Genomic DNA, 144,179 nt, shown 5'->3' with positions numbered 1-144,179 from the left:
TAAAATTGCCAGGTCTAATCTAAAGAGATTAGTGAGTTTCTTTTCATGAAAGACAGTCAGTCAGTCAGTGCAGGCTAGGTTTTAGCTAGTAGTTAGGAATAATGTCAGCCTGGTGGTGACAACAGTTAAATTTGCAAAAGCTTCATTACAACCGACTACGCCACCTACAGTAGGGTATAAATGGAGACCCCAGGAACTCCCTCAACTAAATAGGTTCGTTTTTCAAGGTGTGGAACAGTGGAAAAACGTCACCCAACAAAACTCAAATATACAATTCTTTATTACAATCAAAGGGATACAGGAAAGAAACAAGAACCAGAGTCCAAAGTCCATGCTCAGTAGCAGTCCGGAGTTAACACAGTCTCAGCTGGATGTCAGAAATCACAGCCACCGTCCTTGTACCCTCAATTCCCCAATAAAGACCATGGGAATGGTGATGCTGGAAAAAAAGAAAAACACTGCCAGCATCCAACGTAATAGTCTCACAGCACTTAATATCCACACAGGATTTCATTCTACTCAATAACACTAGTATATCCTAAAAAATGAAATCGGCCGATCTAAAGTCACTTATTTAATAAAATCATCCAATCTGATTGTGGACGTGCTCTCTTTCCGAGGGTGATCAACAGGAATGTTAACAATTTCACCGCAACGTTACACCTTCATGCAGCCATAAGCCACCACGCTGTATACAGAGCACTCCTTACTGGAAACGCTGGCGCAGAAGCTCTTCTTCTCGCCTCTCTTTAAGCCAGTTCCAATTTCGCTCACACCGGCTGCCACTGCACATTGTGCTGCCTTCACCTGTCCCCCAATCACAACTGCTCTTTTATAGAGAGAGCTCTACTCCGTCGTCCATCGATAGTCCAATTAATCTAAAAAGCATGTGGCTTGGAATACTGCCTACAAACAGGAAAAGAAAACACAGCAACCCACACAAAAGCAAAACACCCAAAACAAGCACATGCACAAAAAATATATATACACACAACAAAACACCATGCAACACAACCAACTATCTCCTTATCACAATAAGAGTATAAATGTAATTTGAGTAAAAATTCAACCTTTTTACATGTGTATGAAGTAGTTTTCAATGCTACAAGTATTTTAACAAATAACCATTAGTCATTTTTATGCATTTGTGTATAGCAGACTATGCAACAAACAACACAAGGTATTGCACCCTCTTCCTCTTCTTAGTAAGAACTAAAAGGGGAGCAAACTAAATAAATGACATGCATCCTTGTTTGTTTATGTAGTTTGTTCATTTATTTTATAAGTGTAAATTAATACTTTCTTCATTTCATTCATGAACTGCCAGTTCAACTACCAGTTTGTTGAATTTCTCTCTCAGTCAAATTTACCATTGATTTTGAAAATTACTGACCTATAAAGCACTGAATCTTGCTCCACAGTCCAGGCTGAAACACATTTGTTTAGTCAAACTTTCTATGCATATATTTTTCTTACAGAAAAGGAGATCTGGAGGGTTCATAGGCATAGAGTGTACGGTGTACTGGGATGTTTGGATGATGTTGCCTTACCACTCTCTCAAGTCGCTCATATTTGCTGACTGTAAATTGGTCTGACATTTTATGTCCCAGGAAGTCTCATGTCTGTGTCACCTTCTGACTCTCCCTTTTAGTTATGCTGTCATAGCTAGTCTTATCATAGCTAAAGTCCCTGTCTGCACTTTGCACATAATGTATATTGTCTTTAACCATCAAATTATAACAAGAATAGCTAATATTTTTTCACTCTCTTTTTACCTCTCTCCCTTTGCTATACTGCTCCCAAGCTCCCAGTGTTCTGAGTTTCCAGTGTGACCACTTCTTCTTTCTGGACCTGCCTGATCCATCCTGATGACCCTGGTTGGAGTCTCATCACTTGATTGGTGCTGGGGAGCTGCATGGACTGCCTGTGACCCAGGGGACTGCTGTGGATAGGACCACTTGGAGACTTTGAACTGCCATGGTGTTGGTCAGCTTTGTGTTCAAGTGAACATTTGAACAAGACTTCGGCAGGAAGAATTAGTGTTAAGTGTTAAGAAATAAGTGTTTCAATAAGTGTGAAATTACACTAACCTATTAGTTCCTCAAGAGCTTGGTTGCACAATTCCATGTGACTATGAACTGTTGAAGAAAGGACTTACATTTACATTATTTACTGTCTCCAGGTCCCCATGACACAGTAGGATAAGCAGTGTAGAGAATGGATGGATGGATGGATGGATGGATGGACGAAATGCATAGTAATTTGGGATAAGAGCAATGGACTGTGGTTGTTTTTAGCTTGTTGTAGTCTGGGTCAACATAAATGTATAAACATTGCTGGGTGTAGATGTCTGTGAAGCAGGGGAGAGTCCTGATGGCAGTTTTGCTGTCCACACCACTTATTGTGTCTCTGAAATAGGCACTGATGCTCCCTGTGAGATGACTCTCCACTGCCCATGTATAGAAAGCCCTGAGCATCCTGTTGGAGGCCTTGAACCTGGTCAGGTGTCAGATGGTAGAGACTGGTGCATCCCTACCACCAAGCTGTTTGTGTGTGTTGTCTAGGAGAGGTCTTCTTTATTAGATGGACTCCAAGATGTTTGATGCTGTTCACCCTCTCGACTGTGGCCCTGTAGGTAATAGTTTCTCACCTGCTTCCTCCCACAATCAATAATCATCTCCTTAGTCTTGGTGACATTTAGGTAGATATTGTTTTTGCGACGCCATGTGGAGAGGATGTCCACTTCATCTAAGTAGGCATTCTTGTTGATGTTAATGAGAAGGCCCATCGCCAATGTGGGATCAGCAAACTTCACCAACTTGTTAGAACTTTTGTTTAACACTTTGTTCAACTTTTTAGAACACTGTTGAGTGTCATTGGTGTAGAAGAAGCACAGCTGGGGCTAAGGATGCAGCCCTGGGGGCTCAATTATTTAACAACTATTTAGTGCCTTTTTACAATTTTGTCCCAAAAATTAGATGCCATGCTATGCTAGACATGATATTCTCAGCACATTTTCAAAGGATTGGACATAAGCCTGGATACTTGTTTTTACTTATGCTTATGCACAATTGCTGCGACATGTATCCTGAAGTGCAATTTATGTCCACAGATATTAATGCTTTGTGTCAACATTGTGTAAATGCAGGCTAATTAAGTATTTACAATTGAAAGACAAGACATTGGCTGGGCAGCACATTTAGAAACCACATTAACTTTGTAGAAATTATGGGTTTGAGGCAAGGATGATGGATGACAGCAGATGATAAAACTGTTCCAGAGCCACTTGATGACACACCCAGTATTTGCAGGAGTCAGGCAGTTGCTGGACATACGTAAACAACTGTCAAAGAGAATGGATTGGAAGCACTGACAATGTTCTGCCAGCAACAGTCCTACCTGCCTGGCCATGCAATCAGCAGACTACAGGTACAGAGATGAATTTTTTCTGTCAGGAGGGCCTGAATCTGCAGCCTCTTCTGCATCTCTCCAGGTACTCTTCAGGAACATCATGGTATAATCCTGTGGTGTCATCCTTGCCAGAGAGAAGGAGCTTAAAGGGGGACTCAGGAAAGAGGAGGATGAGGTTTGCAGTGTCAGATGAACAGAGCCCTCTGAATCTAGATAAACAGATCCAGAATACTAGACAGAGTAGGTCAAGCTTAAAAGGAATATAAGGCTTTAAAAGGGTCATGATTTCAACAAAACAGAGCACATACTTTACAATAATACAAACACACACAAGGTTTAAATAGTGACATGAATCAGAAGTTAATCTGAAAACAGGTGAGCTTAATCATGGTACATGAGGGACTCAGCTCAGCTCAGTTCACAAGCTCAAGACACACACACACACACACAGACACACACACACACAAATTTTTTATTTTAACCAACGCTTCTTGTCTATGTCTTGACATTAGTCACTTAGTCACTAAACATTTTCTACTAATATAAATAGTTAATTAAGCCTGAGCTAGTGAATAATTAAACAAATTGTATTACAGTCTCGCTTTGCTTTACTCCTAGGACCATTTTTGAAACTTGGAGTAAAGATTTCAGGAGTATATCTTTCCCCACACTTCACAAACAGACATAATCTGAGGGAGTTAATGTTATGGCTGATCAGTGAATCAACTGAATAAATAAGTTAATTAATGTAAGTAATGTAGGTAATGTAATCATGAAGGATTTATATTTATATACCCCATATATACATATATATATATATATATATATATATATATATATATATACAGTCCTGCTCACCATTATTGGCACCCCTTCATTTTATGCATAACCTGTGCAATATCTTCAGGAATAAATGACAATGTACCAAAATTATATCATCAGGATTTTTTAATTGGAGGTCCAAAGTAATTAAACAAGGAACATTGTTTTTCAACTTGCATGTAGTAATTTCAAAGAAGAAACAGGAAAAAAACAGCATGGGCATCAATAAAGGCACCCTTCCTTAATATTTGGTTGCACACCTTTCACAGCAATGACAGCCTCCAAACGTTTCTTGTAGCCATCTGTAAGCTTCTTGCATTTCTCTGCTGTTATTTTCTCCCACTATTCCTTTGCAATTTGTTCAATCTCTTGAATGTTTGCGGGGTTCTTTTTTCCAACGGCCGATTTCAGCTCACCCCAAAGATTCTCAATGGGATTGAGATCTGGATTCATTGCTGGCCATTTTAAAACAGTTCATTTTTTCTTTTTCAACCATTCCTGCGTGCTTTTGGATGTGTGCTTTGGGTCTTTGCCTTGCTGGAGGACCCATGATCTTCGACTCAAACCAAGTTTTCTTACACTAGGTAGGACATTTCACTCCAAAATGTAACGTACCGTCAGACGTAGGGGTATTAGAATCCATACGCGGATGATGTAAAGGGCCAAAGGCTAAGATCTTGGTCGAGGTCACAGAAAAGATAGAGTCGAAAACCAGAAAGCAATGAAGAGAAAGTCAAAACCAAAACGCTAGTCCAAGAAACGAAGTCAGAAGAAAAACGAGCAAGGTCATACACGAGGAAACGAGACTATAGATAAATCAAGGCTTGGCAGGTAACACAAAGGAAACAATGCTTCGCAATGAAACTAGGATAGCGTGCGGTTTATATAGGTCATAGAACCGGAAGTGAACAGAAACAGTTAATATTCGGGCGACGGCTCCCTCTGGCGTTCAGGCCTCGTGACAGAACCCCCCCGTCTAAGAACACCTCCAGGTGTTCGGCGTCGAGGGCGTCCCCTCGGGCGAGGGGCGGGTCTGTGGGGAAAGTTCTGGTGGAATTCGTCTATGAGAACGGGGTCCACGATATCGTTTGCATTGACCCAGCATCGCTCCTCAGGGCCATATCCCTCCCAGTCCACCAAGTATTGGAGGCGGCAGCCCCGACGACGCGAGTTAAGAATGGTGTGGACCCGATAGGCGAGGGAACCGTCAATGTCCAGGGGAGGGGGTGGCTCATGGGCAGAGGGGTCCACGGTCTGTGGCTCGTGATAGGGCTTGAGCAGGGATACATGAAAGGTGGGTGCGAGGCGGTAGGAGGTGGGCAGCTCTAGGCGAAACGAGACGGGATTGACCTGGCGGATGATCTTGAAGGGGCCGATGAACCTGGGGCTGAGCTTACGACATGGCAGCTTGAGTTTCAGGTTGCACGTGGATAACCAAACCTTTTGATCCACTTGGTAGGTAGGGTGGGGTTGGCGTCGGCGGTTGGCTTGCATCGCCTGTCTACGTATAGCCCGATGAAGGCGCACATGGGCTCGTTCCCAGATCCCCTGGCTTCGCCTGGACCATTCGTCCACCGCGGGGACATCAGAGGGCTCCCCGGACCACAGGAACAGGGGTGGTTGATAGCCAAAAACACATTGGAAGGGTGTCAGCCCCGTAGAGGAATGGGTGAGGGAGTTCTGAGCGTATTCGGCCCATGGGAGGAATTCACTCCATCGATGCTGTTCCTTGCTACAGTAAGCCCTCAAGAACCTTCCTAGTTCTTGGTTCAGATGTTCGGCCTGCCTGTTAGATTGGGGGTGGTATCCTGAGCTCAGACTGACCTTGATTCTCAGTTGCTTGCAGAACTCCTGCCAGACCCTGGAGGTGAACTGTGGGCCCCGATCTGATACAATGTCCTCGGGGAGCCCAAAATTCCGGAAGACGTTGTGGAAAATTGCCACGGTGGTCTCCATGGAAGTAGGTAATCCCTTCATGGGAACTAATTTGCATGCCTTGGAAAATCGGTCAATGATAACCATGATGGTTGTGAAACCCTGTGAGTCGGGGAGGTCAGTGAGAAAATCAATAGAAATATGAGACCAGGGACGGCGTGGGACAGGTAGGGGCATGTAGTTTCAAGTCCGTTGAGTAGATCAAAATGTCGTCAATGTAGGCTATAACGTGGCTGTGGAGCATGTCCCTGAATATCTCATTTATCATGGATTGAAACACCGCCGGGGCGTTGGTGAGCCCGTACGGCATGACTAGGTACTCGTAGTGTCCATTAGTGGTGTGGAAAGCAGTCTTCCATTCGTCTCCTTCTCTTATCCTGATCAGGTTGTAGGCACTGCGTAGGTCGAGTTTGGTGAACACCTTGGCCCCCTGTAGTTGTTCAAGGGCGGTTGGAACTAAGGGGAGAGGATAAGGGTAGGGCACGGTGATAGCGTTCAAACCGCGATAGTCAATGCATGGGCGGAGCCCTCCATCCTTCTTTTCCACAAAGAAGAAACCTGCCGCCGCCGGAGATGTAGAGGGCCGTATATAACCCGCTGCAAGGGCTTCTTCGATGTAGTCCTCCATAGCTTTCTTTTCTTTTGATGGAGAGAGGGTAAACTCGGTTCTTGGGAGGGACGGCATTGGGGAGGAGTTCAATGGTGCAGTCCCATAGTCTGTGTGGTGGGAGCCTGGCTGCTTTTTCCTTACTAAACACTTCACGTAGTTCGTAGTATTCAGGAGGGAGCAAAGTGGGGCTGGACGAGGCTGGGCTTTCAATGGAAGTAGCGAGGCATGGACGTGGAGTGCGGTTCAAGAAACAGTTCTTTATGCAAAAAGGGGCCCACTTTCGGAGGTCACCGTCCTTCCAGGAGATGTCTGGGTCATGAAGCTGTAGCCATGGAAGGCCCAGCACTATGGGGTTGGACGGGGAGGAGATGACAAAGAACGATAAACGCTCATGATGGAATAATCCCAGTTGGAGGTCGATAGGTTGGGTTTGCCGTTCACGCTCCTCTGCTGTAACTCGTGCCCTTCCCAGCTGCATGGGTTCAGAATAATTCTCTGTGTGCGGTCGCTCCTCCATTTTATAACGCGGCAGGGGGCGTGAGGTGGCGGCTGTAGGGCGGTGCTGGCGACGCAGGTTATCCAGACGGATGGCAGTGGAAATATATTGGGACAACGTGACGTTCGTGTCGCGGCATGCCATTTCTGCTTGTAACTCCGGGTTGAGCCCCTCGCGGCAGACCGCCATGAGTGCAGTGTCATTCCATCCCGACTGCGCTGCCAACGTGCGGAATTTTATAGCATAATCTGTGGCGGCGTCCTTCCCCTGGCGTAATTCCAGCAGCTGAATGGAAACATCCTTGCCACCCGCTGGGTATTCGAACACTTCCCTTATAAAATTAGCGAAATAATCCGCGGATGATTTAACTTGGGGGTCAGAATCCCAAACTGCTGCTGCCCAATCTAGCGCTCTACCAGTTAGTAAGGATAATATGAACGCGCACCTGGTTCTTTCGTCGCTGTAAGCCTCAGGTTGGTGAGCGAAATAGTTATCACACTGATGAAGAAAACCTCGGCAACGATCGGCGGATCCGTCAAACTTCTCAGGAAGGGCAAAACGAGGAAGTTCGCGGCGGGTGTCATGCGCTGGCGCGGCGGCGGCTGCCTGATCCAGTGGCTGCTGCTGGAGCTGGTGGTTAGCTGCCCTCAGCGCGTCGACCTCCGCCTGGTAAGCTTGAATAAGGACGCGCTGCCGCCACAGTGCCGCTTGCATATCCGCTGGACTCATTTCTGGCGAAGCATTCTGTAACGTACCGTCAGACGTAGGGGTATTAGAATCCATACGCGGATGATGTAAAGGGCCAAAGGCTAAGATCTTGGTCGAGGTCACAGAAAAGATAGAGTCGAAAACCAGAAAGCAATGAAGAGAAAGTCAAAACCAAAACGCTAGTCCAAGAAACGAAGTCAGAAGAAAAATGAGCAAGGTCATACACGAGGAAACGAGACTATAGATAAATCAAGGCTTGGCAGGTAACACAAAGGAAACAATGCTTCGCAATGAAACTAGGATAGCGTGCGGTTTATATAGGTCATAGAACCGGAAGTGAACAGAAACAGTTAATATTCGGGCGACGGCTCCCTCTGGCGTTCAGGCCTCGTGACACAAAATCTCTTGGTAATGCTCTGATTTCATGATTCTTGTGATACGGTCAAGGCCTCCAGTACCAGACACAGCAAAGCAGCCCCACAGCATTAAGGATCCTCCACCATGCTTAACTGTTGGTTCGGTGTTCTTTTCCTTATAAGCTTCATTGTGTTGTCTGTAAACAAACTGTTGGTGCGCATTGCCAAAAAGCTCTATTTTTGTTTCATTTGTCCACAGAAGATTTTCCTAGAAGGATTGTGGTTTGTCCAGGTACTCTTTGGCAAAGACCAGTTGTTCCTTTTTATGTCTTTTCTCCAGCAATGGTGTTTTCCTTAGCCTTTGCCCATGAAGCCCTGCTTGGTTTAGTGTGCGGCGTATAGTATGTGTTAAAACCATGACCCCAGACTGTTCCAGGTTGGCCTTCAGGTCTTTGGATGTTAGACGTGGTGTTTTTTCCACCATTCGCACCAACCTTCGAAGAGTTCTCTCATCAGTTTTCCTCTTTCCCCTACGTCCAGGGAGGTTCTTGACAGTTCCATGCTTTATTATTATTATTATTATTATTATTATTATTATTATTATTATTATTATTATTATTATTATTATTATTTTATATAATAAATATAAATATACATTTTTTGGAATTGTCTTTTGTATATGGTCAGTAAAGACAAATAACTTGCTCTGCAAATACACTTTGCAGGTATAAGTTGTGTCACTAAAAGCAGTCTACAGCACACTGTTTTATCTGATTTGGACACCTCACTGGAGTCTGACTCATACCACAACACCACCTACATACAATATAAGTGCTTGAGAGGAAAGAACAGCTCTGACCTCAAACACCTGCTGAGCATGAACATTTTTCATGCAGCTATAACCACAATGAAAAATCCATTTAGCCTAAATATATATTTTCTGAAGACTTCAGATTGTCTTATTTCTCAAAACGCTTGTTCTGTACACACACACACACACACACACACACATATATATATATATATATATATATATATATATATATATATATATATATATATATATATATATATATGTGTGTGTGTGTGTTTGTGTGTGTGTGTGTGTGTGTGTATTAATACATACACAGTTACATTTGATATTATATACATAAACCGTAATATATACATATACAGTTACATTTTTAGTTTTGGGTTGCTTCTCACTAGTGTTACGAACATCCTCTGTCTACCCTCATTGAGCTCATTGAGCACTTTAATAGGAACATGTGTACAATTCTATTGTGAGCAAATCATCTTGCACCAGTGCAATACATAAAACCATGCAGCTTCAGTCAACATTCACATCCAATATTTAAATGAGAAAATGTGATTTCAGATGTTTACTGAGACATGGGTTTGGAGACAGGTGGATTGATTTGAGACTGGACCTTGAGGACATGATCTAGTCTTTTTCCAATCTTTAACTGTCCAGTTTCAGTGAGCATGTGCCCACTGTGTTACTATATTCTTGTTTCTGGCTGAGAGCAATGTAACCCCATGGAGACTTCTGTTATAAAGCTTCAAAGTTTGCTGTGTTGATATGATTGTCTCATTAAAAGACATTTACACCCACAGAACTACTGCTCAGTGTGTGTCTTCTTGGGAAAGTAACAAGGTTACTTACGTATTTCCATTACACTGAATTTCTATTAATGCAATAAAATTAAGCAAATATCAGAATATGTATGCCACACTTTATTAAAGGGTGCAGAATCCTGTGTAAATCTGTGAATAATAAGTAAATAATATGGATAAGAACCAGCAAGTTGATGTTTTAAACATTTCTGTTTTGAACAATATTCCAGAAATGATTTCTTTGAAAATGAAAAACAATGTCGTTCACAATATAATAATAAATGTTTATTTTTTATGGCTACAATAAAAGTCTACTCTTATATAAAAAAGTCTACAAATATACAGAATAGTATAAAATAGTAGTATAGAATAGTTGATTGGGTATTGTTTTTTATTTTAATTATGTAATGCATTTTAGTGATGAGAAAAAAAGTACACCTTTTTTTAAAAGTATGGTTTTATGCATTCAGAGATGATAAAAGATCATCAGGTCATAAATCTAACAACATCTAATACAACAATCCACTGTGTCATTATGAACTTATCAAAAAATATGTCAGACCATAAAGTTTACACTTGCTGCTTTTATTCCAATTAACATAGTAATTTTAGCCAGAAGCTACTTATCAAATGCACCTGAACTGCACCTGAAAGCATGCCAACACCATGCGAAGGAGAGAACAAATTAACAGTGATCTCAGAGCACCAACTGTTTCTTCATACAACCCAAGGTTTGATGAAACCCATCGTTGTACAGTGAGATAGATCATTAAGAAATTGAGTTCATTTAAGTCTGCTGCCAGTCTGCCCAAGAGAAAACGTTTGATCAGAATCACAGGATCACAAACTTTGGACAAACATGGCATATCACCACAAATACATGTGGTGGTGATTATAACCACTGTTCCAGGGCACCTAAAGATAATTGGACAAGCTTGAACTCCTCATTATACCAAATCATTCTAGAGGCAAATTTGAGGTCATTTGTCTAGCAGATAACGCTTGGCTAAAACTGGTTCATGAAACAGAACAATGATCCCCACCAGACCACCAAAATTACATCTGAATGGCTGGATGAGAAAATAAAGATGGACTAGCATATTATAATCCAAATTTATCATTTATGTTTTGGGCTCGGCTGTCTACCTTTGGGACAAGATTCATATTTATGTGGTGTCAGAGTATCCATTTGTTTATTTGAATATCCTTTTGATGGCATGCTGCGCTGAAGAGACTGATCTTCTTTCCATTGTCTCTTTGAAGCTTCTTTCGTATTCTCATAAACAGGAGACTCTAAAAAATAGACATACATTTTTTTTATAGATATTTTTAGAATTATCTTTTTCTTACATGGTCAGGTCTGATGATTGAGGACAAATAACTTGCTCTGCAAGTACATGTTGCACCCCAGTTCTGTAACCACATGCAGTTTACAGCTCTGTGTTATCTGAATTGGACACCTCATCTGAGCGTGACTCATACCACACAACACCTACACACCGATGTGCTCCAGCAAGACAGAAGAAAAAGCAGACCTGACCTCAAACAGACGTTTTGCTCTGCTGTGCATGACTTTTTCACACGCAGCCATAATAAATGTGCATACATTCATGTTCGTCTGCACTATTTTTTTGTTTCTCTACAGGAACTCATAAAGGTACTACATACAGTCCTACAACTAATGGTTCTAGATTATCAAAGAAGAACCCGTTTATAAAACTTAGCACTTAACCGTGCAAAGAAAGGCTGTCTGTGAAGGTCAGTGCCATACTCTATGACAACATTTGCATGTTTATGCATAAGGTTCAACATAAAAAAAATTTTAGCACCTTTTTTTCTTCTACGTATGACCGTTGTGATGATCACAGATGTTATAATCAAAACGCAGCCCACTGCCAAAACTACCCACAGCCACCAAGGAGAAGCATTTGGAGTTTCAGAGGCTGAAAAAAAGAAGAGGAATACTGAGTATTTTCAAAGTCAGTTAGTTCCAAAAAAGTAAGTTTTTGCTAGGGAAAAAATTCATAACTGGGGCAAGAATAATACATCTTCTAAATTTATCAAGTATAGTTGTAGTTTCAAAACTAAGATATTGAAATGCTAATGAAGATAATGACTATGATTAAAATAAACAGATTTTGGGTCAGAACTTAAATTACTTGAAAGACCTATTGATTCAGACTAAACTCTACTCCAGATGGCATCACTAAGATAATGTAATGAGTTAATGTCTCCATCTCAACCTCTCTAGGTACAGATGAACTAGCTCTGGCTGTGTGTATAATGAAAAATCTGACTACAAAAGCCAACATTTACCACAAATTGTAGTTGAATTGGTTGTATTGCACTTAAAATTACTCCCGGTGGGTGAATCTGTAAAAAAGAAACATGGGATATAATTTAATTAGATGTTAGATGTTATGTAAATTGTGAGCAATGGTGTTGTGAGATTTCCCTCATGCTCTATTCAGTGCTAATTAGATATTTATAGGAATAATGAAAGTGTATGTATGTAAATCCAGGTGCTTCTAAACTTTTTTGAACTGGCTGACCACTTTAGTCTTTATTATATTGCATATTTTTAATTTAGGGCTGTAAAAGCCATGTTCAGCAAATGTCATGGGTGTATTTTAATGTCTGTTTTCATGACTTCTGTTCTGTTTTACGGAGTCTGAATCACTCACTGTTGTCTAGAAACTAGCAGAGTTGGATGGATGGAGAAATTTGTCTAATTTCTGTCTATAATTTATTTAATTAGAAATAAAGACTAAAAGGACACAGTAAACTCTTCATATAAATGCAACTTGTTCGACCGTGACTTCCAATAATGTTTCAAAATTTGTATTACAAATGAATAAAGGAAAAGGGAAATTTGTTGTGTAACTAATGTGTAAAAACACTTTTTGCTTTAAGGTAAAGTGACCATATACCTTCAGATATGTTATGAAAAAAAGGAAGGGTGACATAACGATAGTATAAAAAATAAGACACAATTATTAAGCTATTTTTTAAAATTGCAGTATTTGGTATTCTGGTTTAAGTTTCACATTCATAGAAACAGAAAAATCAAAAACTTTTTAGTCTTGCACTAATGATTTAGGATGTTGCACTTTGCCTCTGATACCACAGAATGCTTATAAAGAAGAGCACATGGTGTTTCAGAATCTAGAAACCAGCAGAGAGAAATGGACTAACCACACCGAGCACTTATGATGTCAGAGTTTGGTTTTACGTTCTAGCGCAAAGTTCTAACAGCTACAGGCACGGGGTGTAAACAGAACTCACACCAGTAAAATGTCCCTTGGACTAAAGTCGAAAAACTTATTTTCTGTCTTGTGGTAACAGTTACTGTAAACTTAAAATTGTCAAAATTGTTTTTATTAATTCAGCATTACGTCTGCACTGTCTAACACTCACTTTTAATGGCTTTCTGCTTTTAACAACCAGACCCCCAAATAACTCAAACTGATGCATTATCATCTCAGCAAAAGAGGCACAGTGAACAGAAAAATGTGCCTTGCATGCATTATTCTGTCCAAAATCATATCACTCAGTTCAATGAATTTGTGATGAAATTGCAGATTAAATTGAAATTGCAGAGCTTTCCTTGTTATGCCCAGTAAATATTTATGCACTGGGAATATGGTACTATTTTAGGCTGGACTGCAGCTTTTCCATCATCAGATAAATAATAAACAGTTAATAAACAGACATGGGCCCAATGGGTGATGACAGTCATGATGATAGCTGATGATACCGAGGCTCTCCAGGGACATGCAATAGTGAGAGGCCTGTTTCCTCCTTCTGGTGATAAGAGTTCATTTACTCCAGGAATTCTGGTTTACTGTTACTTGGGTGTTAACACATATATCCTCCAGGCTCTACAGACTTAATATCAGTCCACTGGCATGAACTTGGTGTTTTTTTTTCTTTTCATTTTTTTACTCAATTTGGTCACCTACGAATTCTCATCCACCAGACAGTTCTTCTATTTCATATGACAGAAACCAATCATAGAGAATGCAAACACATGCTTTCCTCAAGACATATTAAGCTAAATGCATTTTTTAGATTTCTGTTTACGCCACAGATCATCACAAGACAATGTTTTTTTGTGTGTTTTTTTTGTTTGTTTGGGTTTTTTCTTTTTAGATGAAGACCATTTTAGCAATGTTCAGTTGGTTTTAATTTAGAGACAATTCCAAGTCAATATGAAAAACAATTCAAGACTGCACTCAAGTCCAAAACTGAATTTGAGTCCTATAGCTCCAGTTCGGCTGGGTGCTTGTGGTACTTGAACGATGCAATGTTGCGTCGTCTTTGCATGATCTTCTTGTTAAATCTTTACACTTTTTAGTCTATTGGCCAAAAAAATGAAATTAGCAAAATTATCAGTCAAATAGAGCCAATCAGTTTTAGGCTTGAAATCAGTGAAAATGCCTAGAAGTATGTTCAATAATCTGATATTTGTTTTATGAAACTTAAATAATTTGAACATATATTCAAGATAATATCACATGCTGCGATGTTGTTAATCTTTTAATGTATGTAAAGTATTTTGAGATTTTTAAATGCTGATGATATTGACAATAATAAACAAATTTAGGTCAGACTTAAAGGATTCAAACGTTACAGGGCCCTTACAGGCCAGTTGAAAGCCTGAGACTAAATTCTACTCCAGAAGGCATCACTAAAATAATTTAATGAGCTAAATCTCAACCTCTCTAGTTACCTCAACCCAGCAGTGTAAATTAAATTAATTAGCTCCAGCACAGATGAACTAGCTCTGACTGTGTATTAATGAATACACACCAAAAACTGACTATAAAATTCAACATTTACCACAAGTTGTTGTGTTGTACTCCACATTACTCTCGGTGGGTGAATCTGTAAAAGAGAAACATGAGATGTAGCTTAGTTAGATGTTAGATGTTGTGTAGATTGTGAGAGATGGTGTTGTGAGATATTTCTCATGCTCTATTTAATGCTAATGAGATATTTATTAGAATAATAGAACTGTATGTATGTAAATCCAGGTGTTTCTAAACTTTTTTAAACCAGTTGAAGCCAAATGGACATGATGAATCTGCAAGCCCAAGCCTTGACCACTTTAGTCTTTATTATATTATTAAATTTTACAATTTAGTCTTTATAAAAAATTGTAATTTAGGGTTGTTAAAGCTATATTTAGTGAATGTTTTGCATATTTTAATGTCTGTTTTCATGACTTCTGTTCTGTTCCACTGAGTCTGAGTTACTCACTGTCTAGGAACTAGCAGAAGGAAGGACGGAGAAATTTGTCCATTTATACTGCTGAACTCTAGTGCAAAATAGCAAAGAAAGACTAAAAGGATATGGTACACTCTTCATTTAAATGTGGCTTGTTTGACTGTGACCTCCAGGAAGCTTTCAAAATGTATATTACAAATGAATAAAGGAAATGGGATTTGTTGAGATGTAAATAATTAGATTTTCTTCATTTTAAAAAGTGACATGAAAGTGATAACACCATGTTATGACTCATATGTAAAAACATTGGACTAACTATGATATGATCACTTTTTCTATAAAGGTATAATGACCATATAGTACTTTCAGATACATTAATGAAGGTTTTGTTACAGAATTCCTGTGGCTACACTGATATCTTTCCTCATATACTGTATATGAAATAGTACTTACAAATCACCAGCTTAGATCCATTGCTGTGTTTATCAATGAGTTCAGGAATATCCTGTGTGACCTCACAAAAATACCATCCCATATCACTGAAAGTAACATTTTTAATCGTCAAAAATGAAGCAGTCCATCCTTGGGCTTCATGGTAATGACTCACACTGGAGCGATTTGATGACTGGATCTTCTCATTGTGCTTAAAGTCAGATGTGTTGCTAAAATACCATTTCACTTTGAGTCCTTTAGCATCTGTGTAAAAAGAGCAGTTGATGGTTGGGTTTGATCCTAAACATGCAGCAACCATCGATGGAACCATAGGTTCAACTAGTGTCCTGTGAACTCTGGCATTAATTATGGCTCCCACTGTGGAGAAAACCAAACATGGAGAAGAAATGACCATGATATGCTTTGTTTTTATAGATGTTTTGTTTCTATTAAACAAAAAAAGTTCTTAACTAACTTGAATCAGTACTGTAAACAGGGACAGTATTATGGATCACGGAATCTGACAGAAGTATCTGAATATGAATTTCATATCTTTGAATTATATAAACATGACTGTAAATATTTATTTCTGGTTTATTTTACAATATTTTATCTTTCTTTTAAACATGCCTAGTATTTGCCTTTGAAAATATATGAATTTAAAATCATAAAAAAAATCTTTAAAAAAATAGATTAGACAATCATAAGATTAGAATAATTAGATTAGACAAATCTCAAACATTCAAATACTGAGTATGTGTAAATTACGCCAAAGATCTAAAGCATTTGAAAGCAAATTCGTAAAACTTTAAAAGAATACTGTAAATTCAGTGAAAGTTTTAAATACCTATTAAGCATCAGACCCTTTTGTTTGAATGTTTATATATTAAAGCGCATATATATATATATATATATATATATATATATATATATATATATATATATATATATATATATATATATATATATATATAATCCAAATATCAAAATATTAAGTGCATTTCTTTTCTTCATTTTTAATATTGGCTATTGCTTTTTATGGAAACTTTTATGTATTAAAATATTATAAAAATTATATAAAATATTATTTAAATTGTCATAATATTTCATTTTATATTATTTAAAAATCTGCTTGTTATATATTTGTTTTTTAATTAATGCTTAAATGAATCCTATAGAAAGTGACAATAAATATACAAACACTGATCATTCTGATTTCCATCGATTTAATTTTAAGAATTTCCATCCCTTTAATTTTGAGAATTTCCAATTTTTGCAATAACTTTTGTTGAATAAGTTGCGAATAATTGGACCCAATTAAACAAACAAACAAAAAAAACCCTTCTTGTGAATCCATTTATCTCATGTAGGTATGAATGTAAAATGTCTGACCTGTGAGCATTAGCAGAAAATTCCTAATGAGTAAATAATCCATTTTCCTTGTGAAGTAATTCACCCAAAATATGAAGACCTTTAGAAAGAACCAGAGAAAAGTACAAGAGACACCCACATCACTGAAAATCTGTTGTAATATTAGTATGTGAAAGGTCTGTGTTACATGCTAGTTTGTGATGTCAAAGTGGTCTAAGGCTGAGGGTTGAGTTATCTACGTAGGCTCGTGTGAAAACATGCTGAAAACCTGAAGCAGCAAATGAAGTGAAGAGGAAGTAGACAGAAAAACCACCCAAACCACCAGCACAACTATGAATCGAGTATGAAAATAAGAAAGGAAAATGTCAGCATGTAGAAAACATGTAGAAACATGTTGTCTTGATAGTGTTAACACTAACGTAGAGGAATGTAATAGTAACGAGAGGACCCGATTGAGTCAGCATGAAAAGCACAGTGTGAAAAGAGGTTAACCAAATAAAGGGTGAGAAACAAAAACTAAATAACATCTGGTGAAGGTGAAACTCAGAAGCGTGTGTAATTTAGCAAGAAACACACGTACGTTCAAAGTCTAGGTTTCACGCACACACACACACGTAAAAAAGTCTAGGTTTCTTTCCGGCTCATCTTAAAACCCATGAACCCAAATTCATGCAATCCAAACAACATACACACTCCTGTAATTTGATGATTTTAATAATCAGAAACCAAAAATCAATCCCTCACCAACATCCTTAAACAAACAAATAACATCAGATGACAATAAAAAACACAACAATGTCATGTTTTCATGAAGTTGACCCCCCACATGATCAGGAAATTAACACTTTTGTTTACATTTACAAACAAAACACCTCACTGGCTGCTTGTTCCTGTAAGTCCACCTGTAAGTCCACTTTAAAGTATTTTTGGCCTTAAACATGAACAAAGTTGAGTGCAACATATGACAAGTGTTGCCAGGTCACCCAAAAGACATGTACACACACCTCTTCCACCAGCGGGTGGAAAGAGTGGGCCATGGCTGACGCCAAACAACTACCAACATGTTCACCAAATGTAACATGTATGTACAATTATTAACATACATCCAAATCAATTGAACTGACAGATTACAAAAAATAACGATTTGAAAGTAACTTTTCAGTGGAGGCAAAATAAAGCAATTATTAAAGAAGTTACACAAACTCTCTCACTCTTTGTCCTACACAGAGTCGCAGGTGGCCTGGAGTCTATCCCAGAAGACGCAAGGCACAAGTCAGAGTACACCCTGGATGGGGTGCCAATGCATCACAGGGCACAAATACACACGCACAGTCACTCGCAAACTATGGGCAATTTGGAAATGGCAATTAGCCTACTCTACATATCTTTGGACTGTGGGAGGAGTTTGCATGTAAATGTGAAATGCAAGCCTGGAAGTGCAAGGCCACAGTGCTAACCATTATGTCCCTGTGCCAACCAGACATCAATAAAAGTATTCCAAAAAATGTCTTGTTATTCTTTCCCTCCCTCCTTTGTCCTCTGCTCTGTAATGCACAAATCACAAACACACAAACCACAACATCTGTAATTTCATCAAACACAAGGGAGTATTACACATCTCCACTGTTCCTCTGAAGATCTTTAAAAATACATGGAGCAATTACATGGTTGATTAACACTGTGCATTTGGTTCAGTGCATTTTGATGTGTTTATTAAAAGTAGATCCAATTAATTTGCTGAGATGGTTAACAGAACTAAGGGATGTCTGACAGGCTATGTAGGTTTTTAACTAATTCTCTGTCTTGTCTTGCTCTGTGACAAATCCAACAGTACTGCATATCTTTTATGTTTATCTGTGCTGGCATGCTGGAAAAGATCTGCATAATCTGCAAGTATTTCACTCTTTCAAGTTAAACAGCATAAAAAAGTGTTTCAGGGCTCCCAGTTGTGTATAGAGGAAGGGGAGGGGTCATCATACACACACTGCCATGTTTTGCAAAAACCAGACATAACGTATCATCACAAGCACCTCATACTAACTGTCAAGCATTAAGGTAGAGTAATGATGAGTGATTTGTGCTTGTTTTGCAGCCATAGGACCTGGTAAACCTGCCATCATTGAGACTAATGAACTGAATATTCCTGAGACAATTGTAATGACATCTGTCCAGCAGCTTAAGAGGGTTGAAGCTTGAAAGCTTGAAACTGGGTCATGCAACAGGAAAGTGATCAGAAGCACAGCAGAAAATTGACATCTGAATGGCTAAAGATGAGAAAAAATGAAGGTGGTAGAATAGCCAAATCAACTGATAAACATACAGAAAAGGTTTCTTTCAAGTTACTGTTTCTAAAGGTGGATCTATGTGGTCCTGAATTAAAGGATGTTCTTATAGTTTCCCACTGCTCATCTGAGGTTATTCTTTGTTAATAAAAATTGGTGAAGATTGCACAATTGTTATTTTGTCCCTGAACTAAAAGCACAGCCTTGAAGGAGAGTGTATTTCTTTTCCCCATGACTGTGTCTCATTCGGAAGTAAAAGTGGTTTTCAGTTCTGTTTTCCTCAGAAGTGAAAATGGAAAAATTCCTTTTCAGTTCCTTTGAAAGATACCACACCTACCTGTACATTTATAAGCTAATCTCTGGTAGAAGATCATTACTGCTAAATTGTAAAGAACATTATAAATTTAAAATACTAAGTGCTAATTATCACATTGATTATCAGGATCAGCTGGCAGCATTTGGGTGTCATTTCTTCACTTTCCTGATGAGTGGAGGAATAATAGCTGATGTGTTAAGTTCCTTTTTAGTAATGTCATTTGTTAGTTATTTAAACATTTTAAAACTTTGTTAGATTAGATTAGATTAGATTCAACTTTATTATCATTGTACAGAGTACATGTACAGAGCTACTGAAATGTAGTTAGCATCCAACCAGAAGTGCATAAGTGGAATATTAACAATAAATAACAATAAAGATATACAGCTATGTTGATCACTGGTAATCTGTACACAGTGAAGCTAGCATTATTGTTGAACCTACAGAATATTACACTGCAACGATATCCACGGATGTTTGGATCTGCAGGTAACCAGAGACCATGCATCACCCACACCCACACAAAAGCCACAAGTTCATAAAGGACCGGTTTCAGATGGTTTTGAAAGTGCCCATAATAGAATAGAATAGAATGCCTTTATTGTCATCGTACACAATATACAATGAAACAGTAGAGCTTCTGCTTGAGGTGCATAGGTACAAAAAAACAAATAATTAAAATAAAATAAATAGAATAAAATAGAATAAAATTTTGCACTAAGTAGAAATATTGCACATCAGAGTTATTGCACTGGTAGAATATACATGTTGCATTAGGTAGAACATTGCGCCGGTAAAATACACATATTACACTGAGTGAAAATTGCCTAATATTTCACTGAGGTATTAGTGATATTGCACTGGTAGAACACTGAGTGGAAAAGTTGTGCCGGGAAGGGGGGTAGGGTTAGTGCGTGTGTGTGTTCAGTGTGATTATAGCTCTGGGGAAAAAGCTATTCTTGAGTCTGTTTGTTCGGGTTTTGATGCACCTGTAGCGCCTACCGGAGGGCAGCAGGTTGAACAGATGGGAACCAGGGAGCGAGTGGTCTTTTGCAATGTTCTGAGCTCTGTTTAGGCAGCGGGAGTCGTAGAGGTCCTTCAGGGAGGGAAGGGGGCACCCGATGATCCTCTGCATGGTGTTAATTATTCTCTGTATTCCCTTCTTATCTGCCTCAGTGCAGCTGCCATACCATACTGATATACAGTACGTCAGTAGGCTCTCCACCACAGAGTGGTAGAAGGTCTCCAGTAGCTTCTCCCTCAGATTGTTCTTCTTCAGTACTCTCAGGAAGTGAAGGCGCTGCTGTGCCTTTTTGATGATTGCTGTGGTGTTGGCAGACCATGTGAGATCTTAAGAGATGATGGTGCCAAGGAATTTATATGTCTGAACCCTCTCAACACAATCTCCATTGATGTAGAGGGGAGCGGGGTCTGCCCTATGCCTTCTGAAGTCAAGGATGATTTCCTTTGTTTTGGTGGTTCCAGTGCCAGGTTGTTAGCTGAACACCACTCCGACAGTCTCAGGATCTCATCCCTATAGGCAGCTTCATCCCCCCTTGTAATCAGACCCACCACTGTGGTATCATCAGCAAACTTAATGATGGCATTCTGGTGATGGGCTGGGCGGCAATTGTGTGTGTAGAGGAAGTACAGCAATGGACTCAGCACACACCTCTGAGGGGAGCCAATGCTGAGCGTGCGGGTGGAGGAGAGGTGAGGACCTAATTTAACAGTCTGAGGGCGGTCAGTCAGAAAGTCTCTGATCCAAGCGCAAGTGAGGGAAGGGAGTCCCTGCCATACCTGTCTTGGGTTGCCATCCATGAAGTGATCCTCTACCCTCCTTTTGTAATCCTTCTTTGCCTCTTTAATTCCTCTCTTCAAGTTGGCTCTGGAAGCACTGTAAAGAGCTCCATCACCTGACCTAAAGGCCACATCGCGGTCTTTAAGGAGCTTCATCCAGGGTTTCTGGTTGGAAAAAACCCAGATGATTTTATTCACTGTGACGTTGTCCATACAGTACTTGATGTAGGCCAGCACAGCCTCAGTGTGAACAGCCAGGTCGTGATGTTCGAAAACATCCCAGTCAGTGTGTGCAAAACAGTCCTGGAGCTGAGGAAGTGCGTCCTCAGGCCATGTAGTCACAGTCCTTGTGAGTGGTGGTGTTCTCCTTCTGAGAGGGATATATGCTGAAATAAGGAGACGAGAGAGATGATCTGACTGGCCTAGATGAGGGAGAGGGGTGACTCTATATGCATGTTTGATGTTGGTGTACACATTATCAAGTGTGTTTTCCCCTCTGGTCGGGCAATTTACATGCTGGAAGAAGTGTGGGAGTACAGTTTTGAGTTCTGCCTGATTAAAATCTCCTGCTATGATGTGTACGCCATCGGGGTGGGCTCGCTGCTGTTTATTTACGGCGTCTAGGAGGAGAGCGAAATCTATATTAACTTTAGCGTCGGGTGGTGTGTAAACTGCGGTGACAATCACTACTGTTAGTTACTGTTAGCTAGCTAGCCGCACTACTGCGTCAGGGATTCGCGGGTGAAGTCAGGTCTCAGATATGATCATAATACAGCAATTGCGGATGTAGCGATTCCTAGCAATATGTAGCTCCAATTCGTCCATTTTGTGAGCCATGGATCTTGCGTTGTGAGGAACATGCTTGGTAGCGGAGGCTTGTGTGGTTGTTTTCTAAGTCTCGCAAGAAGGCCAGCCCAGCAGCTTTTGTTTCCTCTCCCGACGCCGTCTGCGCCGTCTGCCAGGGCTGAGAACAATCCAGGGGGATCCCGGTGGTCTGACGATGTCCACTGGAATGTTGTAGTCGTGTGTGACTGCAATCTTGTGCTGAAATCCAATGTCCAGTAAGTCCTGACGGCTATAATCGTGCTTCATAGAAGCAACAGATGAAAAACACACAAAAACACAAACAAAAATGCACGAAAAGTGAGAGCCAGGAGCTGCTGCATTTGGACACGCCGCCATCTTGGATCTGGACGTCACCTCCATCCAAAAATGCTGTGTGAATAAATGATAGCCCGCAGCTCTGCCACAACTCCGCCATGTTCTGCAAAGGTGCCGGAACCTAGCATTTTAGAAGATGCTACAGAAGCCTCCACTAAACCCAATAGCACATGCTTCTCAACCTGTGAACAGCAGCACATTGAAGCCCTCGAGCAGAAGCAGGCAGGTAGTCAGTGGACACTCCAGAAGGCTCTGAAGCCCAACAAATCTCCAGCTGTGTCCCCTGTCGATTTTCCATCCCTGATGCTCACCAAGACGGCCTCCCACTAATGATCTGGAAGCCTTCTTTTAGCTTTTTAAGTGTGCATCAGCTATATGGGAAAGGCCAGAGGAGTAATCTCTCACTCCTCCCCTTGCTATAAGGTATAGTCCAGCTTTTGTCCTAGCAGCACCCTTCACAGGTATAGCTGGAGTATTCTATCGTTAAGACGGTGGTACTGCAGCAGGTCACCCAGTGTCAAAAGACTGACGATGCTTCTGTTCACTGCAGCTCCCTGAGGTCACCTTCCCCTTTACCTACGTGCAGCAGCTGAATTACTCCTCTCACTGGTGTTTGATAGCGGATGTGTTGTACACACATAAGATCATCAAGCTAGTAAGAAACGGGGGTGTAGCAGTTAGCAGCTTCATATTTACTTTAAGTATCCTTGAGATGTGTCTAGAACACAAGTCCAGCTGTTTGATTGGACATAGTTTGGAAAGTTCCAAAGGAACTGTCTGTGGAACCTTGAACATTCTTATTAAATGTTAGCAATTAGGCATCTAGGGACAAATTCCAAATGCCCTGTGTAGAGATGGTAGAACCTCTTCTCCATTATGCATGCAAGTAGCTGACAAAATATAAAATACAGTCCCAGATCTATGATGAGATACAGGTCACAAAGTCAAAATACCAAGGACATGCAGCTATAGAACCTACCATTCTGTTGGTAAGGACGTCCAGGGTCCTATTACAGAGGGAAGTGTTAATGCAAAGGTTAATGAAATCAGCTTGGAGTTCAGCTTGGAATTGTTGACAGTTTTAAAGGCTGTGCTGAAATCAATGAATACAATCTTAACCTAGGAGTTGCTAAATATATATAAATATTGCATAGTGGAATTTCATGCTGATGCCCTCCTCTGTTGACCTGTTGGCATGGTAGGCTAATGGATACAACTCAGCTTTGATGTGAGGTTCTGTGTTTCGATGGTCCAGGCAAGCACAGAAGATGTTCAGGGAGAGACAGGAAAGTGTTGATCTGTTTGTAGTTCATGGGTGTTTGGATGTATTCTAGAGATCATTTAGGAAAAATAATTAATTATATAATTATAAAAACTCAGATTTATAAAATTTAGAATATGCTGATTTTCTTCATATTTGGGTGTATGCTGAATGACAATACTGACTTGGTCAATAAAAATATTACTTTGTAGAATAAAACTCTTTGAAAAGGGGTTTCCAAGCACCTCGCACAAGTGCTATATTTATTGCTGGGCAGAAGTCTATCATGCACACATGTACCTTCCCTGATGCCATGCCACAGGCACACCAGTGAGTATTCGGGCTCTAATGAAATGTCCTACAGCATTATAAGAAGATTCACTAGTTAACCCAGGAGGCAGGCAAATGACAGAAGATGTAAAACATTCTCTCTTCATTTGCATTCAGTTTAGAAAAAGCAGTATTTAGATAGCGGACCTTTTAAATGCAACCGGTCACATTTTCAGATCACATTTTGAACAAAAAAAGTTCACACACTCACTTTAACAACATTTATGTGAAAGACGTTAAAAGAGTTACAACTAAGGAACAAAATATTAACTACAGAATCAGGCACAGGAAACTCACAAAACAGTTCAACCACATGAAGGTCAAATGAGAATCAAAGTTCTCACACATGATGTAGAAAAAAAAACAAAAAACACAATTCACTGCAGAACAGTGGACCCTGCTGTTCAACATGGCTTCAGTATTTCAGCAATTAATCCAACATTTTTCCAGAATGACATAAAAACACTCAGACTTGATTATGGTGCAGGTTTAGTGGGCAGTGCCCCCGAAAGTGAAATCAAAAAGTAACACAATAGATCAGAATTTCAGCATTCAGCATTAATTACTGCTATTAAGGCAGAAAAAAATTGTAGCGCAAATATAGTTTATAAAATCAAAATGATTTTCACTGCCTGGGGAATTCAATCTGCAGGTCTTTTACACCTTACATGAAAGAAACTTTAAAAGATTTGAAAACTGTGGTTGCTGGAAAGTGAGGAGTTTCATCATGATGTTTTTTTTAAACTATAGCATGCCTATGTTCACAGAACCAACACACTAATCACTAAACACACCAAAACATCAGTGTTTTGCCCCCACGCCTGTTTGACCTTGACCTTGCTTGCCATTTGGAGTTGTTATTTGTGTGCTCATTAAAGCATTTCTCTCCTGACATTTATTTTATGTAATCATTGTGTTGTAATTTTCGTTTACACATTTTCTATTTCTTTCTTTCTATTTTTTTCTTTCTTTCAATCAATCAATAATAAGCTGTCCAGAGTCAGCAGCAAAATTGTTGTTTGGCTAAATTTGTCACATTTACATCTTAAATTCTGATGCTGATGTCCATGTCCAAAGCAATGGAAAAATTCTTACTTTGCATTTTTCATTTAATTCGGTCAATAATAACAAAAATATATAACTTTTTTAAATAGACACCATACTTATTTAAATATAGGCCTCTACCAAACGGTTACCCAATCAGCTTGGGTTAAGTTAAAAAAATTTGTTAATGAAATATAGTGACTCTACCAAATGGTTGCACAGAACATTAAAGGGTTAAAGTGTTTTGTCCCTATTAAATAAAGACATAAGTAAATTAATTTAAATTATAAAAATAAAATTATGTGTATTAACCAAAATAAAAATGGAATGGAAACCCAACACGTGTAAATCTTTAATTTAAAAACATTATCATTACAAACATTGTGTCAGTTTTAAATATATTTAAATACGTGTGACAATAAACATCAGTAGATGGCCATGCCTCCTTATCAAGAATCCCGAAGGTGAAGGAGTGAATCTAATAATAACTTGTAGGAAATAATTAAAGGACAGTGCACACTGTAGGGTAAAAAAGAACCATGGACCATGAAATAAAACTATTTTAGACGAAATTCCTTGAAACAGGAACAAACCACATCTTAATATCTTGATATTATTCTGTAAAAGAAAATACAGTGCTCCAATGACTGGTGCAGAGTGAAGAAATTGAACAAGATCTGTTCTAAGGCATGTGCAGCAAATCCTGATATTAACACTAACAATATTTCTCTTAATGTAACTCAACAATTCAACAATAACCTGTACAGTATCTCTACATTATCCATGTGACACTGGAGGTTGACCAACATGTGATACCTGATAAAAAATACACAATTTCAGGAACAAGTAAACCGTATAACGATAAACAGTAGAAAAATAAAACAGTTCTGCAAACAAAAGACAAAATAAATAGTAACATCTTGGACTATCTTGGACTATAACTCATCTTTCTGGTTAATGTGATCCCACTGGTGCTGGTTCTCGAGTACTTGAATCACTTCGTCAGCTTGAAGCCTCTCCTGAGGAAAATCAGTATTTGCAAACATTTTTTAAACTTCATGAAAGTTCCTAAGTTATTTTTTTGTAAAATGGATTCATTCATCTTTTTTGACCTCTTTATCCTCTGCTGCACTGTGATTGATTTGCTTTAGACTGAAATTCAATTCAGTTTTATCTGTCTAGCACTTATAACGATGGACATTGTCTCAAAGGAACTTTACAGAAAGCATTTAATTCAGAATAAAAATGACAAAAATTGAAATTAATTTAACATTAATCCCAAATATGCAAGCCTGAGGCAACCGTGATGATGGAAAACTTCCCTGAGATAATATGAGAAAGAAACCTTGAGAGGAACCAGACTCAAAAGGGAACCTCATCCTCAGCTGTTACACCAGATCATTATAAACACTGGAGAGTGGGATTATAAATCATTATAAACACTGGAGGGTGGGATTATAAATCATTATAAACACTGGAGAGTGGGATTATAAATCATTATAAACACTGGAGAGTGGGATTATAAATCATTATAAACACTAGAGAGTGGGAATATAAATCATTTTAAACACTAGAGAGTGGGATTATAAATAATTATAAACACTAGAGAGTGGGATTATAAATAATTATAAACAGTGGAGAGTGGGATTATAAATCATTATAAACACTGGAGAGTGGGATTATAAATCATTATAAACACTGGAGAGTGTGATTATAAATAATTTCAAACACTGGAGAGTGTGATTATAAATCATTATAAACACTAGAGAGTGGGATTATAAATCATTTTAAACACTGGAGAGTGGGATTATAAATCATTATAAACACTAGAGAGTGTGATTATAAATCATTATAAACACTAGAGAGTGGGATTATAAATAATTTCAAACACTAGAGAGTGGGATTATAAATCATTATAAACACTGGAGAGTGGGATTATAAATCATTATAAACACAGGAGAGTGGGATTAGAAATCATTTTAAACACTGGAGAGTGGGATTATAAATAATTATAAACAGTGGAGAGTGGGATTATAAATAATTATAAACAGTGGAGAGTGGGATTATAAATAATTATAAACAGTGGAGAGTGGGATTATAAATAATTATAAACAGTGGAGAGTGGGATTATAAATAATTATAAACAGTGGAGAGTGGGATTATAAATAATTATAAACACTAGAGAGTGGGATTATAAATAATTATAAACAGTGGAGAGTGGGATTATAAATAATTATAAACAGTGGAGAGTGGGATTATAAATAATTATAAACAGTGGAGAGTGGGATCATAAATCACTGAAATAAAAAATTATTATCAAATGCCTGCAGCACTGCCCCTCCCTCAGTCTTTTTCATTACATTTCACTGAGCCAGAGTGACTTACTGTCTAATCATCTTCCCAAAGTGCCAATAAAACATGTAAAATCTGAGTATTGTGTCAGAAATCCTCACCAGCTCTCTGTAGAGGGGATCTAAAGTAAACCAGATGGCCACGGCACAACGCTGCCCTCTGGTGACTGCACGCACACCATGAGGGTTCTCGCCCCCCGAGGAGAAACCCACCATCCGCCCGCACCTCGGTTTCACTGAAGCCTGAAACAAAAAACGTTATTGCACACAAAAAAAACTTTTCCTTGTGTAAAATCAAGTAAAACTTTCACAAGTTTCATACCGTGATGGTTTTGGCATCCATTTTAGTAAATATAAACTCGCCACCTTCAAAATCCCCGTTGAGGTAAAGAAGGGCACTATGAGAGACAAAGAGAATTTGAACATCTGGATTTGTTTTGTTTGTTTGAACTCACAAGTAGTCATGACCCTCCGCAGATTAGTGACGTATCATGTTTAAGAGAAGCCCTTGGCTCTTATTACTGATTATTATCTGATAAAATAAAGTAATCGCATGTGTCCACATGTCAAATCCTTTCCAACCTGTAGTCTCTGTATGTGTAAGCAGGAGGTTCTTTCCAGCATTCTCTGGCTTCGGGGTCTAGAAGACAGTTATCGGCATGGATCGGGTGGCTAAGGTCATTCCTATGCTCCTGCTGATCTAATGTGGAAAAAAAACCATTTAAGAGTTAACAGTCAGGGTCAAATCAGAAAAAATAAGGTTAAAGTCCCTGTGAAGTGCCTTGAAACACGCAACATTATATGATGTGTTGATTTTGACTGGAAAGTCAGAGTGGGACATACTGAATAGCTCCTCCCCCTTTTTAAATAGCCAGTGCTGGCTAAGCTTTACTTGACTGATAGCAACATGCACATGAGCCCATGAAATAACCATGTTTTGGATACAGTTGTAGAGGATTTTTCTGCACCTCCTGAAACATGCTGTCATAACTGTTGATCAGAAAGACTGGAAATTTGAAATAGTGTACTCTACAGTATCTTCTAAATGTGATTTTTTTTCCATTGTTTTGAAGCAAAGATTTTCATATAACCTCAGTTTTATTTCAGTGGGAATTCAAAGGTGCATTAATGATTTTTTTTTACACCTTGAACCCACCTCCTTCCAATCTAAACACATTCCAGTGCTCAGGAGAACATGAATGCTAAGAGCAAGGTCCTACTGTATGGCTAGACTTTGAAATTGATAAACATATAAAGACGATCTGTAAGAATTATATCTGTCGATTAGTTAGAACTAATTTATTAAACAATTATCAGTCAAATATCATGTAAAAGGTTTTTAATATAGAAAATGAGGCCAATCAGGTGTGTCAGAGAACTCTGGTAAGCTGGATGTTACTTGAGATCCCCACTAGGGATTCCAAGCTGAATGATCACTTTTCTGTGTAGGAGGATGGATTTTTCCAGGTTCCAAGTACAATGTAGTGCAGCATTAGCATGACTATTATTATAGGATTTTTACAAAATCAGTTTCATGCAAAAACCAAGCGATCATTTTATTAAATTTAAAATTATTAGATTTTTTTATTATTATTTTATAATGAAATTATTGTGCTTAAGGGAATTGTTTACTTTATTTTGAAAATATATGAATATTGATGCTAGATTATAACAGTGAAATTAAGCACCAAATGTCTGCATAACTGCTTTTTTCTGGGAAGATGTCTTTTGACATGCCATTTTATTTCACTTCTCCAGAGTGACTTATTTAATCATGTTACCCAAGTGCTCTTGTTACCGAAGATATTCTACAAACATCAGATTCCCATGTCTCACTGTATTAATGTTTTTGCACACTAGGCCATTCAACTCAAGTTCTCACACTATAAATATGAGGCATTCATCACAGGAATGTCTTATCTATCCTGTTTTTCTTTTTTAATGAATAAATCTCATGCAAATGTCACTATTAGGTGAGTTTTGTTAGATATTGTTAGATAACTAGTGCTAATTAACCAACAGTGAAAGCTAAAAAAAATTTGAGCTCATAGCAATATACTCCTGTGAAAATGTTCAAGATGCACTTGTCCTATTCATTTCATTTTAATAAGCACAAGAGTTTAAGCCCACTGCTATTAATTAGTTCACATAACTGAGTCAGCTAATATTACATTTGAATTTCTATGAATGCGGTTCATTTGATGTAAGGGGATGTTAAGGAGTGTGTATGATGGTCCATGTTAATACAAACAAGCTTACAACAATACACAGGCTGATGCCATGGCTTGTTTTAGTTTAGAAATTCTCTCAAAAATCTCTTATTGCACCTTTCGGCACTACGTTATTGAAGATGGAAGCTGAATTGTGTGTATTTCTAGTTAAAAAGATCATACTGGATTCTCAACAATAGTGATTTAGTGTAACACACCTGGGACGGCTGTCCTGCACACTAGATGAGTGTATGAGAAATGCAGAGTGGAATTCAGCATGAAATAGGATTCAATTATCTTCCTGGCCTTCTCACTGACATCGTAGAAGAGACGGGCGCTTCTTAAAGGAACACGGCCTTCATAACCATACTGTAAATCACAACCATTCCAAAAATTAGAGGTGAAATTGAATAAAGCAGTGGATCCAATTTAATTGCAGTCACTTCAAGTGTAAATCAATCAATCAATCAGTCAATCAATCAATAAAACACAATGGAACTATTCAAATGTAAGGCACATGAGGCACAAAAATGTTTACAATTATACATCAGCAAACACTAATCCACAATGATTTTTTTTATTTTATGAGAGCCGGAATTAAACATAATTTCAGAATTTGAGGAAACACCAGAATAGCAAACAAAATCACCTTCAAAGTTTTGAGCACAGTGGTCCCTTCAAATTTTTCGTTTGGTGTGTGAGGAGACACCTTTCCTTTGTAACCATCTCCAGCACTTGACGTAATCTAACATTGGAGATAAAATAGAAAAAATCATTATTGCAGTTGCCTGCTCTGGTGTCACTGTACTGTACCTGGAGAAGAAGGACATACAGTTCGTGTATGTGAACAAAATCTGTACATTTTCGATACAATCTTTTCACAAATTTATTATACAATAAAATGAATGAATATACAGTATGTAGAAACTAATATACAAGGTTTTACAGCAGCCACCAGAGACTTAATTATTGATCATTTCCATAAATGTACACTTCGTTGTAATCTTTTTTTGTACATTTAATGATACATTTTATTTTTCATAAATAACCTCAAACCTCAAGGTGTCATATCTTCCAAGTGAGAAAATCAAGATGAGTGAGTACTGATGAAAAATACAAAGGGGGCGGAGCTTCTGAGGTATCAGCTATTATGGGAAAAAAGTGCAAAACACCTGTGCAGCTGTCAATCATTTTACATTCACATGTCGCCTGGCTCATCTACAAATGTTGGGGGGAACATGTGAACTTGAAGGACACACAGTTCAAGTCAAAGCTGGGTGTGTGTGTCTGAGTGTATTTCTGTGTGTGTGTATTTCCGTGTGTCTGTGTGTGTGTTTGTATCAAGGACATACATGTGCCAGATGCCTCAGCTCAGAGCACTCGTCTTCAGAAATGACATCATCAAAGACGACCCTCTGCGTTCCGTTAAGAGCGACCGAGTTCTGCACCAGGCGAATGCTGTCATACAACAAAGAGCCTCCTAGGCAGAGCAGAGTTAAAAATATATGAACTTAATGTTTGAATGATTACACAATATGAGTACCTTGTGATGTTATACTGGGTGGAAGAGTGGGAACATTTTTATTTTATTATTTATCATTTATGTGTTCAGTATAAATCAAAGTGTAAACACACACAGTATTCCACAAATAAGCTTTTTTATTTATTGCCATTGTTTATGTGCAATCTAATACATACAAATATTAATGAAGCTAATAGTCATTAAATGGTCACACTGGAGGTTACTTCATAATCGTAACACATCAGACATGAAGCAATACATCAACCTACCCTCTTGAAGCTGCTGCATCATGACCTCTGAGCTGTTATTTTTCTTAGATATGGGAACAAACTCCAACCATCCATCTGTTCCTGAGGGGATTCTGAAGAAAAAATGGAAAACATGAGCCCCTGCTTTTGGACTATTAGTATTAATATTGTTCAGTTGAAACGAATAAATGAAGTGAAGTACCGGTTTTCATCATCTCTTCCGCCTGAGCTACTCCAATAGTTCTTTAAAGAAAACAGAAAAAATAATCAGACTGAGGATATATGATCTAACCAAGCGTGCACACATATCATATCAAGTTTCTGTTATACTGGTCTTGAGTGTAATATAAGTAGTTCAGCATCTGGTACATGACATCTGATACATGTCTGTTATTGTGCATCCTCTCTCATAAAATAAACATAAAACACGTCCTGCATTATGCAACAATAAGCTTTCAGTAGACTAGTTATCTAGGATTTGAGGACGGATGATTTTCAGCCTGATTTTTTACCACTGATCTCAGATTATAATAATACTGTCTGATTTAGTGACTAAAAACGTCCAAAGACAAATTGTTCAATCTCAGAGCTGTAAGCTGATTTCTGGATCACATCGATTAATGACATAAGCAGAACTTTACATGCATGACTATTGTCAGAGGATCAACAGATAATCTGACATGGAAAAGACACAAATCTGTTCTATCCTTTTTATGGTTTACTGTTATCACTGATATTTTTTAAAAGACTGCTGAAATTGAACAGTGAGCTAAAGGTGTTTGTGGTGGAAATAAGAATACATTTGGTTTTTGGGCCTTGAAATATGGAAAATATGTTTATGAATAGTTTGTCTTGTATGTAAGTAAACAGGCCAAATAAAATTCTCACCTCCTCTGTGTAGGGCACACCCAAATTTTCAGTGCCAATAAGGAGCAGCTCCAACTCGTTCTTGTGTCTCTGCAAATAGTTCACAGCCTCCTATAGAAGAAAAGGAAGAAAGGTTTATAATGCAGCATTATTCTTAACCAAGCCACTAGGATTATCGAAAAGACAAGGCGATAGATCATGTCTCACTTTTACATCATGATTTAAATAAAACTTACAATAGTACTCTACACAATACATATAATACACAATAGTAGCAAAATTGGGCAAGATTAGTGAGAAAATGCAATAATATTAAAGTAGTACAGAATACAAATCGTTCCCATGCCATAGCATAACACCCAGTCCATTCAAACTAGCCGGAGAAGAACCTTTAATTCAAAGACTAATGCTTCTGTAAATACTCCAAAGTGAAATTAGGTGTAGTTTTGAATACTCCTTTGGCAACGAAAGGAAATACAAATGTAATAAATAGAAAGCTGGTGGTTGCTTTGTATTTTTTGGACCAGTTTTCCTCTTTCACAACAGCTATGAAACAAGGGCTCTGTAACATTACAACATGCTCTGAAACCCACAGCTCTTTGGCAGGCCTCTCTGTAATACAGTGTACAAAAAACACTGCTGCTGGAAATGAAGCATGCTTAATTTCTGAACCTAGAACATGGAAACCTTGTGAATGAATGGAGAATGGCACCAGAAGATAAGCTTATAGGTTGAACAAACTATTTACTGTAGCCTAAATGGGAAAGGAATTGAGAATTGGAGATTTTCTACAATATATGGCCAAATGAGTTTTGAGAGTCTCCCATTTGCATAACCATTTGCTGTTATAAGAACTTCTGGGAAGTGTGGCTGTGGGGATTTGCCCATTCAGCCACATGGGCATTAGTGTCGTCATGTAGGACCTGGCATTCAGGCAGCATTCCAGTTCATCCCAAAGGTACTGACTAGGGCTAAGGTCAGGGCTCTGGGCTACTCAAGTCCTTGGCAAACCGTGGCTTCATGGAGCTCACTCTGGGCACACTGTCATGCTGGAACAAGTTTAGGCTTGGCCCTTTAGTTCCAGTGAAGAGAAATTGTAATTCAACAGCATACAAAGACATTTTAGACAATTATGTGCTATTATGAATATTATTTGTGGCTCTGTACATAAGTGCAGTACTAACCAAGCCATAATAATGAAAAAATACTTAGCATAATCAGCTATTTGACAGATGTGTTTATGAAAAAAGGAACTGCATAATTATATGTAGACTCTAGAAGTAATTCAAAAAACATAATACTGAGGTAAACAGACCAGCAGTATATATGATGTGACCAGTAATTTGATTGTACATGCTTAGTTTAAACAAACTGTGATAAGTGGTACAAAATAGAAATAATGTAATAATAATAATATTATTATTAATATTAATAAATTATAGAAATAACATGTTACACTTAACATCCAATTCAATTGTCTCAAAACCTCAACTGTGAATTATGATAATATCATGAATAGTTTCATTCATAACTCACCTGCCGGGGCTGTCCACCATGTCCCAGCATTTCTGTGTAGTACTCCACATTTCTGGTCATGAACTCCTCACCTTCATGGAACAGCAGGTAACTCAGAGCACAGACCAGAGCCTGCTCCAGATTGTTAACTAGAGAGAGAGAAAGAAAGACAGAAACAGAGACACTTTTAATCATCATCATTTTTGGATCAGTACAACACAAGACTCACAAGTTCTTTCTCACTCTTCAGACAGCAAATTCAGCTAATCAACTCGATTAGCACATTAATACTGATATTATCACAAAATACAGCTTCTGTTAGAAAACACTTCCTCAAACACATACAAGCATCCATTAAAAATAATTGACAAGCTTCCTCATCTCTCAGAACAAATGTTCTATGGATTCCGACCAGCCATAGTAGCTAGACAGTACCATAACTGCTGGATTTAAGTGTACCACATATCTGTTTTTAGCTCCTGGGCTGTGAATAATCCTCCACTGTAGATCAGTTGTTTGCTTCTTTTTTACAGATGGAGTTCTGGTCTATACAGTTCCAGCCACATCAACAAGCAAAAACTTTTCAATGAGTCGTAGTGTGTTATTTTCACACCCTGTACTACAGCACTGTCTTAGAAACTGAAAGTTTGTGACACATTGTGTATGTGTCTGTAGAACCATCCAGAACTCTTCTAGCAGCTTACATGCTACTCAGGAAGATTATACACCTGGTGCCGAGCAGCTGAGTTTTGTTCAACCTTTCCTTCAAAGTCATATTTCTATACTTTCAGAAGACAGCATCTGTGTTTGAATTAGATCAGAGGTTCTTCCATTACCCACTCTCTAGGGGTTTCCTCAGGATTTTTGCCTAAATCTCATCTGTTTTCCATATTTTAGGCATCGACTGATGAAAGGGACTAAGGTTGGATAAACTTGTTCCAGTCTGATTAAAAACAGATGGTTCTGTTCTCTGTAGAATAGCCTTATAGCTATAACAAATCAGATAGTTAGATAGATCAGTATTTTTTTACCTGCCCACAACCTAAAAGCGAGGAAGGGGAGAAGGTCTAGTGAATATTAAAAATTAGCTTCAACAACATTTAATATTCACTAGACCTTCACCCCTTCCTCTATCTGCAAAAAACATCAGTTTGTGCAACAGTGTGGAATTTTCCCAAATTAATATTTTTTAATAATAATAACTTTATTAAAGGGGCATGAGCCCAGTAGACAAAAGTGACAAGAGAAGCATATATAAAACATACAAAAGTTAATAAACTTTAGTAAAAGACAATCGGAAAATTAGTGGAATGACAGTGAGAGAGAGAGAGAGAGAGAGAGAGATTAGTAGCTGAAACTGTCAATGTGTGTTAACTTCATAATTTTGAGTCTGTCTGCATGACTGCACAGGACACATGTATTTGCACTCCATGTTAATGATTATAACAGTGTAGGCACTGAGCTGAGACAGTGGACATAACAAGCTTATGCCATACATTACCCTGGAAATAAGCAAACTGCAGGTAATCATAGTGCAGTGGCAGATAGTTCTCCATCGGTGAGAGGCGGCCGGGTCGCGTAGCCAAATCTCTCACACACTCGTGCTTACAGTTCAGGACCTGGGTGTAATGATCTGGAAGCAACAATTTAATGCATTAGTGTTGAAGTTTTCTCAGGGATTAAAAGCATATATATGGTGCATTCCTGCCATGTGTTCAATGATTTATGGTGATATTACAGACATATGGTCATTTCCACAGATGCAGCACTGTCTAGCTTGACTCTCCCACTCAATGGAAGCCTGCTGAGGTCATCTCAGTGAGCTAAGTACATAAACCAGCTGCATGCTTTTAAGCAGACACATGCCACCACACAAGGCTATGATCTGGGTTAATTAAAGAGTTAAAACACTGCAAGGTCACACAGTACCACTGCTTCAACCAAGTATTAAAATAATTATAAGTCAGTGTAAATTAGCAGTGACCAAATCTAAAAAGACAAACACTAAAAATCAAGAGTTTTTCTTTTATTCTTTACCATTTATGTATTTCAGTTTACTGGCACCAGTAGACCAGCAGACTGCTCTATATTTCCAGTGATAATAAACTCTATGTGGATGGCCAAAAGTTGGTGGACACCTAATTATATCATGCCCGTATATGGGGATTCCTCAAACTCTGGCCACAGAGTATGGAACAAAAAATGATACAGAATATCAGTGTTCTATTGTATTGTTACAACTCGTTACAGTTTCCCTTACTGGAACTAAGAGTTCACCTTATCGAACTGATAAAGGTGTGCAGAGAGGACCAGCCTGCCACAGCACAAATTTCTTGGAGGGGAACACCCCTGACTAGGGCACTGGACGAGGCACTAACAGCTAGAGGTGAAGCAATACAGTGCACCTCATAGGCCTAGGTAATGGCCTCTAGTAACCAGTGTGTCAAGTGCTGGTTGGAGACCAGATTGGCCTTGTTCCAGCTCCCAAAGCAGACAAACAGGGAGGAGGATTTACGCCACAAGAATAGACATAAGTTCTCAGGGCACCTACTAGGCAAAGCAAGTGCAGCCTCTCCTGTTCCCCCAACTCATGAGGAGGAGGAGGACAGAAGGCCTACAAGATGACTGGATGACCAGCCATCCTGGGCACCCTGGGGAAGTATCCTGCCGTGGGGTGTAGGAGAGCCTTGGACATGCCAGGGGCAACTGATAGAGCCTGCAGATCTCCTTACCATTTAAGGAAGGCAAAGGCTAAGAGGAGAGGCTGACTTCATGGGCTCAAAGGGATCTACCAGCAGCCCCTCAAGGACCATGGAGAGGTTCCAGGAATGGAGGCGCGGTCTGCAGGATGGCCTTAGCTGCTTGGCACCTTGCAGAAAACGAGAGACCAGAGGATGCCTTCCCAAGGAAGCCCTAAGGACAGCTACGTGGTTCACAGCAATGGCGGCCATGTACACTTTTAAAGTAGTTGAGGACAGGCCCTGAGAAAAGCGAAAATGCAGAAACTCTAGCATTGTACAGAAAGAGAGGCATTCGTCAAAAGAATCTTGCGACAATTAAGTGCCCCTCGAGTTGGACCGGGTCAGGAACCGGGGTCTTTTCCACATAAGAAGGGTACAAAGCCTGTGAGGGAATGTCTGTGGGAATGAAAGCCCACACGCCTGAGCCAGAGCTGGAATGACCTCACGTGAAGCAGACCCAAAGTGATAACAATGGCTGCTGCTGCCATGAAGCCTCTGAATCTCGGTGACAGGGGCTTTGGCCTAGCCAAATAACTTTCACTGATGACAGGATAGAAGCATCTCATAAATGTGCATGGTGATAGAGCGAGACTAAACAGAAGAACACAATACTGGTATGCTTCGCCCCCAAAAGTGAACCTGAGGAACTTCCTGTGCTTTGGCAGAATGCTTATGTGAAAATAGGTGTCTTTAAAGTTGATTGTCACAAACCAGTCCTCAGACCTGAACCAAAATTAGATGCAGCCCCCTGCCCCTTCCTTCCTCTTGGAGGAATCTGGTTTGGTGTTTGCCAGTGACAGTGAGCAACACACCCTGAAATAGAGGAGAGGAGGCAAACTGGATCTGGTACCCTTTTTCTACGGTATCTAGGACCAAATGACGTTTCCATGCTGCCAAATTGTCTAAAAGACAAAGTTGCCTGTGTGGGGGTGGCACGCGGCCTGAAGTCAGGAAGTGATCGTTAAGCTTAGAGTGAACACTGCTAACTTCCTCTTCAGGCCAATTTAAATGTAATTTAGCAACAGAACACGTTACCATTTTGAGGAGCTCCTCGAACGCCACTGTTTATTTTGGCAGACTGAGAGAGGAATGCTCCCCCTTGCCTTCATCGAGCTCCTCAGAGTCCGATGCGGACAACAACATATCCTCTTCCGGATCAGGAGAAAATGCAGCGTGAGCTCCTGAATCCAAAATATATCAGGGGAGAGTAATAAGCTTACAAAGAGTAAGACTCTCGCAATGCATGCAGCTGGCTAGCTCGAGAGCCGAACAGGTGTGCTCCTCTCCTAAACAAACAATGCAAAGAGCGTGCATGCCATCCTCCAACTGCTTGCTCACTATAATATCTTTTTTTTCTCCCACTATTTAAATATATTCTTTTTTCCCTAGTATAGACAGACAGTCAACACAAACATACACAGAGCACTTTCTGAAGACAAAGAAGCTGGAATACTGTGACATAAATGCCCTCAGGATAGGACTTATCCTATCCGAGATAAATTGCCATGTGTGCACACAGAGCTCTAGACACAGCTTCTTCAATGAATCAATAATGATCAATAATGTGTCTTACCACTAAAACTACCCCTAAAAGCACCTGGTATTAAGATTAAAGCATGATGCCTATGCAAGTGGAGCTTGATCAGATGGTGAGTGTCAGAACTATTATGTGCTGAGATCCTGTGTTCTTACACTGCAGTGTTTTTACCTGCAATCAGCTCAGACAATGTGTAGCGGTAGAACATATGATCATGATCCCTGAAGCTCTGCGGTCCTTCACACAGTACTCGACACTCTGCATCAGCTTTGTAGTACTCAGTCAAAGCCTCCTCGAAGAGTGTCATGGATGCTTCGTAGTCCCCGTTATCATAGAGTTGCACCGCAGCAGTGAAGGCACTCTGGACATACAGAAGTTTCCCATCATCAATGCAAATACAGTTTTAGAAAGAAGAAACAGAGGAATATTGGACATATGAGTCCATGACCATCATTTATCGGAAATATTTTGATCCATAAACGTGCTTTCTCATCTATTAATCCACTGGCCAATTCCTAATCAGTGCAAATCTGGTTGGCTTGTGATTGGATTCATGCTGCATATAATTAAACATATCAAGAACCAGAAAGCTGGGGAGCACATATAAAAAGTTAAGGATATTCGGTTTTCCGGGGGAAGTTCCAGGATGCACCTAAAATGCACTATAACCTTCACAGGTGATCTTAATTGGACCTTTTCTACACTTTTGAATGCACATTTCCAACTGTTCAGTGTTTCAGTACTTTTTGCATGTTCTTGCTGTTCTCTAACAAGGTGCTTAACGGCAAAATTCACCACTGGTGTTCGATCCATGAATCGACCAATACATTTTCTGGTTCAATTAGAATTGGTATTTAAACAGTCCTCTGTTCGCATTTTGACATGAGACCAAGACCACACCTAACAATTGATCAACAGTACCTCGCCATTGCAAGGCTTCAAACAGGATGTTCTCAGAGGGAAGTGGCCACTGAGGTTAGAGTGTCACAGAGTGTCATCAGCAGGTTGTGACAGAGATACAGAGAGACTGGAAGAGTCACAGAAAGGCATAGAAGTAGACATCCTTTGGCCACATCCCACGTTGATGGCCACTTCATTGTGAACAGTGCCCTGCGGAATCAGATGATGAATGCCACTCAACTCCAGGCACATTTAAGGGAGGTGAGAGGCACCCAAGTGTCACGTCAGACCATTCGAAACCATTTACATCAGCTAGGTCTGCATGCTAGACGACCTGCAAGGGTACCTGAGCACACCACCAGGCATCTTGCATGGGACCAGTGGGCCTCAGTGCTGTTCTCTGATGAAAGTCGATTCACGTTGAGCAGAAATGATGGCCGCCAAAGATGTTGGAGACATCAAGGAGAGCGCTATGCATCAGCCACTGTTGTGGTGGTGTTACAGTCTGGGCAGGTATGTCTACTCAATACAGAACTGCCCTACATCTTGTGAATGGTACAGTGACAAGCCAATACTACCTGAATAACATCATTAATCCAGCCAATGTGCCCCTTCATGAACAACACAGGCCTAATTTCATCTTCATGGACGACAATGCTCCAGCTCATCGAGGTCGCATCATTAGGGAACGGCTGCTGGAGGCTGGGGTACCTCAAATGGAGCGTCCTGCACTTTCTCCAGACCTGAATCCCATAGAAAACCTATGGGATCAGCTGACTCGCCGTGTAGAGGCTCGTAACCCTGCACCCCAGAACCTCAATGACCTGAGGGCCGCCCTTCAAGAAGAGTGGAATGCCTCAGCAGTCAATAAGTCGACTCGTGAACAGTATGAGACGTCGTTGTCAAGCTGTAATTGATGGTCAAGGGCACATGACAAATTATTGAGACACTGACATTTTTTGTTGTGGTATACCCACCACTGTTGGCTTTTGTTTCAATAAATTGTTTGAGATGAGGAAATTACCACTGCATTCTTCTACTTAAATGCCCTACTTTCATGATATAATATCACTGTAGCGTGAACTTTTTACATTTTCTGTAAATTTCACCCAAAAACCAAATATCCTTAACTTTTTGTGAGTAGTGTATATATATGCTATTGATTCAGTTCAGTCTACTGTAGAGTACCATGGACAGTCTGTTTCATTTCAATAGATTTTGATGCTCTTTGTTCTTTTTCTCATCTTTCAGATTTCCATCTATCCACTCTCTACTCTGCTTATCCTACTGGGTTGCAGGGAACCTGGAGTCTATCCCAGAAGACTCAGGGCACAAGGCAGGTTACATCTTGGACAGGATGCCAGTCAGTCTAGGGCACAGTCACACATACACTCATATATTACAGACAACTTTGAGACACCAATCAGCCTACAGTGCATGCATTTGGAGGAAACCAGAGGAAACCCTTGAGGCACAGGGAGAGCATGCAAACTCCATACAACCTTGGAGGTGTGAGGCAAAACATGCTAACCACCAAGCTAACGTGCCAGAAATTTTTGAAAATTAATTCTAAATAATAAACTGCAATCTTTTATTAAATGGATTATTCATATCATTTTATTCAATACATTGTAGAAACCCTTATCAAGTCTTTGCGAAAAACAGGTCACTTTCTGACAGAATCCATCAGACCATGGCTAACAAACCTGAACCCAGAGAGAAACTGCACTCTGTTCTGTTTCAACAGCACCAGTATGAGACAAAGCAGCTGTTCAAGCATGGGAAACTCAAGTACCATGGCCACCGGATTTGTATTTATTAGGAGTAAACACCGGAGGAGCAAAGCCAGCAGGATAAAATTATTGGAATTCATGAGTGAATTTTACATGAGAGAGCTGTAGAGTGCTCAGATAAAGCCTTAACTACAATGGGTAGCAATGTCAATGTTGTGAGGCGGAAACCATCCATGAAAAAGAAATAATTTATGCATTTTATTCATTAATAAAAATAGTCAGTAAATAATTGTGTCAGAACAATTTTCCAATGCCTCTAATACAGATCAGTTCTTTAATACTCTTCTCCTAGCCTTAACTCACACCCACTCACACTTGGGGCCTGGATCCAGTAATGGATCTCACATCCTCTAAACCCAGTGCAATAAGCAAATCTGCTTCTAACATCACATAACTCCTTCAGGAGTATGGTGTAACAGATTTATGGGACATTTTGCATTCCTGAAGCAGAAAATACTCTTTATACTTTTGTCATGCATGTCATACATATTCCTATATAGATAATTTTTTTATTGAAAACAATCTGACAGCACGGGATCACTCTTGCGCATACCAAAGCACAGTCTTATCTGATCACTTGACCTTTCATTCCTTATCTCAGCTAATCTCAGGAGACACTGTTATGTTACAAAACCCTTCTGTTTTAGATGGTTTTGTAACATACGATTCCGTATAGTTAGCACATTTCTTAAGCATTACCAGATCCACATTTGTGTGGGCTTTTAGGCCTATAAAAGCAAACTGAGGACAAAGACGATCTCTTTTGTCCCCAACAAAATAGAAGAAAAGAAAAGCTAGTATACATAACAGATCAGATTCTGAATTTGAACTGGCAGTATAATAGTCACCCACATCAGACTTACAAAGAGTTCCTAAAATACCAAACAAAACATCTCTTAACCCAACAAACAATACAGCTCTTATAGAGGAATAGGAGGCGTTTTCCTGACTATGGGGCATCAGCTGCATGGCGTGAGATTCATACAAATTATTATCAGCCTCAAAACCTTTCTTTTCCAAACCTATTTTAAAATCCAACATCAATGCCGTAATTACAAAATATGTTATAATAATTTAAATGTAATGTCATACAGTAGTTTGTGACATTTTCTTAAGTATTTCTTTCAGGTTCTATACTGGTATCAATTTAATATGTGTAACATAATAAAGAACAGATTATCATATTATAAGAGGATTTCTGTAACCTGTTTTAAAATATGTATTGAATGACTATAATGTACACCAACCCACACACCAGAAACCACAGCATGGTTGGCAGTTAATTTCAGTATATATAAAAAATAAAAAGATGAAACTTTTGCTCACAACCAGGCACAGTGATGATCAGATCAAATCACAATACTCCTGACCATTTGACCCCATTCCTGTTTTTAGAGCTGTGATCAGATCATTTGAGGGGGATGTTAAAGCCAGGTTGTAATGAGACTAGAAAATAACTGCAGTGGAATTAAACCACACCAAAAGGCAGACAAAATGCTGCGTATGTAAAAGCACCCTAAAGATATTAAAGTTTAGAAAATGGACAGACAGATAGTGAGCTCACTTGCCTGATGTGGACGGGCTTCTCGGTCAATGAAGTGCTTCTCCTCTACACCGTGCAATGCCTTGTACTGCTTCATATCTATCGCCATGTGCTCGGGATTTGCCTGGAAATACGTGTGAGCAGCAGCTGATGCTTTCTCTGGCTCCTTCAACTGACAGAAAGACAAAAAAGTTGCTGGTTTAGTAGAGACTATATATATTACCAATGAATTATTTTTGCTTGAAAAATCATCAAAATGTATCAGCACCCAATCTATCTGCTCAACTCAATTTTTTTGAGGTTATCTGTGATGTCACTGACTGTTGTTTTTGTGGTTTTCTTCATGGATGTGGCACACAGAAAGTTCCACAACCTTCAGAGAAGACTGTATCTACATACACTCACTTTAACAGGAACACCTGTATACCTGCTCGTTCATGAAATCATCCAATCAGACAACCTGATGAAAGCAGTACAAAGCATAAAATCATGCAGATACAAGCCAAGACCTTAACTAATGTTCACATTAAATATTAATACTAAGAAAAAAAGATGTCAGTGATTTTGACCATGGCATGTCTGTAGTTGCCAGATTGTCTGGTTTGATTGTCTCAGATTTTGCTAATCTCCTGGGATGTTGACCAACAACAATCTCTAGGATGGAGCAAAACAACAAAATCATCCACTTGTTGGCCTGTGGGTAGAAATTCCTTGTAGAGAGTTTAGAGGAGAACTTTGAGCCATCATAATATAAAAAATAACCAGACTTTACAAGCATGGTGAGCAGAAAAGCATCTCAGAACACTAAAACTTGAGGCAGATGAGCTACAAGAGCAAAAGACCATGTCGGATTCGACTCCTGCCAGCCAAGAACATGACTTTCCCTGAGTCGATGAAGTGGTCAGTAAATGTATAATCCAAATACGCCATTTAAATGCAGTTAACTATATAATTGACCCATTTAAATTTAGCAGCAGTTATTTACCAGAGGGATGGATAAACAAGATGTTTTATTTAAAGGTATAAATTTCGATCTTCAACATTGGCCTGTGCTCTCCAACTACATTCCACAGAAAGAAAGTGATTGTGATGCAGAAGAAGAACTCATAATAAACATAATAAACAAGTCCACACTGGCAAACCCTGAACAAGTACAAACACACATCCTGCAATGCAGATTAACCCCAGATCTCTAAAAAGACTGGACTTTTTGAATTGTTGCTGGAATCATAATCTTCAGCCTAACAAAAGCAAACACCTCTCATCACTCGTGACAAAGTCAAGTGCTCTTGAAATGTTAAAAGGTGGCCCCTGTGTGAGTTGACGGCATTACTGTGTATAATACGTCCCAGAAACAGACCAGTGGACTGAAAATAAGGAAAGATGTAGAGATTTCTCATTTACTATAAATCAATATAAAGAACAGAGCAAGTCAATACAAAAATAATACAAAGAATGTAAAGAATGTAATGCAATAACTGGGTAATATACAACAGGTAACAGTATTACACTCTCCCCTCCTCTGTGAGTGTTAGCCAAGGCCAAGTAAAAGTTTTATTTTTTATTTTTAGTGGACGTCTGGTAATAATAAAGGGAGGAGATGATATCATGATACTGTAAGACCAAACGTCACCAGGTACATACCAGGGATGTAGTTGTTCTAAGATTGTGGCAAGTTCCTCGCTCTGGATTAATAATAATAATAATAATAATAATTACATATAAGCAAATAAGGAAAAAGCTAAACAAACTATAAAGTATATAATGCAAGAGAGAAACTAACTAACACGTCAGGCATCTTTCTGACTTTTACAAAGCAGCAACACTCCTTCCATAAAGGTCCTGACAGAAAAAAATCACCATATCAACAATCAGATGCTTATCGGTGTTATATAACAACACAACGTGTTTGTAATCCGCTTGTTATTTGGCTTCAAATATATGTAGCGTCTGCAAAACGACTCCTTGTTATCAAGTACAGGAAGGATGGCGTACTAGAACACAGAGCACATTAATACAAACCTGTGATCTACAATACTGTTGTGATAACTGATTGTAAACACACCTTTGCAGAAAATGTGATGTATCTAAAATCACTACCCAGTATACAATGCCTTCCTGTGTCCCTGAAGGCCACTGTATGCTTTTGAAGTTTTTGAACACACCGACCACCTTAAAAGATTCTATTTAGACTAATTAGAGAGTGTCTCTATATTATAAACCCCAGAGCTCAAGGCCATAAATAACGAGCAGCAGGGATGCCAGGTGGCACGACTGGGTTGCCTCCTAATTTAGGAAGCACAGCTCGTGAGAGAATTAGTGCAGGATTCGAGCGGGTGCTCTGAGGAGCTTTCTGGATTGGGGTTATACTACAGGAAAATGTTAATGAGGAGTTGAGCTGGTAACAATATAAAAAAATTGATCATTTTTTCATGTAGGCTGCAACTGCTACAGAGACTGATCTCGTGAAAAGTGTTAAAGTTTTCTAGTAGGTTACTAACTTTGAGTAGGCTGCTAGCTTATTGAGCTCTTTTTAAGTTTTGTGTATAGTGTTGGTTTTCAGACTTTCAGACAGACAGATCTCAGAAAGCTCCTTCAGTGATTTAATTTCCACTGCTTTGGTTAGCAGCTCAGCATGGCTCTATTTTCTAGAACTTTCCATTCCAGCATATTTTGGCTGAGATTCTTAGTTTTTAACATATTACTTAATAACTTTTCACTTCCCTGCAGCTAATGAGAGAACAATCTAGATCTGCTATTTTTACTAGCACTTTATACTGGGCCACAGCAACGTGGTGCACACACATGTGCTTCAGGAAACACTCAGAGCTCGAACAAAGCCTGGCTATGATGTCATCTCTTTCGTTGTGAAACACTTGCTCTTTTTATTTCCGCTCTGCTCTGCTACTGCTGGAAACACACTCTTCTATGGATCTAAAGTAATGTGGGAGGAATGTAAGCTAACGTCATGCACAACCTCTTTTTTTTATTAGGGTCAGCAAGTGGAGACAGGACTGGGGGAAAGAAAAAAAACAGAGTGGAAACATGCCTGGAAAACAGACCTTCTACTGTATGCGGCAGGGCTTGAACTCACCACTGAATGGTTGCCACTCAACCCTGTGTATGGTCTGGTTCACATTCAGGACTAGTTTAAATTTAGCACAGAAGCCAAGGAAATCAATGTGCCACCCCTCCCATGTCAAAAAATTTGACTTGAAACCTCAGCATTCGCGACCCCAAACAGCCCCCCTTCACCCCGTCCCACAACCAGAAATGTAAAGAAAAGCTAACGTGAATTAGAAAATCAGTCCAACATCCTTTGACCCAGCTATGATGATTCAGACATAATTACCTTGTACTATTTTTAGATATATTACATGTAATTTATGGGTGTAGTATAATACAGTATTAGACTTAGCATTAACAGAATAACTTCTGAAAGTGATGAAATCCATTGAAGGGAGGACCTAGAAAGTAAATTCCAGATAACCAAAAAGAGATAAAGAAGACAAAGATCAAAGCCAATAACACTGGAAAAGATTTTCTGTCATTTATAAAAAAACTTTTTAAAAAGTTAAACAGTGTGTGAAAGCACAGAATTAATTCCCAGAATAAGCAAAGATTTTTAATTTAATATAAATGCAAATATTAAAATATTATTTTATAAACTTGTCTGTCTATTTTCACTTTAGTTAATGGTGTTCTACATTAATCACAATGCAGGTCAATTACCTATTAATAGCAGTTCCTTGTGGGATTTATCCCTTGCTTTATCTCTGCTTAAAAGCAAGGGATACGGCAGTGCTTTAGTCCTTTAGTGTGTCTAGCTCTCTCACCTCCTCATCTGTACACTTTGCTCAAATAAATAAGTTTCCAAAAGATTCAACTTCCATCCTGCCATCAGCACCATCTCCTTCTTTATCTCATTAGCTTTTTGATGGTAATGTCTGCAGCAACACCTCCGCTGGTCTTCTCATGAACATCAATGGAAAATGAGATGTGAGAAAAGTTCTTCCACTTGCTTTCAGGAGTGAAACATGACTTATCCCTTATGATTAAAAGTCGTTAAGAAGCACGAGAGACAACTGGTAACTTCTCACCTAAATAACAGAACAACAGCATGACCCGACAAATTAGCAGCAGAATGGCTAACTATTTCAACAGTTACAATAACAGTTCGTGGATACCTGACAATCATAATGCTTTTTAAACATCACAGCAACATTCCAGTTAGTCCCCCTTTTCCTGTTAAACATAAGCTCTATTCTGCTGGGAAGGCTTTTGTGGGGATTTATGTCCATTCAGTTACAAGAGCATTAGTTAAGCCTGCGCTCATGTCATGTAAGGAGGCCTGGGGTGCAGTCTGCATTCCAGTTCATCCCAAAAATGTTCACTGGGGTTGAGGTCAGGGCTCTTACAATCATTACCACATTTGGTGACAGCATTGTGATACCGAGCTAAGCAAACCTTATTTTGGGGATTTTTTGCACATGGAATGGGATGTTTTGTATTTAACAAGCATTTGGTGTTTTTTTGATAGAATTTCCAAACAGGAAGTGATCATATATCCCAGCGACGGTTTTATGTTTTTACATGGTGAGACATATGTTTAGAAATATGACCTAAGAAACCAGCTTTGGGTTCATTTATATCTTGGGAGGGCTCCTGAGAACAGGAAATGTGGCAGTAAATGTCTCAGTAAAAGCTTGATATTTCCCCTTTGATGTTTTATCTCCTTGGGAAGTGCTGATATCAGCACATCCTTGACAATTACATTCTATAAGAATTAATCACATTACATGCATAAAAAATGTGTGTATACATGTTTTTGGCAGAACACCGTACCTACACGCATTAGATCCTTGGGAGAGGGGCAGCTGCTGGATGAGTAAACAGGAAGAGTCTGTGAACCCTGACAGCTGGAAAGTTCTTTTTTGATCATTCCAGAAGACTCACATGCTGGTGGGTAGGAGTTTGTGTGTACAATGTAGTGGAAAATGTCTAAATCATTTCTTCCTGGTTCCTCATTTTAACAGAGATCGATACAACTGCAAAGATTAAGAGTTTTACAACTTTTCATGATTCATCTAAATTAGCAAGGACATTGAGAAGACAATGGTAGCCATCTATCAAGCTGTCTGTACATCACCTTTGATACCTGTAGCTTTTTGTAGCACACACCAAGTAGTGACTGTACGACACATACTGACCTACTGCAGATGTACTGAGGTCATGATCACCCAAAACCAGCCACAGTGGGTCAGTAATGCCTCAGACTTGACCAACTGGGTCAGTTACATCAAGACTAACAGCCAAAAATTGGGCAGAAATCAACAAACCAAGATCAGGTTTCACTGAAGGCGTTCAGGGGGGACTCACAAGCTGGAGGAGAAACACAAAACTTCTGATTTATCTTTGTCATATATACAGTACATTACGGCACAGTGAAATTCTTTTCTTCACATATCCAATCTTTGGAGGTTGCCCCAAAGCAATCCAGGACTGCCACTCATACATATGTTACATGTAACAAAACTTGTTCAGCCATCTCAGAATCCAGTCTTTAATCAAGATAACGTTATGTTTCTGTAGCTATGTCACTATGCACACAACCCCAAACTCTCATGAGCCTCAGCCAGCTTCCATGACACGAAGTCACATGAAGAACTTGGAATCAGGGTAGGTCTGCATCGCCTTATAAAAGTCAAGAGGTTAACACCTATATAACTTTTTAATATGACAGACACTTGGACATAGTAGTGACAACTATTAAGGCCCCTGGCCCCTGAGGAAGGCCCTTAACTATCAATTGCTCAGTTGTATAAAAAATGAGATAAATTGTAAGTTGCTCTGGATAAGGGTGTCTGCCAAATGGCAAAAATGTAAATGTTAAAAGATGAAAAAGAAGTGATGAAAAGGCTTTTCCTGATGCCTCCTCAGCTTAGACGTTGCTAAGATGTGTGAATTGTTCCGAAAATGTGTTCTAATGTAATATAAATATATCATACTGCTACAGTACGTACTGCCATGTTTGCTGTCCTTTTCTGTTCTACCCTATCCTTTTCTACATGCTACCATTTATCTGCCATATCTGAACGTTAAACATAATAAATGGTTCTAAAAACGTTCATTCTGTAAACACACTGAAATAAGAAACTTTCTCACAGAATCCTCTGTACCTCAAAAAGTTAATTTATTGTGTAGTGTTTCAAATACACGGATGTGAACATTTTATATTTCAGGATAGCTTTATTGGGCAAGCAATGGGAATTGAACTAGTTTTAAATGTAAAACATGCTTCCTCTCAGTTATTCACCGTCAGGCAAATTATAGTCCGGTTACAGTATGAGGTAATGGCTTGTAGAGCGAGACAGACAGAATGATTCATTGCACTGTGGAAACTGTGGTGCGATTCCTCAGGGCCAATCTGAGGAAAGCCTTTTTCCAAGCTTGTAATAAGCTGTAATTATTTGCAAGTAATTCAGATTTTACCAAGTCTAACATGATCAAGAAATAAGTTTGTGATCAAAAAATGTTTGTGAATTCATCGCTTTATTCCAGTAACATCTTTTCGTTTTGAAATGGCTTATATTTGCTGGCTTATATTCGCTGCCTCATATGTGAATGGACTCTATATGGTGTAAAAGACTGGCATTTTGTTCCAGAGCAAGTGAAAAGCATTTTAGTGCTTTGATCCATCTGCAGTGTAGCAAAGAGTGCCAAAAGCAACCAGTCAATGACCACAGCAGCCATGACATAAATATCATCCATTCATAACCAGGGACAAGGTGGAGCCTTTCCGTTTAGGAGAGCAAACATGCATCAAGAGGGAAACAAAATATTTGTGTGATTAAACCTTATGTGAACTGAACAAACACACAAACATTGTCAAGGGAGGAACAGAGAGGAATCTGTAGCAAGCTTCTACCTTTCTACGTGATGTGATGGAGTATTATACATTTTCCAGAAAATATCTTTCCTAAAATACACTTGTGGTGTTTTTGTGTGTCCTCTGACGTACAAACAGATCCAAGAATGCGTCTGATCTCAGCCTGCCACAGCATTCATCTTCATGCTCTGTGTGTGTGTGTGTGTGTGTGTGTGTGTGTGAGAGAGATCATTTATAAGGGTGTACAATCAATTGGACAATTTAGATAGATGCATCGATTTTAACAAGCCAAGAACTGATTATGAAGTGATTATTACAAAATCTTATATTGATAAATTGAGAATATCGACAATAAGCCTACCACAGATTCGGAGCGAGGATATTCACAGATCCATCAGAGGCTAATAATTGTAACATATTATATGATAGCATATCGTCTTGTAGAATATTTGCCTTGAAAAGATAAATTATACCACACTGTGTTAAAGTCTGTTATTTATATATGAACACAACTTTATCCTCAAGGCTGGGTGCCAGGAAAAAAATTTTCAATCTATAGAAAGTTTCACTTATCCCCAAAGCAAAACATTAAAAAAATATTAGTTGGTATATCCATTTAATTGACTGTAATGATCCATTTATATGATTTACATGTCGGATTTGGTTTGACATATTAACAGGATCGTGAAGAAATTATAATGGATGTGTGCAACATGATCATTTATTAGACACTCATTCTTTTAGATAATTCTGGACATAAGATCACCTTCAGCACTGAGTGTAATATATAGGATATTAATTATTAATAAATTAGCTATTAACTAACACTGTTAATACACTGTTTTATATCCCTGGTCCTGTCTCCTGACCTGCACATTTTAAAAATTGCCCAGTTCTAACTCATGATTATTGATGAAGTGAGTGTCCAGTAAAGTTAAACTGTCCAGTAACAATCCATCTCGTTTCTCCAGGACCAGGGTTGGAACCCTGTGACCTTGTGTGGTTACCCCAGAGGAGCAAAGTACACTGGGGGTATGTCCTATTCAACAAACTAAACTTGTTTTAGCTCATTCTTTTACCTTGAGGTACGCGAGCTGAAGGTAGTTGTATGGGATTCTCCTGTGGAAGTCTTGGTTAACATCAGCGCTCACTTTATGCGTAGAAGGAGGTCCGAGTTTTCTTTCAGTGCAGTGATTGAGACAAGCAGCTCTTCTCAAAATCACATCAAACAACCGGAGTTCAGTGGCAGTAGCGGTCGCGTCCAGCTTGTGTTGATCCCTGCATTTGAGTCCACAGCGGATTTTGGTCTGGCGCACTTGGGCTACATTCTCCAGCGCTTCCTCTATGTCCCGCACTGCGCTGGCGTAGTCACCGCGCTGGAAAGCCTCCACGCCGCTGTCGTAAAGCAGGTCGTAGGGTTCGAGTGTGGCTGCGGATGAGAACAACAGGAGCGTGTGAAGGATGAGTGTTAAAGTCCCGCATGTTTGGAGAAAGTCGACGACCATCGTCAGCGCTCAGGGAACTTTAAAAAAAAGCGCTGTGTCAGTCTAATAACCCAAAAGGACCGGGCAAACGAATTGTGCTAAGAGACCTAATGATTTTCCCATTAGGGGGCGCGACTTTTGTTTCACGTCCCATTTACTACTGGGTAAAATGAACTCCTCCCCTCAAAGTTGGAAACCACTACTGCTGTCCATTGAACTACTACTACAGTACTGCTACTACATAGTGTGGTCAATATAGCATTGAGTACCGTGGTGTACGATATTATTTAAAAAAAAAACTAGTTACTTTTTTATATAAATGCTATAAATACGTCTTTAGTGATAAGACGAGGTGAGTGGGGTAAGTTGTTACACTACACTGCGTATGAGTCCAACTGGGGAGATGCAAACTTAAAAATGAACCAGTAAACATCAGGGTTCTAGACGATACGATCTGGATTCTTAAGGCAACGATTCGATCTACGATATCACTGAATCAGCTGCAATACGATATGATCGCTTACATTTCAGTTCAGTTCAATTATATATGCTTTTTATGCAGGTTAACAATGGATAGCTTTAAAGAGATATATGATTCTGGATACAAATTATAAATGTTTACATTTATGCCTAATAAGCAAGTCAGACGTTTTTTTATTGTCTCTGACTTGTTCATTAGGCATAAATGCACACAAATTTATAATTTGTATCCAGAATCATATATCTCTGTAAAGAACAAAACAAGAACATCCCTCAGAGAACAAAACAAAAATATGTAAAATTTTGGTCAGTTTTGGGGTTTTCTCTGTCTATAATACTTGAGACCTCTTACCAAATTGGCATTGGAAATGTTTTTATTTTCCTAATAAACTTGCCATGGCTGTGTGCCATTGTCTGTGTATATTTAAAGTATTTAAACTTTAGCGCCCTAGTTAAGTGTCTTTTAATTAGTGTCATAATTAAGTGTCTTTTTTTCTCGAAGTTAATCTCATACTTTAATCAGCACGTTGTACTAAAATATACCTGAATATCGATTCAGTTTGAATGCATATAGGCTACCTCCCAATGCACTTACACCATCATGTCATCAAACCAGAGACAGAAAGAGAAAACAGTGGACAAAATCTCTGAATTGTTTGAATGACAGTGATCAGTCTAGTGAGGAGGATTTGAGGAGGTGTTTGTAAGAGCAGCCACGAGGAGCTTGTGGGCCAAGTGATTTTTTTTTTCAAGTCATAAATCTCGAGAAACTAATGTCGATGATGAATGAATGCTGTTTCACTGTAAACTTATTCTTTGATTAAGTGTCACCAAGATATTCAGGGTGCCTGCTGTTAAATTAGTGTAACTACTAAGAGAATTCTATGTCCTTTTTAAAATCTAAAAATTTGAGCTATAATTATTTAAACTATTTTAACTATGATTATTATTTAAAAGCACTATTAAAATCATTGATCATTAATACAGGAGCTGACTAACTGTTAAATTATTTATAATTGGTCTACTGATTTCACTGCTCTGTAGGTCCCTAATATCATCTCAGTGTTTGCAGTACATCACCATGACCGTTCTGAAAACTTGCTTGGCTTCATTGTTTCTCCTGGCTGAAGTGATAAAGCAAGCACCAGTGCAAATTCTGCAGGTTCTGTGATTTGAAAGGTACAGTCATGCCACACAAGATTTCCTCATGATGATCTGCTGGAAGCTTATCTTCAGTGCATCCCATGGATTTGACATATCTATATTATTTAAAGTGATGTGTGGTGCAACTGTGTATAACCACTATCAAATACAATAAGAGGAATCTGAATTGAAGAATGCTGAAAGATGTGATCTTACTACTGACTAATTGCACTACATATTATCAGTACTGAACAGCTGCAAATTTAACTGGAACCCTAGGAGATTTTTTGAAACTTTAGGTGCCTTTTGTGGTAACTGTGTATCCTGCTACAGATCTTTGCTGGTATTAGATTTTTTAGAGCTAGCCCATACTACAGAACATCTAGATGAAGAGAAAAGTGCTGTGGAAGAAGACCTAGAAAGAGCCAACATGTAGTGGTGATTTGCGGCATTTGGCACACGCCCTTATCCAGAGTGATGTGCAAATGTGCTTTGAAGTCTCCGTCAATGAACACATCAATTCTGATGACTATCACATAGACTAAGGAAACCATCAGTCTAAATATGTAAATTAAACATAAAAAGTTCCTACCCTCCATGAAGCTTTGATTAAAACATACACTGCAGATTTGATTTTGCCCAACAGTTAAACTTCCCTTCCAGACCATTACTGGACCAATTGATTTTAAGTGTCCTTCAGAAAACAGAGGTGCAAACTCTGTTTTATCTATGCTTCATTAAAAAAAACTTGGATTTGTGAGTCCTGTGTGCATGCAGATAATTTCAGCCAGCAAAATTCTCCTGCATGTTGTGTTCCTAAAGCACACACACACGCGCACACACACACACACACTCAGTCACACTTAATAAGTGACTTTCACTCACTCATAGTCAATAGTATACACTCAGTTTACCTTGTTCCCTGACTCTACCAAGTCTTTTGACAGTGTGTTTATAGTTCTGTTTAAATCTTGTGTCTGCCTACAGTTTTTTTTTTTTTAACTAGCCCTGTTTAACCTTCACTTTGTGACAGTTCATGTGGAGAGTACGGACAGAAGGGCACAAGAGAAAAGCTAGATTGTGGTTAGTTTCTGGTCTGGTGAAATGCCACAGTCTAAAATGAGGTTGCAAGTGTTGTTGATAAATCTTATCCACAATGCACACCATTTCTACCTCACATCTGAGTGAATCTGGAATCCTTAAAAGCTTGGAATCTACACTGCAGTTCATTTGAGTCCTGTTTATTTTGTTTAAGTGTGTATAAGATAACAGGTGTGTGCATGCAGCTGGGTATTTTGTGCTTTTTATATTTCATAATTAAGCTTATTTTAAATCGTCTTTCTATTCGTGAGGGTTTGTCTCCCTCTTGAGGCAAAGTTGACTGATTGATCAACGAAGTGGTTTCGTGGGTTTTGTTCTATTTTATGTTAAATCATATGAAATCTTAGCACGTAGAAGCCTACGTCTGAGTTTATAAGTAATAAATAAGAATCCTTCTGATATTGTAAAGAAGAAATCCAAATACAGTGAGGGAAAAAATTATTTGATCCCCTGCTGATTTTGTACATTTGCCCACTAACAAAGAAATGATGAGTCTGTAATTTTAATGGTAGGTGTATTTGAACAATGAGAGGCAGAATAACAAAAAAAATCCAGAAAAACAGAAGAGTTATACATTGATTTGCATTTTAATGAGTGAAATAAGTATTTGATCCCCTATCAATCAGAAAGATTTCTGGCTCCCAGGTGTCTTTTATACAGGTAAGGAGCTGAGATTACAGTAGGAGCACTCTCGGGGAGTGCTCTTAATCTCAGCTTGTTACCTGTATGAAAGACACCTGTCCACAGAAGGAAGCAATCAATCAGATTCCAAACTCTCCATCATGGCCAAGACCAAAGAGCTGTCCATGGATGTCAGGAACAAGATTGTAGACCTACACAAGGCTGGAATGAGCTACAAGACCATTGGCAAGCAGCTTGGTGAGAAGGTGACAACAGTTGGTGCGATTATTCCCAAATGGAATAAAACGAAAGGGACGATGGATGGAGCCATGTACCGTTAAATCTTGGATGAGAACCTCCTTCCCTCAGCCAGGGCATTGAAAATGGGTCGTGGATGGATATTCCAGCCTGACAATGACCCAAAACACACGGCCAAGCTAACAAAGGAGTGGTTCAAAAAGAAGCACATTAAGGTCCTGTAGTGGCCTAGCCAGTCTCCAGACCTTAATTCCATAGAAAATCTGTGGAGGGAGCTGAAGGGTCAGCCACAAAACCTTAATGACTTGGAGAGGATCTGCAAAGAGGAGTGGGCCCAAATTCCTTGATATGTGTGCAAACCTGGTGGCCAACTACAAGAAATGTCTGACGTCTGTGATTGCCAACAAGGGCTTTGCCACCAAGTACTTAAGTCATGTTTTGCAAAGGGGTCAAATACTTATTTCACTCAATAAAATGCAAATCAATGTAGAACTTTTCTGAAATGTGTTTTTCTGGATTTTTTTGTTGTTATTCTGTCTCTCACTGTTCAGATAAACCTACCATTAAAATTACAGACTGATCATTTCTTTGTCAGTGGGCAAACGTACAAAATCAGCAGGGGATCAAATAATTTTTTCCATCACTGTAAGTGTGTGCTTGGCAACACACAGTCAATTGTCCCTACAAACCATCTGCCATGGATATGGATGTTGGTGAGAATGTCCATGGCTCTTCAGTAGGTCCTTACAATCTCTTTTTGGCCTGACCATTGAACTGGGGATGAAAACCTGAGGACAGACTGATATTCAGGTTAAGTTGCTTTCTTTCCAAACCTTTGACATGACCTGATCTGAGGATGCATTAACCAGAGCATAAGACATGACTAAATATTCATAATGTCCCCACATAGATATGAGTGAGTCTTCACCTTCTTTAAGTAAAAATCTTTGATTTTTTTTACCTGCTGTGATGGTGAAGGTATGTGAACCTGGAATCAGTGCACACCCAAAGGGCTCTTTTTCATTCCATCATTTGGATCATTTACCTAGTTGCAGAGTTTTTGAGGCATTTAACAGCTATCTATCCCAGTCCCCTCTTCTTAAACATACATTCACATTCCCACTGTACCACCACTTACTTGAATCCCAACTCCTTGCTCCAACCTTATATGTACCATGGACTCCCATCTGCCCCATTTGTTTGTTGATATTGAAAACCAAATCATTGTCACTCTAAAGTTTACTGAAATTAAACAACACTGTTAAAATGGTCACTGACGAGAACATGCTAATAATACACTAAACATATTATGAAACATACAAAAAACATGAGACATTCATTCAGGTCAATACAAGGATTAGACACAAGGAAAGGGAAAGACAAGGGTTATATATATACCCACAGTTACACAAGAAACTCCCATGACTACAATCTAAGTAAATAATGACATAACAGAGGAGGAGCATTAACCAAAACAGGAAATAAGTCAAGTCAAGTCATGTCAAGAAGCTTTTTGTCATTTAAACAGTATATTGCTGCTCCCAGTACACAGAAAAATGAAACAACATTCCTCCAGGACTAGAGTTTTACATAAAACCATAAAACACAGAGGGAACACAGGAATAAACAAACTAAACAGACCTACACAGTACTACACAAAGATGAATAAAGTGCTGAAAAAGTAAATACAACACATACTGTATTTAGCAGGAAACAAATGTAAGTGATCCATCCAGCATTTGTGTGTGTGTTGGGGGGGGGGGGGGGGGTTGTGTCAGTCCAGTTTTGCACTTTAATAGGAACACCTGTGCACCTGCTCATTTATACAGTTATGCATCTAATCAGCCAATCACTTTGTGTCACAATGCATAATAATTACACAGATACAGGTCAAGAGCTTCATTCCAATGTTCATAAAGGAGGTGAATAAAGGTCACTGCACAGTGCTTGTCCTCATGTCACATAAATATATGTTTTAATTTGACAGTGTGCAGCTGCTTGACGACTAGGCAGGGTTTTACTCTCAGTCTGTGCATGTGAGATTTCTGCCTGTCACCCTCAAAACCAGTTCGATGTCATTCTTAGCTGAGGAAAAGTGCCAGAGGCACAACGGCTTGCCTTTTTTCACACTGCCTTATACAAGAGAGCTGACTGTGTTTAAACACACTGTCCATCGAGGTAAACCTGAGAGTCAGTTCTCTGGATAATAAAAACAACCATATGAACTAGAATTTAGTAGACTTGTAAGTACAAATGCAAAGATAATGATGGTGTAGAAAAGGGAGTAAAAGAAATTACTACAACAGCTACTTTCTCAAAGGAAAAAAAAGTACACATCTAAAGTGTACGTACATTTGACCGAAAAAATCCAGCATTATCTTCAACAGGGTCAGTCACTGTGTATGTTTTCCCAATGACTTTTAGTTGCTTAGCATTTAAAATAATTTTTATACATGCACTTCACACACACAAACACACACACACACACACTTCCCAGCCAGTTTTAAGAACTCATTCGACACACCCTGGTGAGCACCTCTACCGGTTTTTCCTGAAGATGTGCCCAAGGCTGATAGGGAAAAAAAATCAGTCACCTGAATTAAAGTGAAGTTTAGAGGTTGACTGAGCAGACAGTGTGTTCTGCCTCCTCACCGCACCAGTGTTTTTGCTTTCTAATAGATCGATAAACTTCTGACTAAAACCAGTGCTTTCCGATGGATCTCCAGGTTTCAACATCATCGTCCATCCACACATAGATTACAATCTCAGGTAAGCACTGAAAAGACATTTAACAGATTTCTAGCCAAATGATTACTCATATATTCTGCTAAACCATACTAGATATGTAGATGCGATGCTGTAATGGAGCAGCCGATCTAATATTAAATGCAGCCATCTATAAGCTGTAGTGAGGAGCTTTGACCTGTATTTCAGTCTTACTGAGTGAAATGTTTGATGTTGTCACACTTCTCTAACTCAGGCGTTCAAACACAACAGGATCTCAGACCCAGGCCTGAACACTTCTCGTTTATACCTAAAAATGACATTCAAAGCTACCGAGGAAACTTAAGCCAATGTAAAGTGTTGTGCTTTCAGGTGGCGCGACAGCCAACACACTGCTGCACACTCCGCTGGGAACCGTGGCTGAAATGAACACCAGAAATTTCAGTCATTGTTTCTGGTAGTGGGCGCAGCAGACATTCGACTTGAACATTCGACTAGTGTCTTGAGGATTTTTTTTGGTGAAATGATTAAATGTGTATGATTGTTGCTAATATTTTTTCATTATCATGATGGTTTTTTAGGTATCATTATTGTTGTTATTACTCGATTACAGTAAGCTGAATAAATGTAAAAGTCAGTCAGTTTTCTTTATAGGAGGTTTATTTCCTGATTTAAATCTCAATAATATAAACAACCCTAAGGTCAATGTTCAGTTAAATCCATCTGTCATATTAATAAAACAAGGAATGTATATGATACAAAATGGTTCAAATTTGTTCATTATGTTGGAACTGGTTTGTGATCTGAAGTTCAGAATTTGAAAGTTTAATAAAAGTATTAAAAATATAAGTAAGACTATAAAGCAATTCACTTATATATCTTCTATATCTATCTATCTATCTATCTATCTATCTATCTATCTATCTATCTATCTATCTATCTATCTATCTATCTATCTATCTATCTATGTACACACAAAAACAGAAAATTAAATACACAGAGGGCTAGTGTCAACTGGCTAGCAGGGCTACTCCCCCTGTTTTCCAAAGAAATAAACAAATAAAGAAACAAACATTTCAATTTGGTTTCATTTTTGGCACACATATCAGATTATTTACTGTTAACAAATTGGTTATTTTTGGATTTGTCTGAACCCAAAAACTACCACACCCCAAATACATGGAGAACAGCATAAAGCAACACTGTGGGCTGATTTCTTTCTAGACCAGACCGTAGATTCACGCAAGCCCATCACTGACGACTGTGTTGGCTGATTACACGTATTTGAACTGCCCCCTGGAGTGTGTGTGAATTAGATTTTTCTGTAACACATCATATTAATGACTCAGTCATGAGAGTAATGAACATAAACGAGGTGGTTTATTATGACAGCTAGACTGATTATGTTCTCCATAATATTTTTTCTTATTATTATTCTATTTTAAATGTTATTTCTTGCCCACAAAATACCACACATTAATAGATTTTACAGGAATAGTGTTTTAAGAGAGATAGGAAATGCTTTTATTTTTAGTCTGAGGATCATGTAGAGCGTCACACCTGAAACATTTTTTGTACATTTTGTATTCTGCATCGCTATGCTAATTTATAAGCATTTTGTTAACCACTTGGTTGCTTAAAAACATGGCCATTGCTGACCTTACAGAATTCAGGGCACTGATCCAAGAACCTCCTCACTAAAATGAGCCACCCTATTTTATAGTTCTTTCCACTTCTAATAACATGTACAGTAAAAAAAAGGGACTGTTACAACTCTTTTTTTATCCTAATTCATTCACTTAGGCCACAAAATTTACAATTCATTTATTCCCACATACTCAAATTTCTGATCATTTTGCATAATATGCTAAACAATTTTATCCACAATTTTCGAGGAGAAAATACAAATTTTTTAATTAGAAAAAATTATTCTGCATTTGAAAGATTTATAGTAAAAGAAGCGTAATGAAATCAAGTACATAAATATTTTAGATGAATTGAAACAATATTTCTGCTAAGGTGGGGTGTGGCCAGGGTGGAGTTAAGTATGAATACTTGAATCTCAGGAACCACAAGTCTGATGGAGCTGAAACACCCTAACAAACAAGATACCATAGCAACCACCACATTATAAATGACATTTCTCCAACACCCACTGATCCAAGCTTGGAATTCTGCAATTCAACCCGGTTTTATTCTAATCAAAGCCGTACCTATAAAGTGGATGTTCAACTCCCAAGTGGCAGTAACAAGTTAACATGTGTAAAGAGCCAGGAAGATCTAAAGGTATGCGGATGAACCAGCTTCAATGAAGGCATCAAGCATTCTCCGCTCATTAGAGCATTATCAAATGCTCATTATCATTTCTCTTCCATCTTGTGGCTTGTGAGCTTTAATGTCATTACATTCTTAAAGAAGCACCAGTTTAAGACATATGGGAATACGATCCACACTTCCAAGCTGCATGAACATCATTGTCTAAGATATAATTGTTTTTCCCCCCAGTAAACCCAGTAAGCCAGTTTTCCCAACATATTTAATATCAACTTTTTCTAGAAGATTCGGAAAAACATTTTGAAAGAATCACCTTCCAAGAGCTGATTCATTTTATCTGAAATATTTTTGGTTAATCCTGTGTTTTCCGGACAGGAAGATGATGTAGAAGTGTTCATGTTGTATGAAAATGCATGATGTAGTAATAACAGGATTTATAGGGAGGTGTTTTTTTAATCAGTTGACAGCTTTAACACTAATAAAACATAAGAGTGCACACACACACACACACACACACACATATATTCAAGAAGTTAAAAGATGAAACAATAAAACTCATACTTAAAAACCATTTATTTCTTATTTAAATCATACTTGGCCAGTGTTACTCCTGATATAATGTGCAAGATACAAACGTTCATGGTTGATCACAAGGACATACAGCATTTGATTGTATAACAAAAAAGTGACTCTCAAGGCCTTTTCTGAGCAGGAATATCATCACGCTGATTTTTTTTATTGCCTCTTCAAACACAGATATATATGTAAATCAGATTTCTTGCCCCTCGAAATGACAGCACTTGAAGCAGAATCACTTTACAGCAAGCACTTAAAAAAATTCCATAAATGATCATCTATTCAGTTTAGAAAAAAGGGTCGAATAATACTCAAGTAACTTTACTTCAGCATAATTAGCTTGTTCAAACCTTCAATGATAGATACGTGATGTTTTCATGGTGATGAATGTAAGACAGTACTGGCAACTAAACACTTGTATAGTAGAGGCACTAATACTGTACCAAAGGAATTTATCTGATGTGTGTTTTTCCATTCTACACATGCAGTCCAAATAAGCGTGTCATACATTTCCCTGAAAAAAAAATGCAGATGGATCTAAAATCCTTGTAATGGCTGAGATCAAAATGGGTCGAAAACAATCAGCCACATGGCATAACGAGAAGTAAATAAATACTCACTCCTGATCTGCGTTTATGTTTCTTTCTACGCAGGACACACCCCTGCTGGTGTGAAAAGGAAGTGAAGTGTACATCAGTTGTTGGTTTTCTGGTACAGCTGATGGCAGTAAATACATTTACTCATAACAACACTGATATCACAACAACATAATATTATCTAAAAAAGTAAATGATATGACTTGTGTCTTTTTTTACAAAACATAAATTAAAAATAAATTAAAAAAATCTGTCAGAAAATTTCAAACACACACAGGAAATAGGGGCTTAATCATCGTGCACATGGAGCTAGGACGATACGCGCTTGTATTCAAAAGTTTGGACTTGGTGGTTTATATGAGATCAGCGCAAAAAACAGACCCAGCAACCTCCCGCTAGCAGAATCTTCGAAAAAGTGAAGAAGAAAAAAAACAGAAGTACTGCACAAATCATGACAGCAAGGGCCTCAAGTCACTGTCTGTAGTAGGCACCTGCGGGACAAAGACGCACAAGATCATGAACATGTGCTTTATACATTACTTTTAACACATGACATCATGTTCTTCACCTTAATATGATTGAATTTTGTTTAATTGGTAGATTATTTTATACTTTAGAAAATACTAGAAAACTCTCAAAAAGGCTGCACTCAATAGCAGGTCACTAATTTTTTTCACAGTTTCTCAAATTCCCACAAATGAATGGCTACAAACTGAAATCGTGAAAACACACATTATATCAACATTGTAATTATAATTATAAAGTTCACAGACAAGCTCATGCTGTTCTCTCTGACAATGTGCTCTGATATTTCTTACAAATGTGTTTATAGCCTATTATATTGATATTACAAATGATATTGATACAAAATGATATTACATTTTGTTGAGACATAACAAAGCACATGGAATTAAGAACAAGTGCGGCATTAAATTGAAGATTTAAACCTGTACTAAGAACCAAACTTGACTGTTTCTTAGAGTACACAATTCTTTGCGAGTTTTCATGCAGTGTTTCCTGCATGCCCTGTGAGTTGGATGCAGTTAGCTGTAATGACATGAGCAGTGATTAAAAATCTTCTGGGTCCTAGGAAAAAAATATTTCATCCACTTACAAGAATCTGAAAATGATTCGTTATGTTATTTTTCAAGAAAATTATAATTATAGTTGATCAAATATTCCCTGCAGTTGTACAAGTGCACATGCTGAACGACCGATTCACTTTATTGAATTTGTCTGGTCTATCTTGAATGGATTTGTAAATGTCTCATTTGGTTCTAACCAACTGCTTTTTCCTGCCTGAATCTTCCTCATAATTCAGTGATTAACTCCAACCTCTTCTACCCTAAAGGTGCAAAGCTGCAGAACTGCAGTTTCATATGTACAAACCTTTGTAAGCAGCTTCAGGTCTGGAAGGCGGGCGAGGGGAGTAGTTATCTGAATAATCGTAACTGGGGTCCACATTCACATAGTTATGGATGTGTGATGGAGGTCTGAAAGTGAGGACATCAATTTAGATAATACCAAAAATTTGGGTTTCGCAACAGTAAGCAACACGGCTGAATTTCCATTCCACACACACGCGCCTGATACCTGGATGGTTTGGGATTCCGAGCCTTTTGGTAGTCATACTCCTCTCGCGTTCGTGGTCGGGCCATTTCCTCCTCTGTGGGCTTAAATAAAACATACAACAACACTCAAAAATCCTGATTGTGTCTCTATATTCACACTTTTACAGGTAGCTTTAATAGGAACATCTCATTCACGCTAACAGTCAATCATGTAGTAGAAGTGCATTGGGAACCACAGTAACTGGACAGATTAAGTTTGGAAAATCATCGCCTGGTCCACTTCCTGTGCCCACAATAGCCTCTGCTTCTTGTTCTAGGTGACCAGATTGGAACCGTTCTGCTCATCCCCCTCAAGGGTCTGCGTGCTGAGATGTTTTTCATGCTCCTCACAGTTACGGTGGAGTTCCTGTCAGCCATTTTCCTCTGCCCTCGCCCATTAACACCACAATTCCGCTCTCAGATCTGCCGCTCATCAGATACGTTTTGTTTTACACACCACTCTGTGCAACTCTAGGAACTGTGTAGTGCATGAAAATCACAGTGTCTGAAATTCTTAAACCAGCCCATCTGAGAATCACCAACTGAAATCACCCTCATCTTCATATTTTGATGAATATTAACTGAAACTCTTGACCTGGATCTGCATGATTTGATACACTGTGCCTCTGCCACATAACTAGCTGATTAGCTGGTCAACTTCATGAATACGCAGAGGTATTCATATTAAAGAGACCATGTAGTACTGTGACACCGGGATTACCCTGGAGTCTCCATCAGCTCGTCTCTGCTGTCTCTCCTTCTCTCGAGACTTCTTGTACTCCCTTTCCTCTTCCTCCATTAATCGTCGAGCAATTTCCTTTTCGGGAAAAAAAGAGTATTATTTACACACAATTAAAAACACTGGGACAAACAGTGAATACGAGCAGCTTGTTCCTGGTCAAGCCATCTTCCATTGGTAAAGGTTTAATTTGACTGATTTAAGTCTTGACAATATAATGACGAATAGCTTTAAGTGAAAACACCTCCTAACCTCATCTTGTGCAACTTGAGCAGCTCGCTTGTCAAGTTTACTTGCCTGTATAATGAAGAAATATATTCATGAGCATTGGGAAATCCAAATATTCCTGTTGATATCAAAATGGTATACATACCAAGAGCTCCTCTTCCTGTAGTCTGCGTGCCACCTCCATGTCCTTGACCTCCTGGGCTCGCAGATCGATCTGAGACAAACTGTGCATTGCTTCTCTCATCCCATACTCCTCCTGCACGCCTCGTCCTACAGGGAGCACCAGAGAGCTAATTCACATCACTCTAACAGATGGATTAGGGCTTGGATGACTGCTTTTGGTCGCAAGAAAGAGGAAGATTTCTGATCACAAATCTGACACAAACATCTGGACAAGCTTAGCTACCATTGTGGTTACAACATGAATTTTTACCATGCACTGAAAGAGAAGAAATCATATCCACATTGGTCAGAGGATTCACCCTATAAGCCACAAAGAAGACAGTTAGTCTCAGATTTTAGATTGGTTAAAAGTCCCTCCACCAGTTCACCCAACAGAGGCCCAGCAAAGATCACAACACACTGAGACATGAGGGCCCTTGTGCATACCTCTGAATCTGGGGCTATGCCCTTTAGAGAGACTTCTAGTGCTGGGTTCCTCAAACACCTCATCACTGCTGTAGAGCCTCTGCCTGTTGCTGTAGTCTGCATTCTCCTCGCTTTCTTCCAAAAAGCGACCATCTAACTCTCGGCCTCTACTTCTGTCCCTACTCCGATGTCTGTCTCCATCCCTTATTCTCTCCTTACGTCCAGGTTTTTCTATTTCCAAGTCCAGGTCTCTATCTCTGCTTCTGTGTCTGTAGCCGTTTTGTCCAAAGTCCGCTTCTTTTTGCCGGAGTCTGTCTCCACCGGGGTCCTTATTCAGCTTTTCTTGACTTTTGTCACTGTATTGTATTTTATCTCCTTTTTTCCTTCGGTCTCGTTCTCGCTCTTGATCCCGATCTCTTCTCCTTGTTCTGTCCCTGTTATACAGGTCATCTCTATATGCTCGCTCATCCTGGTACCGCAGCTCTGCTTCTGCGTGTCTGTTTCTTCCAGCCAAGTATTCCTCTGGGTATTTAGTCCTTACCTCTGAGACGTGGTGCTCAGCCACTTGCCTTCTTGCTTTGCCTTCATTTTTCCCTTGGTTCTGCTCAGATTTCAGATGCTCTGAGACTCTTGAGGGCTCACCTTCAACAGTGTAATATTCTTGGTATTTGTCCAGTCGTCTGTTTTGTTCTGATTTTTGAGGCCAGCGATCTGGAGATTGACCTTGGCTTATCTCCCTATACCTTTCTCTGCCGGACACTGGCAAATCAGAGTCTAAGCATTCCAGACGAGGGTCTGAAGGGGGTCGGTAAGCTGGTTTGGAGCATATGTAGAGAAGACATTAGTGACAGGAAAGTACTGGTCATCATGTTAATGTACAGAGTAGCAGCAGTATGCTATGCAGATAGCACACTAGATTTTTTTTTAATATTATAATATTAATTTTTCACAAAATAAATCTAGTGTGCATTTCTCTGAAGAAACTACAGGAATAAATGCCCTGTAGTGGCAATCAATAGTTCAATCAATTCAATCAATATTTTACACATTTGAATAATGATCCTAATAGATAAATAGCTGAATTATTCACTAAGTAGTTGGAATTTATTTTATGGTTAACGGGACAGTTTCTGCAAATTGTTCGAGACGCCCTAAACTTCACCGTAAATGTGAGCAATGACACCAGCACCAGTGTTTCCAGAATGTTTGTGTTTACATTGGCCTTTGTCAGTTTTTTATGGATGCTTCCCAGAGGCACTTCACTCCCTGTCTCAAAAAAAACCTAATACTATAGATAATACTATAGATAATACTCCTACCAGCACAAACCATAGTGTGCTTTAAAAAAGTCAGTCAATGTCAAGAATAATATGTTAGCTCTGGAAGTTGCTGGAAAACAAAGACAGAGATGCTGCTCCTGGACACGGTCTGTTTAAAACACTGAAATATTTGAATGTGTTTTTCTTTTTTTAAGATACTGTTATAATCAATTAGAGTGCCAGGTAATGCTTTAGATTAACATAGAAATGTATGTATGACTCTTGACTCTTATTGTTCTGGACATGGATTCTATAGTAAGGTATATGGTACATAGTAAAGACTAAGCCGCTGTACATGTTCCCAATAAAAATTATGCATGTCTTTCAAATGTTTTGGGAATCTGATGGAGCCGTAGTGCTGCTCTCTTATCTACACTACGTTTATGTTTACTACAGCAACAGTTCATATGGGTGTAGGCCTGGTATTAACTCTAGAAGTTCAATTACACACATACAAGGCAAGCACAAACAAATATCAGTGTTGGTGCACAAGGCCAGCTCAGATGAGAGGGTGGAGTCAGGTGAGTAATGGATGAAATCTTGTTTTTCCAGTATGGTGGGGTTTTTTCAGAGCACAGTCATCCTCAAAGGCTGAGGCAGCCAAAGTTCACATATAGAACATTAACATTCCTGTTCACAGAAGAGTCTTTACAACTAAATTTTGCATACCTAACTATCTACTGCACCTCCTAGCATGTTAACACCCAATCAATCAGCCCATGCAGCAGCTTTAAAATTAAGTACTCAAGTCTTATTCATTGCTTCAGTGTTATTTACAAACATGCCAGTCCCCAGAAGAAAAATGTGTAAGATTTGAATGGCACATTTTCAGTATAGTGCATATATACGGGGTAATATAGTAACCAACAGATTGTTAGGAGATGGAAAAAAGGCTGTTAAATGCTTGTCTTATTTAAGATGTACACACCAGGAAAGTTCATAAAACACATAAAACACGAAATTCTTCCCTATGTGCCTGGTGATTGCCATAAAACCCTGTATTGATGCACACTCCAGTTTCTACCACTATATTTAATATTGGCAAGATGCTAAAGAAACCAGCGCCTATGAGAAAATCTAGTCCAACATACCGTATGTTATGACTTTATTCTGTGGCAAAATAAATCTAAATAATTACTAACTACAAAATACACAAACTTCTGCAACAACATGCATGAGGAAAATGTTATAATTTTTGTATCTACGAGATGGTTTGACCCAAAAAAACATACGCACGGATCATAACCACAGATACACGCACATACACACACACACACACACACACACACACACACAAAATTTACTCATTCCCCAGGTGCACACCTCCTTTGTCTTCATAGTACTGTTCTTCCAGTTTGGCCTCCAGCTGTTTCTGCCTCTTCCGTTCCTCTTTCATCTCTCGCTCCTGCAGCTTACGAGCAATGGCCTACATAAAAACACACAGAAATTGAATGTTTTTATTTATTTGATTCATGTAGGCTAGTCAGTCTTTTTTCAGAATCAGGGCCAGACATGTTAGAGGCCTGAGTTCAGTAAGACTGGTGAAAAGTGAAAACTATTTTCAAGCCTGGGGAAGTTACAGAGATCAGTGAAAACAGTTGCGCGTGAGCATGCAAAGGAAGGTGACTGATTCAATTTGATAGGTTACTTCCTGTTTTTACTTTTTTGATGCTGGCGAAAAGGTTACTGAGGTATAAAAACAGGCCTTCACTGGACTTGAGCCGTGTAATTAGCTCACCTTTGTGGTGTGAAAAAAAACATTTTGTGTCCGCTTGAAAGTCTTAAAATGTTCTTCTGCTGGGTCAGCTCTTGGTTTGCAGCATGATGCAGCCATGCAAAATTCAATAAGTTGAGTGCCACTAAATCGGAGGCATGAGAAATGTGTCCACTTTTATAGCTGAACTTCTACAGCATATCAGGATAACCAAATAGAGTAAAATAGCACACATTAGCACTCATAATTTGTTTGCATTCAACGGTAACATTTCAGAACAGCGGCACACAAATAGGGTCACAACTCCCTGTCTTGGTAAGTTTTCATCAAAAAGGCATAGAAAAAACCCCAGAAAAAAAAGTTTGTGATATGTCTTGAGTAAACAGCCATAGATCCTTTGACTCTAACCTCATCCTTAGCCTCCTGCTGCTTCTGCTTCTCGGCCTGCCGGACCAGCTGCTCCTGAATCTCTTGTGCTATTTCGTTGTCATTGCGTTCACTAAAGACAAAAAAAAAAATAAAAAAACAGAGCATAGATCAGTTCTTTGAGAATAGTTAAAATAAATCGCGTAGCATAAATATAGCAGATAAATCACAGATAAATCGAGTAAAATCACAGATCTGTGTTCTTCAATTTCTACCGCAAACTACCATTAGAATTATTTGTAAGGTGTTAGATTTGACACTAATCTTGTTTTTTTCTGTATTTCTTAAAAAAAGTGCTCTTTCCTTCCTAATAAAATCACATGAAACATCTCAAACATCACACAAATCTACTGTATTTCCTGCTGTGCCTGAAAGCAAGTGATAGGATGGAATAGGGGGAGAGGGCTTCCAGGGCATCTGGAAATTCATTAAATCCCTCTAGAATCAATCTGGTTCTTCTCTCATCAGTAATTTAACTCACAGCCTGGTTCAGACTATGCAGTCACTGATAAAACTCTAGTTACAGAACTGTCCCTGCTGATATATTTATGTATTTCTGGGCTGCTCACATGTCTTGGTGCTGTTTCTGGCTCTGGGCTTTGGCCCGCTGGTCCTCTTCTTCTTGGAGACGCTTGGCCACGCGGAGGTCCTGCCGCACCAGACGACTCTTGTGGATGTTGGAGGCCAGGTGGCTCTCAACTAGATAATAAGCAAGAGCCAGAGAAAAGGGTTAAATAAAATTAGCTGTACTGTTTTCACACATGTTCCTAGATGGGAAACCTTTTATGTTTTAATGACATATACAGTATTTCTGATTATATATCCAGCAGTCTTTTCTACATTTGAACCCACAGAAGAATGATTTATTTAGATTTTTTAAAAATATAACTACAGTGGAGATTAAAATTAGGAAATTTATAAACACTTGATTTTTTTTCTGAAATATTGTTCATCACTTGTCATCTTGGTCCAATCTTCTTCCAGTCTCTTCCACAGTTCGGTAACTGTAGTAGGTTTTTTTAGCAATAACTTCAGTTGCCAAGGATTTTCTATAGGACCATTTCATTATTTCAATGTTTTTAGCTTCAAGGAACTGCTTTATCAGTGATGCAGTAGAACTGGAGAGTGTTGTCTTGCATGAAAATAGTGGGCTGCTTGTGAGGCGCTGGCATGCTGCCGAAGAAGGTTCAGATAAACACCATGCCATGTAGCTGTGCAGCTCCTTTGCAGAAACATCCACCAAACCACAAAAGTTTCAGCCTGTTGTGTGGACAGAGAAGAACAGGTCCAAAGTTCTCTTTAGTGATGAGAGCAAGTTTCATTTATTCAGGTCAGATGAGAACACGTTATGTTCAGTGTCACACTGGTTTGTCATGGTTTGGGGGCATGTTCATTGCAGCAGGAGTTAGGCCTCCTATACATGTACCGTGGAAGAGAATGGAAGAAGACTTGACACCACAAGATCATACCACAGCAGCGCGAGAAAGAATCGACTTCCTGCAGCACTGATGTGCTGAAGTCATTCAGAGAAAGGGCCTCTACACTTCCTATGCACATGGACAGCTGCAACCCTCCAAAGTTTTAGTAGTGATATTCCTTTGTGCTACAGTGGTTACTGTTCTCTAATTTTGATCACTGTTAAGGTTTTTGTTGACGTTACCATGGTTATATTGTAAAACATGCTAGTAGAACAGTGGTACAACCCACAGCTAATATTTATTCAAAAATTTCAGTGAGGAAGATTAACAAAATTTCAGAAACAATTCAAGTGTTTATAAATTGTTCTCTAATTTTGATCTCCACTGTATACATACAGGTTGAGGGGAAAATTTAGTTTTGATGTACCACGGACATTTCAGAGGTGATTTAATAACTTGGGAGCCTTTCATTCTGGAATATGTCACTTACTCAGATTGAGGGATAACACGAAATGTTTACAGTAACACATTAACAAAAATACATGTCCTGTTGAACTGGCATTACTACATTCAAACCAACAGAATCTCAGGATTCAGACCTTTTCCTCACATTAATATATACCATATTTGTCATTTAATTTTTGCACATATGTGTTTTAGTAACACTTCTTGGCATATACCTGCATACTTACTTTCTTGTTCTTGAAGGTTATGGGCCAGGCAGTGATCCTCCAGCACAGCAAACTCACGACACACTATGGAAAAATACACAAAAGCCTCGCTAAGGTGTGTCCAGATTTGCACTGATATAACATGTCACTGGTACAAAAGTAACACAGCCACGTGTTGGCCTGCAGATCCATCTCAGAGCACTACAGAAAAACAGGAGTGTTTACAAAAAAAAAAAAAAAAACAGATTACAGGATTGATGATTGATGAAGCTTCAGAAGGTTCACTATACTTCCACCCTGAAATGAATTAATGTGTAAACTGCCTTGTATATAGAGTGTGTAAAAAAAAATTAGATGGTGTATGGTGTATAAGATGGAAGAAGTGGATATGCATTTATTTTATGCTGAAGAAGACTGGTGTAAATAAGAGAATGGTTGATGGAGTTCTCACTGGTCGCCCCAACCCCCTACCCCCCGTCATTTCCAAACCAGTACAATCTGCTGCTCTACAAAAACTTTTGAGTTTCATCATTTTTCAGTCACAAGGCATTTAGTCCATTGATATAGAACTGGACTTATATGACATTTTCCATTGATTTCCAAAGCTGACAGAACAAGGAAGATTTTCAGCAGTAAACAGTTTACAAAAAAAAAAAAAAAAAAAAAAGCAACAAAACCCAGAGAATGTGATGACTATCATTTTTCAGTGATGTTTGTAAAGCTTTAAAGTGTAATAACTTGTTCTAACATATTCTGGTGTTTAGTTGCAGGATTCCTACACAAAACTAGCAGGCCTAATCTAATCTAATCTGATTGGAGTATCACTGGATTTCGTTGCGGTGTAATATATTGTGTAGAGGGGATTATCTGTTATATCAAACAAGTCTAAATTGAGCAAGTAGTTTGACTTCAGTGAGAAATAAATGCAACCATGAAGTGTCTCAACTGGAGGAAGTGAAACATACAGGCTAGGTTTTTTGGTATATGTGAGTTGCTAAATTGAGCCACAGGACATAGCTGTAGCTATGCAGACATACAGAATATTATAGATATTTGGATCATAGAAAATCAAAACACTGAAAGCAATACATAAAATATTTTAAAACTAAATTCCAATCAGTTCACCATTCACAGCTGAGTTTTGTGACTTCTACTTGCACTTTTCATTGAAGAATATTTGACCCATGAATGATTTTCATGAAGAAGGTTTCAGCCCTACATACAGGCCCCACAACCAACATACTTTTGGTATTTTGGTTATTTCAGCTAAAGCCTGATGGACACCTCTCATCACATTGATACCTGATTTAATTGGCTCTTGGTTTGTAGAACTCAGCCCCAAAGGTGCTGACCAACAGTGATGCCTCCACCAAGACCAACCCTTCTGTGTAATAATCTGCATGCCTCAAATACCTTAAAATATGCTTCAAACAGGAAGGCTGCTATGAAAAATAAAGTCTGGACATAAAACTAAAGGCATAAATCTAAGGCATAATGTCTCCAGCTCAGCCAAATGAAAACCTCTATGTAACAAAACACATATTAATTTGGATTTTACATCAATCAATCCTCTCTGTATAAAACTGGATTGGATTTTCTTTCGCTGTGTTAAATAACTTCTGTTAAAAATCTTTCGTGTTAAATAACATCAAGTGAGTGATTACTAAATCAAAATATTACTTGTAGTATAAAATGAAATGTAATGAAAAGAGTTCCAGACCACAGACTTAACGTGAGCCAAGATTGTAATGTGAGCCAAGATTTCCATGGTGTCTTTTTAATCTAAGTGAAGTGACGTATCTCTGTAGCATGCAGTTGGCAATGACTATATAATCCTAAATTTGTCCAAGTTTCAATAAGAAACCACACGGGTCTTTCTATAACAGATTGTGATATTATGATATTATTTGTTTAAATCCTTTATCTTACAAATGAAGTACAACAGTACACTTAGTGCCCTAGAATCGAGAAGAACGTTCAGGTAAAACCTCACAGTGACAAAATACTAGCTTGATTCAAGAAGAGAAAACTCAGAGAAAAAAAATCACATGGGGGGAAAAGTTTTACTCATCTTAACTCCTTCAGTCCAATCAAAATGTCTGAACACTCAAGTGGATGGTAAAAGAGTTTATCTCCAGTCCACTAGACTAACAATTTTATCTTCACCAATAATGTCTTGCACAAACAGACATTTTGCATAGTAGCTCTGCAATTTAACATCTTTAATTTAAAAATTGAAATGTATAAATTTATTCCTAATTCACAAAATTGAAGTCATGGTGGCATGATTCAAAAAGTCCTTTTTTTCTCCCCAGTGACGCATCAATCTGGAAACCAGCGTCCAAAAATAAACACTTCCAAAGAACTTCTGATTGTAAGGACTGTAAGATGGGATTCAACATTACAAAGGATAATCAGATTTTCTTTTATACAGCTGCAGTGTAATGTTTCGCTGTTTGCACCACCAGCAGATAAATTGCTGGCAAACAATTTCTACCACTTTTCAAGAATATAATATAATCTCCACTTGGCTTAGCATCATGTCTGGTCATATTTTAATGCTACTAACTGAAATCAAGGTTCTCTTAGACACAGGAAATAACAGCTGGTTGGGAATTTCACTTGCTAAAGATAAAACTGAAAGCACAAAGCAACTCAAAGAGGAAGAGGAACTGGCTAAAAAAATGCAAAGCATCACCAGGGAAAATACACAGTATCAGATATTGTATGGCATCAGTCACAGACACTGACACAGAGCAAGACATTCCTGGAAAAATAAATAGCCCCTAATGAACACCCATCATCATATATGAAACATCAAAATGTTTAATTTCTCAGTGGAGGCTTTCCCATACGAGAGGTCATGACCTCAGGTTGAAGATGGACTTTGTGTGGTAATGTTTTTAAAGTGTTATTCAGTCACATTTAAATGATCACATGCTATAACTTTTTCTCGGTTTCTTAAGTCTCAAATCAAATACGTTCTACATGATTCTGTAACAACACCAAGCGGTTTTCCTGTTACAGTTAATATTTCAATCCTGAAAACATCTCACTTCACATTTAAACCTCCCGAGAGGTCTGTGGGATTTTTTTTGTGTCATTTTTTAGTCACTTATGTTACTGATATAATAAAATGTTGAAATATTATAGTGCTCGAGGCTTGGGGGTCTGTTTGGGATCAATCACATAAAAAGTTGGGGAACCTGCAGTCTCAGCCTCAGACATCAACGCTCATGGATGTCACAAAACTGGAAACACTTCAGGAGTTTGGAAGGCATCATCTGACTGGTGGGATTCTACAGGATTTCTAGGAGACGTGCGTGCCGTGTTTTTTAACTGGAAACAAAGCCGCTGTGACTCTCTATATCCCTAATGGTAGAAGGAAGCTGTCCTGTTGAGAACTGTGACAGTGAGTATCAGCTAAACGACGGATTGACCAAATGATGTGAAGTTCACAGACTCCTTAATGCACACGATTTTCTTAAACAAACAATCTGTTGCTGCATGGCAGTCTGTTTTCATAGAGACTTCACATTTTCACACCCCGCAACGCAACGCTGAACAAAACATGATTGGTTGCTTTACCTGTCAGTCAGACACCCTCTTGAGTGGTGCTGCAATGAAGTCCAGAACCTTCTGCCATCAGTCTGAACCCCTGGCTTTTGCAGCAACATCACAGCTGCTGCTTATATGTTACATGGCTGACAATCATATCCACCCTTAATTCTAGCCAATAACCATGGTTCATACAGACACAGCTTGTTTTTAATCGGCAGACTGACAGTAAACATACCTTTCACATGACATTTTTATACTTACTACACTGCTACTTCAAGCAAAACATGAACACAGCTTTACAGCATTACGATTCGTTCACATCGACACTAGGCTTGTGTATCTTATTGATTTGTCCTTTATCGTGATTTTGCATTTGGGAAAGAAAAAAAAACTGTATTGTGAGAAACAATTTACTAGCCCAAAAAAAAAAACCCTGAAAAATGATTTTTCCATCATTGCGGGTCTAAAGAGAGTAAAGGATGATCAAATCAGCTGGATGATTTAAGAAATAATGTAAACAGTTCATGTAAAAAAATTCAAGATCGTTTTACAAATCCAACACACACATGATGGTATGATGACAGCGACGTTCAAAAAAAAATCAGTGGATTGAATCGCTTTCAAATCATCACTATTCATGTTTCACTTTTTATGTTTTTATGGCTCAAAATCTTCATCTTAATCTTTTTTCTCTTTTGTTGTGATCCCTAATAAATCTAATACACTCCACTCCATAAAGATTTTGATAGTTGATAGTTATTTTCATTGCACTGGAGCTGAAATCTGATGAGCTGAAAGTGCAGCTCTAATCCGAGAGGATGTTCATGCTTGAGCTGCTCTGACGCTCGCCCAAATATATTTATTTCCTTTGTGTATATGTAGAAGTAAAAGCGCGCAGAATAAATGCCACTTAACTAAACCAGCAGCACTCTCGTCTGACGGTAAAGGAAAAAGATACAAAATATTTGGAAATTAACCCAGAGTGGCAGAAAATTTTATAAGCTCTGGCCATGGAACTGTTTTCTGACCACACTCTGGAGGCAGACATGTGGAAAGGAAATTCTGGGGTAGGTCATCAATTTTGAGTTTTTTCCTCTCTGATAAAATGGGAGATAAGCAAACAGACATTTGGGAAGTGTTTTGAACTTTCCAACATTAACTGAACACTTTGTGCAAGTCCCTTTTTCCTACAAACTAACTAGTACTCTGAAATATTGTAAATAAAAATAATATAAATATTAATATTTGTTTAAATGTTAGTAAGCCAAAGCCCCGGGGACAATATATTTATTTAATTTACAATATTACATCACCCGAAAATGCTCAAAAAAGTTTTGTTAGAAAATGATTAAACACTGAGCAGCAGATCAACCGAGAAATGTAGTCAAGGTGATCGTTAGACAAATGTGTTAAAATGTTGGGGGGTGGAAAAGGATTATATAGAAATATAATCTATATTTCTAAGAATTATTTTTTTTATTTTTTTACTGGAGAAATGCTTAAAAATCCAGTTTTGGAGTCTAGCACAGATTCAGACTGTCCAGCTGATCGTATAATCACACTCTCTTCTGCACTCCTTAAACAGGAAATGGTAAAAATGTTTGTTTTCCTGTTTTTTTTCCAGGCTAGTAATTCTGGATGATCAAATCTTTTAGCATGACATTTTAACAGGATCCAAACTGCACAACCCTGATAATTTTGTTACATTGAAAAACACAGCTTTTCTTTTGTTATATGCTGCTAAGAGCCATACACAAAACCACACAAATATTATTATATATCTTGAATATACTCAACCTACACAAGGGTTGTAGGGAACCTGGAGTTGATTCCTGGGGACCTTGTGGTAACTTGGACAAGGTGCCAAACTTGACTACAGAGATCTTAGAGATGCCAATCAGCCTATAAGACATGTCTTTGGAATTGGGAGGAAACAGCAGCATACGGAGGAAACCAGAGGCCCGAGGAGAACACACAGATGTGAGAACCAAATTCCACAAACTTGGACGTGTGAAATAAACCTTCTAACCACTAAGCCACTGTGACCTCCAGAAATATGAATATTAAATATAAATATATAGTCTTGAACTGGAGAGATTTTATTTATATTTTTACAGGTCAAGAATATTGTTCACAGTATTCAACATCCTCGGCGTACATCCTTATTTTCTACACTCACACTTTCTTTTTTTATATGTGATATTTAATAAAAGGGAAAAAACAACCCACAACTGAAGAATCCAGATATAATTTTTCTTTTTTTTATTATTGTTTATGCATGAAGGGGTTAATAATCTATTTTCAGACCCAGAACAACTGGATCTTGATCAACCCCTGGATTTTTGTTATTTATTATAGTTATTGTTATGACGAGACAGGTTTTCAGATTCATATCCAATGGATTCTTGGTTATCAAATCAAATGAATGTCTATAACAATCGCCATGTAAAGTCTACTTCTGCATTTAACACAGCTCCCAAATGTCACCTCTCACCTTTGCGGTGATTCCTAAGCCTACGTCTTGTTTATTTAGACAACAAAAATAATAAAGCTGTGGGGAAAATAATACACAATAATCCAAGGTGGTGTGTCAGAGACTGAACCAATGCGACACCATTCAAGCTACATCATCAATAAAAGACCAGTGCCAGTGTATACACCAGGACAACGAAAGTAATGCTGGTGTGTGTGTGTGTGTGTGTGTGTGTGTGTATTAACATGTACTTCTTAGTTAAATATCAAGCTTTAATTCTTGTCGTATGGCAGGAAGTCAAAGCCCTAATCCCTGCAGCTGCGTGTCAGGAGAGAGATTGTGGTGCTGCAGCATATTGTTTTCACGCAATAAAAATCTTTGTTTACGAAATCCGAGAACCTTAACGAAAGTGTGTTAGTTTTTATAATTATAATCATTATTATTATTATTATTATTATTATTATTATTATTATTGTTATATGATTATGTCTCGAGCATAGCCACATCACTCTTCCACTTACCCTCTTTGACGCCAGGAAGCTTTTTCTGATCGATACTGAAATCCTCCATGTTGTTACCGATAAATGCGGTTTCGGCTTTTGGAAGAATGTTTCCGGTGATTTTTAGGTAGGTTTCTGTTTGTGGTTTCTGTAATCTCTCTCTATCTCTCTCTCTCGCGCGCGCGCGCCCCTCCCTCTACCTTACGACAGGGCCGCATTTAGGCACATTTTACGGCAAAGAGTTTTGCGACAGTTTCTGCGAAATTGTCCAAAGGTGTAGGAGCTGGCACGCGGGATACCGGCGTGTTTGGAGAGATATCCAGTGAATCATTATGTAGTTGTAGGACAAGAGCCTCAGATTATGTTCTCTTCATCAGACAAATGTGGCCTCATTGTTGGAAGCAGATGGGTTGTTTTAAGTAAAAACACATCCAGTGAGCAGTTTAGCTGGAAACGCCTTGCTGATGATTGAGCTCAGGACAGGAATGTCCAGACCGGTTTAAGCTTCAGTAACTCTAATAAACACTCTAGAACCACCTTGAGGGAGAAACAAAAGCCCTGAGGCTGATTTACCACAGCAGCAGGTGATGAAGTCAGGGTCCACTCCTGTCTGATGCAGACTCAGATTTCAGCAGTTTGTAAAATACAAATTCCCTTAAATCACATTTCATCTTTTTAAGCTCTTCACAGTCACCACTCTTTCAGTCCAAAACATGAAATAAACAAAAAGGACTCCAGAAGTGACCTCTTTTTGTGCTTTAATTATTAATCAGTACAATATTTGTGACCGAAATCCAGTTACAATTCCATTATTTTTTTCAAGTGTTTTCTTTCCTTTGCTTCTCTAAACACAATTTCCAAATTTCTTTCATTCAATTCTCTAAAATGAAGATAAATTAGATGTCAGTCACAAATACTACATTAAATAACAATTTCAGTATTGTATATTCTTTTACTGTGGCTTCTTTCAGTTGTTGTTTGTTTTGTTGTTTGCTGCTTCAGGAGGTGAAATGCTGCTCAGTTGGCTTCAGTTCTGCTGATGGACTTGTCCAGTCTTAAACTTTCCTCTTTCCCCTGTTTTGTGTGTTTTGTATCATTGTCTCGCTGCATGGTGAAGTTCCTCCTGATTAGACTGTATGTATTTCTTAGTAAATGTTCAGACAGAACATTTCTGTATACTCCTGAATTAATTCTGCTGCTACCATCATGAGATCCATCATCAGTAAAGATTAGTGAGAATGTTCCTTAAGCAGCTACGCAAGCCATGACACTACCACCACCATGGTTGATCCTTGAACTCGTTTGTTCTGGATCATGAGCATATCCTTTCTTTCTCACACTTTGGCCTTTCCATCACTTAAGCAGAGGTCATTCTCAGTTTCAGAACCTTTGTGTCTCATCTCTGTATTTCCAATCTGGCAATCTGATTTTTACTGTGGATTAATGGTTCACATCTTGTGGTATGACCTTGATATTGGTGATTGAGAGAACTTCACCCATGAAACATCCACACCTAGAGGATGTTGGTGGAGTCACTGACTGTTGTTTTAGGGTTTTTCTTCACATCTCTCACAATGTCTCTGTCTACTGTTGTTTTCTTTGGTCAACCTGTTGCTTGTCTGATTATTAGTACACCAGTGGTTTATCAACAAATTCAGTCTTCACAGGTGAAACTTAGGTCTCACTTTCAGAGCTATTCATTGTTCCAATATTTTTTTGGTCAAATGAGAAATTGGTGGGTCCAAACAAAAGGTGTCATGTTCCGAGTTGTTTATCAAATGTAGATGTAAAAATCAGGTTCTGATTTATGATTTCATATTTATCCTTTAACCTGTCTTCAGTGTATTGCAAAAACAATAGAACTGGTCTTGCTGTTCCAATACATTTGGAGGGGGTGGTGTGCTTAGATCACTGGAGAGCATTTGGAGAATAAAAATAAACATTTGTGCCAAACTGCATGTTTCTACAGATAGGTGCGTGAAAACACATTCAACTGTCATGCCAGTGCAGAGAAGCTAAGTCACTTAAGTTGGCTAGAACTTGACAGCTTGCACAGATAAAATGATATCACACACTAACAGAGACCATGTTCTTAGAGACAAACACAAAGGACAGGAAGTAACAGAGAAGAATACAGGAAGTGTATGGACTTTGTTTCAGTTGTTTCCAGTATGTCTAAAGTTTAATATGCACATTGCTGACAAGGACACTAAAACAGATGGAAAGAAACAATACTTTGTGTAAATAGATGGCCTTGGTAAGCTTGACTTATGCACTGTTACAATTGTGCTGATTTGCCAGTCAAAAAAAAGAGGCTTAGCTGAAGGAAAGACAAGGTATGCAAACTGTTTTTTTTTGTTTTTTTTTTTGAAGAGGTCAACATTGCAAAATTGGCCTGCCTTGTTTGTGTGGGATTTTATTTTGAATTTGAGTTGCACTTTTTCAAAATGAAAAGAAATTGTCATTCTGGAAGCCTGGAAATAAAGAGAATACTGGAGGAAGAGAAAAAGTGGAAGTAAAACTGATAAGTGGGGTAACAAATGTGGACTATGCCTAAAACTAATGTAAAACTAGCTGTATCTATATGGCAAGCAAAAAGCTAGCTCTGAGTTGGCATTCGCACAAATAATTATTTCTTAGCTGACGTATTTTTTTTTTTGGTCGAATTGTGTTTTGCATAATTTGATTTCATAATTGATTTCTTAATTTGATTTCATTTTTGTAAAGTATATTATATTTTGTAATATAATGATGGTTTATCTCATTTGGAATCTTGATCATATTGCATTTGGATTTAGGAAATCAGTTTTAATGGAAACACTAAAATACAGGAAATGCAAGGGTTGCTCATCAGGGTGAAAGAGGACACAGGTGAGAGTGATTGGGACATGTGATATGGTAGGGTTGATGGGTAAGGTCTCAGCCAACCATGACAGAGCCCCTCTTAAAGCGTGTCTGGATGCTTAAAAGTGGTGAGGAGCAACGGCCACTGCTAACAATTGTAAGGAGTCATATGGAGCAAGGAGCTAGAGCAATGTCCTCAGTGGAGCAATGTCCTTAGTGAAGTAAGGAGGCAGAGTGACTTTCTCAGCAGAGCAAAGAGGCAGAGCAATATCCTTAGTGAAATAGGAACGTGGAGCAATGTTTGGTGGAGCAGGGAGTCGGAGTGACGCCCTCAGCGCACTGAAGGCATCTGAAGTGGGATCTGAACTAGAGCCAGGTGGGGTAGGGACGAAGCGACTCCCATGGTGAGGCCAAGGCCTGCACTGAACGAATCAACAAAGCAGGGAGGCAGAACAATGTCTTCAGAATAGCCAGGAGGCAAAGTTACATAGAACATGGAGGATGGATAATAAGAATAAAATGGATTAAAAAGTGACAGGGGGGGTCCCTTAAATTTTCCACCTTGGGGTCCCCACACTCCCTGGCTAAAACTTTGCTTTCTGTGATATTGAATATTAATCACTGATGATATGGGAAAACTTGCACATGATAAAAGAAGTAAACATCTGCAACAACTGTAATTATACTGGCTGTCCCCAAACATGTTGTTCCGCTTGCATAATGCATACTTCTATCTGCTGAGCATCAGTCATTGTGCTGAAAGACAAGAAAAAAAGAGTGAAACATGGAAGGCAGTGAAACGGATATGGGTTCCGTATTTTTGGCTTATCACAGCAGATACAGACATCCTTTTGTCCCCTTATAGATATCATTCTAGATGCATTTTAAAACAGGCCAAAAGGCAACAGTTGTTCCATTATAAGAAGACCTTCTCTGATGAGTGGTATGGAGTGCTCAGATGAGTTGTGAGTTTGTGTTGGTAAAGTGGAGATTGATAGCCATACAATTATTCCATTCCTCTGCAGTTCTGGGATGAAATTAGAGGTGAGTACATTGCTGAGTACATTGCTAAGTACATAAAGTTGTTCCTCTTGTATGTTTGTGGTTTAAGTAAACTTTAATAACTTCATTTATATACTTTTAATTCATTGAAATTGGATACATGAAGTAGGCTGTTAAAATTCCTTTCCTCTCCTACCAGTTGTGAATTTATTTAAAAAAAAAAAAAATTACAATTAACTGATATACTGGAACTGAATTTCTAATCTGTCTTATTTTTGTGCTGTTTGCAGTCTGAGACAATGTGCTTCTTTCTCATTCTACTGTACCTGGGATTGCAGCTCCCACTCAGCCTTTCCTGTCCGAGTAGGTGTGTGTGTCTTGCAAATGGGGATGTTGTATGCACAGGGAACATCACTGAAATCCCACATCTGAATGCCAGTGAAACATTTCGCTTAAATCTCATCAACACTCACCTCACAATCCTTAATCCCCGAAGTTTTCAGGCTCTAACTCTTTTACAGCGTCTTAAAATTAGCAACAGTACTCTTGCCACTATCCACCCAGAGGCCTTTCACAGTGCTTCTCAGCTCCGATCCCTTGTGTTGTCATCTAACTCCATCTCTGTCCTTCCATCAAGAGTGTTCAGCAGCCTGGAGGATCTAGAGCAGCTTCACATGAATAGGAATCAACTAATCTCTCTCTATCCAGACATGTTTAAACAGCTGTTCAATCTCAGAGATCTGGACATCAGCAAAAACAAAATTGCAAATTTGGATGCCAGAATCTTCCAGGATTTGACAAGCTTAAATCACCTGAACCTGGGTGAGAACTTACTACAAGAGATCCCACAGATGTTGTTCCACAACCTTAAGCAACTTAAGTCACTAATACTGTACTCCAACCAGCTGAAGACTATAGAGGAAGGTTCCTTTGATCATCTGCACAACCTCTTAACGCTCATGCTGAATAAAAATCAAATCCAAGCAATCCCACCTCGACTTTTTTGGCACATGCCCTCCCTGTTAAAACTGACTTTGTCTGGCAACCAACTTTGTTATATTCCAGAAGAGACCTTTTACTATCTACCCAACCTTACTAAACTTACACTCTATAAAAATCCTCTACTGTTTCTGCCGGACCAGCTAGTAGGTCACATGCCAAGACTTCAGGAGCTTTACTTGTATAATACCAATCTGACCACTGTGCCATGGAACCTTTTTGCTAACATGACTGGCCTCAAGGCTTTAAATTTACACTATAATGAGAAGCTCACCTCACTTCCAAAAAACCTCTTTAGCTCCTTGCCCAAACTTCAAAAACTTTCTTTAAAGTGCAACATACTTCAGGATCTACACCAAGATCAGTTTTCAGCCCTAACCAGTCTTAAGATGCTACTGCTCAGTGGTAACAAGCTCAAGTCCCTATCACCAAAGCTCTTTCAAAATCTCCAAAGACTAACCAATCTAGAGCTGAGCAAGAACGATTTGAGTTACCTCCCAGGGGATATTTTTGTACATGCCACGGCATTGCAGTCTGTTACTCTTGGGAACAACAAGTGGAACTGCACATGCAGTATTCTGGACATTGCAGAATGGATTAGTGAAAACCAAAATGTAGTTACTGACCTGCAAGATGTATTATGCCATGAACCTTACTACTTACATAACAAACAACTGGTGGTATTAAATGGAGACAGTCTGAAATGTGGCGTCAACACTGTAGGAGACCTACATGTTGCTGTGACCACTGCAGGAATGCGAACTTTAGGAAGAACATCATTGTTCACTGACAAATTGTCCACTAGCAACATCGTTACAAATACCCTCTCATCAACCACTACTCAATCAATTCATCTGAACGCACTAACCCCGTCTACAACTGAGGAAGCACATACTAATGCCACCAAGTCCAGAGTATTCTATAACACTGTGGTCCTTGTTAATGGTCCTGATATCATCCATAACAATCGGCACAAGCGCTGGGTGTTCCTGTGGATGGTACCTGCTACTGGACTGTACAGTGGGTTTTTAATGGCTTTGCATGTTGTTATGATAGTCACTGGTGTTCTTTTAATTATAGCCAATGCTTATGCTTTATACCGTCTACACAAGGCTCTGTGGAAAACAGGGAAGTCGCTTAGAAATCAGACAATTGTGACTAAACGATTGCTGAGTTTTAATGGAAAACTCTAGAAAATGTACATTGCATTTCATTTATATTATTAATCTCTTGCCACTGTTTGTCTGTTGTCCTGACTCATTATGACTATACTGTATCTGCTTGAACACTGTATGTTAATTACAACAGCATGTTAATGCTAAAATATGTATGTGTCAGAATTGTATACAAATGAGTTTTTTTTCCACATATTTATAATTCATATTCCACAACTGATCTTGAATAGAATAAAATGTGATCTGATTATTATTATATTATTTGTTTTTAATTTTGTGTGTGTGTAGTTTGCATATTATCCTCATGCCTTGGGGGTTTCCTTCAATTGCCCATAGTTTCCAGTTTTCAAGGTATGAGTCATTACTCTGCAAACAAACCTTAGGAAGTGAATATGGGTACATGTATGCATCTCTTTTACACATTTGAATCTTATTATTGTTTTCGGAAATACATGCTTTTTCAAGCCTGAAATGTGTAAAAATGTCTACAAATTGTTACAACTAATGACTGATTTAGACCAAAAAGTAGAACACAGAATCTGGGAGAGAGAAGCAAGGCCTGACATAACAGATTGCAGGCAGACATGCAGGGAGAGAAGTGAGACTGAAGAGATATAGTGTTACAAAAGCAAAGGAAGAGGAATGAAAAAGCAGAGCAAAACACAAGGAGGTCTTCTCATTATTACCACACAGGCTGGCAGAATGAACTGATGATGAATGCCTTGAGAACTGGGGTTTTTGTGTCCTGCAGGCTGATGAGGTGATGAGGAGCAGGTTTGTTTACTGATCAACTTGGCAAAGAATTGATAAGTGTAGAATTGATAAGTGGCAAAGTGTACTTAGTCTTAATGGTTATGCATTTCCTGGTAACCAATACGGGGACAGAGAGTGCTGTCTTTCCTAGCCACACTCCTCTGGTACTCAGAGGCAATGGCTGACAGGTCAGAGGGTCCTAGGGTGGGTGAAGCTACAGCGGGCCCCAGCAGGAGGAAGGGCAGGCTGTAGGCAGAAGGAATACTGGCCTAGGAAGCTTGTCCTCTAGGAAGCTGATGTCAGCACCTGAGGTGATAAGAGCAAGCAGATATGCTAATTTATATGCAGGGTCGGTTAAAACTGCATGTGGAGAAGAGGCACTGGATAAGCAGAAGTTTGTCTCTATCTACTGGCAGGCAAAGAAATGACAAAGCTGACCAGTAAATACAATCACACTTTCAATCTTTCAAGTTCCTCCGGGTAAACCGGGCCGAACCACCTGCATCGGCTCTACCCTGAATGGAATTATGTTTAAAGAGGCTTGGGGGACTGAGAATGCCATATCAGCAGGGGATGAAGAGGGAAGCTCAAAAATAGAAGAGAAAGGGCAGTTGGACATTTCCAAGCATAGGCTGTGTTATCTGGTTTGATGTTGAGGGAGATAAGTCTGTTGAGGGAATTCATCTTAAATGACCAGTTAATCCATAGTGTTCTGAAATTGACAGAAGTCTTTGGTCGAGTTAGCTGAAATCATATGTCACACATGAACTCATGGCTCATTGCCTAGTTTTGAAATTTACCACTTGAAATTCCTATTTTTGGTCAACATCCTTGTGCAGAATAGTTTACTCATCTGTGGTAAGGTTAGTATTGGTAGAGCTCGTGGCCGCATTAGTATTTATACAACAAAATTTCTGAAGTTCAATAACAATAAACAGGCTATACAAAAAATGAATGTAAGTGAAAGTGGGTTCACTTGATGCACCTATTAATAAGCAAGCAATATAATCTGCATATTAATGGAAAGTGCACCACATGCAAAGCAGCATTTCAGCATATCACTAAATTTACATGACTAAAAACTGACACTTTTTTACTGGGTGAGGGTGGAGGGTGTGTTATTAGAGGGCTTCCACTTATTCCATTTCTATAATGGGTCACACTGACAGCATGTCATAGTAACTGAACTACCAACCACACAGACATCATCTTCCAAGAGCTATTTTTTCAACTCAACTATTTCACATTTCTGATATTTCTGTTGATTAGATTATATACAAATATATTATCAAGACTATTTCTAGTATGATTTTTTCCAATTGTTGAATCATTATTTTGACTTTTAGTACCTAAAAGTGATACTAAGCTGAATTAAGGATTCAACTAAATTAAAATAAAAGAAATAGCAAAAATAAAAAAAGAGAGTCAGTGGAGGTATCATATAAGCAGGGTATGTAACAGAGGATAAGGAGAATTATCTTACAGAAATCAGTTTAATTTCAGCAAGACAGCAGCTTTCCACAGAAAGACTCAAGTTAAAACCATGTCATGTGGCCTGTGGAGGGACAAGCAAAACTGTAACACTCATATCTAGGCAACTGTATTTTGTCCTAATTTAAGGAAAATTTTTGGATAATGTTCTTGTAATTGACCATGCTGCACACAGGCAACCAGGCTATCATTCTGGATGTATACAAATGCATTGTTCAAAGCTTACAAGATGATTCTTTGGCAAGTTTTTTTATTAAGACTATGGAGAACTTATGGAGCTGTCCATTTTTAAGGTTGCTTGTTTAGTCATAACATATCAGTGATTTGCCTTTTGTTCTTTGTGGCTCGAGCAGCGAGGCTGGTGGCAGTGAGATTCAGCATTTAGCAACGTCTAAAATCTGTTTATTGCCAGTGTGCTTATATTTTAATTGACTGACTATTTTACTGTTTCATCATTAAATAAGGAAATTTGATTTGTGTACTCAAGGTAAGTATATAAAACTACACATACTGTTTCCCAAAACAGGGTTCAGTATAAAAAGACTGAACCCTGTGTGGGGAAACAATATGTTACATTTAAAAATCCAAACATACTGAATGCACAACGTTGTTTAAATATCAACTAATGCTGATATTCACTTTGAGGGCAATTTAGACAGAAAATGTTCTACAAATGCCCATTAGTAGAATTTCATCGCTGAATAATAAGGCTTTATCTTGCATGCCTGTGGTTTAAGTAACCGTTAAATCACATCTTTTTCAAAAGTTGATACAGGAATGTCACCAATTAACTAATTGTCAAATGCAGTATACTATAATCAAATGTATTTCCTATCATAAGATTCCAATCATCAGTTGAGAATTCCTATAATTATCCAAAATTTTAAAAACAAAGTAATTTCCTTTTACTAGATCAATAAAGTCTGTCTGCTGTCTGAATGCTGTCAGATATTCAGATACAGACATTAAATCTAGGCATGCAGGATATTCTTCTTGCACTGCTGTAGCAGGTCTTTACCTCTTTGTGTGCTCATTTAACAAGTGAAGCAGAAATGCTCAAATCTGTCCGCAAACAACTCACATTTTTTAAAGACTACACAGCATGAGGCAGAGCTTTTACTTACAAATCCCCACAGTTCTGGAACAGCCTTCTTTAAGTCTGGAAGCTATTTGTTTAGTCAGAAGTTTTTGTAGCAATTCTACTAATATGCTATGGTGCAAGACCTGGATGGTTTATGGGCATGTAGTAAAATGCATAATCCAGAAAATTCAGCTGGATGAAGAACTATACAAAATAATATCACGATTGATGTCCTGATCTCTCTGCAATTAAATCTTCTTAACGAAACCTTCCATATTAATAACGATGTCATAAAATACCTTTATGACTGGATTGTTGGCATTTCATTAGTTTACAGAACTATAAGTAAGTAAAAATAAATCAGTTGAAAAAATGATTTTCACAAAAGTGCTGATGAGGCCCAAATCAGAGATTGAAACCTGATCTAGAGTTTGCAAGGACTTAGGATCTTGTTCAGTTGTTTATATTTTATTGTTTATTGAACTGTTTTTCTCTCATCCAATGAAATCAAAAGTATTAATTCTGTTCATTCCTTCGTGTGAAATAAAATGATTGGTGTGTGAGGGAAAAGCCACCAAGTAACTTCAGGAACAACACTGGCTTCAAACAAAGGATGTCAGTCAGCCATTTGTTTCCTTTCACCAGTCAGTGAAATCCAAACACTGCTGTTTTCTTTTATTGACGCTCAGTTGCGTAGTATCTGGGGCTAAAAAAAAAAAAAAAAAATACACACACACGATTGCCCAGGTCAGGTTACACCCCTTTTTCTTTTACAGAAAAAAATGTTTGCAACACATTTTATATTAAATGCCACAAATACCTTCAAATGTCAGACCTTCAACTTGCATGGCACAGGAGCAGGACAGCAAGTAACAGACAGTCAGGTGTAGTGGAAGTCAGTTATTTTTACATTTACGGCAGATGCCCTCATCCACAGTGACTTTCCAGAGTCTCTTATACAACTGATTGTGAAAATATTACATTACTCATTTATACAAATGAACACTTAAGGGTTAAGGGCCTTGCTCAAGAGAGGCCTCAACAGAGGAAGCTTGTCAATGCAGGGATTTGAACTCACTAAATCCGATGGCTTTAGGATTAAGCTACAATTGCAGAAACTAGTTTATTGGCAGTAGTGGATAGAATAATGTAAATAATTAAAATGTTTATTACTCACAGTCTGTGGTGTTTTGACTTAACTTTAAAAAGGCTTAAAAATTTGATAAACAGTTTTGTTAAAGTTTTAGTCTAAAATTTTTATTTGTTAACACTCCATTTGTAGGCATTATTTTAAACAAATTATGAAAAGAATCATTCATTGCAACTAATCCGATATTTCCAACAAGTGAGTTTTAGTCTGGTGGAATCATGTCGCCAAGTGTCTTGTATAGTAAAACTGCTGAAGCACAGTAGGTTTGTCCAGAAGCATGTGACTAAGCAGAGATTAACTTTAGACCTGATTAAAAATAAGACTTAGTTCACTTAGTGAAAAGAAATGAATAAAAACAATCAAACCACACTAGGCGTGAGCAACAAGGGCAATAATATGAAAATAAGACATGGTTTATTTAAACACCTTTCTGCATGCAAACATGAATTCTTACAAATATCACAGCATGAACCACATTGTTCAGTTTCTAGGTGTCACTATTATTATTATTATTATTATTATTATTATTATTATTATCATCATCATCATCATCATCACATATGGCAAAAGTACATGAGAGATATTGTGGAAAATTACACAAAGTACTACAAAGTGTGTTGATACTATTTTGCTTCTTGGATCTTTTTGGCACTTTGCTTTTCTTTAGCCTGATGGAAGAGGGAAAAACACAACAAAGAATGCATTCAGTCTTACTGTGAAGCCACTGTGAGTGTAAATGTTCTGCAGGAAGTTGAATAGACCAGATGACTGGATGTAAGGATGTATATACACTATATTGCCAAAAGTATTCGCTCACCCATCCAAATAATCAGAATCAGGTGTTCCAATCACTTCCATGGCCACAGGTGTATAAAATCAAGCACCTAGGCATGCAGACTGTTTTTACAAACATTTGTGAAAGAATGGGTCGCTCTCAGGAGCTCAGTGAATTCCAGCGTGGAACTGTGATAGGATGCCACCTGTGCAACAAATCCAGTCGTGAAATTTCCTCGCTCCTAAATATTCCACAGTCAACTGTCAGCTGTATTATAAGAACGTGGAAGTGTTTGGGAACGACAGCAACTCAGCCACGAAGTGGTAGACCACGTAAACTGACGGAGCGGGGTCAGCGGATGCTGAGGCGCATAGTGCGAAGAGGTCGCCAACTTTCTGCAGAGTCAATCCCTACAGACCTCCAAACTTCATGTGGCCTTCAGATTAGCTCAAGAACAGTGCGCAGAGAGCTTCATGGAATGGGTTTCCATGGCCGAGCAGCTGCATCCAAGCCATACATCACCAAGTGCAAAGCAAAGCGTCGGATGCAGTGGTGTAAAGCACGCCGCCACTGGACTCTAGAGCAGTGGAGACGCGTTCTCTGGAGTGATGAATCGCGCTTCTCTATCTGGCAATCTGATGGACGAGTCTGGGTTTGGCGGTTGCCAGGAGAACGGTACTTGTCTGACTGCATTGTGCCAAGTGTAAAGTTTGGTGGAGGGGGGATTATGGTGTGGGGTTGTTTTTCAGGAGCTGGGCTTGGCCCCTTAGTTCCAGTGAAAGGAACTCTGAATGCTTCAGCATACCAAGACATTTTGGACAATTCCATGCTCCCAACTTTGTGGGAACAGTTTGGAGCTGGCCCCTTCCTCTTCCAACATGACTGTGCACCAGTGCACAAAGCAAGGTCCATAAAGACATAGATGACAGAGTCTGGTGTGGATGAACTTGACTGGCCTGCACAGAGTCCTGACCTCAACCCGATAGAACACCTTTGCGATGAATTAGAGCGGAGACTGAGAGCCAGGCCTTCTCGTCCAACATCAGTGTGTGACCTCACAAATGCGCTTCTGGAAGAATGGTCAAAAATTCCCATAAACACACTCCTAAACCTTGTGGACAGCCTTCCCAGAAGAGTTGAAGCTGTTATAGCTGCAAAGGGTGGACCGATGTCATATTGAACCCTATGGATTAGGAATGGGATGTCACTTAAGTTCATATGTGAGTCAAGGCAGGTGAGCGAATACTTTTGGCAATATAGTGTATGTAAGACAACATGACTGCAGGTGAAGAATTTAAGCCAAAATGTCTCTGATGCCCTCTAGCGGCTGACAGCATTATAAATCTAGAAAACTCCACCTCACACTGAACATAAACAGTATAATTTTTCTGAAATATTGTTCTGTTAGTGTTAATTAGCTAATATATGCTAATATCTTTCCTAATATTCTTTTTATTTACAATGTATTTTTTTTTTTAATTTAAAAAGAAAGTTGTTGTCCTTTTGAGTAGGTTCCCTGCCTAGAAATCGAACTCGGGCCGCAGCAGTCAACGCACAGAATCCTTAGTGAGAGATGACTTGTTTAAACTTGCTGTGAGGTGTGAATTGAGCTTACTCTTAAAACATAGCTAAAAATAGCCAAAAGACATAATAAAAGTACTGGCATCTGTAAGCGGTGTGGGACTGAGATGTCTGCCAGCGATATGGCTGCCAATCTGTCAGAGGCCAAGCTGATACATAAGAATAATTTGCTGAGCCAACAAAATGATTTTGTTATTTGCCCACTTCATACACATAATAAAGACAAATGATATTGTAGGCTCAACAAATCGATCTTATTAATCAAGCTGGCCAAGTTTGGCATCCACTTGCTCTTTATTCTGGTCAAAAGTTTTTTTCCCCCTATACTCAAAAATGTAATAAAGAGCTACATTCAAAAAAAGCATTGCTAGGGTTAGAGTAAAGGTAATTAGAGACTAAATTTAATGCCCAGTTCATTTGCCTGGCTCAAAGAGATTCTATAAATCTGCTTTTGTCTTCAGTTTTCATCTAACACTTTTCCTTTTGGCAGTGCAAATGAGGAAAGTCCTGCTGTCAACCTTTTACAGATTTAATTGTTTAAGTCTGTAACACAAATATAGAGGCCTGGCTAAAAAGTACTGATGCCACTTGGTAGCCCCGCTCCTCCCACTATCACATGTTCTTGACTGGATGAAAAGTGCTCTCTTGTTCTGTCACGGTAAAAGGAAAAGGTTTATAAAATGAAACTGTTATCAATAAATATATATATTTAATATTTATTACTTTCTGCAGATTGCTGATGATATTCAGATAAAGACAGTGAAGCACTGATCAATTCTGACAAAATGCCTATACCTGCTTTGGTTCACTAGAATTCATTGCTATTAAATCTATCTATCAGATTAACTATTTACCATGACAGAAACCTAGAGTCCCAAGTCTTTCCAATGAGGAAACTGAAATGACATGAAGGATTTTGTGACATGAGGGAAGGTGGCAGGGTTTCCAGGGGTATAAGGTAATATAAGAGACTTCAAGAAACAATCAACACAACTGTCAATTATTCCAGATTCAGACTGGCTCGAATTATGATCATATACTGTATGAAAGCAATGCCTTATAGATAGTTATAGCATATTTTTATCATATCACACAGCACTAATTATCTGTACTAACGGATTTTAATTTTACCTTTTCAACCAATGGCATCAGTTGCTGATACTCAGCAAGTGTCTTCAGTAACTCCATGATGAAAGGAAGGTAGTTGTGCTTTCTTCTAATGTTTTCAATCTATAATGATAAAAATATATAAATAAATATATAAACAAATAATAAGCACATCAGTTAGCAACAATCTGTTATAATTTACAATGGCATCTTAGCTTCACCAGGTGTTTAATAATTAAATGTAGTGTACTTAAAGTATATAAGACATTGACCAGTGATACATTTATTTAATTATTAATTCAATTTTATTTGTATAGCGTCTTTTACAATGGACATTGTCTCAAAGCAGCTTTACAAAAGAAGATAAACAGAGACAGGAGAGGGGAAAATACATTAAATAAATAAATAAAAATAAATAACTAGAAATAAAAATAAATTAAATTATTAAAAACTAGTTATTTTATTCCTAATTAGCAAGCCTGTGGTGACTGTGGTGAGGAAAAACTCCCTGAGATGATATGAGGAAGAAACCTTGAGAGGAACCAGGCTCAGAAGGGAACCCATCCTCATTTGAGTGACACTGGACACTAAATAATTCAAATGTAACTGATTAATGTCCTTTCTACAACAGCAATCAATGGCCCATGAGGAACTATTAGGTCATTGTAGTTTCTGAGGTTATTATTCTTTGCTATCACAAGCTGACAGATGAAATGGCAGATCTGTGATGGTGTGAAAGTCTCCAAGTGACACTGTCCACGGCTGTCTCCTGGGTCATAGGCTGTCCACACAGAACCACCCACAGCATCAGTGATCACCACCATATGATGTTAATGTTTATTAACATTAAATATTACAATAAATATCACTCCCGGTTGCCAGTTCTTGCCACGTTACATCAATAAATAAGACCCTTGATGAGCATTCTTTTAAAGTTTCTTGACACTTGCTTAAAGGCAAACTGCCTGTTGAAAACTGACAGCAGTATAGCAGCCATGTTTGTTGCGTTCCACAGCTGGCATATGAAGTACTCCAGGGAGTTCCATCATTATAAACGCTGCAAAAAGCAACTTTTATTGCTTGAGTTATTGAATGAGAACATGCAATTTTCCCTAAACACCTTATTTTATAAGATGTTTGCTTGTTTGTGTGTGTATTTTGCCACTAGTTTTGAGAAGGCTGGCGGAAATCATAAGACTAACTCTCAAAGGCACAGAGAGAGAAAAGTCCTGGGAGATCACAACATTCACCCATTTTCACAGTGAGAACGTCAACAGAAATGGAACAAGAGTGAAATGCAAATCGTAAAAATGACTGAAAAAAATCTGAACATACTTTATATTTTTTTAATTTCTGGTTCTCCTCCTCGATCAGGAGCTGGTACTTGGCGATCTCTGACTGGATAGAACTCAAAAGATTAGCACTTTGGTCTGTGTCCATTGGCTCTTCCTGTAAGCAAAATGACATTCTTGTCTGAAGGAAACTTTGTTTGAAGTGTTTAAAAACCATTTCACACATCAGCTAGTTCCTACCTCTGATAGGTGAGCCTGTAGCTCTGCAATTTTACGCTCATAAATCATCTTGCGATCTGATACGATGGCCATTAAGTTGAAACGGATTTCTCCCTCACTGTATCTGAAAAGTAAAAGTACATGCAGGGTTAAAAAAAACAAAAAACACCCACTTTTAAGGAAGACAGCATTATAATTGAGTCTAACACATACTTTTGTATTCTTTTCTCAATTACTGGCCGAACTGCACTGATCCAGTCTTCTTGGTTGCAAGCACCTGTATGACAGCAAATTATTTAACACTTGAATTCTTGCACATTCACTGAAGTACTAATGGAAAAACAAACAAACAACAACAACAACAAAAAACACTGGAAAGCACATTAATTTTTATTCAGTAAACCTGCACCAAAATGAGGAGTTTTGATTGAGGTGCACTTAGAATTTAAAGATGCCAAGAGCTTTCCCAAGTGGCACAAGAAAAAAGGTCCTCACTAACAGGAGGACATCTAAAGATGTTGCAGCCGTCTGTGGTCAGCGGGGTGACAACAGCCAATCATGGCTGTCAATGTATGTAGGAAGAGGGTAGAGAGTGGCTCCTCCTTTGTGTGTTAAGATGTCCTGTGATGCAGCACAGACAGCAGACCAAAGGTTACGGGCATCTTGGAGGAAATACGCCTATACCCTTTTTCAGCTGTCATGTGATGGGGAGAGTGAGCAATTGGGTTGGAATTGATAAATGCCACAGGTGGCTTGTGTCATTTCTTTGGATCTGAGCTTTTTTTTGTTGCACCACCTGGGAGTTGCAGGAATATATTAAGGGTTTAAAAATCTAAAATTATACATATGGCTCAAAAAAATGGTGGGAACACCAATTATCACAATACAACACCAAGTCAATAAAACCTCAGGGACACCCATCTGTCCAAGCTTAGGTGATTTTGAATCAATTTCACTTGCTGTGATGCAATTGAAAGTGAGATCTGGTGAAGACATCACCTCTAAAAGGTAATGATTTTGCAGGTGGTTGCTTGTAGCATGAGAAGGTCCAGCTCCTCCAGGATCACACAACCATACAAGCTGTCACAAGGAGGTTTGGTGAGTCACCCCACACAGTTTCAAGACCATGGAAGAGATACCATGTGACAGACTGCTGCATGAGGAGAGCTGAACAGGGCTGTAGAAGGACTACAACCCAGTAACAGGAACCTGATCCTTTGTGCAATGAGGAACAGGAAGTGCACTGCCAGAGGCCTACAAAATGACCACCAGCAGGCTACTGGTGTGCATGTTTCTGACCAAACTGTCAGAAACAGAGTCCATGAGGGCAGCATGAGGGTCCAAGATCCTCTAACGGGACCTGTGCTCACAGCCCAGCACCATGCAACTCAAGTGGCATTTGCCAGAGACCTGGAACTGGAGATGAAGTGGGGAACGTTATGCTGTGGTGGGTCAGTGATGATCAGGGAAGAAATATACATGTGCTAGTTAACGCTACCATTACTGCTGTTTGGTACAGGGATGTAATCTTCAGAGCCAATGTCAGACCTTGCGCTGGTTCCTGCATGATAATTGCCAGCCTCATGTGTCTAGAAAGCGTAGGCAGTTTCTAGATGACGAAGGCATTGATGCCATTGACTGGTCCTCACATTCCCCAGACCTGAATCCAATTGAGAACCTCTGGGACGTTATGTTTCAGAGCATCCGAAGACACCAAGTAGCACCACAAAGTGCTCAGCAGCTCACTGATGCTCTGATCCAGGTCTGGGAGGAGATCCTATTGACTTACATCATGAGTTGCCATGATGAAATTCTTGAAAGTTGAATCAGTCTCTAATTCTACTTTGATTTTTAGTGTCACTTTGAATTCAGCCCTCAGTGCGTTGATGATTTTGTTTCTATTGACCCATGTTGCTTAATTTTGTTCTCAACGAATTACACAATGTATATAAGTAAATATTTTCAACTTGAATCTCTCATTCAATGATCCAATTTGTCATTTAAGTGTACCCTTCATTTTTTTAATCAGCATGTATATATTAAATATTGATACTATTGTCTACAATGTTTTCAGACCTGTGAACTTAAACATGATGTATAGAATTATGCAACTGGAATTCTTCTATGTGAACACACCCCAGTGATTATGATCCCCACCCCAATCAATGTTCTGAAATTGTTCAGTAATTTGGTAGAATTTGAATACTACTGAAAACCTTCGCAATGTCCACTTGCACAAAAAATATGAGCATAAATATTTTTAGTATTTTTTGCTCATATTCAAGTATTACTTTATTTAAAAATCATCAAGAACCTCAATAATTTAACTTTTGTAATTTACATGCATTATAATCAAATGCACATTCGATTATGCAGGTAATGTATAATAAGGAAGAAAAAGTTACAGTTCTGAAACTTTACCGAGGTCAATAGGTCCTTCACGAAGTCCGTCTAATTCATAGAGTCTGCCATTCACAGGCACATAGCTCACAAAATGAAAAGCATCTTCATCTTTAGCTGATGACTTTGTATCAAACTCAAACATCTGCTGCCTGAAAAGAAATTGAGAAAACTCTAAATTTGAAAGCAAAATGCAAGGTTTTAGTCTTGTACTAGAACTACAACACTTATCAGCTTTATTATAGCACAAACTGGTGAAGTGGAAAGGACACAGCAAGACTAATACAACAACTTTTGGGTGGCATGTCTTGTGTGAAGCAGTTACATTTATATTTCATGCAAAAGATTATTTGCACAATAAAAAACATTACAGGACCAACCTTGACTTGGCTTGTTTCAGCATAATCAACTACTTGTTTAGTGTACATTATCAAAACAATATATTCAGTGCATTATTTAAGCTTGACCGAGAAGAACTATATGACTACACTAATGTGCTGTGTTTAAAAAAAAAATAATTACTGTGGTTTTTCAGCCATTTATGTAATATTTAATAAAAGAAAACTGAAGTGCCTTTTTTAAGCATCATGCCAGAAATTTTCAGGACAACATTTTTCTGGTTTCTCTGTATCAAGTTCCATTTTATGTTCTATGAACTTTACTAGAGGGAAATAGAAATTCTGGTGAGGTAAGGGAACGTGCTGATAGCCAACAAGCACACCAATGGCACGAAGAAGAGCATTTTATTTATAATTCTATTAGTGTGTTCTCTGAGGTAAGTGTATGCAGTGTGCATGTAGCATAAAGAAGTAAGAAGGGCTCTCCGAGCATGGTATTATGGTGGGTTCAGTGTCAGTGAAAGTTGAGATCCTTACCTGGCAAAGCTGTTGTGAACTTGTCGAATTACTTCAGAGTTACTGAGAGCGAGACCTTTCATCTTGTAGGGGAAATAACAAAAACAGTAAAAAGACAAAGAAAAATGTATTCAGATAAAAACGTTTCCAAGATAAAAATGACTTAAATTTAACATTTTTCAAAATGTTTGAATGCCCAAATTTCAAACTTGATGTTTGATACAGAGACAATTTGCATTTTCTGAACATGAGCTTTAGATTTAAATTGATTCAGTGATTAATGTGACAGTCGTCATCGGACCCTCTACTATGTCAACCAAATAGGAAAGTAAAAAATTAAACTTACTGCAGCATCAAAGCTCTGTGAGAACTCTCGGAACTCTGTTAGCGTTTCGCCAAGTTGCATGTCAGGATGAGAGCAGTTCAGCAACACGCTGACGATGGCTTGGGTTGCACATGCATTGTTGATTACCTAAAACCTCAAGAAAACCAAGCTGGATCATTTCCCTGGGATGAGTGTGATGAATATATACTGTGATTTATTTTGTAGCCAAATGAATATAAATTAAACAACACCTTCTCACCAATCAAGAGAGAACAGTGGGGTGGTATAACCACATTCACTACACCAAAATGTACCTGCTTAGCAAAAAAGATCTGGTCAAGCCTTGAATCCTGTACAATAGATCCAGCTGGTTCCTCACCAGGTTGCCATTTGAAGAGAAATATTAAGCCATGAACTGGTCTGGAATACAAAACATACAAACAGAGAATATCTGTGTTTCGAACCATGAGGAGGAATATCATATAGTCCTGGGGGACACATCACTCTTTATTTATTTATTTATTTATTTATTTTTTCTTTCAAATATATATATTTTTAAAAGTTGATTTTCACTGGTCTAGTGTTAACCAAATCAAACATCAATCAAAACATACATTCATAGATTCTTTTCCAGATTAAAGACACTTCCACAGGTCCAGATTAATCAGAGCCTCAGCATTTAGATCATACATATATCCAACAGCCAAAACATTAAAACTGCCTGCCTATTGTTGTGCAAGTTCCCTTTGTGCTGCCAAAATAACTTACATATGACCTTCCTTGCAAAAAAAAGACAAACTGTAAGTGCAAGCAGTGTGTCTATGATTTATGTAACCATTTCAATTGCAGTACTGCAAAGATGGAAAAGGGTATTACTTGAAACAGAAAGTGGCTTCAAATATTTGATTCCAACACAGGGCTGACAAAAAAAGAAGAAAATGACCCATATTTCTAATGTTTTAACAATTACTCCGAACACAATTACAGTACATATAAATAGAAAAAAAAATGCAGGGCTTTCAGAAGGTCAGTTAATGTGAAAGCTTAAAAAAAGTTTCAAACTCTTAAACTCTCAATCAGGCCAGATGTACATGTAGACTGCCGTTTTAATTAAGGAAAACTGCCTTTCTGTCTATTTTCAAGTGATAACTTTAATAGCAGTGTTATAAGCTTTTTACAGTGTCCTTCACTATACATTACTTGAGATTTTGAAAGTTCTCTGGCTCCATGCTCCAGATCTCTTCGACTTGTGCTCCTTTGCATCCTGGCATTAGGGGGGGGAAAAACAACAAAAACGCAAAGCTTTAAACATTAATGCTTTAATTAGAACAGTCAAATGTTTTGGCAAAATGGACTTTTTTATTCTAGAACTGGTCTAGACACTTAATCATAATTTCATGTTTACAAATTGTCCTAATCAGCAAAAATTCATTAAAGAACTAACATAACATGAACCAAAATAATTTTCACACGCGCAATGTACAAATAATAGGAGAGTTAAATGCATTTAAATGATCCTGTCCTTTAATTAGTTTAGAGTGGAAAAGACTGCAATACATTTTATGTGAAAGTTTAAATTTTTGAACAGTTGATAAGTTATTAACTGTTCAGTAATTGAAACTTGTCCACTTGACTATACAGTGTCTCCCAGGTGAAGACAGATTCCCTTCTGAATCTGATTCCACTCAAACTTTTTTTCTCAGGTTGTCTCAGGAGGTTTTTTTCCTTCTTTATCTGGTGGTTGAGGCACAAAAGCACAACTCTCTCTCTCTATCTATCTATATAATATCTATCTATCTGTCTATCTATCTAATATATATTAGATAGATAGATAGATAGATAGATAGATAGATAGATAGATAGATAGATAGATAGATAGATAGATAGATAGATAGATAGATAGATAGATAGATAGATAGATAGATAGATAGATAGATAGATAGATAGATAGATAGATAGATAGATAGATAGATAGATAGATCTATATTGCCACTGCCCAATCTCCAGATTTGAACCCTATTGAAAACCTCTGGAATGTCATCAAGAGGAAGATGGATGGTCACAAACTATCAAGCAAAGCTGAGCTGTTTGCTTTTTTGCAAAAAGTATAACATATGAGTGGTGTGTGTGTTATATATATATATACACATACATACACACAATAAACGAGCAAGCGATATGAAATGACAAAAACTACATAATGAGTAACATCTGGATGAAGTCACTGTAGTTACCTGATCCACAATCCCGCAGTAACGACACTTCAACACAACTCATAAGCCCTGTTTAGAGAGAATCAAATGTACAGTGGTTTCCAAGGTAATTTCTACTACACAAGCTGTGACTTTATTTAAGCCCAGATCTGCCTGGGTTCTTCTCCGTCCTGCTGTGTGAAAATTACATGCTGAATTACCAGCTTTGCAACAAACTCTGAGCTCGTCTGATAATTTTATTCCAAATATGAAGGTCTGTAATTTTCTCTCTTTTTGCACACACAACTATCAGTAACCCCTATACTGACCTTTTTCCCTCTCCACATTTTGGCCATGTGAGAAACATAGGGATGCACACTAAAGTTCACAATTCTGCAGTATTCTGTTTACCAAAGTCCAGTCTCCTGAGAACAAGATGGACAATGTTATAGCCAGGATAAAAAAGGGGCAGTCCCTTATGTCCAGTTGGAAACTTATCCTGGCTATGACATTGTGAGACATACTGTGTGTCCAAACCAAAAATGACCTCATTGGTACCAGACCCAGCTGTAACCCTGTCCGGTACATTCCTCTGTTCTCAGACACCCAGTGAGATACATCATTACATTGTCACACAGCTCACATTATTACAAATTATTACAAAAAGGCAAGACCCCAGGTAGTGAGAGTTGGCCTGTTTACCTCCAACACCACAAGGTTTTCTCCTGAGCCCCCTGCTCTACTCTCTCTACAAACATGACTGTGTGTCCTCTCGCAGATAAACGTTTATCTTCAAGTCTGCCAACAACACAAAAGTTAGTTACGGGCCTCAACTCCAACAATAGCGAGGTGGAGAAACTAGCACTCCAAATCATTGAATTGAGGTGTTCCAATCACTTCCATGGCCACAGGTGTATAACATCAAGCACCCAGGCATGCAGACTGCGCTACAAACATTTGTGAAAGAATGGCACTCAGAAACTCAGTGAATTCAAGCGTGGTACCGTGATAGGTTGCCAGATGTGCAATAAGTCCATTCGTGAAATTTCCTTACGACTAAATATTTGGGCTTGGCCCCGTAGTTCCAGTGAAAGGAACTCTTAATGCTTCAGCATACCAGACATTTTGGGCAATTTCATGCTCCCAACTTTGTGGGAACAGTTTGGAGATGACCCCTTCCTGTTCCATCATGACTGCACTCCAGTGCACAAAGCAAGGTCCATAAAGACTTGGATGAGTGAGTTTGGTGTGGAGGAACTTGACTGGCCTGCACAGAGTCCTGACCTCAACCCCATAGAACACCTTTGGGATGAATTAGAGTGGAGACTGCGAGCTAGGCCTTCACTTGACCGTCCAACATCAGTGCCTGACCTCACAAATGCGCTTCTAAAGGAATGGACAAAAATTCACATAAACACACTCCTAAACCTTGTGGAAAGCCTTCCCAGAAGAGTTGAAACTGCAAAGGGTGAGCCAACTCCTTAGTAAACCCTACGGATTAAGAACGAGATATCATTAATATTCACGTGCACGTAGAGGCCGATGTCCCAAAACTTTTGGCAATATAGTGTTTGTGACAAATAAAATTTTGAATTTAATAATGTGCACATCCGAGTTCATAGAAAACATAATGCAATAGAAACTCACTCATCCTGTGGTAATTTTATTGCTGTGTGGATGTAAGACATTTATTACCGAAGAAGCATATAAAATATATTACAGTGGCCAGCGATAAACTAATTCGATCCAAATACGGCTTTAGACTGTACAAGTAAATCAGCTCTGTTAGGAACAGCATCGCTTTAGTAAAGAACATTTTTATTGACTTAGAGTATGTTTAAATCAAGGGTCCACGGAAATTGGATAGGTAATTAGTAGGTTTCAAATATTTATTTACATATGTATATTTCATATACATCGACTTAACTGTTTATTTTATATTTGTATTCTAGGTTTTCTGCGCATGCGAGCATCGGCGAGCATCATCGCCAATTAGCGAGGACACGAATCGACCAGAAAAATATGCATTAAAAATCTGAAAGCCTCGACCAAAAGCATCCTAGAAGAAGCCAATTAAAAAAACTGACTTTAAACTTAAAAGTGAAAACAAAAGGCCCAAAACTGAGCAGCAGCTTCTTTTCAAGTGCGTTTGGTTTTTCTTTGGGGATTAGCCGTCATGATGGCTAACTCCATAATGATTAGGAGAAACTAGTGGACTAGCTCATAAAGATTAGCGGAATCACTCCAGACGCATGGTTATTTATCAGCTCCCTGTGCATCATAATACATTGCTGGTTAGTTATATGTAAACCCGTGTAAATCAAGCAATGAACAGAATATTAAAGTGTTTTCTTGCCATGTGTTGTTGATTCTCTCTATTTTAAACTAGTGTGCGATCCTCGGTCTCTCCTTTAGCGTGCTAAAGTAGCTCAGGAAACACGCAGTGCTTACCAAAGCCTTTTATCAGTTCTGTGAAAACTCCAGGGTCACTTTCCATGAGACACCATTCTCCAGCACTTCCGGACATTTTTTCTATTTTACTGATGTCAAAGAGACTTATTAGAGCATGTAGGAAATAACAGAACTAATAGGCTGGGTTAGTAAAATATTCAAACACTGCCAAGCATTCATTCACGAACGCACTAGTCTCTTCTTCTTTAACGTTTTTTATTTGTAGCTGGCAGTCTCACCAAAGATGCACTACCGCCACCTGCTGAATTGGAGTGTGGAGTTTGTACAAACGGCTCTAAACGGCCGTTTTTTAAATTTCTTCAACCAGTTTTGCTCTTCATCTTGGTCATCCTCTTGCTCACATGGAATGGTGAAGAAAATGCTAATGTTACGAATATTCATAATTCAATATAGGCGGTAGCAATCCTTTAATGATGAATAATATGTTCATTAATTATGAATCATATGTTAATTAATGAGTGATATGTTAATTAAAGAGAAATATGTTAATTAATGACGAGTAATATGTTAATTAATGATGCATAATATGTTATTTAATGAGGAGTAATACTTTAATTAATGATGCATAATATGTTAATTAATGATGAGTAATATGTTAATTAAAAAGCTATATTTTGTATATGAAACTTAAGGGTCTGAACCATGAATCACCGAGTCACCTACATTTTGTTTGCCATGGCACTCGATCAATAAGTACAGGTCACCTAAATCAAATAAGACATCTTAGTTCTGATAACCTCATGATTCTTGGTTACTTTAATACACATGTATTCAGTCCTTCAAAGCCTCTTTTGTTCAGTTTGAACAGAGATTTTGTTCAATTTATAGACTTTATAATTCATAGAATTTATTCTTACTCAATTAGTTTTAGGTCCTACACGCAAGCTTGTGTTTTCTTATTTTCTCATCAGGTTTTATTTTGTTTGTAATCTTGGTTGAAGTGATTGAGTGTCTGAGTGATTAGTCTTGCTGCATCAGCATCACATCACCCAGTTCCACAAGGCTCCATTCTGGGTCAGTTTTATTTTCTTTATACTTGCTTCATCTTCGCTTCCTCTCTAAGCACATATCATCCTTCTTAGTTTCACTCCTCCAGTTACCATTCAGATAAACGGTATTGCAATAACTTTAAATTTAGGATTTTATGTATTTAAAACTTTCCACAGACTAGCCTAATATATTTCAGATCTTTTCCACCTTCACTTTTCCCTGAGAACTCTGCTTTTCATTTGTTACAAAACAATGTGTTTTGTACGGTGTTAGGTTCTCTCTCTCTCTCTCTCTTTTTTTTTTTTTAAAAAAAAGTAATTATTTGTTTACATATTTATTACATATAATATGTTACTGTTTTGATATATATCTTCTGTTATGGCTGATGTGCAGCACTTGTGCTGTTTTAAATTTAATAAAAATAATTTTGACCTCTACCTTGGGTATATCTACTGTAAAAACACAGAAGAGCTACTGTTCTGCTCTCTTTCGTTTGGTCACTCAAACAGCAATTCTCTGTTGCTGCAAGCTTCTCTTCTGTCTTGGAATAAATTCTTTCCAATGGATTAAAGACTCTGCATGACTAATGTCTGATAACTACTACATTTACAATTTCAAAGATTTAAAAATTTTATTATATCAGTAATGGACAATCTATTTAATTCTGGCTGGATTTCAAGAGACTTCACAGTTAGAGTAATAGTTCTTATAATAATTTATAAAATGACGAAGTAGAGAGAAATTTACTAATCCCTAAGAGTAAATTTTGATCAATAAAAGAAACAAAAGAAATTACCAAAAAATTCAACTTGGGCTCATCAGATGGTGTAAGCAGTTCCTGCCACAAAAACATTTTCACAACACAATACTACAAAATTTACAATACTATAAAAATCTTTTTCTCCCTCATCCAGTCATTTTCCATTAATTTTTACATTATTAACATCTTTTACTTTTTAAATTCAAGAAAAATAATAATAAATTAAAAAATGATGATGATGAAGCATGATTCTTTTAGGTTTCTCATCAGAATAACCAGAATAATGTTTTCTATTTGTTGTATATAAAATTATTTGGAGTTGGTCATCAGTAATAAATCAATTCAAACCCAAACCATTCCTGATGTGTTTACATTTGTTTGTGTTCAGTAGAGTATCACATGGCAAAATAAGCAATATAATGAGTTGCTGTGGTTTATATCACCTGCACTGCATCTGTTTTAAGTTAGTTTTAACGGCTGTTGCAGTTTTAGAATCTAACAAAGAATCACAGTATATGGATTATATTAAACTGCATATCTGAACATATATGTTTTGCCACATGGGTCTTTCTAATTGATGACCTTGTGATAGTGACACCTTTTTTTGGATAACAGAAATTCCATTTGAGGAATTCAGTATCAGGTGCATCATGACATCATGTTAACCAAATCTGTTTAAACCACAACCACTAAACATCCCTAACAGACACAGAAGTGTATGTGATCAAACAAGAACAGACATACAGTAAAATTGTGCTGTAACTATACAGTGTTTGTATGAAGCGATATATATATATATATATATATATATATATATATATATATATATATATATATATATATATATATATATTCTTTTTTTTACATATTCACAGATTTTATTCATTTTCACATGCTTTTCAAAAAGGCATTAACTGCACTACTTTATTTTAAAAACTATACAAGATTAAATAGTACTGAGGTAGGAAAATACACCAAAATAATAAAACCCTGATGCTGGTCCCTAGCTCTTTACTGGTGCAGGAGGATGGAAATCAAGCATAAATTACTGAACATTTATGAAGCATCGTGCCCACTCCCTGATCCCTCTGCAGCATTATTCAGGCAGCACGGGTTGCACATCTCAATAAGTGGCACCAATTTTCCCTGTTCATAAAGCTGTCGTGTATCAGATCCTCCACCAATGCAGTGTCCATTGACAAAGACTCTTGGAACCTGAAAGAAAGAAAGAAATCAAGAAGATGTTTGAAAAGCTTTTAAACAATTTCAACACCAACGTGGCAATACAGTTGGGGTCATGTGTTTGCTGAATCTGCAAAATGTTAATAATTTAAAAGAAATAAGAGGGATCTTATATAGTATATTGCAGTTTGTTTTTTTTTACTTCATTTAATTTATTTAGACTTATAGTCCACAAGACAAAAAATAATAACTGAATTGACCCAAATGAACCAGTTCGAAAGTTTATATCCCCTGGATTCTTATCTATTCCTATGTGTTGTTACCTGGATGATCAGCAATTGTTTTTCTCTTTGCAAGAGTTCTACATGAGCTCGTCCTGAGCAGTTAAATTGCCCACAGTTATTCAGAAAGAATCCTTCAGCTCCAGCACATCTTCTGTGCATTTGATCCCTTTCCAAAAGAGGCTACATGATTTTTAGAACCATCTTTTCACCACTGAGGGACTCGTACACGACAATTACGAAAGTTGCAAAGAAAAAGGTTTACTGATGCTCGATATTTTGCATTAAGAGCCTGGTGGTTGGGGTGTAAACTTTTGAACAGGATGATCCGGGTAAATTGTTATTTTGCATTTTGGGAAACAATTTCTAAAAATGTTCTCTAAATTTTTTTTAGATAGCTTCTTAAGAGCTGAACTAAATGGAAAAATAACATCTGTAAACAAAATAAATACTACTAAAAAATTCATTTCATATATGAAACACTAAGCACAAAGGAATTAGAATGCCTTACTGTTCTTGCACCGGACATTTGCGCTAAAGCATCCTGAATCTGTTGGCCATTACGATGTTCATCCAGTTCAATGACCTTATACGTGGCTCCTATTTGATTAAATACATTTTTGGCCATCTTGCAGTAAGGACATGTCGTCTTGGAGAATATAACAACGCAGTTATGAGACACCACATCCTAAATGGAGAAAAAATACATATGTAAGTAATAAAACAGACTGTTATTCACCGCAAAGTATTTACATCTATGTATTAAAAATAAGCCATATATAAGTATTTAATATTATGTTAGTTTGTCCAATTACTTTTGAGCCTATGTAAAAATTACTCTGTAAAAGAATCAAATAATTATTTTCGTCATAGTTCTTGAATTAAAGATAAAAGTCTTCAGTTCGAAACTGTTCACATCGTGACTGATGCACTTCAAATCCCTTGTGATAATTTACAAAGGCATAGGAATGAAAATTGCTTCATGGTCCAAATACCTACAGAACCACCTGGAGGGTATAACAGCTATAAACATCCAGTCCCTCACCAGCTGTTCCTGGTGTTATTGAGTCAAAAGTTTAATTAAAAAAAAAAAAACCAACACAGCTTGATATGTTAACTTTATGTCTTGAAGTTTTTTTTACATCAAAAACTCATTTCATAAATGTTAAACAAACTAGAAAAAAAGCTTCATCATGTTGATATCTTTTTCTTTTTTTAACAAGAAGGTTTTTAAACATAGATTAGGTAGATCCATCGATCCATCCATGCATCCTTTCTCTACAATACTTATCCTACTTCGTCACAGAGAACCTGCAGGACTCTATGGCAGGACACTCAGGGCACAAGGCAGGGTACATCCTGAACAGGATGCCAGTCTACCGCAGGGCACAATCACGCTACAACACGTCTTTGGGCTGGTGGAGGAAACCCGAGACCCCAGAGGAGAACATGCAAACTCCACACACACACAAGACAGAGGTGGAAATTCATGCCCCCTGCAACCTTTATGCACAAAATAAATCCCAGGACACAATACACATTTATTTAATGAGCATTACTGAAATGCAAAATGTACAATATATATTCTGTCTGTTAGACCTCGAGACGTTTCTGTTCCTAAATCTTCCACAAGTAAATGTTTTACAGTTGATATTCAGTTCAATCCAACTGACCACTAAACTGATAACTAAATAAAAACAGGCCAGGACACCGGACGCAGCTGAGACAAACGGATGATCCCAGCCGCTATGAATGAGCCGTTATAAACGCATTATAAACTGCAGTAATTGCTGATGTAGAAAATAAAAACACCTTCAAGGAACAAAATCAATGCTTACCTGTATAAACTGAGTATAAGTCTGGTTTGTAAACCTTCCAACACTAGTGGACGTGAAATTTCCCATCCTAGACATATGACATAACATTTATTAAGATTAGTTCACAGTAACCCAAGCAAACAAGCTTTACTAATACAAATGTAGGAAATAAACCTTGCTGGACGATAGGAAAAGCATGCAGCTGGCGCAAAAAATAAAAACACCGTTAAAATAACGAGTTGCCTATGAACCCGAGCCATGTTTCGACGCTGTTTTCTAGAGGAGGCAAAACAGTCTGAGGAGGATTTTTCTAATTACAGCTCAATCTGATTATGGGAAGAGATTACCGTTAAAGGATCCTCAAATGGTGTTACAAGTCAATTCGTGAGCTTCACTGGTTTTAGGAGAGTCAAGTACTAGAATAAAAGTACGTTAACTCATTGGACTAGTTTAGGAGTGTTTTAGCTGCACTACACATTTATTGGGAGCGACTGACCGACCACTTGAATGTCATACACTATCAAAATGAAAACCTTTACAAACCATTACAAAGATAATGACCTTTCAGTTATGCTGTAAAAGTTCGCAGACTTGAACATTTTATTCGACAGGTTACAAAACAGCGGGTAGTTTACCACGTTATTCTCTCTCATACCTGTACTGCAGCGTTTATTTTACTTCCGCGTGAATTTTAACAGAGATTTTCTTTTTTAAAATAAAAGTCTCCCTTCGGTTAAAAACAATATATATTGTTTGACAATTTTTTGTTTGTTTTGGTATATATATATATATATATATATATATATATATATATATATATATATATATATATATATATATATATATATATATATATCAGGATAGAATACACAAGTATGGTTGGTAAAACAGTTAATGATATCATATGGGTTTTATAGAATTTACCACATATAATAATTATACAACACAATAACATTGTAGTTGTGTCTGGGTGGATTTTGGCATTTTATTGATTGATTGATTGATTGATTAATTGATTGATTTTGAAATAAAAGTCCCATATTATAACATTGTTTATTTACTCTATGCTTGCAACATACATGAGCCAATTTTATATATGTCTGTGGTGTGTAGATGGTATAGATGGTGTATTCCTAGTGAGTTTTTGAGGGTTCATTTATGCCTATTTATTCATTTATAATTCGTCTGGTAGTCTACCTGTTACCTGTTACAACTAATAGGGGTAGCCTACTAGATTATCAGTCTACTCTTTATTGTAGGGATGGATTATAAGAACCTGTCTTCTTTATATTTATATATATCATTTTAAATGTAATTATAAAAATATAAAATATAATTTTTAAATACACACATATATATGTATGTATCTATCTATCTATTTCCGTCAGTCCATTGTAGATACTGTCGGTGAGGCTCTACACAGCACACCCATTCCATATAAGGTTCCCATGGGATGCTTGTTTGTTCCCCAAGCACCAAGGTTAAGAGGTCTTTCAATGGGGCTACGCTTCTTATCTTACCTGACAGTCTAGGGTGGAAAAGACCTCAGACAGTTTTGGTGGCCAGAGATCTTTTGTGAAAGAAAGTCTTCTAATCAGTGCCCTAGTGTTCTCTTACACATCTTCAGTACTGCATTTATGCGCGTACCTTTTTGTTTGTATTTATTGAAATAAAGCCTTTTGGGAAAAAAACTTAAGTAAAGTAAAGTTTTCTCCTCTTTAAGACTAACATTCAGTGTTTCTCTGTAGTTGTGTCCTCTCTGCTCCACAGTGTAGTGTTTAGAACTTTAGCCTGGGTTTATTTTCTTCCTGTGACAACTTCTTTGGATTTTTTGTGAGTACTGCCCATATCAAGGACCTCAGGAAAGCCTCAGACATTGCTGCTAATATTACTGTATGATATAATGTCATCTAAATAAACAGCTTCTGTTCATGAGACATTGTTATATAGCTGGGGCTCCAAACAAACCAAAAGGAAGGGTAACAAATCGGTATAACTCAAACAAAGTACAAAAGACCAATTTTAATGGGATATTGGAATCAAGGAAATCTGCTAGTATCCCTTGGTTAAATCCAGTGTCAAATAAAAGCAACCTGCTTTTAAACCAATTGATCAGTTTACCAGTGCATGGCAATAATTTGAATAGGGAGAAACCCACAGAGGTTTTCAAGACCCCTTGCACTGCAAAAAATGGGGGGTTTGAGCCACGAGTCTCAGTTCCAAGTCCTATCATGAACATACTTACAAATCGTATTTTTAAGGGTTTGAATTAACAGTTTGCTGTTAAACACTGGTGTATATTGATTTGATTTGATTGATCCCTAATAATTCATACAGTTTACAAATGGTGCATGATAAACATGGTCAGTTAGAATCTCTTTCAGCTCTCTATTTTAGCCCAACAAGGTCTGTGGCAATTCTTTCAAAGGGGACCTTCATTAATAGAGGAATGGCAGGGCTTTTGGCGTGCTTGGCAGATTTGTGACATGTGGCACATGATCTGCGACCAGATACAAGGCAGGTGAATAATAATATACTGGCACTGACTCTATATGTCAACATCATATGAATGGTACACCCAAGAGATTTCCCTAATTAACCTCTGTTATGCAATCTATCCAATATACATGCAAGAAGTGTAGAAACGTCATGTTTTAATCATTGTAAATACGCCATGAATTGAGCCATGAATTGAGTTGTGATTTTTAAGAACAAACTCTGAATGTCTGACAGCAAATGACTGTGGTCAGAAAGAAAACTAGGGGTATGCCCGTGTTTTTTTATTTGTTAGTTTTTTTTCCTATCTAGTTTCTTAATTTCCTTCCACCCTCCAAGTCTGCCTCATCTATTTCTTATGCTTTGCAGTTATTTTCCTGTCACAGTGACATGGTTTCTTTTCCCCATAACTACCCAACCCCCCTTCTCTCACAGACACACACACTCACACATACACACACACCATTGGCACCAGCACCATTACATTTCACAAATGTACAGATCAGTGGCCAGTTGCCATGGCAATGAAACAGCCCAGTTATTTGGATGCCTGGTGCTCCTAAGTAAATTAACATGCTCTGCTTACCCAGGCTATAGGAAGCTACACAAGAGCAAATTCAAAGGGTTTTGATGTCCATAACCATGATTACTCTTGGAGAACTAATCGTCTTTATTCAAAGAATAATAGAGGGGCTACTTATAATAAAACAAACACTTTAAACAATTCATTAAGTAATATTCCCTACATGGCAAAAACAGAAGCACTATGTGAAATATTATTGAACAAGTTAAACAAAGTTTAAGATTAAAGTAAACGATTTTGTACATTATCTATCTATCTATCTATCTATCTATCTATCTATCTATCTATCTATCTATCTATCTATCTATCTATCTAAATTAATTAATTAAGTAAGTAAGTAATTAAAGAGATCATAGGAATCATAGGATCATAAGAATCATAGGATTCATAAATTCATTTTTTGGTCTGGACCATTTGAGTGTAATGTGTTTAGCTAAAATAAGTTTGACATCCTGGTTTAGCCTGTTTTGTCTGTTGCCTGACCCCAGCTTTTCTAAAACTATGTAGTACTCTATAGTAAATGAGAACAGCACCGACCTGAATGAGTATCAAGGTATCATCCCACCTTACAAAGCCTATTTTAGCATGTGAGGGCATGGTTCAGTTTAGTCTCTAGCAGGAGAGTGGCATATAGAGATGAGGTTATTAACATGGCTCATCTGACACCTATTTTACCTTTTAGAATAACAAGCTGTTTGTTTATTGTTATTTTTCCCCTCCCTTCCTTTCTTAGCAGCGTGTATGAATTACACCTGAAAGCACCCCTAGAAATGTTACTTTATGTGAATCAATTTACGTAATGCATGTAAAATTGTTTCAGGAACCATAAAAACCCATCAAAGAGACCAATAAAAATGATAAACATTTAATAAATAATTCTCTTTAGTTCCCAAGAAGGGTAAACATATGCAAGGCTTTGTCTCTTTGTGTCTATATCAGAACACCTGTAGACCTACACTACCAGTCAAAAGTTTGGACACATCTTCTAATTCCATGGTCTTTCCTGATGTTTATTTCTTTCTACATTGTAAAACAATGCTGAAGGCGCCCGAAATACACAATAATGTCCTTTGAACAGTTGATATTGAGATATGTCTGCTACTGATGCTCTGTAAAGCCTTCATAACGGCTCTAATCTGAGGTGCTGTTAATTGGTGATTTCTGAGGCTGGTAACTCTAAATGAACTTCTCCTCTGCAGCAGAGGTAAATTGTGGTCTTGCTTTACTGGGATGGTCTTCATGTGAGCCAGTTTCATCATGGTCCTTGATGGGTTTTGCAAATGCACTTGACAATACTGTTCTTGCAAGAACTATTCCAGAACATCTGACTTTCGTGTCATAAAATAACAACATTACATATGGATTACTTAAGTCCATGTGTGTTATTTCATAGTTTTGAAATCTCCAGTATTGTTCTAGAATGTAGAAAATAAATCCCTAAACAAAAAACATCAAATTAAAAGGTGTGTCCAAACTTTTGACTGGTAGTGTACACATCCATTCAATTATCCAATCAGACAATCGTAGCAACAGAACAATGTTTAAAATCATGCCGTTACAGGTCAAGAACTGCTGTTAAAGTTCGCATCAAACATCACTATGATGGTAAATTTGACCATATGATTTGTCTGATTGTTTAATTGCCTGAAGGAATGGAGGTACAACTGGAACATCTATATGTGTGTGTGTGTGTGTGTGTGTGTGTGTGCACGCATGACAAATCTACCACTATAGTCTCCTGTTGTAAGTTTTCTTGTTTAATACAGAAATAAAAGGTTTGGAGAGAAATTGTTGCATTGTGAATTTTCTTGGCACCTGAAAAGGGGGATCTCACCTGTTATACTTTTTGTGCATGCTATATGTTGCACATAATATTTACCTCTCATATCCCTTTTAAAATAGCTAAACAGATTTACAATACATAACATCTATCAAATTTTAAAAATAGTTTTAAATGACTTTACATAATGACAGAACCTGTGCTCTTTCCTATATTAGTGTACTGATTGATTCACACATGCCTTAAAATATTTTGTTGCACTGAGTCATGCGTGTGGTCATCACCGAAGCCTTTCCCACTCCAGCTTCCTGTGACGAAATTTGCTACTCTTCTCCTTTGCTATGTTGATGCAAGCATTGTGCTTGTTGCTCTGCAAGTGGTTCCAGTACTTGATGAGTTCAGTGGGCTGAAACTGATGGGAGGTGATAAGGTGACTGTATTTACAGCTTGAGTAGGAAACTCTCCAGTGGTTGAAGAGAAACTCATTTGGCGGAGGCACAGGATCAATACGGAGCTTTGCTAAGCAGATTCCAACATAGACATCCTCAAGATGCAAACGACGTATACTTAATGATGCCTGGTAGATCTTGCCTGCCATGTCTCCAGAAAACACATAGCCTGTGCCGGAACAGAAGATGGGGTACCTCTCGCTGGAATAGAGCTCTGGAGGCATGTACCACTTGCTGTCTTTGTTGCGATTTGGTGCATAACCTCGCATTAGGTAGCCAGTAAAGTAATTGTGCTGAGGTGGTAGTTCTGGCTTCAGCAGCTTTTTGATTAAATACTCTGTATTGACAAACATGTCGCTATCAGTCTTCATGACATAGCAGGCATGAGGACAATACTCGGCAACCCAGTTCATGCCCATCAGTGTTTTGATGGTAAGATTATAATAGGTGTCCATGAAGTCCTGCTGTATGATATCATGGTGCTGTAAGCTTTCTTCCACAATGGCACTCTGAGGGTGGCCATCAGGACTGGTCTTCACGCCCATGAGAAAGAGACGCACAAAGCTCATGCCCATGAACAAGCTCTCGTTTCCCCATGTTTGCCTGATAGCATTCCTGGCCTCCAAATGCCCTGGCTCTACTGCAATGAGCAGAATAAGAAAAGGGTTGTTGTCTTGACATTTGTAGGGCTCATTTAGTAAATATTGGTATGGATTAGGTGCCAACTGCTCTCCCACACCCATTTCTCTGTGCAATGTATTGTCATTTGTTTTGTTAGTGCTGAGAGATGCTTCCATTCCTGAGATGCTTTGAACTGCAACCTCTGACTGATGAGAACTGAAGTTCATAGGTGGCTTGGAAGGAACAAAAAGTGACTCTCTCCAGAGGCTATGCAGTGAGCTTTGGTTGCTCTCAGCATGTTCCTTTATTGGATGCAAGCCATGCATTGTGTAGGCCACAGAGTCTTCTCGTAGTCCTTGTTGACTGGGTAGCCAGTCCTTGAAGCTACAGCTGAGAAAGATAGTGAAAATTAAGGCCAGCAAAAGCAGGCCCATCATATGCATGCGAAAGTGTGACCGTTTGATATTCCATGTCATCTTAATCGGACAGCAGTGTCGCCGTCGCCACTGCATGTTACATATATGTGCTGCTCGTGAAAGTGTGGTTGTGCAATTTAGAGAGGTCAAACGTGTAATGATAAGCCTGAGGGTTATCTGATGGTAGCACATAGGCAATTTGGTATGTTTGGACCCCAGACAGTGCTAGAGAAAGGATGACATGTTGCCAATGAGGATTTCTGGGGATCAGATCTTTTCAGTAACAGCAAAGCTTCATCAGACTTCAGAAGAAATTTGCTTCCTCAGGCAGCTGCTTGTGCTTTCTAAAAAGAAAAGGAAAGAACCACAAAATTAATAAATGTGAGCTAATATGAATTAAGCACTCACATTTCATATCAGACTGTAATGTCTTAGGGCTTTAACAGTTTATATTTTATTTAGATCTATCTTTAGGCTTATTTCATTTAAGCCTTTGGTACATATTGGGTATGGAATAATATTCAAAATGGCCCTATATGTCAGGGGTTTTCAGAATCAAAGACAGTAGGCCTCCTTTTTGACACAACATACATTTGTTAGCCGACTTTTATCAACTGTGTTAACATTAAAAATTAAAACACAACAATGTTATTATTCATATAAAAGTCAAACTTTTTTTCATTGCTGTCGCTCTCAAGGGCTGTAAGGTATTTTAGTCACGTGTTGTGAAAGAGGCACTGTGCAGACCGATAGGTGTATGACATTAAAGTATCGGGAGAGCAGTTCTAGAGCATATTCGACCGCACACTCTCGTGATATTTTGGCGTATATGTGTGTGTGTTTGTGTGTGTGTGTGTGTGTGTGTGTGTGCGAGAGATTCGTGGCTAGATTAGAATGATTTTAATCTAACCACGAATGATTTATCCTGAATTTTGCCACCGGAGCCCTAGCGACGCCCCTGCATATCACTAATCTGTTTTACACAGTAAAAAACCAGGCCTTTATTAACCATTTTTACCCCATTCACCTTTTCATAGTAGACATTTGTGGATGATGGGAAAATTGTGGACAATCCAAAATAAAAGCTATAACTTTCCGATTATTATGCAGATTGCTTTTAGTTCGACACCTACTACATAACATAACAAGATAGAATTTAATTTTAATGCAAAGTGCTCAGAAATACTGGCCAAACTTTTCTGCTTTTAATTTTTTTGGTAACCATCAAAAACTATAGATTAAATGATTAAATGCTCAAATGCTCAATACCATTTTAATACTATTAGCCTTTGTGGTTTTGCCAAAAAAATCACTTTCTTATTTGACATTGTGTGGTCCCTGTTCTTGACTCTGACCTTGCCTAGTCTATGTGGATTCTGTGCTAACCTGAATGACCTGTGCCTGTTTGACTCTGCGCTTTGTCTGACATTATTGGATTGTCCTCTAGTTTCACTTCACTTCTATTATGGAACCCATACAGCTAGGATGTGTCTGGGTCAATGAGACAGAGAGAGGGAAATACCGCCATGAAGGTCTCTGATTCTACTGTCACCATGTTTGCCATTGCCTGCTTTGCACCCAAACCAACACCTCCAAGAGCAGGAGCCCTGGCACTTATAATGGGTCCTTTCCAGGACCTTTTTCACAAAGAATTCTCCATGGTAGTTGTGATACAACACTCAGACATGTCATATTTCTTTCAGCGCTGATCGAATCTGAAGCAGTGGGGTGTTTTGTGGATGAAGAGGCTGTGCAGTGCTAAGAAATCCTGACAAACCCCCTCCTGCCACAGAGAAGCATTCATTCCTAAAATTCACCTTGTGACTATCTTCTCCTGTAAGCTAACACCAAAAGAATAGAAATACGATTCTGCAGCTGCTGGCAGTCAAGCTCACCCTTAAAGAATGATTAATGACTGACACTGGTTAAAGGGAGCAGCCCTTTCTTTAAGAAAGAATGTCTAACACCAACACAATGGCCTGGACATGATCTTTAATTTTAAAATCTAAACATTTAATTTTTAAAGAGAACATGAGCAAAGGTATATTTATGAAGCATTTAATTAATGGATTAATGTATTTACAATTACTTAACAGATTGCACCCAAGTGCAGGACAAAAATTATTTGGACACAAATTACCAGCAGGGCCGGATTAAGAACACATTGGGCCCTGGGGCTATAGCAAACCCAAGTGCCCACCTTCATTTTATTGCCACACCACAGTGTCTCCTACAACAAGAATTTTTTTTTATTATTATTATTATATTTAAATTTCTAATAATTTATTTTATCTGATTTTCTACTATTTTAATTTAATTTATATTTATATTTAATTATTATATTATTTTTTCTAATTTTCTATTATTTTCATTTAATTGTATATTTGATCATTTTATTTAATTTCTATTTTATATAAGCACAAGTTCGCATACTAAATATTCCAGGTTATTAAAGACATTAATAACATAAATGCATTTAACTGAAGATATGAACTCCAAACAAACAGGTTGCCAAAATTAGCAAAAACATTTGAAATCATACTTCCTTAATTAGTATTTTACAATAAATACTTTAAATAGGGTCTTACCATTAGAAGCTATTTTTTTGAACTTTAGCTGAGCAGAAATCCTTAATGATATTGTTAAAATCCATGCTTCTAACCATGTTGCATTCCAGGGACATCCGTGTTAAATGGCTCAGTCTTTCTTGCGCCATTGATGACCGCAAACGAGACTTAATAAAAGATCATTTTGAGAAGGAGCGCTCTCCTGACACATTTGTTATGTCCTCTGATTTAAGAGCAGGCGGTGGCAGTGGCGCCAATATTTCATTGTGCACTGTACTACTGTCGTTTTTATCTAAAGGGGCAAAGTAAACATTCATAAAAACCCTTGCTTTGGAACATGTTATAAGAAAAATAACTTACTGCTGCTGCTCACCTTCAACGTGTAAAGCACATGGATTTGCGACAGTGGGTGATGCTGAATGTGTATTTATGCTGCACTCTGGTTTTTCCAAAGGCACAGATGTTTTGTCCGAAAGTGAACCGAAGTAGTTTGTTAGTTTGGGAATTTTTGCTTTGAGATTAGCCTCCTGTGTCTCCTTTTCAACTTTATTTCTCCTTTTTTGCGCACCACTATCACTTTTTTTTAACATTTTGAACACCAACGAGTAGATTATTTCAGATTCTCACCATGCAAAAGTGTAACGCGAAGGGACGTTTCCCGATGTCATGGCGCAAACTGATATGAATTGTCAATCAATTTCCTCCAGCCAATCACGTGCCCCCTCTTTCCGCGGGCCCTGGGGCTTCAGCCCCACCTAGACCTTATGTTAATCCGGCCCTGATTACCAGGAGTCAGATTCATGATCAGTGAGCATGTTACTAGTACACCACAAAAAGGACTGCAATCAAAAGGGGAGCTAACCTTAAAAGTTATGTGGCCAGATCCCAATATACAGCAAACTAAATTAAAATCAAAAGAGCTCATGAAAATGAAAGAAGGAAGTGAAAGCACAAACTTAACTAGGTTAGTTACATCTGCTGAATGTATAGGCTGAGTTGTTGTGGTCTAACCAGACCAGGAAATGGTGTTCTGCTCCCTCTAGCCAGTGCCAACTGCAACTGTGTTTCTGGTCCCCAGTATCATAAATACACTTCACATACGAGAGGCTTCAACCTCTGTTTAGAGCATTTAGGATGTGGCCATGGTGCTAAAATTCCGGATAAAATGGCAGAAGAAATTAGGAAAGCCCACAAATGAATTGCACTAGTCCATGAGTTTCTTGATCTTGATTTCTTTTTATAATAAACTTATTACTCTAGAAGTACTTATTTTCATGGGAGGAGGCACCAACACACCACATTGCAACATGCCTGGACTAAATTTTGAGCCGATTGTACAATTCACATAAGAGGTTATTGGTTTTGTGTTGGTTTCATTTTTGGGAAAATTTTCTCTCAGAACACATCAGATTCTAAGACCTTGCGAACCGTATTTAAGACATTTTAAGGCCTAAAAGTCGGATTATTGGACTTAGATTACAGATCCATGGAAACCCTGTATTAGTCAAACCAAATAAATAAAAACAAACAGAACACACACAAACAGAGCTCACTTCCACTTGTGTCACTTTGGTTGGTGTAGATAAATCTCTGTATGTGTCCACTTTCTCTGACTCAGAATCCTTGAAGTATTTTTCAGTTTCAGCATCTTTCAACTTAACAGATCTCTTTTATTCCAGACTCTGAAACACAAAAGCAAAGATATAACATGGCATGCTATCTGTTTATATACTGTGATCTGCAGTTATCTGTATCTGCAGATAAAGTTTTTTTAATTATTTGCCCCTGCATCACATCCGGAAGAACTAATGTGCAAAATAAAAGTAAGACCAGTGAGACAAAAGGCCAGTTTGATGCAACTTATAAATATCAACCGCATGGGGAAATTTCTGAGTGAGCATATTTACATGTTGTAGTCTCTACATGTCAAATGACTGTAGAAAATGTTTACAAACACTACCAGGTAATGAAATTCCCATTAAATGCACTAACACAATGTGCACAATATTGTACAGGGTGAACACCTTTTTGAGACGATTTTCACCATTGTGTTTAAAGATTTATCAGTGGTTTCCTCCACAGGTAATTGTGTGGTGGTTGCTTACAATCACAGATGGCTGTGAAATTTTACAATTTATTGCCCCCTTGTTATAGTACCTGTAGTGTTTCAGTCAGTATTTAAACATTCAGTGATCAGTTATTTAGATCAGCACCTTTCTATGTTACCACAAATGTACAGTTTGCAAGAATAATCAAAAGGTAAAAAACAGCCTATCATAATCCGCTTGTCATTATCAACTATTTTAGTTGAACTTAACAGGGTAGGTTAACACGCTCAGAGGAATGCATGTGCTCACAGATGCCCATGACTCTCTACTGTTGCTCTCATTGACAAAGTAGAGAGAATATGCAAACCTTCCCACTGTGAGAACACCGGTGACATCCAGCTATTAATGGCTCTGGCATTGTTAGGAAATTTCATTCTTTTTCTTCTAATTTAAGTTTTTAATGCAGAAAGATAACGGAAGTAAAGATAACTGAAGCAAATAACTTCCAACCTCCAAAGCTGGGAAATGTGAAGATAGAATTTCACTGTGCTGTAATGTATATGTGACAAAATAAAGGCTTCTCGTCATAAAGGCAACAATTCACCTCCTAGTAAACTTTAATATCTCATACCATTCTGATATAAATCTGTCTGGGCCTGGGAATTTATTTATACAGTTTCCTTTTGTAGCTTTCAAAATCTTTCTGACTGAAATGTGTTATGTTTTTCTTGCCTACATTTCTTTAGTGTTGAAGTAATAGTTATATAATTTTACCCTTGAGGACCACATGCATCCCACTATATTTTATCGTTCTGCTCTATATATTATTTGATATCTGTGATAAGATGCTGTATAACCTCTAAATTAATCAGGATGTCACAGTTTAATCTCCATAGAGTTTTTTTTGTTTGTTCTCCAAATTTAATGAAAGTGATATCAATGCATGGTCAGATATTGGTTAATCCTGTATCGCAGTTTTCAATTCTATATTTATCTCTTTCAAATGCAAAACAAATAATCTTGAATATGTGGATGTGAACAATATTTATATTCTCTTTGTCCTGTATGAAAATATCTCTATTTAAAAAGGTAATTTTATTAGAAATTTAAACACATCTAAATGAAGACAAAAAACATTCTTGAATCTCATCCTATTGAGTTATATTTTGTTAGATTAAGGCACATCTGTAGAAATAGAATCCTGTAGAAGTTGAATCTTCATCTGTTTGTGAACATCTGAATGCAAGGAATTTTTCTTTGCAGGATAGATACATTGGAGCAAAAGGAGACTTTGGCTCCAAGTCCAGATGCTGAATCTGTTCCATCAGTGAGGGGGTGACATGTTTACCGTTGTCTTTTTCATTTTGGTCACTCCCTCTTCAGTGTAGTTGCAGAGGTGAATAGTAACAAAGTACATTTACTTGAGTACTGTACTTAAGTACACTTTTTGAGTATCTGTACATTACTTGAGTATTATTTTTTCTGGAAACTTGTTAGTTTAACTACATTTGAAAGACATTTGAAAATATTGTACTTTTTATTCCTCTACATTTCTACATTTTTAGAAAGTAGTTACGTTAATCAGAGGATTAATTACTCTCTTAATTACATTCTTATAGCATCATGTGTCATGAAGTTCAGTGGTTTTCTGTCATTTTTTGAAAGCTGATTAATTGGTGACAAAATAGATGAAGACAGTTCATTGGCGCAGTGCCCGCATCCATGGCCATACTTAGACCGTATGTTCCAGTTTTTAGAAAAGAGTAAAGATTATTTTCGTTTTAAATGTTTGCTTTGTTTACTGAAACCACATCGCAGCCTACAAAAACTCTCCATCCAACCTATGGAAGCATATTGAGGTATGTATACTTTTAATTTCTGGTAAAAGCTTGAAATGGATATTGCCTGTGCCATGAAATATGTATGGTAAAGCAAATGTTTTTTTATGTATTTGTTTGCCTAGTTGTCATAGCTTTACATATACACCACCAACGCATTGGTAATGATAGTTAACATGCAAAAACGTATGCTGCGTCCAAATTCTCATACTATCTGTCCTAAATAGTATTCGAAAATAGAATTAGTATGCTCCAAACTGTCATATGCTGAAAAGAGAATTCCAAAAATTCCCAGATGGTCTACTACATCAAGTAGAAATTCGAAGTGCAGAACGATGCACACTCGGGGGTTGAATCAAGATGGCTACCGGAGCAGACGTATGTTGAATCATTCTGCTCTTCGAAAACATATTGTTATAGGTTAAATCTTGAAACAATCTTTTAATACTGAGAAACTTTTATCTCACTCTGTAAGAAGTGCTAAAGATAAACTAGTGATCTAGCCGTAACTGCCTGGCTAATAACAAGACAACTAACGTTTGTGAAAAAAACAAAATGAAAGAAACTGATATTAGATCATGACTACTCCTCTGCTGCCACAGACTCACCTCCAACTGACTCGTCTTCAGGAGACCTAACAATAATTCTCCCTCCTGCTTCTGACACTCCACTGAACAGCCCAATGTCCAAGAGAAGCATTGAAGAAGGGCAGACTCACTCGAGAAAATGATAATTACCAAGTGAGGATCTTAAAACATCCCTATATCACCTGTACATCGAGATTCAGGATCTTAAAAATGATAAAACCAAGCTTGCCCAGAAGTTTGTGCAGCAAAAAAAATCAATTGTCAATCTGGAGGAACGAGTTACATTGCTGAATGTTACAAAAGGCACTGGTGCCTACATCTCTACGGCCTCTCTGAACAACCAGATGAAGATGTGAAAGCGAAAGTGGCTGAAATTTGCAACACTGTTTCTCTCGAATCTTGCCAGAGAGGATTTGATGTCATTGACATTGCTCACAGGCTTGGTAAACCTCAGCCAGGCAGGATTCAAACATGCCAATGATGGCTCGAATGTTTGCTTTACGATCTATGCGAGATGCTGTATGAAAGAATGCAAAAAACAACGAGTTCCTGAAACAACACAAACTTCATTTTGTGGAGGATCTGACTAAAGAAGAAAAGGACAAACGATTGCTTCTATGGCCACATGTGAAGAAAGCGTGTGAAGATGACAAAAAAGCCTATTATGTCGGATCCAAGGCATTCGTTGAAGGTATAGAGATCAAACTTAATGCGGAAGGCCAAAGGATAAATTAAACATGACGATTGAACGGATCTGCAGACCGCTTAGAGACATGCTGTAACATCCCAACATGAACGCAAACCCTCTCTGGAATACTAATTACTCACGTGACTCACTGATTGTTTTCCCACGGACATAAATACCCCACGCACGCATTGTTTTACGCGAAGTATCGTCCTCACGTGACCTACTGAGCGTTATTCTGTGTTTAGATTAAATTTGTGTATGATCCTTGCCTGTTTTCCACGACCGATTCCTGCCTTGTCTATGATATTGATTTCCGTGTATGACCCTGCCTGTTTCTCTGACTACGCGCCTCGTTTTGTGCTTTCAGTTTTGTTTTCCAAGTGTTTTTTCCGGTTTTGACTCGCGTTTGTTTTTGACTTCGAATTTGCCTGTGTTCGTTAATAAAGATCCGCTCATGGATTTGACTCCTGCAGCCTCCGGCTCATCCTTACAGGATACTTCGCCAATGGAGAATCCATCGGATTTACAAGGCACTATCGTCCACCAAGGACATCAACATCAGGTCGCGGAGCTACAGGCCGCCAACGCGCAGCTGCAACAACAACAGCCTCAAGCCCAGGTATCTATCGCTGCGCCTCCTGTTTCTCAGCCACCTGCTCCTGCTGCACGTAGCTTAACTCCACAAATGGCACTGCCGGAAAAATTTGATGGATCAGCTGATCGTTGCCGGGGATTCCTTCGCCAGTGTGCTAATTACTTTGCGCATCAGCCAGAACTGTATAGCAGTGATACAACCACGTGCGCATTCATGCTGTCTCTACTCACGGGCAGAGCTCTGGACTGGGCATTGGCAGTATGGGACACAGATCCACAGGTTAAGACTTCTGCTTATTACTTCGCTGGGCAGATCCGTGAGGTTTTTGAGTATCCAGCTGGGGGTAAAGACATTTCTGTGCAGCTGATGGAATTATGCCAAGGTTCGGATAGCACCGCTGATTACGCCATAAAATTCCGTACCCTTGCAGCTCAATCTGGGTGGAATGATACAGCTCTCCTGGCCGTTTTCCGAGGCGGTTTGAATTCCAATTCATCGGAATGGCGATCCGGCTCGACAACCTGCGACGCCAGCACCGTGTCACTGCTTCCTCTCGTCTTCCACCACGTCGCTACCAGGATGTCCCAGAAGCTCCAGAGGATACTCCTGAGCCCATGCAACTGGGAAGAGCTAAAGTGTCAGAGAAAGAACGCCAGCGCCATACCGACATGCGCTTATGCTATTACTGTGGTCAAGCAGGTCACCAAGTGTCACGCTGCCCTGAGAAACCAACCCCTTCTCAGGTGGGAAAGATTAAAAATTCTGCTAAGGTATCTTTATCATCCATACTGCACTATGCTGATCATATGTTTCCTGTCTCAGCACTACTAGACTCTGGGGCGGCCATCAACATCATCGATAGTGGCCTCGTAGAGAAACTACACCTTCCCACTACACCATGCATCCCTCCTCTACGAGTGACGGCCATCAACAACCAACCTATCGGATAAGGATTCCTTTATCATCAGACTCAACCCCTTGACCTCCAAATCGGGCTTTTTCATCATGAGAGGACCACGTTCTTCGTCATCTCCTCGCCTGCTAACCCCATCGTTTTGGGCCTGCCCTGGCTACAACAGCATGAGCCTCGCATTTCCTGGAGAGATGGGGAACTGACACACTGGTCTCTTCAATGCCAGCGCCATTGTTTCTCTTCCACCTCACCACGTCCGTGCTTTACCACAACTGTAGAAAGCCCCGAACCCAATCATGCAGTCAGAATACCCAAGGAATATGAGGACCTGCGTGAGGTGTTCAGTAAGGAGAGGGCCTCTCATCTTCCACCACATCACCCTTGGGATTGTGCCATAGAACTGCTACCCAACACCATGCCACCCAAAAGCCGGGTCTACCCTCTATCACTGCCAGAGACTCAAGCCATGGAGGATTATATTGAGGAAGCACTAGCCTCTGGGTTCATTCACCCCTCTACATCACCTGCTGCTGCCGGTTTCTTTTTTGTGGAGAAGAAGGATGGAGGTCTTCACCCATGTATTGACTACAGAGGCTTGAATAACATCACCATCCGTTACCCATATCCTATCCCTCTGGTACCCGCAGCTCTAGAACAACTTCGAGGGGCCACGATTTTCACCAAGTTGGACTTACGGAGCGCTTATAACCTTGTGCGAATCAGGGAGGGGGACGAATGGAAGACAGCCTTCCACACGACCCGGGGACACTATGAGTATCTCGTCATGCCCTATGGTCTCATGAATGCCCCCGCCATGTTCCAGTCTTTAGTTAATGAGATTCTCAGGGACATGTTAAACAAATTCATCATTGCATATATCGATGATATTTCGATTTACTCCTCCTCTCTCGAAGACCACACCTGCCATGTATGCCTCGTTCTGTCCCGCCTCCTACATCATCACCTCTATGTTAAATTAGAAAAATGAGTTTCACTGTACCACCATCACCTTCCTAGGTTATGTGCTCTCACCAGGGAAGGTGGAGATTGATCAAGCCAAGGTCCAAGCTGTCTCCAAATGGCCCAAACCCATCACAGTTTAGGATTTACAGCGCTTCCTGGGATTTGCTAACTTCTATAGACGCTTTATCAGGAACTATAGCATGATTGCCAGTCCTCTAACCTCTCTTCTTAAAGGGAAGCCTAAGAGACTGTCATGGACAGACCGAGCATGTGACGCATTTCAAAAACTCAAAAACAGTTTCACCACAGCCCCGATCCTACGTCATCCTGATCCAGATAACCCCTTTGTTGTGGAAGTCGACGCGTCCAGCTCGGGGCAGCTGTCCAGCTTTCATTGGGGCAGTCCTGTCACAACGCCAGCCAGATTCCGGGAAACTCCACCCATGTGTGTACTTCTCCAGGAAACTAACTCCAGCCGAGGCAAATTATGATTTGGGCAACTGTGAACTCCTCTCTATTAAAACTGCCCTGGAAGAGTGGCGCCACTGGCTGGAGGGAGCATGACACCCCTTTCTGGTTCTCACAGACCACCATAACCTTGAACATCTACGGGTTTCCAAGCGTCTCATCCCCTGTCTGGCATGCTGGGCACTCTTCTTCATTCGCTTCCACTTCTCTGTCACATACCATCCAGGCTCCAAGAACGGCAAAGCTGACGTGCTCTCCGGTCAAATGGAAATGAAAAACTCGCAGTCTCAGTCTGAACCCATCCTGCCATCCTCTGTTATCCTGGCTCCCATACAATGGAACCTTATGGAGGAAATCAGGAGAGCTCATGTGGAGGAAGCTCCACCCACAACCAATGTGCCCACCACTCTTTGTCATAGAGTTCTACAGTGGGTGCACAAGGCGCCCAGTAGTGGCCATCCGGGTATTCGCCGCACCACGGAACTCACCCAGCGCTGTTTCTGGTGGCCCTCTCTCAGCTCCGACGTAGTGGATTATGTGAGATCTTGCTCTACCTATGCCCAGTCACGCACCAGCCGCCAGCTTCCCGAAGGTCTGCTTGAGCCACTGCCCATCCCACACTGTCCCTGGTTGCACATCGCAATAGACTTCTTGATGGATCTCCCAGCCTCGGACGGGTTCACAGCAATCCTAGTTGTCATTGACCGGTTTTCTAAAGCCTGCAAACTGATACCGCTCAAAGGATTACCCACAGCCATGGAAACGGCGACCATGCTCTTTCACCAGGTCTTCCGCCACTACAGACTCTCAGAGGACATTGTGTCAGACAAGGGCTCTCAGTTCACCTCACACGTTTGGCAGGCCTTCTGTTCTCAACTGGGCATTAACGTGAGCTTGAGTTCTGGGTACCACCCACAGTCTAATGGCCAAGTAGAAAGACTCAACCAAGAAATTGGGAGGTTTCTCCACTCCTATTGTAGCCGCCAACAACACCGCTGGAGCGAGTTCCTCCCCTGGGCTGAATATTCCCAAAACTCCCTCACCTACTTGTCCACAGGGCTCATGCCATTCCAATGTGTCAACCGCCATTGTTTCCCTGGTCTGGAGAGCCCTCCTCTGTCCCCGCCGTAGATGACTAGTCCAGACGCAGCCAAGAGGTATGGGCAGAGCTCATGTCCGTTTACAGAGGGCTATTAGACGGCAGAAAGATATGGCAGATTGCCACCACCATCCACACCCCACTTACAGGGTGGGGCAGCAGGTCTGGTTGTCTGCTCACAACCTGAAGCTACAACTCCCTTGTCATAAGCTGAGCCCACATTTTATCGGCCCATTCACCATCATCTGCCAGGTCAACCCAGTCTCCTACCATCTGCAGCTGCCACCCACATACCGTATCTCTCCCACCTTTCATGTCTCTCTTCTTAAGCCTGCCTATGATCCCCCATCTAACACCCCCGCTGGACATTGACAGGGCCCCAGCCTATCGAGTACGTACCCTCCTGAACTCTCATCGCATCCGCAACAGCCTACAGTATCTGGTCAATTGGGAGGGCTATGGTCCTGAGGAACGCTCCTGGGTGGACTCTGCTGACATTCTCGACCTCTCCTTAATGGAGGAATTCCACTCGGCTCACCCAGATCGTCCCACCCCCCACCCTCGGGGTAAACCACGCCGTAGAATGCCGGGAGGTGTTCGTAGAGGGGGGGCTATGTAACATCCCAACACGAACGCGAACCCTCTCCGGAATACTAATTACTCACGTGACTCACTGATTGTTTTCCCACGGACATAAATACTCCACGCACGCATTGTTCTATGCGAAGTATCGTCCTCACGTGACCTACTGAGCGTTATTCTGTGTTTAGACTGAATTTGTGTATGATCCTTGCCTGTTTTCCACGACCAATTCCTGCCTTGTCTATGATATTGATTTCCGTGTATGACCATGTATGTGCTTTCAGTTTTGTTTTCTCGTCCAAGTGTTTTTTCTGGTTTTGTCTCGCGTTTGTTTTTGACTTTGATTTTGCCTGTGTTCGTTAAAAAAGATCCGCTTATGGATTCGACTCCTGCAGCCTCCGGCTCATCCTTACACATGCTTACATTATAGGCCTATAATTTTGTTTCATTTTGTTCAAATTTGACTCAACAAAACTTATTTGTTGATGCTGTTGTTCATAACTTATGTTTGCAATATGTAGCCTATCTTAATATTGACCTCATATTGTAGGCTAGATATAATTTATAATGTTATAATCTTAAGTCTGTTCTTCTGCTTGATGCTTCTGCTTTTTCCCTGTTTTAACCTCATATTAGAGTTATCACTTATTTATTTTAATGTAAAGGGCATTCGAGAATTTGTAAAAAAGAAAAGCAATATTTTTGTTTTGCAAAGAAATGAAAGTTTTTTTTTTTGTTGTTGTTTATTTTTTTTTTTTTTACAAGAATCCCATTCAAGTGCAGAGGATGTTTTGTTTTTGAAGAACCAATGGGGTGACGATCCTTGGCTAGCACATGGAAATAATCAGCTGGTGTTATCACTTTGAAAGGCAGTTTTAGAGTGAAAATTCTTTACCAATTCATAACCAATGTGATGTGAAAATGCACTGAGTAATTTTAGTTATTGAACTTGGTAGCAATATGTTTATATTATATAACATTTATGGATATAATGCTTGTGCTTTGAATAATAATTTATTAGACACTATAGAGGAAAATCTCAATATTCTCTCAGCTAAATTTCCAATAACAAAGGTAATCATTGGTGGAGACTTTAATATGGTTCATGATAATACTCTAGATAGATTCCCCCCAGAGCTCTTGATAAGAATGACAATCTCCGGAATTTTTGCAAAAATTTTGCTCTCAGATATATGGAGATATAAAACCCTCTTGTTAGACAATTCACATGGAGCAATGAGCAACTGAGAATTGACTTTTGGCTCATTTCCTCAGAATTAGAACAAAAGGTTTTACAGACTAATATCTCCCCTGCTATTCTCACTGATCACAAAGTTTTAACTCTAAACATTAAATTTTGAAGATGTCCAAAGTAACTGCAGAAATTTAAGCTATTGGAAACTAAATAATTTATTTCTGCTATGTGGAGCATACCCAAACTTTAATAAATAAATACTGGAAACAAGCAAATTTTATGAAGGAATATGGCACAATTTGGGAACTACTAAAGTTTGAAATAAGGAAATTAGCATTCAATTTGGGAAAAATCTGGCCATGAAAAAAAGAACATGTATTCAAGACATAATAAAAGGGATTTCAAATTTAACTCAATCACCTACCCACCCATCCAATAGTGATGATTTAGAAAAGTTACAGAAAGAATTAGACCATATTTATCAAGAAAAAGCCAGAGTTGCCTTCGTAAGATCTAGGAAGAAATGAATGACAGAAGGTTAAAGAAACAGCATATACTTTTTTAATCTTGAGAAGAGGAGTGCAGAAATTTAAACTTAATTAAAAGATTAAAAAATAATGACATTGTTACTGAAGACATAGGTATGATTTCAAAATATGTTATTATATATTATTACTATTCTATAGGAGAAGACCAAGACAATGTAAATCTATTTAAAGCAAAAAAAATCCAAAAATGTTGTCTTTAGACAGTAAAACTGAATGTTCTCAAAACCTTGCTCTAAATGAAAATGAGTTCAGTATAAAAGCTATTAAAAACAACAAATTCCCTGGATTTTTATAAAGCTTTTATAAAAGTTTTATCTAAATTTCTGTTAGCGGTGTATGAGGAGGCCATCAACAAAGAATTCTTATCTACATGACTTAAACAAGGTGTCATCATCTTGATCCCTAAACGTCAAAAAGATATCCTTTTGTTGGAAAATTGGCGACCTATCTCATTACTAAACAATAACTATAAAATAATGCCATCAGTTTTTTGTGAAATGTATGAAAAATGCATTAAATGAGATAATTGATGAAATTCAGTGTGGATTCATGAAAGGTCGCCACATTTCTTCTAATATTCGTTTAGTTATTGATTTAGTACAATATAATTTAATCATCTTTTCCTAGATTTTAGAAAAGCTTTTGATACAATAAGCCATAAATTTATACTTTATTCATTAGATTTTTTTGGTTTTTGGGCAATATTTCATCAAAAGTGTTAAAACTATGTACTGTGCAATAGCTCTATTAAATTTGCCTATGGAACATCTCCTAGATTTGAAGTAAACCGAGGCATCCAACAAGGCTGTCCAATTTCTGCATTCCTCTTCTTGGTTGTAGTTAAAATTTTAAGTAATATGATAAATCAACACTCTTTCAAAGGTATTGAAATTAATGAAAGACAAATTAAAATATCACAACTTGCCAATGACAAAACAATTTTTCTTGGAGATAGTTCTGAGATACCTCTGGCTTTGAGTATCATTAATAACTTCTCAAAATTCCTGGGATTTAATTTAAATCTGTCTAAATGTGAGATCTTACAACTTAAAAATAACATCCTATCCTCTGTGTGCAATATTCCTGTTAAAAGCATGGTAAACTATTTGGAAATCAAAATCTCTAAAAAATACTGATGCAATGGTCAACTGGTTAGTGAGAGATCTTTCTATTCAAGGAAGAATTTTATTACGTAAGGCAGATGGTCTCTCGAGAGCAGCATACCTATTATCTTCACTTAATGCCCCAAAGGATGTGTGCTTACAAATGGATAAAATACCCTTTAATTTCATCTGGAGAAACAAACCTCATAAAATAAAAGAGTGTCCTTGTTAATAAACTTTCTGATGGCAGGTTAAATGTCCTTAATTTTACAATTTTCAACCAAATTTTAAAAATTAATTGGCTTAAAAACTTCAATTATTCAAAGAATCAAACGAATATTTTCAATGTTGTCCCATATCATTTATTTGAAAAACTTGGGGTACTGTTGTCCTTATATTACTGGCAAACTTTGGCCAATTATCACAAACAAGCACTACTTTACTGGTCACTTTTGTACAAACACATTTTTTCTCCTGGCAGGTGTTTTATATGGAACAATGGTAATATAACTCATAATAACAAGTCATTGTACATGGAGAGTTGGGTTTGGCATACCATATAAATTGTAAACCAGCTTATTGACAAGAATGAGCAATTACACTAATTTTAATATAAAATATAGTTTTTTTGTAAATGAAAAAGAATTTAACAAAGTAATTAAGGCTATACCCAGGGGCGTAAAAATGTTAACCAAATTCTCAGATGTAAATATTAATAATACAACCTTACAAAATCCCCAAATTTTTGTAAACGGTTTCTCCCTTTTTGACAAACGATTTAATAACAGTTTTATAAGAAACTCCCTTGATGTTGGATCCAATCCTCCATGTAAATCAAAATGGCTTAAACCCCAGTGTATATCTTGGCATAGCATTGGACATTACCATATAAATATGTTCTTTCTAATAAAGTAAAGGAAGTACTTTACAAAATTATTCGCAGATGCTATACTGTAAATGCACACTAAAAAATGTACATGAAAATTACAGTAAAAAACTGTGAAATAGCAACGGTAAAAGACTGTAAAGTAAAAAATAGTATATCACCGTAGTTCATACATCAAATTACCATAAATAAAGAAACAGTATGTACTTTCATTTTTACTGTCCTAATATGTAAAAAAAATACACATTGTAACTGTGAAAATAGAAAATTTTGGTTAAATTAACGGTAAAAGGTTGTAAATTCATAAACAAGTAATTACCTTAAAATCAAAGATATTACTCTGTCTAAATTACAGATTTTGCTGATATGTTTATTTAAATTTACGATATAAAACCTTTCACCATTCAGCAAAAACATACCGTCATTTCTACAGAAACAAGATGTTAAAAATATGGAATGTGTTTGTTAAATTAGGTTGATTTTAAATTAAAATATGTTTAAATATGGGTTGAATCTGATAATTAATGTGCTATATCCAATTAAAATGATTATAGGCTGTAATTGTTTGGGTGTTTGATTCACTAACGACACAGGGAGGGTTCAAGGACAATTTAAAACAAGCCAATCGGAGCGCAGCCTCAAGTCACATGCTTTTCAAAATTTTACGGACCAACACGCACTCGTTTGCCTGGTGTCCCGCGCACACACATGAACGGAACATAGTTTTGATTTTTTTGTTTTAAGTAAGTGATAATATGACTAACAGTGGAATAGTACGACTAAATGATTTTATTTTATTATTAAATAAAAAGAATTTGAAGTATTTCACTTCTGCAACATTTCATGTATGCATTTAAACTCCTGAGCGGTTATAGACTTGGAGGAAACAATGTGCTGCCCGCTGTGATGACCAGGAACATGGTGAGATTCTAAACTCTTTAAACTCCAAGAAGCAAACCATTTTTTGTATTTTAAAGATTGTAATTTTTTGTTTGGCATTTTTGTTTTTTGGACAGTGGCAGTAAAAACACAGTGGACAAAGATGGGATGATTTGCAGCAAAGGGCCTGAGCTGGAACTGAAGCTTGACTGCCTGAATAACAGTACAGTATGTGGTACAAGTTCTACCAGGTGAGGCACTTGATTAGCCATTTATTTATTTAATATAGCCATTTCATTGTAGTTTACAACCTACATAGAGATGCTTGAGATGATTTTACTTTCAATTAAGGCAGTATATTTCTTACTGTGTTTGTTGCTGTCATCTGCCAGCAGTTGTTCTTGAAATGGACCTCATCAATCTCTTTCCTGTTCTACAAATCATCTCTTTTGATCAGATGTTGGTCTTGTCCAGGAAAAATACTGGTAAGTGGTTGTACATTTGACTAGTTACTGGTCAGTGTTGTAGTAAATTCGATTATTGATTGCTTTAGTGGAGGCAACTGTGTTTAGACTTCATGTCAACAGACATAAAATAAATGCTTATGAGGACTTGTATGAAATGTTTCTAAAATGAGAACTTTCTCCCTGAGACCATCAGTTATAAAAATGACCTGCAAAACTATAATTATTTAATTAATTAATAAATATTGCCTTCATTAATGTATAATTCATTGGAGAAAAGTTGAAAATATTTGAACCACTTATTGAACAACTAGAAGGCTGTTTATCTCTGTGTAGGCATCATGCTCAAACACTGCATCAATCTAACCTTTGCTTTGTGTATGTTTTCTGGCTGCAGAGAGGATCATATCAGCCCACAGAGGACAACATGCAAGTCCTCAAGCTGAACTAGTGACAGTACATGCTGTAGCTTCCAGTTTCTCGAACATCATGTCCAAGTCTATCCCATGTCTTCACACAAGTCTGGACTAAGTGACCTATTCCTCTTGTTCAACCAGGGCAAGTAAGCCCTGATACATAATGTTTGTTTATTTCACCATGGATTATCCATCATATGGACATGTGCTGTTTTTTCAAGATTTCATTACTAATTTGTGAGTATTGGACAAGGTATTTGATCAATTTAAACTGTTTACAACACTGAATATGTACATGTTTCTTGCTTTAGTCTGACAATGATATTTTTGTGCCTTGGTTTACAGTGACCTTATTCACTTGGTAATTTATCATAAGTTGTTGACAGTAAAATCTAGGCAAACCAACTGCAATGCATTGTGTTGTACTGTATTATTTATGGTAAAATTCTGGCAACCACAGCGGCCAGTAATTTGAGTTGAGGATTTCCCGGACCTGGTAGACTGTGTCGTCTGCGACCACCTCTGGTCGCTGCGATTCGGCCGTCTCTGTGGAGGAAGGGAGAATGGGGTCAATATAGGGTTTTAGAAGTGATGCATGAAAAGAGGATGAGATCCGATATTGTGCCGGCAGGTCCAGTTCAAACGTCACTTCATTTATGGCGCGTCGGATGGTTAAAGGTCCGATGTATCGGGGGCTCAGCTTTCTACAGGGAAGTTTGAGCCGCAGATAGCGCGTAGAAAGCCAGACCTTGTCTCCCGCCTGGTATAGCGGTGCTTCCTGCCTGCGGGTATCAGCCTGATGTTTGTGCCGGCTTACGGCGCGGTGCAGATGAGTGTGTGCTGATTCCCAGACCCTCTCACTCTCTCTGAACCAGTAGTCTACGGCAGGGATTTCTGAAGGTTCTCCAGACCACGGGAACAGAGGTGGCTGGTAACCGAGCACGCACTGGAACGGAGTGAGTCCTGTAGTGTCCTGGCGAAGTGAATTCTGTGCATACTCGGCCCAGGGCAGGTATTGGATCCAGGTATTCTGGTGATCTCGGCAGTAGGCACGCAGATAGCGTCCGATCTCCTGGACCTTGCGCTCGGTCTGGCCATTTGTCTGGGGATGATAACCAGAAGATAGACTGATTGATACATTTAATTTCTTAAAGAAACTTCTTTTTCTTCTTAAAGAAACTAAATTGGGGTCCCCTGTCTGATACGATGTCCTCTGGAATGCCAAAATTTCGGAAGATGTGATGGAAGAGAGCTTCAGCCGTCTCTAAGGCGGTAGGTAAACCTCGGAGCGGGATAAGTTTACACGCCTTAGAGAACCGGTCTACCACAACGAGAATAGTGGTGTAATTTTTGGATGAGGGCAAGTCGGTGACGAAATCGACTCCCAGATGGGACCAGGGCCGATGAGGAATCGGGAGTGGAATGAGCTTGCCCTCTGGCAGCCGGCGTGGCATGCATATGACGGCACAGACCGAGCATCCCTTCACAAAACGTGCAACTTCTCACGCCATGTTCGGCCACCAATACCTGTTTCTCAGGAGTGAGAGGGTTCTCTGTCTGCCCGGATGCCCAGAGCCCGGAGAGGAGTGCAACGAGTCCAGCAAGCGTAAACGACAGGATGTGGGCACATAAATTTTCCCCTCCGGGCTTCCCGGCAGAGCAGGTTCCTCTGAGGTGGCGGCATGGATCTCGTCATCAAGGGACCATAGAATGGGATTGACGAAGAGCTCAGGAGGTAATATGGGCTCTGATTCTTCTAATTTCTGCTCTGGGGTGTGGACACGTGACAGAGCATTGGCTTTGATGTTTTTATGCCCCGGGCGGTAGGTAACCATAAATTGAAACCTTGTGAAGAAGAGAGCCCAACGCGCTTGCTGAGGATTTAATCGCTTGGCTTCTCGGAGGTATTGGAGGTTTTTATGATCAGTGATCACTTCAAATGGATGTCTAGCACCCTCGAGCCAGTGCCGCCATTCCTCTAGGGCTAATTTGATTGCCAGTAGTTCACGATTCCCAATATCGTAATTTTGCTCCGCCAGGGATAACTTCTTTGAGAAGAAAGTGCATGGACGGAGTACCGCGGGGTCGCCCCCGCGCTGAGATAACACTGCTCCGACCCCCACGGAGGAGGCGTCTACCTCTACTATGAATGGGTAAGTGGGATCGGGGTGTGTTAAGGTGGGTGCAGAACAGAAAGCGGCTTTCAGATCTTGGAAGGCGTCTCCGGCTTCGGCGGTCCAGTCAAGTTTCTTAGGATTGTTTCGAAGAAGAGAAGTAAGCGGGGCAGCGTGCTGGCTGTAACCTGCCACGAAGCGACGTAAAAGTTCGCGAACCCCAGAAAGCGTTGTAATTCCTTGACCGTTTGCGGCTTTGGCCACTCCCTCACGGCTTGTACTTTGGCTTGATCCATCCGAATGCCATTGGCGGATATAACATATCCCAGGAAATGTATTGAGAGCTGATGAAACTCGCATTTCTCCAGTTTAAGGAAGAGGTGGTATTGTTGAAGACGAGCGAGCACCTGCCGGACATGATGGATGTGTGTAGCGCGGTTTGGGGAATAAATTAGGATGTCATCTATGTACACCACTACGAAGCGATGTAGCATGTCCCGAAGAATCTCATTCATGAAGTTCTGGAAAACAGAGGGGGCGTTGGCGAGACCGTAGGGCATGACACGATATTCATAATGCCCGGCAGGGGTGATGAAAGCTGTTTTCCATTCATCGCCACGGCGGATTCGGATCAGGTTATACGCGCTCCGGAGATCAAGCTTGGTGAAGATGCGCGATCCTCGAAGTTCTTCAAGTGCCGCAGGGACCAGAGGTAAGGGGTAAGCGAACTTCACCGTTTGGGCATTTAGTTTCCTGTAATCGATGCAGGGCCATAGTCCCCCATCCTTCTTAGCCATGAAGAAAAAACTGGACGCCGCCGGGGAGGTAGACGGGCATATAAACCCTTGGTGTAACGCTTCCTTAATGTACTCCTCCATCGCTTTATGTTCCGGGACAGACAGAGGGTAGATGTGTCCTGTGGGCATTTTGTCATCAGGCTGGAGCTCTATTGCGTAATCCCATGGCCGGTGCGGAGGTAGCTTAGTGGTGGCGGTCTTACAGAAGACGTCCCTGAAGTGCCGGTATTCAGTTGGGATATCCACTGAAGGGCAGCTTTGGGGGCTCTCTATGGAGGTCGATCCCAGGGCTAGTTCCATAGGTTTAGTGACTGGAAGGCCACGTAGACAGGCCCGTAGACAGTAGCTTCTCCACTGGTCGATGCTCCCTTCACTCCACCGGATGTTTGGTTGGTGAAGAGCCAGCCAGGGGCGTCCCAGCACGATATCCACCTGAGAATCCTCCAGCACCAGGAACGACAAGGTCTCTTCATGCAGCGCCCCGATACGGAGAATGAGTTAGGGCGAGATCCACTTCACCAGTCCCTGACCCAGACGTTTTCCTTGGATAGTGGTGATCTGATAATGCCTGGGACTCGGCTGTCGGGGTATATGGCAGGCCGCCAGAACCTGGGAGGAGATAAAGTTTTCCGAGGCCCCGTTGTCGAAAAGTACTTGCACTGGATAAGGGCGAGAATCAGAAATCAGGGTAGACTCATGGTACCGGGGATTAAACATTAAGGAGTTCATTTGGATAGTACTCACCGCTGGGCGATGGGACCGGACCGGACAGGTAGGGATGGAATGCCCGGCCTCCCCGCAGTAGAGACAGAACACGGCGTTGCCGTTCGCTGGTGGAGAGGTGGTATTCATCCGTCTGCACGGGCTCCGATGCGGGAATGTCCTCTTGGGGTGAGGTATCAGACGTATAGCGTCCCTCAGCACTGACCGCGGTGAGATGTCGTGCCACACTCTGTGCCTTCAGCATGAAGGCTTCAAGGCTGGCGGAGTCATCATAAATGGCCGTCGGACCTCGGGCCGTAAGCCTCGCCGGTAAGCCGCGAGTAGCGCCGTGTCGTTCCACCCACTAGACGCCGCGAGCGAGCAGAAACGTAGCGTATACTCCCGGACAGTCCTCTTGTCCTGCCGCAGGGAAAACAGCTCGTCGTGGACAGAAACGGCGGACGCGCTCGCGCCGAAGACTGCCTTGAATTGCGACTTGAAGCTGTCCAGGGAGGCAAGGGTGGAACTCTCAGATCTCCATAATGCCTCTGCCCAGCGTCGAGCCTCCCCTGAAAGTAAGGAGAGCATAAATGCAATCTTTGCACCGTCGGTGGGGAACTGCTGAGGGACCACCTCGAAATAGAGCTGACACTGCATAAGGAATCCGGCACACTCCGATGCTTCCCCTGAATACAACGCCGGGTTTGGCCACGGGACAAGCTGGAGGAGCCGCAGCGGACTGTATGGTCTCCTGCAGCGAGATGGCCAATTCCCTGAAAGGGTTGGGAGCAGGTGGCGGTCCAGCTTGTGGTGGCTGCGGGTCCGGTGGGGAAGGTGTGCCGGCGTGTGGGACTGACATTCTCCAGGTAAGTGGCCACTGCTTTCTTACAGTTTAGGGTGAGTATTCTGTCTTAGTTAGCTGGGGAAGGAACCAGACGGGTCAGGTATGCACTCAAAGGGTGATTTATTCGTGGCCAGAACACAAAAACGTCCTTGAAGTCAAAGGAATCAACTCAGGAAATCACGTCTAACACCAAAACTTAGACAAGCAGGAAAAAAGGCTGGCCTCAAGCATAACGTGACACTCGAAAAACAGACACTAATAATCGCCGCTGATTCTGGCGAGTTTGGCCTTTAAATACAAATTCTGGCTAATTGCCAGCAGGTGCGGCGGCGGCATTCAGGTGACTAGGGCGTGGTGACGTCACAGAGTCCCGCAGATCCGTGACAGCAACAATGTTCATTTCCGTTATATGATGTCCTCGTAGTTTGTCCCAGAATGTGCATACTCTTTTGCTACACATTCAAAAGTATGTATACTTTGTCAAAGTACATACTTTTAGTACGTAGTGTAAGTAGGCGAATTACACAGTAGTATTCTACAGTACACCATGTCTAGACTGGAAGGCCTTGTATATTAGTAAAGAGACTGGAAAAAGTATGGATGGTCATTAAAACATTGCTAAAACAACAAAACTGATGGTGGCCTAATAATATATATAAATATGTGTGTGTGTGTATATATATATATATATATATATATACATAATATAAATACACTATATTGCCAAAAGTATTCGCTCACCTGCCTTGACTCGCATATGAACTTAAGTGACATCCCATTCCTAATCCATAGGGTTCAATATGACGTTGGTCCACCCTTTGCAGCTACAACAGCTTCAACTCTTCTGGGAAGGCTGTCCACAAGGTTTAGGAGTGTGTTTATGGGAATTTTTGACCATTCTTCCAGAAGCGCATTTGTGAGGTCACACACTGATGTTGGACGAGAAGGCCTGGCTCTCAGTCTCCGCTCTAATTCATCCCAAAGGTGTTCTATCGGGTTGAGGTCAGGACTCTGTGCAGGCCAGTCATGTTCATCCATGGATGACTCTGTCATCCATGTCTTTATGGACCTTGCTTTGTGCACTGGTGCACAGTCATGTTGGAAGAGGAAGGGGCCAGCTCCAAACTGTTCCCACAAAGTTGGGAGGATGGAATTGTCCAAAATGTCTTGGTATGCTGAAGCATTCAGAGTTCCTTTCACTGGAACTAAGGGGCCAAGCCCAGCTCCTGAAAAACAACCCCACACCATAATCCCCCCTCCACCAAACTTTACACTTGGCACAATGCAGTCAGACAAGTACCGTTCTCCTGGCAACCGCCAAACCCAGACTCGTCCATCAGATTGCCAGATGGAGAAGCGCGATTCGTCACTCCAGAGAACTCGTCTCCACAGCTCTCCACTGAGTCCAGTGGCGGCGTGCTTTACACCACTGCACTCTTTGCATCTTTGCATTGCACTTTGACTCTTTGCATTGCACCACATATTGGTGATGTATGGCTTGGATGCAGCTGCTCGGCCATGGAAACCCATTCCATGAAGCTCTCTGCGCACTGTTCTTGAGCTAATCTGAAGGCCACATGAAGTTTGGAGGTCTGTAGCGATTGACCCGCTCCGTTAGTTTCCGTGGCCTACCACTTCGTGGCTGAGTTGCTGTCGTTCCCAAACACTTCCACGTTCTTATAATACAGCTGACAGTTGACTGTGGAATATTTAGGAGCAAGGAAATTTCACGACTGGATTTGTTGCACAGGTGGCATCCTATCACAGTTCCACGCTGGAATTCACTGAGCTCCTGAGAGCGACCCATTCTTTCACAAATGTTTGTAAAAACAGTCTGCATGCCTAGGTACACCTGTGGCCATGGAAGTGATTGGAACACCTGATTCTGGCAATTGGCAATATAGTTGTTATATAAGTAGTTGGCAATATAGTGTATATATATATATATATATATATATATATATATATATATATATATATATATATATATATATATACTTGTGTGTATGTATATATATATATATATATATATATATATATATATATATATATATATATATACACATACACACAAGTAAAAATAATTTATTTTGTATTGAATTTTTTAAAAATAATTCATTCAGATCAATTAAAAATTTTCAAGTAGACTGTAGTACAGTAATATTAGAATTGTGTGAGAATTGTGATCTGTATTTGAAATAAAAAGATTGTGATCTAGAATCATGCAGTTACATGTTATTTAATATAAGCCCTAATGATCACTTATGACATGTAATGCCAGTATATTTGAATGTGCTTTTTAATGCTGCTCTGAGTTGATTTGGGGTATTTTAACTGAAATTATATACTCTTTTATAGAGAAAGCATAGATGTCAATTGCAGACATATAGTGAAATGACTACAGCTGCCTGCAAGAGAAAACCTGAGACTGGTATATCTTTCTCAAATTCCAAACAGATGAAGCTTGAAGAAACAAATCATGTGTCTCAAATATCTGTTGACAATGCTATACTCCGCTTCATAGTTCAAGGTCTTAAGCCTTCTTTCTTGTTGAACAGCCATCATTCCAAAGGCTTGTCTGCGACTTACAGCCAAAGTGTGTGGTCATGTCTCAATCTACTGTGTGCAAGATTGATTCAGCCACAATAACAATGAAGGAATAGGTGAAGGAAGCAATGAAGAAGGCTACATATATTGCCACAACCACTGATTGTTGTACTGCAAGGAGAAGGAGTTTTATTGGCATTATTATTGCCAATATTGGCAATGGGATCCTTGCAGTTTTGAGAGGCATTCTATTACCCTTGCATTCAGGCAGGGCTCACATACATTTGATGCCTTAGCATCTGCAATGAATTAAATACATACAAAGTATAAAATTAGTGATAAAATAGTCAGAACCACAACAGACAATGGTTCGAATCTCATTAAAGCATTTCATGTGTTTGGACCAGATGAAAACAATGTTACTGCTGTTTTTCATTCAACAGAAGTCTTTTGTCTGCATTCTGCTTTATAGCCTATTTACCTTTGCCTGATTGCCCCACTGTAAATCTGTAAGCCTACAACTGGATCCAGCCCTGTCTTTGGACATACATTACAACAGCATTTTGGTAGAAAATTAGTGTGTGTGTGAAGGCAATGAATGATAAATATATTAAAAACTTGACTTTCAATCACACACACACACACACACACACACACACACACACAAATTCCACTACAATTTGGGAACCTCCTTATATAAGAAATTAATAATTTAAGCCAAACCTTTGAACCCTTTAAGCTAGCATGACATGCACCTTTGCTATGCTGGCATCGAACTTAATCAGCTACATCAGTGTCTCTAAATAATAAAAAAATTAAATAATAATAATAATAATAACCCTTTTTTGAACTTCAAACCCCAATAACCCTTTTTTGAACTTCAAAATTCCTGTTAGCTTATTATATAATACCTAATTCATCCTTATAGTCATTTTCACATCACAGTAGATGACCCTACTTAAAAAAGAACATAATACTAACACTAATTCACTGACGAACTGTCACATGGTCAGCAACAATACTCAAATACTCAAGAAAACATTCCCTACACCATTACACCACCTTCACTAACCTGGACTGTAGACCCAAGGCAGTTAGGATCCATGGATTCATATGCACCAAATTCTGTACTTTGTACCCCAGCAGAACTTGGGATTTAACAGACCAGGCTAGATTTTTCTAGTCTTTAAGTGTCCAGTTTTGTGAGCCTGTGCCCAGTGCAGCCTTGGCTTTCTGACTGAAGCGAAACATGATGTGGTCTCCTTTTGTAGATCATTCACCTCAAGGTTTGATGTGCTGCAACATGCTTTTCTGCTCAATAAAATTGTACAAAGTGGTTATCTGAGTTACTGTTGCCTTAATATCAGCTTGAAACAGTCTGAAAACCTGTACATGATATAATCCCAGGAGATCAGCAGTTATAGAAATTCTTAAACCGACCCGTGTGGCACCAACAATGATGCCACAGTCAAAATCACTGAGATCACATTTTTTCCCCTTATTCTGATGATTATGAAGATTATTTATGCATTGCATGAATAAGTAGGTGAATAGGTGTTCCTAATAAAGTGCCAGGGGTTGTGAATTTAGATATAGGAAATGATGAAGAAAAGAAAAAAAAAAGCTGATGCAGGGCAACATAGTCACACACGCTCTCTCACACATAGTCAATGTTGGGTTTTATGTTATTAGTAAACACACAATTAACAATAAGCAACACCAACAGCAAAAAACGACAATCATCATCATAACAACTCAAGAAATTCATTTTAAATTAATAATAATTTATATTATAAATTAATGTATAATAATTACAAAATAATGTATAATAAATAAATAAATACATACATACATACATACATAAATATTGTCTGCAACTGTACACGTTATACCACAATGTTTCAGTATTTTTCCCATTCCAGCTTCAGTTCAATCAATTCAGTGGTTGATTATTTTGTTATTCTATATAAAATGGCATTTTTGTTGTTGTTATTGTTTGTAATCACCATTGTTACATTGTCACTCATATGAATATTATATTTAATGAATAATATTGTTGCCCAGGTGGTAAATGTAATATGCTGTTTTGCTCTGGCACTATTCAGTGTATACATTTTGCCCTTTTTCTGTCATTCTCTTTTAAATAGAACCAGAATCAGAATGTGCTTTATTGCCAAGTATGCTCACACATACAAGGAATTGTTTTTGGTGCTGGAGAGTACACACACATAAATTATAATATAGAAAAATATAGGTGGCATATAAATAGCAAGATGTAAGATGATTTGAATAAAGATAAATGCTCTTTACAAGCAACGCTAGCAGCTAACTGAGCTGGTTCTTGCTTTTCCTCCACATTATTAGCTTCTACAAGGAAAGCAGCGAGTATTGGGTGGTGCCCAGAATTATGTATCATTCCTCTGAGATTTTACACTACAGTGCTCAAACCTTTACCTGATCTGGAATTCCCAATCTCCTGCAGCTAAAACTGAAATGCAGGCGATCACTTGTTTTTTTGTTTTTTTTATGGTGAATCAGTTAGGGTGAAAATTGATGTCATTCTCTTAAGCTATGACCAAAAGCAATGGCTAAGATATGCTCTATTTATGCATAGTTAAAGAATTATGGTACATAATATTAGGTTAGCAGCTAGGAGTCACACACTTTGAAGTATTGTCAGGCATTTTATGGCTCAGCAATATAATATAAATAAACTCAAATGAGACGTACCAAATAACAGATGATGGTACTGTGCTTTGATCCAGTTTACATGGCATTGCTTTCTGTAAAGCTTGCATAAATCAAAGACAAAATTTGCTGTTGCCCCAGCTAAACATTTCTTTGTTTTCCATATTGCATCTTTTATAATGCAAATCCATACCTTGGTCTAGCTGTCATTTTTTCAGGATGCTGAACTGCTTCTTTTTGTCTCTCACAATGATTTATTAATGCAATATTTCCATGCCAGAGATTTACTGCAAGGTTAAATGGAGTTCTAGGGGAAATGGTCCAAACAATGGCTTCAATTTCCATTGCACATACCTGCAAAGAATTGGAGTCCAGCTGAGGCTTGTGAGGAAGGTGGTTGCTAGTGCATCACACTAAAATCCAGGCAAATAGCAACAAAGGACACACTCTGTGCCTTCCCTGAAACCCCCACGGAGAAACATGATACACAGGATCGGCGAAAAGAGGGCAAGACTCTTCTCTGTCTTCCATTCCTCTGCTACCTCTGTGTGATGGTAAAATGCACCCGCATGTGTGTGTGTGTGTGTGGGAGGGGGTCTGCTGCTCCAGTCTGCTGTGAATGCATTGACGGTGTCCCTCTGACATAATCACATACTTAGAGAAGGTCACGTGACCATTTTAGAGTTGCCACCCCCCACCAATGTCTGTCTCCTTTTCTCTCACTCCTCATGTGAAGAAAAAAACGGGCGGGACTGAACTCCTATGTGTGGTAAATGGAGAGAATGGAGGGTCTTTTTTGATATATGACAAGATGTCTGATCCTGTGCTGAACCTACTTCAATTCTCGTTGTTAAATGAGACAGTGTTAAAGCAGTGTAAAAATCTCATCTGGTGGGTAACATCTAACATTAGGTGATCAAGCCACCAGTCACAAGTCTAGGTGGTCTGTTGTTTTTATTAAAGCACATATGCAATGACAAGGTGTAAGACTGGCCTAATGTATATCTTATGGAAACTGAGTATATTATCAAGAGTTTTATTATCATCTTTTATTAAACAGGCTACTTCCATATGCAATCAAATCAGAATTTGTAGTAATTTTGTAATAGAAATAAGCAATAACTAGTCTGTTTATCTTGAAATTGGATTATATAAATAGTGAATGTCACATACCAGGAAGCAAAATCAAATGGAGAGTCAAACAAAAAAAAAGACGGTTATGGTCTAGTGTTAGTGAACAGCATCTCATTAGGCAGCAAGAGAGAGAGAGAGAGAGAGAGATAGATAGATAGATAGATAGATAGATAGATAGATAGATAGATATTATTACATATACTAATATTATTACATATACTTTATGAGCATGTACAGTGGACCTCATTTATCAAGCTGTACACAAACAGATTTTGTATCCTGCTTGAGCCCCTGAGTGTGTGTACATTTACGCATAAGTAGACTAATTAATGTAACCTGATTGCCTTTGAAGCATAAGGTAATTTGTAAGTATTACTGCAATTGTGAGTTGAAATTAATTCTTTTTGTTACATTTTTATGGAAAAATGCTTTGGAGTCTGTATAGTAGACATTATAATATAGTAGTAAAGAAAGCAAACAAACAAAAATAAAACATTAAATTATTACAAAAGAACTGGTGCAGTATAAGTAGAGGAAAAAGTGTTTTTAATGTTCACTAGTTTGTTTTGTGTCTTTTATGAAGTTTTTTTGGTCTTCAGTACATACAAATGACCTGTGCCATGCACACACTTGGTTTTCAAAGGATGGCCATTTAATAACACACATGTGAATATGCAGCAATTCTTAGTTCAGTTTGGTTTGCATAAACAGTTAGAAATAATTCCCTTAAAAGAATAGAAAATGATGGCCACAGTGCAAGCAGGAAATCTGGCAAGTCTAGCTATGACACAAACCCCCTGAATTGTTTCAATATAAATTGATTTTTATAAAGGCCAACATCCATCCATCGTCTATTCCCGCTTTATTCCTAATTAGGGTCACGGGGATCTGCTGGAGCCTATCCCAGCACACATTGGGCAAAAGGCAGGGGTACACCCTGGACAGGTTGCCGGTCCATCACAGGGCCACATATAGATGAACAACCACAAACACAATTTAGAATTACCAATCTGTACATGTGTTTGGACTATAGGAGGAAACCAGAGTAAACCCACAAGCATGGGGAGAACAAGCAAACTCCACAAAGGAAGGCCCCTACCCGTTCAAACCAGGCATTCAAACCCAGGACCGTCTTGCTGTGTGGTAACAGTGCTAACCACTAAGCCACTGTGCTGCCCTAAAGGCCAACATTTAACTGTAAAATAAATAGAAATTCACTCACCATGGCTTTGCGTGAGATACATAAAAGTGACCTCTGATGTTGTACTGTAATTTTGTTGTGACGTTCCTGTGACACTTATCAAGATGTGCATTGGAGAGTTTGTTTCATTCTTAGTTCATTAAATGATGACTCATATATACGTAGGTGGAAGGGTGCAGGAGTGAGTAGGAGCTTTGCGACAGCTCTTTAGCTTTAAAATGTCTGTAACTTCCTTGAGTTTCAGATGTTTTTAGCTATAGTAAGGTTCTGCAAAACACACACGGATGCTATTATAGCACTCTTGTCGTCACCATAGACAACAAGGTAATCTCAAAAGTTATTAAAGCTTATAAACAGAAATAAATGATTAAATTACAACTTAAATGGGAGGCCTCAACTCTAGAAGAGGTGAAATGCCAAAATAACAAATATTGGAGTTCTGCATAGAGTGAGTAAAACCATAATTAAACTGCTCAAAGAAAAAATAAACAAATTAACAACATGAATGTACAAACCTTTTAACAGCTTCCAAAAAAGAACAAAACAAATACACCAAGTTTAACAGCAGGCTTAAAATGGTAACCACTAATAACAGTAATTAAAGTAATACCACCTGGGAGAAGCTTAAACTAAGCATTTGGAGTATAAGAAATTATACTCCAAATTGTACAAAGTATCACCACACACTGGGCTGTGATAAGACAAAAGACATCCCTCTGGAGAAAGATCTCTAGTGAAAACTTTCCCAAAGTCTCTGGGGTTTTCCTCTACTTTTATGTTGCCTCTCTCTTTGTAGGTAAGCAGCTGCAGCTGGAGGGACTAAGCTACCTGCCAAAGGGAATGAGTGGGAGGAACCAAAAAGAGAAACAGATAGGAAGAAAGACAGGGAAGAACACACCACAGTACACCTTAACATAGTTCTTAACATCAAGCCCAACATGTGGCAAGGTTTAACCACCAATGGTTGAACAATCATGTAATTGACACACAGTCATTGGAAAAAATTAGGACAGCCTATTAAATATTCAGATCTTTATTAAGAAATGTCAACATGTCAATTTCTGATCTTGTTTTAATTTGTACCTGTAGATGAAATTGATTTAATTGCATGTAAACAAGAAATCATTACTTTGTTTTCACTTATTAAACAAAAGAAATCAACAAAAATGAAGAAAAAGTTAGGACATCCTATGCCCTAATAGCTAGTGTTTCCCCCATTGGCTGAAATAACCTCAGTGAGTCATTTCTTGTATCCATCTACCAGTTTCTCACATCAACTGGAAGAAAGTTTCCCCTACTCCTCAATACAGAATTCTTTCAGCTGTGTGATGTTTGGGGGGTTTATTGCAAGCACAGTCCATTTCAAATCACCCTGCAGGATCTCAATAGGATTTAGATCTGGGCTTTGACTTGGACATTCCAACGTTCAGTTCCACTTTAGCTTAAATATTTTTGACAGACGGTCTTATATGTTCCTCAAGCACCTTCTGATACAATGTAGAATTTATAATGGATTCTATGATGGTGAGCAAGCCAGGTCCTGCTGCAGCAAAGCATCCCCAAACCATAACACTTCCACCTTCCACTTCCAATATGAGGTTCATTTGCTGAAATGCTGTATTTGGTTTACGCCAAACATGCCCTGCTATGGTGTAGAAATAATTCTCTGTCTCTGTCGAAAACTCATCTGTCCGAAGCACATTTTTCCAGAAATCTTGGCCTTTGTCTCTGTACTCTTTGGGAAACTTCAGTCTTGCCCTCATGTTTTTCTTAGACAGCAAATCTAATCATTTCCACCTGATGTGACACACCTGTAGGTCATTTTATCCATTTTAAGTACAAATAAATGTGGGGGTGTCCTTCTCCTCACAAGAATTTTTTAATGATTTTTTTTAAATTACATTTTACAGATAATTTTAAAAAGACTTTTCTTTGATTTTATTTGTTTAGTTATATTACTTGAGTCTAATATTGTTAAAATGAAGATCAAATGCCCATATGTTTAACTATGTTAAAAAAAAAACACAGGCATTTAATGGGGTATTCTAATTTTTTCAAATGACTGTATATACATTTGGACTGGTCTGTATTTTTAGGCAAGGTCAAGTGTGTGAAACCTTTTTACAAACAGATTATACATGACTCAACAGTTACATTGAGGTGTGTGACAAAGTGATATTTGTTTCTTGTGGGCTAGATGTGGCCTATGAGCCGCCTATTTGGGAACACTGCATTATGCCCATACACTCTCCAAATCAAAAGAAAAACTATTAACAAATGGCTTGGCTAAACAGATTTTTCAGCCTAGATTTAAAGACTGAGACCCTAACATGAATTGAAGGGCTTTTCCATAATCTTTGGTCCCTGATCTAGCCTTTGTTATTCTAGATACCAACAAAAAGCCTGCACCTTTTGAGCAGCATTATAATGCTAGAACTGGTTGGGGGCCCTGAGAGGTACAGCATACAAAGTGATTCTAGATATATCTGTTCATTTAATTTTTGTGGCAACATTTTGGAGGCTCACATATGGGTTTGCAGGTTAGGTGTTTACATAGTGTTTTCACACATGGTCCTTTTAAGGAGTCTGAGCATAGTTTGCTAGATTTTTATATATTTATATATTTTAAAAACTTACTGAACTAAGACCGTGAGATAAAGAAATGTTCTTTAGTTTGGTCATAAAAATCACAAAACATGGCTGCTGCTGAAAGAGTGATATTATGGACAGGCAAGGAAATGGATGCACTTCTACAAATTTGGAAGAATGACTATATAAAAAGTCAACTGTCAACAACCCACAGAAATTCAAAAGCGTTTCTGCAATTTTCAACAAAACTGAAAGAGAGAGGATTCAACCAGACCACGTTGCCGGGTTCAAGTGAAAAAATTATTTGGCTACACGAGACAAACTTCGATCTAGTGGACAGCCAGGAAATGTAAAGTGGCCACTATATGATGTACTGGACAAAATCTTGACTTTGTTTCTAAAAGAAACGAGGTCTAAGACCCCTTTACTGCTTAAGTGGTCCAACAAATGAGACCTCTCTCAGGGACATGGACAGTGTAAACATGAAAAAAACCAGGTCCTTTTTCTCTTGGTTCACCTCTTGGTCCACTTTAAGGGGTCTGGGTTCAGTTCTTTTAAAGTGGAATAAAGTTTATGTGGTAGCTTAGTGGTGATTGGTAGGTTGTGAGTTCGAATCCTAGGTCAACCAAGCTGCCACTAAAGGGCCCTTGAGCAAGACCCTTAACCCTCAATTGCTCAGTTATATAAAATAAATAAAATGTAAGTCGGCCTGGATAAGGGTGTCTGCCAAATGCCAGAAATGTAAATATAAATGACTCAAGTGTGAAAACACCCATACTTTGGGTGAGGTGATGAGGATACTGTGTGTGTGTGTGTGTGTGTGTGTGTGTGTGTGT

At 38.7% G+C, this 144,179-nt stretch overlaps 7 protein-coding genes across 18 annotated transcripts; 1 reads left to right on the top strand and 6 right to left on the bottom strand.

Moving 5' to 3' along the window:
* Positions 1–10,302: 10,302 nt before the first annotated feature.
* On the bottom strand, positions 10,303–17,351 carry LOC131360231 (uncharacterized). Of its 2 annotated transcripts, XM_058400461.1 has the most exons (6): positions 17,009–17,350; positions 15,638–15,994; positions 14,798–14,842; positions 12,272–12,328; positions 11,785–11,898; positions 10,304–11,248 (listed from the first exon to the last, which is right to left on the bottom strand). In XM_058400461.1, exons 1-6 carry the CDS (start codon positions 17,049–17,051, stop codon positions 11,073–11,075), a joined length of 792 nt encoding a protein of 263 aa, XP_058256444.1. In that variant the 5' UTR covers positions 17,052–17,350; the 3' UTR covers positions 10,304–11,072. The 2 variants fall into 2 exon arrangements, with proteins under 2 accessions (XP_058256445.1, XP_058256444.1); XM_058400462.1 differs by lacking the exon at positions 12,272–12,328 and having other exon boundaries at positions 10,303–11,248; positions 17,009–17,351.
* An 8,169-nt stretch (positions 17,352–25,520) lies between these two features.
* p3h2 (prolyl 3-hydroxylase 2) lies at positions 25,521–50,921 on the bottom strand. Its single transcript, XM_058401617.1, has 15 exons — positions 50,377–50,921; positions 42,434–42,580; positions 38,344–38,533; positions 35,396–35,527; positions 33,916–34,043; positions 32,401–32,490; positions 31,715–31,755; positions 31,534–31,625; positions 31,095–31,222; positions 30,392–30,487; positions 29,961–30,111; positions 28,115–28,232; positions 27,855–27,930; positions 27,635–27,775; positions 25,521–26,200 (listed from the first exon to the last, which is right to left on the bottom strand). Exons 1-15 carry the CDS (start codon positions 50,800–50,802, stop codon positions 26,117–26,119), a joined length of 2,040 nt encoding a protein of 679 aa, XP_058257600.1. The 5' UTR covers positions 50,803–50,921; the 3' UTR covers positions 25,521–26,116.
* A 9,016-nt stretch (positions 50,922–59,937) lies between these two features.
* Positions 59,938–76,243, bottom strand: ccdc50a (coiled-coil domain containing 50a). Of its 3 annotated transcripts, XM_058401072.1 has the most exons (12): positions 75,823–76,233; positions 69,289–69,351; positions 67,748–67,877; positions 67,161–67,251; positions 66,362–66,464; positions 63,741–64,532; positions 63,277–63,401; positions 63,156–63,200; positions 62,886–62,981; positions 62,148–62,227; positions 61,944–62,047; positions 59,938–61,045 (listed from the first exon to the last, which is right to left on the bottom strand). In XM_058401072.1, the coding sequence occupies exons 1-12, from the start codon at positions 75,869–75,871 to the stop codon at positions 61,026–61,028; spliced, it is 1,698 nt and encodes a 565-aa protein (XP_058257055.1). In that variant the 5' UTR covers positions 75,872–76,233; the 3' UTR covers positions 59,938–61,025. The 3 variants fall into 3 exon arrangements, with proteins under 3 accessions (XP_058257055.1, XP_058257058.1, XP_058257056.1); XM_058401075.1 differs by lacking the exon at positions 63,741–64,532 and having other exon boundaries at positions 75,823–76,225; XM_058401073.1 differs by lacking the exons at positions 59,938–61,045; positions 61,944–62,047; positions 62,148–62,227; positions 62,886–62,981; positions 63,156–63,200 and having other exon boundaries at positions 63,371–63,614; positions 75,823–76,243.
* A 1,729-nt stretch (positions 76,244–77,972) lies between these two features.
* LOC131360142 (leucine-rich repeat-containing protein 15) lies at positions 77,973–82,077 on the top strand. The gene is made up of 2 exons (XM_058400260.1): positions 77,973–79,689; positions 79,938–82,077. The coding sequence occupies exons 1-2, from the start codon at positions 79,678–79,680 to the stop codon at positions 81,837–81,839; spliced, it is 1,914 nt and encodes a 637-aa protein (XP_058256243.1). The 5' UTR covers positions 77,973–79,677; the 3' UTR covers positions 81,840–82,077.
* Positions 82,078–86,672: 4,595 nt separating this feature from the next.
* On the bottom strand, positions 86,673–99,711 carry uchl5 (ubiquitin carboxyl-terminal hydrolase L5). Of its 5 annotated transcripts, none has more exons than XM_058400685.1 (12): positions 99,493–99,710; positions 97,084–97,131; positions 96,050–96,113; positions 95,164–95,269; positions 94,871–94,996; positions 94,546–94,607; positions 93,692–93,822; positions 91,484–91,547; positions 91,292–91,394; positions 91,095–91,208; positions 89,784–89,882; positions 86,673–86,964 (listed from the first exon to the last, which is right to left on the bottom strand). In XM_058400685.1, the coding sequence occupies exons 1-12, from the start codon at positions 99,566–99,568 to the stop codon at positions 86,920–86,922; spliced, it is 1,038 nt and encodes a 345-aa protein (XP_058256668.1). In that variant the 5' UTR covers positions 99,569–99,710; the 3' UTR covers positions 86,673–86,919. The 5 variants fall into 5 exon arrangements, with proteins under 5 accessions (XP_058256668.1, XP_058256669.1, XP_058256670.1 ...); XM_058400683.1 differs by lacking the exon at positions 86,673–86,964 and adding an exon at positions 88,270–89,302 and having other exon boundaries at positions 99,493–99,711; XM_058400686.1 differs by lacking the exon at positions 97,084–97,131 and having other exon boundaries at positions 99,493–99,709.
* A 2,420-nt stretch (positions 99,712–102,131) lies between these two features.
* glrx2 (glutaredoxin 2) lies at positions 102,132–105,249 on the bottom strand. 4 transcript variants are annotated; one of them, XM_058400690.1, is made up of 4 exons: positions 105,199–105,249; positions 104,565–104,631; positions 103,238–103,414; positions 102,132–102,478 (listed from the first exon to the last, which is right to left on the bottom strand). In XM_058400690.1, the coding sequence occupies exons 2-4, from the start codon at positions 104,628–104,630 to the stop codon at positions 102,320–102,322; spliced, it is 402 nt and encodes a 133-aa protein (XP_058256673.1). In that variant the 5' UTR covers position 104,631; positions 105,199–105,249; the 3' UTR covers positions 102,132–102,319. The 4 variants fall into 4 exon arrangements, with proteins under 4 accessions (XP_058256673.1, XP_058256671.1, XP_058256674.1 ...); XM_058400688.1 differs by having other exon boundaries at positions 105,105–105,227; XM_058400691.1 differs by lacking the exon at positions 105,199–105,249 and adding an exon at positions 104,891–104,953.
* A 4,433-nt stretch (positions 105,250–109,682) lies between these two features.
* Positions 109,683–139,056, bottom strand: b3galt2 (UDP-Gal:betaGlcNAc beta 1,3-galactosyltransferase, polypeptide 2). 2 transcript variants are annotated; one of them, XM_058400681.1, is made up of 3 exons: positions 138,774–139,056; positions 115,009–115,137; positions 109,683–111,232 (listed from the first exon to the last, which is right to left on the bottom strand). In XM_058400681.1, the coding sequence occupies exon 3, from the start codon at positions 111,078–111,080 to the stop codon at positions 109,683–109,685; it is 1,398 nt and encodes a 465-aa protein (XP_058256664.1). In that variant the 5' UTR covers positions 111,081–111,232; positions 115,009–115,137; positions 138,774–139,056. The 2 variants fall into 2 exon arrangements, with proteins under 2 accessions (XP_058256664.1, XP_058256665.1); XM_058400682.1 differs by lacking the exon at positions 115,009–115,137.
* Positions 139,057–144,179: the final 5,123 nt, after the last annotated feature.

This window comes from Hemibagrus wyckioides, linkage group LG10, assembly GCF_019097595.1.
Source record: "Hemibagrus wyckioides isolate EC202008001 linkage group LG10, SWU_Hwy_1.0, whole genome shotgun sequence".
Taxonomy (NCBI): Eukaryota; Metazoa; Chordata; class Actinopteri; order Siluriformes; family Bagridae; genus Hemibagrus; species Hemibagrus wyckioides.
This window is presented reverse-complemented; position numbering and strand designations above follow the sequence as displayed.

Bases quoted from the DNA above. Each gene is read 5' to 3' on its own strand.
- glrx2 (XM_058400688.1), bottom strand. From the start codon at position 105,196: ATGAGAGAGAATAACGTGGTAAACTACCCGCTGTTTTGTAACCTGTCG. The intron at 103,415-104,564 runs GTAAGCATTGAT...TTCTCCATTTAG, and splicing joins CTTATACTCAGTTTATACAG to GATGTGGTGTCTCATAACTG. The intron at 102,479-103,237 runs GTAAGGCATTCT...TCTTTCTTTCAG, and splicing joins AAATGTCCGGTGCAAGAACA to GTTCCAAGAGTCTTTGTCAA.
- p3h2 (XM_058401617.1), bottom strand. From the start codon at position 50,802: ATGGTCGTCGACTTTCTCCAAACATGCGGGACTTTAACACTCATCCTT. The intron at 35,528-38,343 runs GTAAAAACACTG...TGTTGCTTCCAG, and splicing joins ATTGTCTGAGCTGATTGCAG to ATCATTACACCCAGGTCCTG. The intron at 31,756-32,400 runs GTGAGAATTTTA...TTTTCTTTAAAG, and splicing joins GTGTGCCCTACACAGAGGAG to AACTATTGGAGTAGCTCAGG.
- b3galt2 (XM_058400681.1), bottom strand. From the start codon at position 111,080: ATGTGCTACCATCAGATAACCCTCAGGCTTATCATTACACGTTTGACC.
- LOC131360231 (XM_058400461.1), bottom strand. From the start codon at position 17,051: ATGGATTATTTACTCATTAGGAATTTTCTGCTAATGCTCACAG. The intron at 15,995-17,008 runs GTCAGACATTTT...TTTTCTCCACAG, and splicing joins TTTTCTGCTAATGCTCACAG to TGGGAGCCATAATTAATGCC. The intron at 14,843-15,637 runs GTAAGTACTATT...TCTCTTTTACAG, and splicing joins TGGATCTAAGCTGGTGATTT to ATTCACCCACCGAGAGTAAT.
- ccdc50a (XM_058401072.1), bottom strand. From the start codon at position 75,871: ATGGAGGATTTCAGTATCGATCAGAAAAAGCTTCCTGGCGTCAAAGAG. The intron at 62,228-62,885 runs GTAATCCCGGTG...GTTTTATTTAAG, and splicing joins GAGCTGATGGAGACTCCAGG to CCCACAGAGGAGGAAATGGC. The intron at 61,046-61,943 runs GTTTGTACATAT...TTTGTCCCGCAG, and splicing joins ACCTGAAGCTGCTTACAAAG to GTGCCTACTACAGACAGTGA.
- uchl5 (XM_058400683.1), bottom strand. From the start codon at position 99,568: ATGTCCGGAAGTGCTGGAGAATGGTGTCTCATGGAAAGTGACCCTGGA. The intron at 94,608-94,870 runs GTAAGTTTAATT...TTCCCCTACAAG, and splicing joins CACAGAGCTTTGATGCTGCA to ATGAAAGGTCTCGCTCTCAG. The intron at 93,823-94,545 runs GTAAGGATCTCA...ATTTCTTTTCAG, and splicing joins GTTCACAACAGCTTTGCCAG to GCAGCAGATGTTTGAGTTTG.